Source organism: Colletotrichum navitas (assembly GCF_030913465.1).
Source record: "Colletotrichum navitas strain CBS 125086 chromosome Unknown LY79scaffold_84, whole genome shotgun sequence".
Taxonomy (NCBI): domain Eukaryota; kingdom Fungi; phylum Ascomycota; class Sordariomycetes; order Glomerellales; family Glomerellaceae; genus Colletotrichum; species Colletotrichum navitas.
The window spans coordinates 60,482-174,619 of NW_026850630.1; the positions used below are offsets into that span (position 1 = coordinate 60,482).

Sequence of the window (114,138 nt, forward strand, 5' to 3'; positions counted from 1 at the left end):
ATCGTTTGCCCCTCTCCTTAATTTCCATCAGCAAAGTTAACTGCTTCTCTTCCTCGCTGAAATGTTGATCTTTGCCGGCGGCACCGGTGCTGCCGCTATGTGTCGGCATTACATACGACGCGGTTCTGTGCTGGTTTAGGCTACGGCAAACCAAGCTTCCAACCCCCAATCGGGTTTCCTGAATCAGGCACAAAGACAAGGAAGGCATTGTTGGTGCCGGTCGATGATAGCGTAAATATACTTTCAACAATCCCTGTACTTATCATTCGATTGCTAGTCTAGCTAATCCTGTTTTGCATGCATGATCGGCCTCCCCCGCAAAGCCTTTCCAAGTCCACCAACTGTAAGATCGCTGCGGAGACAAAGATTTCTAGACACTAGTTCCATTGGCCACATCGTGTCCGGCATTCCCGAATGTATATTTGGAACTTGTGGGCGTTCTATAAGTGATTGTCGTATCATAGTCTAATGATTTCACGGTGTAGCCGTCACCAGCATTATGACACCCAGCTTGACCCGTCGAGTTGGACTGCACTCTCTTGGCCGAACTTCGCTTGAAGTCTTGAGAAAGAGGTGCAGTCGAAGCCTGTTTGGCAGCAGACGGTTTTTTTTTTTTTTTTTTTTTTTTTTTCATTTTCATCCCTTTTGGCTTTTGGCTTTCGGCTTTCGGCGGAGGGAGGTTAATGTATTGGTGCTCGACGTCTCTGGATAGCGTCACACTACTGTCCCGGATCGCATTTCCACGACTGGCTCTTAAACATCATGACTCATGGAAGGTGGGGTTTCAATTTGAAGGCCGGGGGGTCGTTATCAACGGCAAGGTGCCAGTGCGACAACTGTAAGTCGTCTGAAATCAATCGGATGGAAACGTCCACGCGGCATTCGGTCTACCACCTTAATTTTGAATTCCGTGCACCCCACAACCGCCCATTGTTCTGGGATGTCTTTTTTTTTTTCTTTGCCAGTCGTAAGTCTTCTCGATACAGGCCAAAATAGCAGCTGTGACAATTGTGCATCCACTACTGCTATTCCCGTGCAAATTTCAATTATATCCATTCTCCGCGTTGTAGAGATGCGGGTGCCCAATTAGAGCCAAGAGAATAATCTAGACTCCAAGAAAGTAGGTAAAGGAGTAAGAGACTCATTATGAGAGAAGATATTGGAAGTGTGTGGGGTAGAAGGGACCTATGCGGTGCAGTGATTTAGAAAGAAACACCATCACCCCCAAAGGCAACACAAGATGCTTCCTCAATGGGAACAGGTTTGCCTCAATCAAAGGAGCTAAGTGTCCTCGATCGGAGTAAAGTCTGTCCCGGTCAGAGGAGTAGACTCTCCCGATCGTCTTGGATTATCACGTCCGATTGGAAATCATAGGAAAGGCTCCTAGCTCAATCAAGCCAAAAACGGTAGGTCTCTTGAAAAAGGAGGAAAAGTTGGTTATTCTTCTTGACTACTTGCTTCCCAACGGTCCATATCTTATACTCGTCCTTCCAATCGGAACTATCTTACTCCTTCGCCGTCTTCCTCCAATCGGGAGTTCCAGCAATATTGTAGAGCTGTTTGCCCCGCCCTGTTCCAATATCCTCACAGCAATGGTATGTGGAAGGGCGGTCGATCCTCCTCTAAGTACTAATAGTCCTTTAGATTCCGCGAGAATAGGAGAAGTTTGAGCTTTTCTCCCGAATGATGTTGCCAGAGCGAAGTCAACACATAAACCCATGCTTTCATCCAACACCAATGCGATGAGTGTAGCAAATTGAGTACACATCTAGCGGCGCGTAACAGCTCACATTCGGCAGCAATCCATGACGGAAACCCTGACAAAGTCAGCCTGACAGTGGTCCGACTGCCCCACGCTCCTAAACTAAGTTTGGTCCTTTCAGCGACTTGCAGTAAATATATGTAGCTGTTATATTAAAAGTTCGTAGTATAAATTGGCTAACACGTTGTCAAATCCGGGGATAAGCGTCATTACTTTTCTTGGCCGGCGGAAACATTAGCGGAAAGCGTATTTGCCCCATGTATACGGCAAGGCCGACCTCATGCTTTCGCAAGACAACAGGGGTTTCTGTTCAGAAACCTTCATTGCTTTTCTCATTGTGTTGGGTATCATGCATGATTCTAATATTGTGTTAGATTATTGTTGTGTACGTAGTACTTGTGCGGCCTTAAGAGGGACCGACTTGCAAACCTCTCTCAGTAAGACAATTGGGTGAACGATCAGCGTAAATGGGAAAAAATACGTCTAGAGTCAACTCAAGCAGGATTAGAGGTCTCGAGCTCCTGGTACAGTGGTACTTGACATTTCAAACTCGCTCTAAGCCATGCAATTGTCCATCTGATCTGGGAACCGGCGTGGAGTAGTCAAATTGCTGGGAGCCCTACTTTGACACGTCATGTCAGGTAGTTGTGCGAGTCTGACTATGTAACCCAAGACTATCTTCGCAAATCAACAGGATGTTTGAACACGGATGCTAACCAAACTATCCATATGCCGCAGAGAGAACAACGCAAGTCTTGTACTCATGGACTAATAAGCAAAGCATTTCGCCTTATGTATGCATCGTCGGTTTCAGGAAACCCCAAATGATTTTGTCTTGTGTGATGAACCACAGTGCCTAGTCATTTGTGAGTAAAGTAGTTTTCCTATTAAGAATCTGCGTAGGAACCGGAGAATCGGTAGGAATACCAATTCAAGGCGGTCCGTGCGGGTGATACGCCACATCTGTAACGGCCGCCACTGATACAAGCCACACGAAGCTATTCCAGCTTTACGACATCTTGCATGGTTTAGAGCTCACAATACAAAAATGGTGCGAATAACTGAACTCTAGCGGATGTGACTACAATGAGGCACTAGCTTCCGGAAGGTAATTTGGCAAAGTTGTAGAGAGACAACTATCTATCCATAAGGTTTGTGTCGCCACTTGCGGAAATGATCCATCAGCGAAGTTGATGAACTCGTTCTTCGTTCCCGCATCCCCAATCGGTGGTAGGTGTGACGCTCAAACCTTTTCGCGCTCAAGGCCCGGTCCGACCCGGAATCCACGTTCACATCATCAACGTATTGCTGCAATTGAATCCAGCGTCTTCAGATGCGAATTCCTGCTATAACTGACTTTCTGCTAGCGCTACATATTTTCCTCTAGTCAGTCACCAAAGTTGGGGCCATACTTTAACTGTCAGTTTACACACACCTATCAGCAAAACTCAAACAAAATCGGAACGCGTTGCCAGCAGGACGCCTGTATGGCATCACATGCGGCCTTTTCATAGCAACAGATGCTGTCAAATTTCTCAATGTGAGCTAAAATCCAGAGAACATGCGGTGTGAAGGATCCTTTTTGCAATTGTGAGATAAGTCCTCGGCGGTCGCCGTTCGCCATTCGCGTTTAACTGGAAGTTCCGAAGACAGGGATCCTATGAGGCACGTCATACTGCTAGGAGCAAAGGGTAGAATTTATGGGGGGAAAAAGCAATTGTCATCATGGAATTCTCGTGTGCCGATAGGTCATCGCATGCACGCAATCCCTGAACCGCGATTCACAAGCAATGTTGTAATGTTGTATGGAGAGGTAGAGCCCCGTGACTGAATGGCTTTAATTGGACATGCATCTTTGTTAGCGGTGATAAGAGGGCATCCATCGCCTCTGACGATAATACCGAGCTTCGGACTTCGTATGGACCGTTATACTAGGAAACAAATGCTGACTGCCGACGGGGGGAGGGCTTGTAAACGGATCATTTCTACGATTTCTGACGGCCTTCCAGCCGAGATGCTCGTAGCACCGAGGAACTCTCGGATAGTGATGGCGGACGGCGGTCCCAAACTGCCTGCGCCCAAGATCTATCCAGCATGGCTGCTCGGACTCGAGTTGGCACTGATTGGTAAGTGTACGGCGGCGCTAGTCCTCGCCCGTGGGGTCATCAAGCGAAATTTCTAAGCTAGGCGTATATCCACGTCCGCAACTACTTCGCTGTCCAGCCATACAAGATGACAGAGCAAGTCGGAACAATGCGTTATCCGACACGAGGTATCACTCCGCGTCTTAGGTACGTACGTATTACGCCGTGTAACCGCCTAGACGTGCCACCATACAGACGCCACTGACCCACCGTGACTATCGTGATCTAAACAGGACGTTTTATAGGTATCCACAGCGGACACTGCCTCACCTGCTTGCTTCATAAGCAGGGAGGGGGGTTGCATGATGCTAGTTGGATGTTGAGGCACTCGGCTACTTTAAAGATTACCCATCTTCGCCCGGCATCAGTCGTTCCGACTCGACAGCAAGTCTTCGGCGACATCCACGAATACGCCATGACGGCAACCACAGCCGAAAGGCCCACGAAGCGTTCGCCCCTGCTCCTCATCACGGCTTTTGCTGGCGAAGGGCATGCGATCCCTCTCCTCGCTATCGCATCATACCTTGTCAAAAAGCGTTACGAGGTTGTCTTTATTTCACCGCCAAACTTCCGGCACAGAGTCGAAGAAGCCGGGGCCGAGTGGGTCTGTACGGACAATCCTTTCACCCCAGAACTTTTCCGGAGTCTAGCCGAGACGGCTTCCTTGCCTTTCGGGCCGGAGCGTTTCGCTGTTGAAATCAGGAAAGTTTTCATGGATACGCTCCCCTCCCGGGCGCGGAAAACAGCCGAAGTCCTGGCCCTGCTGAAAGCAAGGGACCCTCACCGCCAGATCATTGTCATCGAGGATGCCCTCAACTGGTCCTTCTTGCCTCTCAAGTATGGAATGCCTTTGCCCAAGGGCTTAACGGAAATCCCGAGAAGCATAGGCATTGGCGTTGCCGCTCTCCTCCTGGAGAGTCGGGATACCGGGCCAGCTCCATACGGATTACCACCCGATTCCACCCACTCGGGTCGGCTAAGGAACGCAATTCTTCAAGACTTGGTTGAGAAAGGGCCGCTGAAGCCTGCGCTAGACGGTTTGCAGGAGGCAATGGAGACACTGGGCTGCACAAACATCCCGACCAAACGCATCTTCAGATGTGCCTACACAGCCCACGATGTGATGCTACAACTTTGTCCCCCGAGCCTCGAATACCCAGTTTCCGACCTGCCGCCGTCAGTCGAGTTCATTGGCGTGCTGCCGCGCAAGACACCAAGTCCAGACTTCCGATACCCCGCTTGGTGGTCCGAGGTCGAGAGAACACAACGGGACAACAGATACCGCCATGTCGTTTTCGTATCCCAGGGCACGGTCGCCTCAGACTACACCGAACTCGCGTTGCCCACTATCGAAGCCTTTGGCAACAGGCGTGACGTTCTTGTCGTTGTGGCTCTCGGGACTCGTGGCGCCCAGCTTCCTTCAGAGGTCATGATTCCTCCCAACGTTCGGGTTCTGGATTACATGCCTTATGACACCATCCTTGAATACACCGATGTCTTTGTCTCGAACGGCGGGTACGGCGCCTTAACCCACGCTGTGCGCAACGGCGTCCCCGTGGTTCTTGCCGGCGAGAGCCAGGAGAAGAGCGAGGTGGCCATGCGTGCCGTGTATGCTGGTATTGGCGTGAGCCTCGCCACACAGAGACCGACGGCAGAGCAGATCCGGAAGGGCACCGAAGAGGTCTTGCGAGATACGAAGTACAAAAAAGCCGCGATGAAGCTGAAAAGCGAGGGCGATAGTATGGACGCTCTGGCTACGGTGGAAGCAAAGGTGAAGGAGATGACTCAATGAAGCCAGCAATGAGAAACCAAGATGGACTCTAACCATTTTCTTTTGACAATCTCTCAACTCGGTGCGCTACACTATTTTGCTCTTCTAGATGTATAATAAGCTGCCCGTCGTCTTCGAATGCAGAATGCTTGGGCTCGAACATGTTCCCGATGGCATTTGGCTGTGGCAGCTAAAACCCCCGTCCAAAAGTGCTGATCTAGCACCTACACCACCCACAAAATTAACTCATATCGACCACTGAGATCCGTATCACTTGCCTTTCGGTCTCCCGGGCGAGAAAGAATTTGTCAAGGCTACGTATTTTATAGCCGTTGGGGTGTTGTGAATTCTCTCATCACCTAGGAATAGGACAGTAAGTCTATGAAATGTTCAAAATGAGAGTCACTTTTATAATGAGCCCGTGATTACCGGCTACTTTGGTTTTAGGGTTGTCATGAGGGGTTGTCAATTCGCCGTTCTGGTGTTGCAATTTGTCTTTCTTCTTCTTTGCAATCCAGTCGGCGAACTGAGGCGACGGGCTCATTAGGTCCAGATACGGGCGAGTGTTGGCATCCTCAATAGTTGTAAGGGATATCGGTTGCGGACTCTGGATATCGGATGCGCCTAGGGCGACGAGGGCAGCTTAGACGTCAGCAGGGTACATGACGATAAGCATGGCTGCTACGTCCTTGAAAGTCTGTCCTAAGCTACAGCTTGGGTTCCTCTGTATATATCAGGGACAGTATCGCTGGGGCATATAGCAGGAGCCACAGACGGAACCTCTCTCAAAGACAACCAAATAGGTCAGCTAGTCTATTACGGCAATAACGGACTAGCCCTCTGCGGAACGAAGGGCTGTCTTGCACTGACTCAAGTAGCGCCCAGCGGGGTCAAGGCCGTTGCTAATAACCAAACAGAAGGCGCAGTGACTATTATCATAGATCGACTTCAGCCAGGCGCGGAGGGCGTCAGAGAGCCGGACGTCCTCAGCCGTAGTGGCTTGCTGCTGGACCTTAGTTTGGTGTTGGCCTACGGCCTGGGTTGCCAAGAGTGCCGAAAGCGGCTCCAGGGCGCGACGCGGGGGGACGGGTCCCCTAGTTGGGACTTGAGGTTTTTTGTCGTTCACGTTGACATCTCGGGGCCAACTTTGGTTGGGTATCGCATTTCACCTTCTTCTCATTGCTTGTTTTCATGATTGTTGGAGGGTGTACAGTGATAAGCAGATGCAAAGGGATGGGACTGCACCACCGAAAAAATGGTTCAGTAACGGGCAAGCAAGGATGCCGGAAACGGCTCATGCCGTGGCCGGGACTCAATACGGGCCACGAGAATGCGGGACAAAGGCTTGGCGCTTGCGGCGGGCGAGAGGCTGCGAATCACGGTCTCGGTCGAGGAGGCAACCCGACCCCGCTTTTATGCCGCGGAGCCGAGATGAGGGTGGAGAGGATAAGTCCCGGATTTGTGGAGAGCTTCCGGGGGCGAAGTGTGACCGACGGGTCTTACGATATCCACAGACAAGGTGTAGATGAGGATTAGCCTAGGGGCTAAATCGTGGGCATTTTCGACGGGTCGAATGAGCGGTGAGGCAAGTCAGGTGAGTTAGTGAGTGGAAATAGTAAGCAAGGGAGAGAGGGATTGAGTGAAGGAGTGAAAGAGTGAAGGAAGGACTGATTGATGATTGATAAGCGAGCTCGATTTTACCCAAATACGAAGAATTTGCGGTAGCGGAGTACAGTGCCGACTCAGCAGGAAAAATCCCCAAAGGCGCAGCTCAATACACGACGGGGATTTCGTGGGGCGCCTGCAGGTGCATTTGTGTAGCGCACAAACACCCATGGAATGAGGTTTTTGAACCGCCTTACGTGAGCGACTAATACGGAGGTGAAAAGAAGAGAGGGGGAAAAAAAAAAAAAAAAAAAAAAAGGCCAAGAAGAAGGAATGAGTAGTTACTGGGTGCCGAGGTACCTGGACCAACAAAAGGAGATGAAAAATGCGGATTGGCTGGCGATATGAGGCTGAGCTGAGCCATTTCGAGACTGGTGGGGCTGCTCCTTCCCGCCAGGCTCCTCCTCTCTTTGCCCCTTTCAGCGCGTTGCCTACTATGTATGCATGGTCAGGTAACTACCTGTGCTAGGTACAGGCAGGTAGGAGGAGCCCCCTGCAGCTTGTGATTTCCGAATCTGCCACTCGCTTGGCTTTCTTTTCTTCCCCTGCCCAATGTCCATTGTCCATCTTCCATTGTTCACTGTCAGGGTGGTCGACTTCGAAGGAAGCAAGCAAGCAAGGAAGGAAGGAAGGAAGCAGCGTTGCTCGACGGAAACATCCCAATTTGACACGGACGATCTCATGAGTGCAATGCGCCGGATGTCTCCATCTTTGGCTCTGACAAGCACGGTTTAGCCCCCTTCATCGGTAGCAGTTAACAGGCAGACACATTGCAGGTCTGCCCACGGGCCCCCGAAGTACTGCACTGCAACTAACATTAATTATATTAAAATAATAGATATATTCAGATATTCTAATTAGTTAATCCAGTTAATGTAGGTCTACTATATCCTCTGCGTTTTTTTAGGGTTAACTAGACTACCTACCTACGTGTAATAACAGTAAGTTAATAACCTATTACTGTTAACCTATTACTACTAACCTATTACTACTAACCTATTATTAACTATATTATTTATTACTAATTAACTTTTTACTTTATTATTATTATTTTTTTTATATTACTATAGTATTAGATATCCCTTTGTTAACTACTAGTAAGGCTAATATAATTAATACATTAGATAATAAAATTATAACCTTTTAAGTGCTTTTACTACTTAACTATAAAGATAATATAGTTAACTTTAACCTAGAGGACTTTTAGAAGAAGCTTAATAATAAAAATATTCCCTTTACTAGTTTATTTACCTATTTAACTATTTACTTTATTAAGACTTACCTTATATATCCCTAAGACCTAGGCTAGCCTTATTATTATACTTAATAACCTTACTACCTACTATAAGTAATACTTTTACTTTACTAAGCCTATAGAGGTAAATGCTACTAAATTTAAATAAATATAGGCTTTTATTAGTAATTTCTTTAATTTAACTAAAGCTTAAGGCTATACCTCTAGTAGTACTACTACTACTTACTATTACTACTTACTTTAGTTAACTAAAGCTAATAAGCCTTAAAATAGTAAGGCTATAATAACCTATAACTATATTATATAAGTAGGCACTAGTTACTTTATATATACTAAAGTTATTAAGTAATAAATAAGTAACTTTACTATAATAGTAGTTATTTTATAAGTTAGCCTAGGCCTTTATAACTACTTACTTAAACACCTTAATTAAATCTACTTACTATAAGGTATTAAAGACCTTATTACTAAGTAAGTTACCTTTAGTTATTTACTTACTAAAGTCTACTATATACTCTAAGGCTACTTTAGCTACTATAAGGCTATTAAGTAAGCACTAGTAACTATAGGTAGCTATTAGCTTTTTTACTAGGCTATATATAATATAGGCTACTACTAGCTAGCTATCTACTTTAACCTTTACTTTATTAGCTATAACTATTTATAGTACCTATAAGTTACTAAAGCTAAGGCTTATTACTATACCTATAACCTTTAATTTTAGTATTATATAGTCTAATATACTAATAAAGTAAGTAAAAGGCTTATATAGGCCTCTAAGGCTAGCCTTATATTATTATAGTAATATAGCCTTTTTACTATAATAAATACTACTTACTAGACTAACTAGCTTAGCTAGCTACTTTATATAGTTATAGTTAAAGATACTATAGGTAGCTAAATACTAGTTAGCTACTTTTTTACTAAAAAAAGTAATACTAATATTATTACTACTTACTTATATATATTAAAAGGCTAAGCTAACTAGTAGTTATATTACTTTTTTACTAATAATTTAGCTATTAAATAATACACTATATATAATACTTTTTATAGCCTTATAGATAGTAAAATAAAAGTATTATACTTCTTTTACTATATCTACTATAAAAGAACCCTCTACTATTATTTTATAAAATACTTAACTAGCCTACACTATATAATCTCTATATTAAAATATTACTATATAAGGCTAAGTTATTATAAATCTATTACTACTATAATAAAAAGTTTAATATATAAAAAAGCTACCTATATTAAAAATAACTAGCTACTAACACTTAACCTCTAGGCTAACTATACTTATAACTATTTACTACTACTACTTTAGGCTAAAATAACTAACCTACTTAAAGGCCTTTATAGTGTTATTAAGTGTAGCTACTATTATATACTCTAGTAATTTAGCCTCTAAAAGGCTATTAAGTATATTAACTATATTAATAGTAAATACTTTACTACTACTAAGCTATACCTTATAAACTTTTATAGTAAAGTCCTTTATAAATAATAGGTTTTACTTTATTTTTTTTACTTACTTATACTTATATAAAAGTTAATTACTAGTAAACTTTATAAGGTAAAGGTAGCTACTACTAATAGTTTAGATTTATATTATAATATATAAGTAAGTAATAATAGGCTAGTATATAACTATAGCTTTTATAAGTAGTAGGTTTTACTTTACTAATATATCCTCTAATAGGCTATAACTAAAGATAATATTATAAGCGCCTACTAGTAGTAATAAATATAGGGCTAAGGTAAAGCTAAGTATAAGATATATAAGGCTTATAAAGTATACTATATACTATATATAGCTAACTATAAAAGTATTCTTATCCCCTCTAGGCTTACTATTTAAAGCTATATAGAGGTTTTATTAAATTAATACTATTAATAAGAGGAGGCCTATTATAATAAGTAACCTAATTACCTTACTTAGTATATAATATAAGTAGAGGAGGCTATTACTTAGCTAGTAGGTCTTATACTTAATAATTAATAGTAAGGCACTTTAGTTAGCTATAATAGTTAATTTATACTTTTTAATATTATAGTAGGTAACTTAGTAAAAAATAGAAATATAAACCTTACTATTAATAAAAGGATAAATAGTAGTAATATAAAGGAGGAAAAAAATAATAGTTAATATAGTAGGTAAGTAAAGTGTTTATATATAAGTATAGATGTAGGCATATCTATACTAGCCCCCCTAGTATGCCCCCTATACTGCCTCATTAGGTTTAATGCTGACTTTAGGAGAAATAGGTGGCCGCCAGGGCGAAAGTCCCTGAGGTACGCATGCGCACAGATGCCAGCCCCGCAATGTGTCTGCCTGTTAACCGCTACCCCTTCATCACCCCTGGTTCCAGCTAGCGCAGTCGGTATGCACCGTACCTACCCTACCGCCAAGGTACCTAGGGTGCTAGGGTAGCTCAGAGGCGAGAGAAGGTGCCGATGGTTGCTTTCGCTGTTGCTTGGGAACATGCCGATAGGTGGGGCCGCCCTTGTCTGCGTCCTCCTGATCTCCTGAGCCACGGCAGCATCTCTTGGCACCGGTACTGCATTACAGCCTTGATGCCAATCAGTCTTTGGGTCGCTTTTCTCTCTTCTTCCATCCATCGGAACAGAGGCCGATATCTTTCTCTGTGTGCAGTGGATGGGCTGGAAAGCCCACCCTGAACCCAACGAGAATAATGGAGGGGGGGACAGTGAATACAAACCTGCAGCATGCCTATTGGAGACGCGACCGCCTTGTCAGGTATACAAAGACACAACACACCGCCGGGTGTATCCACGCAGGTAATGAGGTACCTTAATCTGCCTTACTAAGTACCCAGGTACCTGGGCACACACCTCAGTCATCCATCAAGACGACGGACGCGAATACGCGCATCTCTGATTCGACGCGAGCCATTCTTGCACCTGTCCATCCATTCATCCATCCATACATTCCATCTTCCAAAGCCACTGTCAACGTTCATCGATCGTACAGAGTACTCATTAAAGCATCCGCAAAGGTCATGGGCGCCTGGGTCTCTCCACAATACCATTCATCGTGTGTCACCAAACCTCGATCTTTCTTTGTCGCTCTCTCTCTCTCTCTCTCTCTCGGTGCCCTGTGCCGTAGAGCCGAGTGACCATGGATGGCCCCGTCCTACCGTGGCTGTAGATAGGCTACCGCTCGAGTTCTGCCCCCCCGGCTTAAACTTTGACTGAAGAAGCCCTTTCCCTTTCCGGGCTTGGCCTTTTCTCATCGTTGTTGTCGTCTCCATCGTCGCTCGCCGCCCGCGGCCTTCATTACAGGCTCTAGCCCATTGGAGCTTTTCCCTTTCTTGTCCTTCCTTCCTTCACTTTACCCTTTAATACATAGTGGGTACCTTCCGCTCGTACCGCCATTGGAATGCTTGTCTTCGTCCCCCTTACCCATTTCGTCGTCTCGTCTTTCTCCCTTGCCTTCCTCCCCGCCCCTCCACTCGAGTTGAGTGCGACAAGGAAGGCCCGTAGAGAGGTGTTGCTGCTCCCCTGTGCGGACCGCGGCGACTAATTACACGACTGCACTTTCCTTTTCTCTAAACCACGGACCTTCGCCCCCTCCTTGTTCCATATTTGACCTGCATCGGCGTTGCATCTTCGAAACAAGCTTCCAAAACGGCCGGCTTTTGACACTTTGTCCGTCTGTCTGCTGCACTATTGTGTTTCTTCTTGCGCAGCAGAAGTCCTACCCATCAATTACTCCTAGTCCTTGTGAGCAGGCTTTTTTTCCATCATGGCAGATCCCAATTAAGTGCTGACCGCCTGTAGATTATACCACAGCTTCTTCTCCTTTGATTACGACGACGACATTGACGACGACGACGACGACGACGACGACGACTACGACGACGACTACGACTACGACTACGACGGCGGCGGCGGTGGACCACGACACCCAAGACGACCACCTCGACGACCATTTTGTATCCCAGTCTGGCTTGACTAAAGGACTTCGACGTCAACCATGCCCAAATCCCCCGACCATGTCTATACCGAAGACCAGCACTCGTCCTCGGTAGAAGATTTCGACCTCGACGATGAACACAAGACGCTGTTGTTGCCGGGCTCGCCGTCGCCATCCCACAAGAGGAGACAGGGGACGGTTCTTGTGTGGCTCAGAGGCCGGCAGCGCTCGTTGCTGAGAAGGTTCCGTCGTCAGCCTCGCTCTCTTCCCCGCCTGCTCCTCCGCTACGCCTTCTTGTTCGTCCTCATCGTCTTGACCGCGACGCCCATACTCTTCCCGTCTTATACGCGCCACCCGAAGCACTACAAGGACCTGAGGAATCGATGCTTGGTGTCTGACAGCCTTTCCGGCTGTGCGAACCTGCGGAACGAAAAGGTATTCATTGCTGTCAGCTTATTCGATCCCGAGGGCAAGATTGCCGGCGGTGAGTGGGCCAAGAACGTCCTCGACCTTGTGCACATGATCGGGGAGGACAACGCCTTTCTCAGCATCTACGAGAACGACAGCGGCGACCTGGGCACCGCCGCCCTCGAGGAGTTTAAGAAGAACGTGCCCTGCAAGCACAAGATTGTTAGCGATGGCCACGTTGACTACAGCGCATTCCCCCATGTGACGATGCCCGACGGGTCGCAGAGGCTGAAGCGCCTTGCCTACCTGTCAGAGATGCGTAACCGCGCGCTCTACCCGCTGGACCAGCACGATCCCGACGCCGGCGACGTCAAGTACGACAGGATCCTGTTCCTCAACGACGCCCTGTTCGCCCCGATCGACGCCGTCCACCTGCTCTTCAACACCAACACAGGCCAAGACGGCCGCGCCCACTACCTCTCGGCCTGCTCGATCGACTACGACTGGAACCCGTTCCTCGAGTACGACCTCTACGCGCAGCGCGACGCCGAGGGCTTCTCCAACGGCATCCCCATCTTCCCCTACTTCACCGCCGCCGGCAAGGCTATCTCGCGCAAAGCCATGGTCTCGCAGACGGATGCCGTCCCGGTCAAGAGCTGCTGGGGCGGCATGGTGGCCATGCAGGCCAAGTGGGTCCAGAACATGGACAGGAAGCTGCCGACCAAGGACTGGCAGGCCGTGGCGCACCACGTCATCAACCCAGACCACCCGCACAACGTGACGGGCCCGGTGCGCTTCCGGTACGAGCCCGAGCTGTATTTTGACGCCTGCGAGTGCTGCCTGTTCCTCGCCGACGTGACCACCGTCGCAGACAAGGCCGGCGAGCCCGACACGGGCGTCTTCGTCAACCCCTACGTGCGCGTGGCGTACCGCAAGAGGACCCAGCGTCTCGAGCGGCTGATCCGCCGCTGGGAGCGGCTCATGGACCTCCCGCAGGGCATCATCACCTACTTCTCGCGGTTCCCGACACCCAACCCCCACCGCGAGGTCGTCGAGGGCCAGCGGTTCCGGGAGGAGATCTACCAGCGCCGCGAGGGGTGGAAGATGGTGGAGCGGACGGGGCGCAACGGCATGTTCTGCGGGGTCCGCGAGATGCAGCTCATCAAGGAGGGCCCGCGCAACGGGCGCAACTGGGAGAACCACTACGGCATCCCGTGGGACCAGCAGACGCTGAACTTTCCCATGTGATTGATTCCGTCTTTAATTACGAGGAAGAGCAAAATGGATGGGGGTTGGGCGGGTGGAAAGTTTGATAACGGCACGGCGCATCGGTTCACTTTTTTCCCCCTCCCCTTTTTTTGGTGCGGGCTATTGTATGTGTGTGGGTGCACGCTGGAAATGATACCACTTTCGTTTAATCCTGTTGCTATATCCATCCATTCCCATCTACATAGATATACGGAGTATAATATGCATGTACCGAATACACTGTTTTTTCAAATCCTCAGCACCTTGCCCCGCTCCCAAGTGGCGCGCCGTTGCACGACGCACACTGCGAGTGAGGGCTCAAGGTGACGAGGTGAGGAAGCAGCAGCTGTGTATATACAAAACAACCAGGTGAGTGAACCGGCCAGGCAACGCTCACGGACTCGCCTCGCCTGCCTGCCTGTCGACGCCGCCGCGACCAAAAGCTCACGCAGGATATGTAGGGACAGGACGGTACTCATTGCGGCGGCTCACCATGTATTAGACCCCCCCCCCGCGCGGATCGGTCCTACTGCAGTATGATAGCACTCGAACCTACCCAGCCCAGCCCGGGGCCCTCCCCTGCCCTCCAACTACGCATTGCGCGTCTCATTTCCCGTCCGGAAAGTCCAGCAGAGAGGACAGAACCAAGGGACGTAGTAACAAAAAAAAAAGACGAAGAAGTAAAAAAATCATGGGAATAAGTAAGGGAGGCGACGATATGACAAACGGCCCCGCAGAAACCCCGTGGAAGAAAGTAACAATCCCGAACGCGATCCCGACCCAAAAGGAACCTGACGTTACGAACAGCAAACCCGAGTCCGCTCGCTTAACAACCAAGTTGGTATCTTGAGAAAAGACACTAGTAAGTCCCAGAAGCAAGGAATAGAGAGAGAGAGAGAGAGTCATGATATCCATGTGTTTTTAGTTTTGGCGGAACCTCCCCAGACGCCTCGACGACGCGGCGCATGGATGGCTAGAAAGAGATGCTTCAAACGACGACGAGTCGAGCGGGAAGACGACCCGGAGAGAAAAGACGGGAAAAGACGACCGGGACGCTTAGGCCGCGGCAGGCGTCGCCTTGGCCTTGGAGGTCTTGGGCTTGGTCTCCTGCGCGTGGGTTAGCTGGCGAAATGCTAAGGGGCGCGTGAGTTTGGGAGGCAGCGCTACACACCTTCTTGGCGGCCTTGGTGGCGCCGGCTGCCTTGGTTTCTGCCTTCTTCGCTACTGACTTTGCCTGCGGGAAATGGTTAGCTTCAAGGCCGACAGAGGACAAGATGGAGAGGCGCTGCAGCAAAAGTTGAAAGAGGGAGAAGGAGAAGGGGGGAGCCATGAACATACCTTAGTAACAACGGAAGGGCCCTTCTTGGCGGTGGTGGCCTTCTTCTTGGTGACGCCGACAGGCTTCGCGACCTTGGAGGCGGTGGAGGTGGTGGTCTTGGGCTTCTTTGCGGTGGCAGGGGTGGCAGTGGTCTGCTTACGAGCAGGGGCGGTGTCGACGACGGGGAAGACACGCGGCTTGGAGTTGCCGGTCTGGGAGCGAGTTCCTTCGCGGGCCATTTTGATAGTGGTTCTGGGGATCGCGAGGAAATGTCAGCGCACGGAACAGGAGCAGCGGAACGAGGCGACCGCAATGGAGGCGATGCGACAAGAAGACGAGGTGGCGGACTGTGAATGCGCTCCGCGTGAAAAGCGACGGGAGGAAAGAGTGGAGGGGAAAAAAAAGGCAAAGCAGAGTGAGGCAGGCGGGCGATGGCGCGATGGGGCGGGCTGAGAAGGAGACGAACTTGGCGGACTTACGAATGGATGAAACTGGGGGGGAAGAGGGCGTGATAAAGCTTTCTGAAGCTGCAGAGTCGAGTTATTGAGGTAGATGAAGGGAAGAAATAAGTTTGCGACGAGGAGTGGTGGATTGCAGAGGTGTTTTGTTGTGAAGAGGAGAGAGATGGGAGGTGACGTGGTTTTCGTGTTGCGGCGCGAAGGGGGGGAGGAGACTGCGGATATGGCTGATTGAGTTGGGCATGTGTGAGTGAGTGTGTGTGTGGGCAGAGGTCACAAGGGGGGTGTTACTGATGGGAGGAGCGGTGTCGGAACAGACCCAAAGACGGGTTACTACCTTTTGGCTGGGTTTTTTTTGGAGGAAATTCCCCTGAAAGAAAAAGACGATTTAATTTGGTTTCGAGACTTAAACTATCGATTGGTACTTATTGAGTGGTTTTGAGCAAGCTTGCCCTGTGTTGTGTTTTGAAGCGGAAATGGCGACGGGTCGAGGATTCCGAAAGGCAAGAAAGAGGTGCGCACATTGATGCGAAAGGGCAAGGGCGCGATGGAGGTGTCCGCGCCCTCTTTCCCAAAAGGGCAACTGTCAAGCCAGACAAGGTCAGACCGGGTCGGGTCGGTCGCGACATGCGGCCGTGGCTCATCACTCGAGGCGGCTCCTCCTGTTGTTTTTGTTTATTGAATCACGTCGTTGCTGTGCTTTTTTTCATTCTGCAGCTTCCTTATCAAAGACGGCAAGCGCCAACCAAGCGCAGGAGGCAAGTGCGTGCAGGTGCAGCAGGTGCAGGAACGGACGGCCCCTTCCTCTTAATGCCAAACATAGGCATACCTACTACAGCCATAGGTAGTAGCCGATGCCGAATGCCTGCCTTCCCATGGACTGTCCAATGTCCGGTTCTCTTTCCTGTTTTCAGATCCTATGGACCCTCCTTCCGTCCGTCCGGCGTCTTTCTCCTCCTCTTCCCTCGTTCACCTTTTCTATTTACTCACTTCTCCCACCCGTCTTCTTTTCTCTGTTATCTTCACTTTTCCATTTCAATTTCCTTCCCTTTTTTTGTTTCATTCAGTACTTTACATTTCTCGGCCTTGCTAACCTATTCCCGTCTTAATCGCACCGGACTCGTCCGCAGCCACGGTTGCCGGACGGACCGCTCTACGCGTGCATATCCATACCATTTCCCCTTCGGCCCCTACTGGAAACACATCTTCCGCCCCTTTTGAAAGGCGCGGCTGCCCTGCTTTTTTCCTGGCTCGTCTCCCGTCGTCTTCTGCTGCGTTTCTAGAACCCATCTCTCCAAGCGTCGGATCGGCAAACTACATTGCATGCAATCTCGCGACAAGCCCGCCGGCAACCCCGACCGACGGTGGCCGTAACCATGTCCAACCAAGTTCAACCGAGCACACGAGGACGGACCGGGGCCAAGGACGCGCCAACTCTGGACCGAAACCACCAAAGCTACGCGACCCCTATTAGCGCTCTTCTGCCGTCCCGACCAGCACGGCGGATCAGATGTCGTGCCAGACTTACATCCTTCCTCAGCGGCTTCCATTCGCCTGAACCGTGCAGCACAAGCGTGCCTCGTGACCAAGACCAGGACCCTCGCCGCGCGCTTTGCCGCTGCCTTTCACATGGAGAAATGTCGGGTTGAAGCAACGAGGCCTGGCATACCAGAGGCGATGGGTGTCCATAGAGAGCCGGCGCGAGCTCTTCAGCGCCACGCTCGATGCACGAAGGGTCTGCTGGATGGAGCCCGGGCCTCCGCTTCTATTCTCGACCGACCGTTGAACCCCGCAACCCTCTCACCCCCATTACATCTGCGGCCCCGTCTTTGGACGCTATTCCGAAGTCCACGCATCACAATGCTGTTCCAAGGTTGGAACGAGTGCCGCCTGTTCACCCCACGTCTCTCGGCCTCCACTCGGCAATGGAAATCTGACCACGCACTCTGTTTTCTCAAAAACAAAAAACATATTCAATTTAACATACACTCGCAGTCCACGCCACTCGCCCAAATCCCATCATCGTCCTGACCTTCAAACAGACTATTTCTGGGCAGGCAGCGGCGTATAGCGAGGTGGCGGGGTTCTTGTGCCGGACCCCGGAAGCTGTGCCCGCCACAGCTGGTGGTCCTCGAACAAGTTGTCGAGATCCTTCTCCAGTTGGTTGCCCCGCCGCACAATGGTGGTCGCATCCTGCATCATTGCCTTGTTCGCTGCCTTAACCCTCTTCGCACAGCTGTGAAGCGCCTCCGACCGCCAACTATACCTCGACAGGTTTACCATGTCGATAGCCCCTGTGACTTTGTTGACCTCGGATATGTCCACTCCCGGTTTCTTCGCCAGAGCCTCTAAATCTGCCCATTTGTTCTGAATGTTCGCCATGAGCATGAACTCCTTGGCCAATAGCCGCAGTTGACCAACCTGGGCCGCGACTGCGACGTGAACCAATGTCAGCAAAGCAAACAAGTTTCGTGGGGGAGCGGTCCGCTGTTCTTACATTGCCCAACGCTTTCGCGCAGTTCTGTATGTGCGCTTTCAATCACCAACGACCGCTCTTGGAGTTTGACCATAAGATCTGCCCGCTGCGGCTCACCTGTCGAACATCGGACCTTGAGGCCGACTGCCTTCAGTACCCTCCTCCACCAGCTCCGTTTGCGAGGCTGTTGGTTGTCCACACCACCGCGCACCGCCTTGTATGCTTTCTCCATCTCGACGACAGTTGTCTTTTCAATATTCCAGTCTTGCTCACCGACAAGACTTCTCTTTAACTCGTCGGACGTTATGAACACGCCGTTCACATCAGCATTCTCCCCGCCCAATGCCTGAGACATAGACTTGCTCAGACGTGCTGCCTTGATAATCTGGGATTTCATCTCTTCAGACCGAATAGACATCTCGAACAGCTGCAGTAGTTCGCCGTACCAGCGTGCAATGATCTTCATCGTGTAGACCGCCAAGTCGATATCGATTTGAAGCGATGTGCATTCAAGCATAGACGTGGAACAAAACACGTTCCAGAGCGGGCTTGTGTTGCCTTTGGCACCATTGACTCTCCAACACGTCTCTCGTAGGGCTTGGCGGCTGGACATTGGGGACACGTTTGTTCCGAGTACGGTATCTCCTAACTGAGAATTGGGTTTTTAGCAACATACACACACACACGCACACACACACATACGGAACCAAGCACTTAAATACGTACCTCCATGTAGGACTTGATGAGCTTTACAGCAGCCTTCTGCGCACTGCTATTCGGGTCGGCTTGTTCGCGCGGGTGGCAGTGATACCTCATCCCGTTGATCCCCCAATCCTGCCCAGGACCCGTTGCTAAGGGACTGAAGCTATAACAAAAGATCTTGCGCCTCTCAAGGGTACCGCGCTCCTTGACGCTTGCCGTGACCAGTGCTCTCATCGCCTTGTGGACGATATCGACAGTATCCCGAAATGTACGTCTCGCAAGCCCTAAGTCATCCAGGGTCATACTCTTGTGTATGAACCTGACCTAAACGGCGTCAGTGACTATCTTCCATGCAGGTGTAGATCGGAGAAGCAGCTCACTCCAAATGTGACGATCCGTATAGTTGCATCTGGCATGTCTGATCCATCTGTGTGGAAGTTGACGGCGAGAAGCTCCCACGCCGACAGACTCTTTCGATGTTTCTCGAGCTCCAAGTACATTTTAAGCGAGTCGCAGCACTTTTCAATCTCGCCAGGGGTCGCATAGTAGTGGCACGTCAAGTTGAACGCGAGCTTCTCTTGAGTTTTGTTTGTCGCCATCTTGTTGGTTCGGCGCGGCCGTGGAATCGGCTGCTGACCTTTCGTGAAAATGAGGCTGGTCAATGTCGAGATACCGGAGAGTATGGAGGGGAGTCTGGTTTTTCTGAGATTCTGACGGCGAGGACCAAGCTGATATGCGCCTCGACGGCCGTGACCGTTGCGAACTGCTGCCCACAAAGGTAGGCCGCGCTTACGCTTAGAGTTGCTCCTTCCCAACTACCTTGATTGCACAAGGCCCCACTTTGTATGGAAAAACATACGGTTACTTCTTGAGAAACCAAGATGAGTCGGAACTTTGACTAAGCGAATAGGACGAGAAAGAAGCCTTGCTGACCGAGAACTGTATGGTTGGACACAAGACTGGTTCAACGTCAACGACCTCCCGGGTGCCCGTTTTACCAGACACGTGAGATAAGACGTCTTATGTATGCGGGTAGGCTTGGAAACTTTTATGACGGGTTAGAAGCCGTCTAGATGTGGTAATACCCAAGAACTGTGGCCCTGAAAATCCTCATTTACTGCCTACCTTGTATCGTAGTACTATCGGTCCGCATGGAGTGGCGTCGACCTGATAGGCTTGGGTGCCGTCTTTTCTATAAAGTTAAATCTAAACTATGAGGGTTGGGTTAGTCTCTTCTAGCCTGGTCGCTCAGCTGATCATAGTGGTGCTGTAGACTGCCAGTTGTGAGTCCTACGGGATTCAGTTGTCGCCAAGCAATAAGGGATTTGCAAAGAACGAACTTCCTCTGGTATTTCTCCATTAAGATGACCAGAAGACTATTTCAGGGAAATCCCCATGGGTTTATCATTCTCATCGAGCTTTTTGTGATCCACCGCGCGTAGTATACCAGCGGATGATGGCCAAAGTGAATCGTCACTTAACCCAACCAAGCGGTAGCTTATTCCCAGACAAGATCGCTCTCTACATTAAACACTTGATCTACCTGCGCATCGTGGACATATGATTGACCAGAATATCTCAAACACCTCTTTTTAGCTTTGACCTCGATTGCGGAATAACAAGTAAAGCTTTGGTATATCCTGTATGCCATTGCCAAAATGACGACTCCCGAATCTATATGCACAATACCTGGCCGTTCTTGTGAAACTAGCCTTATTTCATTGAGATTCATGCTTCGCGCCTCCATTTTGCTGCAAATTTCCACTGAACTCCCGCACCCAGAAGAGCCACCAACTGCATGGTAACACAGACGGTAAACGCCCAGCCGACGCCGATGCCGTTGACCATGGGCATCACGAAGCTCGTGCCGCCGGCCGCAAAAAGGCATCTTGCGAGGTTGAGACTGGCGCTCGCGGCTGCGCTTCGGTCTGGGAACACGTCGATGAGATAGGTCATGACGAGAGACTGGGTCGATACCGCGGTCCATCCTGTGACGAAGGTTGATATGATTGGCACGGCGATGTGCACACGGCGTGAGAAGTTGATTGTCCACCCGAAGACGGCGATGGATACGCATTGGAGAAGGGAGAAGATTGGAACAAGACGGAGGCGGGCCTTTTCGATGGGGAAGTCGCGGAGCGCGGTGGAGGTGAGCACAGCATTCTCGGCCCCGTCGTCGGCCTCGTATTTCGCTTTTGCCCTGCGGTAGTCGACGTCCAGTATCCTTCCTGTGACGAGGGTGCCGACGATGGAGCCAGCGCCGTTTGCAATGAATGCTAGCCCGATGTGCGTTTCGGAGAGTCCGTACTGAGACTTGAAGAGGCTTGACATGGCGGTGATGCTCATCTGCCATACAGCGTAGTAGACGGCGAGGAAGATGACGATCGGAGCTGCGCCTTTGCTGAATAGAATGCGGATTGGTCCGGTCACATCGACTTTCTTGGTCGATTGCGGATGCGAGGATATGTCTCGTGCGGCCAAATTGACCTTGGTACTCCGCTGATAAAGACATAGGGGGTATTTGGCGATCAGGCTTGGAGGAACACTTGACCCGTTGCCAACGACGGATCTGAGGGTCTCCGGTAGTAAGAGGACTAGAAACGCGAGGAACACGCCGCAGTAGATGGCAAGGAACCAGAAAATGCTCCGCCATCCCAAAGACCCGGCCAGCGCGCCCCCAATGACCGGGCCCACGGCGACGGGAACGAGCAGGCCGGCCTGGAAGACGCCCATGTACCCGCCCCTCTCCTCGCGCGTGGTGATGTCGCTGATGACGCCGGAGCCGATGGCGATCGTGCTGGCGCTCCCGGTGCTCTGGAGGCACCTCAGGGCGACGAGCGTGGCGTAGTTTCTGGTTTCCGCGAGGCCGACGCATGCTCCCAGGAACACGGCGAAGGTGCAGCCGTAGGCCACCCGGCGGCCCTTGACGTCGGAGACGGGCCCCCAGAAGCTCGGCGCCAGCCCCTGGAAGATGAGGTACGAGGTGACGGTGAGGTTGATCAGTTCGACGGAGACGTCGAGGTCGCCGGCGATGGTGGGGAGAGCCGGGAAGTAGATGTTGGATGCGAAGCCCGAGACTGGCTCGGCTGGGTCAGCATGACGCCCAAGGCACGAGAGGATGGGTGGATTGAAGCGCACAGGTAGCTGCGGTTGAGACAATGAAGATGATCAGGCGTTTCTGTCGAATATCAAAAATGCTGTATGGTTCATCGGGCTCGACCGATGGTGAGGGCAATGCTGGTGGTGTGTGGTTGGTGCTCATATTGTCTCTGCGTCGAAAGACTTTCCTACTTGTCAATTCACTGGTTTTTGTCCCCCCCACCTTTTGTTTTTTCTTATTGTGAGGTTTTTTTTTCAGTAAGTCTAAAAAACAAATAAAGAGTATTACTCTGGTTTGGTCTCAAGTCCAATACCTCCAAAGATATTCATTGCCTTTGTCTGAATTACATGACGGAAGCGCTTCGGAGTTGAGCCCCACAATTCGGAGTTGAGATTCTTAGCGGCGCGCATACCATCTCAGGGTCCGCTGTTCAGGATCAGGGGATTTACGGACAGACGGTTGGTCAACCACAGGGCTTCATTAATAGTGCTGAGACGAGAATGATCATTTCGGGTCGAATCTCAATCTTCCACTCGGCACTTACAAGATGGTCGACCATCAGGCGATAAGGGCACACATCTCGGGCTCGGTGCACGGAGCTCGGCCGGACCCGAAGCCCGGAGCCGGCGAAAGGACCCACTATTCCTCCACTTACATAATCCGCCAGTATAGTGCCACCTGGTCTCAGCCGGCTACAGCTGGCAGCTTACTGCGGGCTTGGTTCTTTGGGGAAACGGAAGGGGCCTTCCGCGCATGGGTGCTCATTCATTCCCCTTTCAGTGAATTGACATTCTCGCCTTCGACATCCTCGACTTCATTGTCCAACAACCACACCTGTTCCTCTCCCAGACGCCTTGTGCCCCAATCATGAAGAAGAACCGCAATGTCGACATTCAACGGACTTGTTGCAGAGTTTCCTGACATACGAAGTGAGTGGCTGGACCCTGAATGGGACATCCTGGGGATGCACTCACCATCCGCGTGATGGCCTTGTGTGTTCTTGGAGCCGGCCCAGCCAGACATGCACTCTAGATTCCTCTTTATCACACCGCTAACTCGTCACAGTCGACTTCTTCCGGAGTCATGCTGGCCGTCGTCCACCATTGGCATGCTTCCTGAGCCACATCCACAGCGACCACCTCGCCGGGCTGGAGACCCTGCGCTCCCCCTTTGTCTACTGCTCTGCAGCCACGCGGGAGATGCTCCTCCGCCTGGAACGTTACCCTTGCCGCGTAAACTACGCCAAAGGCATCCTCGAGGCGCGTGTGCAGACGTACAAGCACCTGAAGAACCTGCTCAAGCCGCTGCCTCTGGAAACACCCACCACTCTGGAGCTTGCGCCTGGCAACCACATCCAGGTCACCCTGTTCGACGCGAACCACTGCCCTGGGGCTGTCATGTTCCTCATAGAGGACTTGCATCGCGCCATTCTCTACACCGGCGACATCCGGAGCGAGCCCTGGTTCGTCAACTCAATCGCCAGAAACCCTGCCGTCATCGAGTACACCTCCGGTCTCAAGACCCTCGACAAGATCTACCTCGACACCTCCTTCATCAGGGATGTCCCGTTCCAAACTAAAGCCGAGGGTATTGCAGAGCTGCTCCGGAAGGTCGTCTCGTATCCCACTGACACCATCTTCCACATCCAGGCGTGGACCTATGGATATGAACAGGTCTGGATCGCCTTGTCCAAGGCCTTGAAGTCACGCATTCATGTAGACGACTACAAGATGCGCATGTTTTCTTCCCTGACCGGCAAGACGTCCAACGACCGCTTCAGTTCGTCGGTTCATCTATGCCCCGAAGCTCCTGCCCTGGCCGGCTATGTATGCGGGAACACTCCCCATCCGGGCTGTCTGACTCGGGATGAGCACGTTCGCCTGCACAGCTGTGAAAGGGGCGCCTTATGCAGTGTAGTTCGGAACGCTAGGGTCGTATCCATACTGCCAGTCGTGGCGCACCTTCAAAATGGCGCAGATGTTGCCGAGGCCGGCGTAGGAGGGGGTGGGGACGACTTGGAGCGCGATGCAGAGCTCGATCCCCTGTCGGCACAAGACATCAAGGCAATGGCGAAACTGATGGACGAGACGCCGGGCATCTCCACGGATGCGAAGATCAGGCTTCTGCAATTGTTGGAGGCCGGTGCCGTTAGTGGTCGGAACGTGGCGTTGGACCTTGACATCACGTCCTTTGGGGAGAAGAACGAGACCGCCATCTTGGATGCCTTTCGGACGATCGCCCAGAGAAAGCAAAGCGTCAACGAAGAAGTGGTCAGTTCCTCTGATGGTTCGGCTAAACTGCCACGAGTCATCACATTTCCGTACTCCCGGCATTCGTCGTACCGAGAGCTGTGCGACTTGGTTCGAGCGTTCCGGCCAAAGGATGTCTGGCCTTGCACGGTGAATATTCCCGAGTGGCTCCGAGGTAACGTTACCATCAAGTCTCTCTTTGGGCCCGACTGCTCCGGAGACATCTTCGCTCACGACCTCGAGATGGAAAAGATTGCCCGTGGACGCGCACATGTTCTCCAGCACCAGACATCTCAAGACCCCGACGCTAACCATTCGTCAACGTCGCAACGTCATCAAGCCGACGAATCCAGCTGTGCCATCGCCGGGGTCGGGCTGCCGACGACCAAACTCAACACCGCGCCCTCTGCACCACAACAACCCCAACGGGAGCCACAGACACCAAATCACACGGGAAGAGAAGCCCAGGGAGCCCAAGGACCGCCCGCATCTGGCACTTTCACTAGGAATACCCATCCACTTATGGTGACATCGGGCATCCGATCAGATGCTTATCTGAACATGGCAAGGAACGTCCTCGGTGGGGAGTGGACGCCAATTGGTCTGCTTTCCACCGTCGATCATCATACAGTGCCAGACAAGGACCTCGGAATGGTTTGAAGTCGAACCCTATGCCGAAATGCACGTACAACCCCGTATCGTGAGAGCATTGCTTCCAGCAAGATTTATGAAACTTTAATTGATACTATTCATGGTCGGACCTTGCTCATCGGTCGGCTACGCATTAAGACGATAGGACATATGGGTTACAACGCCGCTGCAGCACAGCCGGCTATGCTTGGTTCACACTTCAACGCGGGTACTTGAGTAGTTGTTCGCCATATTTATTGTTGTGGCCGCAACGCTCCAGCCTCCGACGCCCCCCATCTGCCGTGGATGTACTGCCGCAGGCTCTTTCCACAGAAAGCAAGCGGTAGAGCAACAGCTCCCACGAGCAGCAGAATGGCGCCATATTCGAAGCTGACACCCAGGTATCCCTGTGAATTAAGCCATGGCGCGATAGCGGAGCACGTCGCGAAGCTCAGCAGATATCCCGCTCCTCCGACGATGACCATAGCGGGTGCGGCCCAGCGAGGGAATGCCTCTGTGACCCAAAGGGTCGAGGCAATGCCGAAGGCCGCCGCACTGAAGGCGTTGAGGGCGTGGGACACGAAGATACAGATGAAGTTCCATTCGTAGTGAACGGCCAACCCGTACAAGAAGACACTTCCTGCACTGGCGAGGACGGGAGGGAAAAAGGCGATGAGGTAGTGCTCTGCGTCCCGGACTCCACCGTTTCTGAGCGTCAGGCGGCGAGCCACCCGCGACGTCAGGATGGCCGACACTGGCCAGGCAAGCAGCGAGCCGACGGCCGAGACGGGGTTGACCATGCAGATGACCCGCTCGGGGAGGCTATAGGGCGGCTGCGCCATGACGTCGGCATAGGTCTCACTGATGAGAAGCATGGCGCCGAAATTGAGGGCGTTGAGAACGGCGACCCAGAAGACGAGAGGGTTGCACGCGCAGAGCATCGTCTGGACGTAGCAGGTTCCCATCTCCCTGAAGCCCGCGCCGCGCTTCTGGACTCCCCATTTTCGAACAATGCTTTGCCACAATGTCTCGGGGGCGGGTTCGGGCCGCGCCGCGTTGTATGGCCCCTCACCGACTGTCTGTTCCCAGTCGTCGTATATCTGAATCTTCTCGGACCCACCTTGCACGAGAATGCGACCGTCGAAGGCAACGACCGGTCGGACAAAGTACGTCTCAGGGAGGAAGAAGAAGACGCATACGAGGACGGCCAAGCAGGGGATGGTCCAGGCAGAGTAGAAGCCCCTCCATCCAGAGGCGCCAAGGGCCGGTACGCTCATCAGAGACAAGAGGCCGCCGGAAGCGCTAAGGCTCCAAAACGCGCCGAGTGCGTGTGGGCGCTCATCGATGAAGGTGAGATCGATGACTACCAGCAGCGACTGCGATGCGTGTCAGTCTAATCTCTCAGAAGACATGGGACTTGCAGCAGCAACAACAACAACAACAACAACAACAACAACAACAACAACAAAAAAAACCAAAAGAAAACAAAAAACCGCCCCCATCACATACCGCGCTAAGGCCCAGTCCTGCCGAGAAGCCCTGCAAAGTCAAAGCTCCGAGAAGCTGGTAGAACCCCGAAGCCTTCGCCGCCAGAACAGTGGCCAAAGTCAGGCAGCACGACGCAAGCAAAAATACGGGCCGTCTTCCGACAGCCACCGACAGGGGAATCCACAGGAAAGCTCCGATGCCGAGAGAGAGTGTGCTCGGCGTTGAAACGAGTATGTTGATCGGGAAGTTATCGGTCTGCTTGGGGCAACGTTAGCCGCCATTTACCTACCCGTGATTGGTTCCGGGGCGGGCGTTACCTTGCCGTTAAATTCTGCAGCAAAAGAGGGATACATCAGACTGGCAGCTTGCGTCTCCATTACGGACACGATTGAATATAGTATGAGAACGCCCATGGCTATGAAGCGCCTAGGCAAGCCCCAGCTCAGAGGGTCGTATAGGGAATCGCTGGGCATGGGTAGCTTGAGCGTCTGGCCGTCGGACGTGATCAGGTAGACGCTGCCAGAAAGGTCGCCCGAGACGGGACGATGCACGGTACGACTGCTTTTGCTGCTGCTGCGGCTCATGATGCCGTAGAGGACAAAGCAGGGAGCGAAAAGGAGACTACGAGGAGGTTGAAGCGAGGGGACGCAGCTACTGCAGCAGGAAATGTCAAGCGAGCGTCGGCCGGTGTGCTGGCTAAGAACAACTCGTTGGAGTCCGCGGGATATTCCAATTGTCGGATGGTAGAGGACCTGGTCCTTTATCAAGGACCTCTGAGTCCCACCGAGGTGTGGTATACGGAGTCAGGACATGCAGGCGGCATTACAACTACATTGCAGCAAATGCGGTAACGCAGGGAAGGAGAGCAAAGAGTCGGCGGCTTCGCCGGCTTCGACAGCGACCATCAATTGACAATTTGGGGAGACTTCACAAAGTTTAATTGTTATACATCACGTGTGACAGGGCCCAGAGGAGCACACCCAAGGGAGCCCGGAGCAAGGCCGGTGATGTCTTGCTGGTTTGGCCCCCATGATCTGAAACTATCGCAGCTCTGCCGACGCCAAGATGCAAACGGTATAAAGACGGAGGGGGGTGGGCAGGTCTTGGGGAGAAACCGCCGGTCCGAAGACTTGCAACCGGGGGATGATGCTATTTATTGCAAATGTTTTCTCTTTTGCTGCCCAACAGGGGGGAAAAGGCTGGATGGGCGGACAGACATGGACGCCGAATCGACAAATTGGTCGACAAAGAGATATATGCTAGGCGGAGCCCTGGGCAGCGGGCCAAGTAAACAAACTACTCATGAACGTTTCAAGGGAAAGCTTAATGGCAAAACCTGGCGGGCCAAAGGTGGTCTCCGATGTGACGCTATTCTGCTGGCACAAACTCTATAGACACAACGTGGACATGGCAAACAAAATGAGGATCCCCACCGCCCATGGTTTGTTTGATTGCGGAGACGACGACCAGGTGCGGCGGGCTTGGGACCGGCCTGCATGGCCCCCTTCGGCACGATCCGGACCCTCGGCCTCATGCCCGGCGTCTGCGTGGTCTTCGTCGTCGTCGTCATTGTCGTCGTCGGCGGTAGCAGCGGCGGCGGAGTGTTTCTTGTAACAACTCATGTTTCGTCTAGGCTGGCAGGTGACACTACAGTATAGCCAATGTTGCTGTTCGTTTTTCTTTCCGGCGTGGTGGTGGGCTCGAATCAGACGAAACTTTTTTTGTTGTTCTTGCGCCGAAGGCTTCCCCTTGCGGCCTTTTTTTTTTTTTTTTTTTTCCCTTCCTTTTTCCTTTCCAGACCTGGTCGGTGACAGGACGTACGTCCCGAGGACTCTACCAGGCGAATGCAACTCACTCGTGATTTCTTGGCTAATTTGCTCGGAAAGCTGGGTGTTTCGCGAGAGGCTCTCAAGGGTTGTGGGTAAGAAGGGAGGGGATAAGGGTGTCGAGGAGCCATGAGTCCGGCGACTAGATTCGGATCCTCCGGCCGAAGCAGAGAATCGTTGGGTTTCAGGACGAGGACGCGTGGTTTTTGCCGTTGGCTCTTTCGTTTGGCGAACAAGTAGTCGCGGGCAGCGTTTGGCGTGGCGACGGCGGATCTCACCCGGCACATGGGTAAGAAGGTTGTTCATTTGGATATTTGGGACCTTGAGAGGGACCGCTCTGCAGATTCACCTTTGTACCGGTAATTTGGATATTTGGGATATTTGGATCCAAGGGGGGAGGGGGAGGGGGCAGGGGGTTGGACTCACCAGAGTGACTTGGCGCCGCTGCATATGTGACAGAGGGTGAGACAGAGAGAACAAGTACGGTAAGCCTGGTCTAACGCAACCCAAGCCGCGCGAGACGGCAGACGGGAGATGCTGCCCGTAAAGTCGGGTGGAAGATGCGTCCCCGTATTGGCGGACGGGGGGAGGGAGGGCTGCTGCCATCCCATCCCTCCTCTCTAGGCTGAGCTGGGCTAGGAGGCAGTAGTACGCCGAGCCTGGCCGCCGGAGTCTTTTCGCGGGATGGATGAATAGGAACGAAGGCCCGGGTATGCTCTACATAGGGGTGGTGGGTGTTCGTATAGAAGCCAGCTAGCTAGCCACGACCAGTTCCGCGTGCATGAGCGCGGGGCGAAACGCCGGCATCGAAGCCGGGAGGCAAGAAAAGCAAATCTCGATTCCGCTTGTGTCGAACAGCAGCAGCAGCAGCTTACTTTTACACCCGCCCCCCTGTGTCGAGCGAACCGCAGCAAGCCGCCTTCCGCCGTGGTCACATTCTGCTGCTTCACGCTACCGCCGTCAAGTGTGGGAGCAGCAAAGTGAGGCAATACCGTTGTATTGGCAATAACTGTAATGTGAAGCTAACTAGTAGTGGGCTGCCTGCAGTGGGCAGAGGCTGGCTGAGAAGGAGGTAGAGGTAGGTTATGTGACCTATAGGCTCCTCTACTAACACTCCCCCTTAGGCTCTGCTAGCCTACTTCTGTATATTATAACAATAGTGGCAAATAACTACCTAACCTTAAATCCTCTAAATCTAAGGAGTTTTTAAAGTATATAATAACTTTAGTAAAAGGCTAGTAATTTACTTATTAGTCTAGTAATAATTTATTTATACACTAATAAGCCTATGTAATCTATATAACCTATTATCTATATAGTCTATCTATATACCTATATAACCTATTAATCTAATTTATCTACTATACCTAGTAGTCTAATAAAATCCTTATGTTTATTTAGGGCTAGTGCCTTTATAAGGCTATTAGTAGCTATCTTAGTGTTATAAATAAGTTAAAGGGTAATATTCTTATAGGTGTAAACCTCTTAGATTATCTATTTATATTAGACATTAATACTTTAAGTTTATACTTTATTAAGGGGATTTATAATGTTAACTATTATGTTAGTACTGTTAGTAAAGAGGATAGTTAGAGTATTTAGTAGTTAGCTAAGGAGTTATTTAGTATAGTAATAAATCTACTTTATAGTAATTACTACTAGCGTAAAGTTAATAAACTTTACCTTAGTAAAGCTTAAAGTAATAAAGGTCTATTACTTAGACTTCTAGGCTACTAGTAAGCTAGTAAAGTAGATAATATAACTACCTATAGATACCTATAATAGGTAATTATTAGTAAAAGAAGTATTTACTATAGTATAGAGGCTAACGTTAGTAGAGGGGTTAAGTCTACTAAATAAGATACTATAATAAGTAGTACCTTTAAGGTAGTAAAAAAAGTACTTAATAGCTGCCTAATAAGTAGGTAATAGGCTAGTATTAGCCTAAGAAAGCTTACTAACTACAAAAGTAATATCTAGGTATATACTAGTAGCTAACTAGTTAAGGTAGCTAGTCTATTTAATATAGAGCTATTAGTTAGCTTTAGTGTAGTTATCCTTGCTCTAAGTAACAAGAAGGTCCTAGTTAGTAAGTAATAAGGTCTTAACTAGCTAGAGGTTAGTATAACTAAAGTAATAAAGTATACCCTTAGTATACTTATATTAATTAATATAAATCTTATTAGTAATAAACACTAGATCTAAAAGCTAAGAAACTAAGAGGCTTTACTAAGGTCCTTTAGTAAGTAGACCTTAGTAAGTATATTATATACCTTCTTAGTTATCTTAGTAGTAGGTATAGCTACTATATTATTATTAATATATATTAAGGCGTAGGTATTAAGGTCCTTGTTATAGAAGAGGTAGATCTCCCCTTAACTAGCTAAAAGCTAATCTTCTTTATTTTACCTTTAATAAGTATAAACTACTATAGTAGTAACTTATATAGACTATAGAGGGCCTTTTAGAGCAACTAGACCTTGTTATTAATAGTAGTATAACTAGTAGGTTATTTAATATAGACGTTAGTACTAGTAAGAATAAGGGCAGTAAAAAAGATAGTATTAAAGTTATATATCTTATACTTTAATCTATAAAGAGTAATAATAGTAAAAAAGAGGTAAATAGTAGTAGTAGTAGTTATAGCTATATATACCTCTTGTAATAACTAATTACCTTACTTAAAGTTACTATAGACTACTTATTAGGCCTTAAAGTGTATAATTTTATTATTTACGTTAGTTTTAATATTAAATACCTATTTACCTAGTAGCACTTTAGCTCTAGTTAAGGGGTTAACAAAGGTATACACCTCCTTATTATTAAACTACTAGATCTTAGTATTATAGGCCTATTTCTAATAGTACTAGTGTAGGCCTTTCTTTACCTTCTTAAAGGTAGTAAGTATATTATAACTAGTAGGTAGTACCTTTAATAATATAGCTACTATAAAGGTGCTAATAAAGTAACCTTAACTATCTTAGTATACTTAAATATTAGCTAAAAGATATACCTTCTTCTTATAGTTTTAGATACCTACTATCTTATAATAGTAACTAGGTAGCTTTACTACACTAGTATAATATAAATAACTAGTAGTAATATACTTAGTAGTAAATATAGTAGTAAAGGCCTTAATAATAAGGTCTAGCTTATCTTCCTTTATAATAAGAGAAAGGTAGTTAGCCTCCTATTAAATAACCTTATAAAACTTATTATTAGTAGAGGTATTATCTTATTTATCTAGTTATTTATTTATAGGCTATTTATTAGTAAGTAATAAGGTAAGTATAGTAGTATCCTCTAGGGGTAAAGTTATATAGGTAGTATTATTAATACACTTACTATTAATAGTGCTACTATTAGTTTAGTTAGCCTACTAGTTTTATAGAGTCTTAGCAACTAGTAGATAAGAATTAGGGACTTAGCTAGGAAACTAAATCTAGAGGTTAGGCTTATTAAAGAGTATATTATAGTTAGTATTTACTAGGATATTTATGTTAGCAATAGGGTAAAGAATAGTCTTCTTTTTCCTTTTATAAAAATAAATGTTATAGTAATAGATAACTTACTTCTAATTAGGGATATAGATATAGTAAATATAACTATATAAAGAGCTATAGCTAATAAGGTAACCTTTTATTACGTAGGGTTCTATTTTTATAGAACAAAGGGAGCACTTACTACCTTTCTTATGTATATATATAATATAACTAAAGGTGTAAAGGTATTTAATTTAAGGAGGTTCTTAGTTAATAGTAAGGTTAAGCTTATAGGTAATAATCTTATAAAGGCTTATTTTACCTTTAGTTAACTATAGTAGAAGGTTAAAGATCTACACTATAGTATTAAGTGTATAGTCCTAGAGATCCTCTAGTAAGCTATTATTAATAAGTAGAGTATAGGTAGCCTCTATAAGGGTGTAGCTAGTATATTTAATTACACTATTTATTAATAAAGTATAGGTAGTAGTTAAGTAAAGTTAAGTACCTTTAAAGAAAGGGTTATAAAGCACTTTCTTAAGCTTAGGTATATTATTATATATCTAACCTTTAATTAAGAGACCTATTATATTAGTAAATATAGCACTAAACTTCTTAATAGTATTAAGAATAACCTTATAGTAATAGGTTTTTAATAGAGTAAGCTAGTAATAACTACTATAATAGTTAAGAAAATAAAAAGTATATTATATACTAAGTTTAAAAAAGGTTTAACCTTAATAAGGTCTAGATAGATTTTTTTACTTACAAGGGTAAAAGGTAATAGAGTATTATAGCTAATAAGCTCTATAGATTTAGCTAAGTAGTAGGCTTTATAGTAAAAGTTATTAATCTCTATCTATATAAATTATATACTTACTTAATAGTAGGCCTTAATAACCTATAATAAATAAGCATAAATAAGTTAGTAATATATTATCTTAAGGGTTAGTTAGCACTTACTTTTAACTATAGCTAATCTAAGGGTAGTTACTATAGGTATAGTTAGGCTATTAGTTATATAAAGGATATAGACGTCTAAGATCTATTTAATAGTAGCTAAATAGGCCTTAGATTTAGTGTTAATAATACAAGTAGTAGTATAGTTATATTTAATGCCTACTTTATATAACTTACCTAGGCTAAGAAGGTTAGCTAGGCTAAGAGGGCTATACTTAATATCTTTAATAGTCTAGTTAATAGTCTAAGTTAGGTTAACTAGATCCTTTGTCTAGAAGAAAATAGTACTACTGCCCTCTAGATACACCTAATTACTGTTTACTATAGTAAAGGGTTAAAGGTTACTATAAACTATATAGAATATAAAGTAGGTTAATAAGTTAAATATAGGGTTAAAGTAGCCTAAATCTAGTATAATATTAGAGGTAGTAATAACTTTATTATTAATAGCTATATATACTATATAGCTAGGCTTTATAGCTAAGCTAGTAATAAAGAAGCTACTAAGAGCACCTAAGGCTCTCTTAATAAAAATAGAGGTTAATAATAAGTTAGATAATCCTTCTTTATAATCCTTATTATAGATATACTTAGTTATATAGGCAAGAAGGGTATTATAATAAGGATAATTAGTAAGAACTAGCTCTAGGTAAGTAGTCTAGCACTTTATAGTAGAGTAGTTTTTTTTATAATAAGGGTAAAAACTACTATAGGCAACGTTTTTAGTAAAAGTAGTGCCCTAGTTAGCACTAGAAGAGGTTACTATTAAATTAGTAGTGTTTTTATAGTATATAATAAGTCCTATTTTCTATTCCTTATCCTAGGCAAAAGTATAAATAGTCTTAATAACCTTTACCTAGGTAGGTGTCTTATTATTATTAGTGTAGTGCTTATAGGTATCTAGTAGTTACACCTTAAAGTAGTTAAGTATAAGAATAGCCTAATAGTAGTTAAAGTTTTTACTATAGAGGCTAGTAATATAGCTTTAGAGGTATTAAACCCTTATAAGGGTATTATAAAGGGTTTTATAGTCTTAGGTACTACCCTTGCTAAACTTATTAATAAAGGCAGTAATAGCATCTTTAGATACCTTAAGGATAAACTTCTTAAGTATTTTTATAAGAGTATATAGGTTACTATTATTAACTTATCCTATATTAAGGAGCTTAATAATTATAAGGTTATAAGTGCTAATAATAATACTATAGGTAGTATTATATTTATTCTCCTAATTCTTATACTTATTAGTATTAATTACTAGTTAAAGGACTTTATAGTTAATATATTTTTTAACTTTAGTAGTATAAAGTAATATATTAACTAGGACTTACTATTATAACTAGTTTAACTCCCCCTTTAGCTTAGGGATAAACTATATAACTATTTAGTAGTTAACCTTATTAGCTATAATAGTAGTTAATTACTTATATAAAAGAGGATAATGTAATATAGATAAGAGTCTCCCTTAGACTATAGGTAGCCTAATAATATATTAAACTTTATATATTTCCTTTATAGGATAAGGGGTATATCTAAATTATTATATAAATTACTACTTATTATTAGACGTCTAAGTAAGAGAGGATATAAGTAAAGGTAAAAGTAAAGTAAAAGCAACGTTTTAAGTTTATTACTTATTATTATTATAAGGCAACATAACTATAGTAGATAGGCAGTTAATAGTAATATAGGCAGTAACTATAACGTTTTATAGATATTACTATAGACTATTAAAAAAGCAAAAAAGAAAAGGCAAAGGCAGCTAATTAATTAATTATAAAGAAAATTAATTAGTATTAACCTAGGCCTTATAACCTATAGGAGCAGCAAAGTGAGGTAATACTGTTATATTAGCAATAACTGTGATGTAAAGCTAACTAGTAGTGGGCTGCCTACAGTAGGCAGAGGCTGGCCGAGAAGGAGGTGGAGGTGGGTCACGTGACCCATGGGCTCCTCCACCAACATCAAGCGTGCTTGATCCGGCGACCACTGCTACGTTGCGGATCATCCGTGCTTCGATAGGTGGGTTGGTTCTCCGAGGGGTTCTTGTTTAGATATCCCCCGTGTCAGAGGCGAAGCGAAGCCCGTCCAGGCTTGTCGACAAGACCGAGGACGTGTTGATTGCTTAAAGACGCTGGGAAGTAAACCTGCGTCACACACATACACACACACTGATGAACCCGTTACGTACTTTGCTATCTTGCACACAACCTTTCCTCTCTCTCTCTCTCAAAGGTATGATCCGGGCCTAAGCGAGGGCGTCCCAGTCCCTCTTGGTACTGCGGCGCGATGCACGCCGAAAGACAGGGTTTACGTTCGTATGAGCAGCACCTGGTCATACACTTTACATATCATGCAGTGCAGCTACGGACTCGGAGAGCCTCCCGACAATTAACCAGTGGAGATGAAGAAGGGGGAGAAATGCCTCCAGAGAGAAGAAGCGAAAGCCGCCGGGTGGTTTTCCCCACGTCTCGCCCAGGTTCCCCCACACCCATGTCACAGCGGCCACGGAGATATGGCATGGGGGCGGGCCCGTCTGGTCCTCTGCATCCACGAGAGGCGTTCGATCCACGGTTCATCGAACGATGTTTGTGGGAATGAGATGGCATCGTCTTGATTGGACAGGGGGACAGGGTGACAAAGGGTGGAGAGGCCCGGAGTAAGCGGCCTCTCTGGCCGAAGACTCCAAGGAACGAACCCCGGTCTCTGACCAGTCCGCGCGCAGGACGATAATGCGCATATTAGCCGCGGCGCGGATGGGCGGCCCGGCGGGCAGCAGCGCAGAAGGAGGTGGTGACGGGGGCCAGAACCACTCGATCTGCTCGTCTCGTCCGCGGCACCCCCCTCCCGTGCTATCCTGATTTCATCCACGAGGGGGGGAGGGGCACGATGCAGCGAGCAGCAGTCTAAACTATCTCGTGCCAAACATCCAGGCCCATGTACGGCCGGACGGCCGGCCCAGGCTGTTGGCTATGTCTCGTGTGCGGAACATGTATGTATGTTTGTAGATATGCGCGTGTGGGTGTGCGTCTTTCTATGGCTACCCCGGGCACCGTTTGGGTCTTGCTGCGGGCCATGCCTCCATGATAAAGGCGTCGTGATGCCCCCAGAGTATGCACACCGGGCCGAGTTGTTTTGATTTGGAAAGGTTTCTCAGGGAATTTGCAGAGCTCAGCACATACGCCGCCGCGCATACACACACACACACACACACGCACACATACATACACACACTCCTTGACGGACAACATTCCCTTCTTGGTGATAACAACAGAACGAGACGAGTGCAACAACACGCTACGGAAAGAAGCCACCAGCTCGTCTCGGCACTCTTCGTCCGTCACCATCTCTCTACCCCTTTGGGAAGGGTCACGAGGTGCCATTCCTCACTCGATTCGGACATTTTCCGCCGTCAAAGGAAGATCCCGACGAGGACCGGGCTAGACCCGCCCCTGTGTTCCTGCGCCGTCGCAACGCCCGCCCGCCCGCTCTTCGTCCGTGGTTCTGGTTCTTCGTGCTGGCAGAACCGGCTTTTTCCAATCATTTGGGGATACCGTCACGTCGGTAGCCTTGCCGGGTTCGGTGGTTGCGTCCACGCCATCACGAGACATCCCGGGAGGTATAAGAAGAGCATCACCAGAGACTAGCCAGGCTCGCGCATTGCTCGCGTCCCCCCCTCCCTCGGGTCTGGGGTCACGAATGGATCGACCAGTCAGCAAATAACAAAAAGGTGCATCCTCCGTCAGCCCGAATTCGACGGTCCATCCGACACAGCACGATAACGCAAGTCGGCCGAGCACCACTTGACCAGCAATTCTAACACTGACACTGCTCACACACACACACACACACACACACTACTGAGCATACGTAATCCACCCCCCCCCCCCTTGATCTCGAGACGCCGACAGCTCGGATGATCTTGGCCCGCTTGGCCTCTGGCCCCACTGAGGCGCCCCCCGCAAATGGGGAGGGCGGAAAAGGAGGAGGAGACGGGGATGTTAGTGGTGGAGGAGGAGGGGGAGGGCCGGTTGGAGTTGGGGTTGGGACAGTTGGAGATTCCGGGAACACAGTGATCCTGACCGGGCCAGCCAGTAGCAGGGCGAGTTCGAGCGCCTCGACACCGGCTGCCGCTACTCCGTCTGTCAAATCCCCCACGTCGGGCTTGGGGAGGAAGAGTCGCAGGGGCCTCGGGTCAGGTACGCGTACAGGGTCTAGCAGCAGCAGCAGCAGCAGCAGCAGTGGTGGCAGCGGTGGGAGTATAAGTGGTGGTGTTGGAGGAGGTGGTGGTGGAGGAGGAGGAGGAGGAGGAGGAGGAGGAGGACGCAGAACTTCATCCAGAGTTCTTAAGACGACCCCGCCGTCGTCCACCGCCGTGTCCCGGGCCACGTCCGTCTCCCCTACCTCAGCCCTCCTCACTCCTCCCCTCTCGACCGCGGCCACCACGGCTGCCACGACCCGATCGTCGACTTCGACTGCTGCTGCAGTGGCCGCCGCCGCCGCAAGCCGCAAGGTCTTCCCCAAGAGCATGGAGCCCCCCGTCGTCTCGTTTTACGGGGCCGAGCCCATCCCGCTGCCGTCGCGCTTCGCCGGCGTCAAGAAGCGGCTCATCGCCGGCCACGAGGCCGCCGTCGAGGCGTCGTGGCGCCGCTTGCTCGACGCCCTCCGGACCGAGATCGCCGACATCCAGGACCGCGGCTCCGAGCTCATCCCGTCCATCAACTTCACCGACATCAACGACCCCGTCCGCGTCGAGGCCTTCGCGCACAGGCTGCGGCGCTACGGCGTCGCCGTCATCCGCGGCGTCGTCTCGCCCGACGACGCGCGGAGCTGGGTCCAAGAGACGCACGAGTACCTCGACAAGAACCGCGAGTTCAAGCCGCCGGCGCTGCACGACCCGACCTGCATCGACCTCTTCTGGACGCCCGTCCAGGTGCGCGCGCGCGCGCACCCCAACATGCTGCGCGCACAAAAGTTCGCCATGTCCTTCTGGGAGTCGACCGACGACCTGCACATCACCCGCGCCCCCGTGAGCTACGCCGACCGCCTGCGCATCCACAACGACAAGCTCGGCGCCGTGGGCCAGCAGAGCGGCAACTCGGCCGCCGACTCGCTCAGCGCCACCGCGTCGTCGACCGTCATCGCCCAGATCGACAGCGGCAGCCTCGAACGGTGGGAGCCCGACGGCTACGGCCGCGGCGGCACCTACGAGGCCGTGTTCCGCGGCGACTGGGAGTCCTACGACCCGTGGGACCCGGCCGGCCGGGTCGGCGCCACGACCGACCTGTACAACGGCGAGGGCGCCTGCAGCGTGTTCCGCATGTTCCAGGGCATCCTGGCCCTCACAAAGGTCGAGCAGGGCATGGTGCGCGTGCTGCCGTCGCCCAAGCTGGTGGCCGCCTACTTCCTCCTGCGGCCCTTCTTCTCGCCCAAGCGCGGGCCGCCGGAGCAGCCGGACGGCGGCAAGGCGGACCAGTGGGCCGCGTACTTGGACGCGTCCAACTGGGCGCTCGACCCGGAGCCCGACACCATCATCCACGGCGCCGTGCCGGGCCACGCCCAGCGCCTCACCGAGCGCTGGCACCCGCACCTGCACCTGCGCCGGAGCCTGGTCTCTCTGCCCAGCCTCCAGGCGGGCGACTACGTCATCTGGCACTGCGACCAGGCCTACTCCATCATCACGGGCGGCACCAGGCTCGGCGTCCCGCAGGCGTTGCAGAACGAGTCGAACGAGCTGTCTCTGCTGACGTACACGCCCGTGTGTCCTCTGACGCAGACGAACGCGCTGTTCCTCGCCCGCCAGAGGAAAGCGTTCCAGACCGGCCAGCCGGGGCCGGACTTCGACACCCTCGGCGGGCTGGGCAGCGAGGCGTCGCACCAGGACCGTCCCGGCGCGCGAGAGGTCGAGGAGTACGGCGGCGTCGACGGGCTGCGCGCCATGGGCCTCGCGCCGTACGACGTCGAGCCGGCCGGCGCGCCGCCGCCCAAGCACGCGGACGCCATGGACGTCGACGGCGAGGACGACGAGGGCGTCAGGAACAGGACCAAGACGGAGGCGGAGACGGAGCTGCTGCGGCTGGCCAACATCATCCTCTTCCCCGGCCGCTACGACTTTTACATCCCGACCAGCGGCACGCGGGGCGGCGGCGGCGGCGACCGCACGCCCCGCGGCGTGGCGGGCGGGACGCCCAAGACGATGGTGAACGGGAGCAAGAGCTGACGGCGTTGGTTGAAGGGGCGGTGGCGGCGCGGCGGCCGGCGACGGGCGGACTCGCCGGGACAGCGGGCGGAGGGGGCGGAGGCCGTGGTCGAGACTGTGGACTGCAACAAGGGGAAGAGCGAGGACGTCATCACGGTCACGGTCACGGCGACGGAAGTCTAGGTTGCTATTTTTCTTACCATGATACCCTGCAATCAGGCAACCCTTCCATTAGAAGGTGGAAGGGAAGAGGGAGAGAGTGTGTGTGTGTGTGTGTGTGCGGAAGAGAGAGGGAGGGAGAGAAAACATGGGAACGCCGCCCCTTCAACGTGACGCTGGGAAGCAACTATTATTATGCGCCGAGACGGAGGACTCGAGAGATGAGGCATATCTGCTTAGGAGACACAGGTCGTGATTGCATATCCGTACATACGGTGGAGGCGGAACAACGCTAGATAATCGGCAGTAGACGAAACTCTGAAGTATTTATTTTGCATCAGTAGAGCCGATGGGGGGGGGGGGGGGGCGGGATCTGCATCTCGAGACCCCCTGGGCATCTCCCTCTCGCTCTTTTTTCCCCTTTACCACATTCGATTTCGTTTGCCTTTCGGCCGCGTCCACGAGACGCCCGCGGGGGGATCCTGTGACTACGACGGATTCGTCAGACCCAACCCGGGGGACGCGCGCGATCGAACTGCGTGGCGTCCGTTCCCATTCGGCGGCCGGGACCGGAGCCGGTCCACGCCCTGGAGAGGACCGGGACACGTTCCCGGTCAACCAACCGCCCAATCTGGTTGGCGGCGCACCGAGACCCTGGAACCGGGGCTCGTCTTCCCGCCTGGCGCCTGGCTCGCCCATCAAACCACGCTCTCCAGTGTTGAAATCAAGGATCGAATACCAGGAACCGGCAGGATATCTCGTATGATCTGGGTAGTCCCATGCATGCGCCGAGGTAGCTTGTCAAAACGCGCCCTTTGGCGCGAGACGGAGATATAAGCAGACTCGGGCTCCCTTGCTTGCAGTCGAATATCTTTGAGTCGCTGTCGACATGTGCCCCCTGCCTTGGAACACGCTGCCGTCGAATCCTTCTTAGCCGCTGGAGCAGAAACGGCGCGTACGTAATTCCCGCGGATCCTCATCGAGGCATCTCCACGCAAAACATGCACACGCTTTGTTTTAGCTCTCGGGGCTCAGTGTCTATATTTCGCATACGGCATTCCGGCCTGTCACTTATCTCTGCGTCCAACCCGCTGATTCGACCGGCCGAGCGCGCCCCTCTCGGCCTGGATCCTATCTTGGGGCGCATCGCCCCATCTACCGCAGCTAAAAGTACGTAATAAAACTCGTACAAAGGGAGGGAAAAAAAGAGGGCTCGCGCGGTGATAGCCATCTCCCCAGATGACAGGACAGGGCCCGTTAGTGCCTGAAACTCTCGCTCCAACCCCACCGTCTTCCGATGCCCTGTGTGGCCGTTCTCTCTCTCTCTCTCTCTCCCTCTCTCTGTGCTCCAGCCACTACTCTCCCGCTACCCAGGAACCCCTGCAGCCAGCGAGGCGGGCTGTCGTTGCGTTTCTCACGCATCAAGGCTTGGTACGACGCCGCCAGACCGCGCTGGGCCGGCTGGTCGGGGTTCTACTCGCTTTCTACTACTATGCAGCTTCTCCTGCGATGTCACCGCAAATCACACCCTCAGCCCATGCCCTTGCCAAGTCGTTGCCACAGTCTCTAGGAATGATAGAGAGAGAGAGAGAGAGAGGGAGAGACAGGCGGCTGCACGCACCATCTCGGCATGGCCGCTGGGGAAAGGGGGGGTAAGCCCGCGGTCAATGGCCGGCAGTAATAAGGGACGGAACTAAGCCTTAAGTTTTCGCCTCTCAGGGGGGCTGCCTGCTCAACCAACCACCATCGTGACGTCTATCGGCCAGTGTTCAAAGAGTCGAGGCTCTCGCCAATCACCAGACCCGAAGTCGGATGTTGCTTGACCCATGGCCAAGACGCCGGAAGCGAAATGGCGCGCTGTCGCTCCTGTTGCCGGCCGGCTGTCCACGACAGAGAACAAGAGCTGAGAGTAATAACGCTCGATGGCAAGCCGGGAGGAGGACACGGCCGAAAGAGTCTCACTCAGCCAACGCTTGATGCGTGAGCCGCCCAATCGACGTCCACCGGGGATTTTATCGATACCCTGGTCTCCGGTGTCCCGCCGAGTCCTTTTTTTTCCCCCCTTCCGGATCAGTGGCTATCGTCGGCAGTCATTCGCCTTTCGTTTTGCTATTACCCCAAAGCTTGAGGTGATTCTCTCGGACAGTAGCCTGCCCGCCGCCGCACAATCGCGTCAACGGACGGGGGAGGGGGAGAGGGGGCCCCCCTCGTGCGGTCTGTGGAATCGGGTATCCATCTTTGCATCGCCAGCGGACCCCTTTGACGACGCAACGCGGGAAAGTCGTTGTTGGATGGGACGCCTTGTTACCCGCGACGAGGCAAAACCCTTCGTCTTCGTTATCGTTGGCCTTGTTCGGCTCTGACGTTGCCCCGGCAGGGTTTGTCCTACCACCCCCGCGCGCCCACCATGTCAACCACAGCTGTCGCCCGTTGTTCCCCGGCCCTCTGCTTATCTCTGCGGGGCGCTCCTGGTAGTGCGGAATGGGGGTCCCGTTATTCAATCTTGTCTATCATTGTCCCCGAGTAAGTCGCATGCGTCGTGGCACGCTACTGATTTGCGTCTCCAAGGAACCGGGAGACGTCAGATGAAGGTTGCTATGCTAGTTTAACTAGGGTAGACAGTTGGTAGGGGGGTATTGCAGCTTCGGGGGGGGGTGTCCGGCCAGTGGGGCAGAAGTTCAGGGGGGGGTAAAGCCCTAAGCACCGTGTGGATTAAAAAAAACTAACTAAAGGATACTTAGCATATGCTAAGCATATGCTAAGTATATACTAATAAATATAGTGTCTACCTTCTATAAATATAGAGGACTTAGTAAGAAGACTTAGGTCTAAGTCCTCTATAGTTATAGAAGGTAAGTACTATATTTTAAAGTATATACTCAGCATATGCTTAGCATATCCTATTAAATATAGTAACTAGCCTCTATAACTATAGTAGACTTAGACCTAAGTCTTCTAACTAAGTCCTCTATATTTATAGAAGGTAGACACTATATCCATTAGTATATACTTAGCATATGCTCAGCATATGCTCAAGCTCTCGCACTTCTCACACTCTAAGCTAAGCCTAAATAAGCCTGATAACCCTAACCCTAGCTACTTTACCCCCCCCGAACTTTTTGGCCCCACAACGGATACCCCCCCCCGAAGCTGGAATACCCCCCTACCAACTGTTCTCCCGTTTAACTAAACCTGGCAGGGGAGGGGGGGGGAAGACGGGGGCCGCAGGGTAAGGTAGTAGAGTAGGTAGTAGTACCGTCGGGAACCGGGCAGAGGGGGGTTATACATGATCCAAACCCATCTATATAGAACAGATCATGTCCCTCGCTCACCCGGCCTGGTTAGTTGTCCTTGTCTTGTATCCCATCCGGTCTGATCGGCGATATCTCAGCGATACTTGCCGGCCTCGCTCAGCCAAAACCTCGCCCCGGACGACATTCGTTCCTGTACAAGTCGGACCCTCGGATCGAAACAGCCGCAACGCGACGTCGTCATCATGGCATCCGTGACGGAAGAAAAGACTGTCGGCCTTAGCCGTGCCGACAGCACCAACAGCAACAAGCTCGGCCAGGTCATGTCCGGCAACGGCGCTGCCGTCGCCCAGCAGTACGGCGAGACCCAGCGCGGCCTCAGCCCCCGTCACGTCCAGCTCATGGCCATTGGCGGTTCCATCGGCACCGGTCTCTGGGTGAGTTCCTCTCTTCCGAGCTCGGTTTGAAATTGGCAACGGCCCGGGAAGCTGACGGTTGTAAAGGTTGGCATCGGCGGTGTCCTCTCCAAGGCCGGCCCCCTCTCGCTCCTCCTCGGCTACACCTTCTGGGGACTCCTTTTCATCTGGCCCCTCAACCTGTCTGTCGCCGAGATGTGCGCCTACCTGCCCATCCGCGGCACCATCTTCGAACTCGCCTCCCGCTTTGTCGACCCTGCTCTCGGTTTTGCCATGGGATGGACGTATTTCTTTGCCGGTCTCATGCTGGTGTGCACAGAGTACAGCGCGGTGGCCACCGTCATCAGCTACTGGAACGCGGACATCAACCCGAGTGCCTGGATCGCCGTCGCCATGGTCTCGTGTGTCGCCGTCAACCTGATCGCCGTCAAGTACTACGGAGAGTCCGAGTTCATCATGGCCTCGACAAAGGTCGTCTTGCTCGTCGGCCTGTGCCTCATCACCCTCATCACCATGTCCGGCGGGAACCCGACCAAAGACGCGTACGGGTTCCGCAACTGGAGCGGCGGTAACCACATCCACGCCTACTTCACCGACGGCTCGACCGGACGCTTCCTCGGATTCTGGAAGGTCGTCATCTACGCCGCCTTCACCATCGCCGGCCCCGACATGATTGCCCTCGCCGCCGGCGAGATCCAGAACCCCCGCCGCACCATCCCCCGCGTCGCCAAGCTCATCTTCTACCGCCTCGTCGGCTTCTACGTCGTCGGCGTCCTCTGCGTCGGCATCATCTGCAGCTCGCGCGACCCCGGTCTGCTGGGCGCCATCGAGAACGGCGAGCCCGGCGCCGGCGCTTCGCCCTGGGTTATCGGCATCAAGAACCTGCACATCAAGGCCCTCCCCGACATCATCAACGCCTTCATCCTGCTTTCTGGATGGTAAGTTTCGCTCCGTTGAAAGACTAAAAAGATAAGAACGCGCAAAGGACGCTAACAGTCTACAAGGTCCTGCGGCAACGCCTACCTCTACTCCACGTCCCGCACTCTCTACGGTCTTGCTCGCGATGGCCAGGCCCCCAAGTTCCTGCTCAAGTGCACGTCCGCCGGCGTCCCCATCTACTGCGTCCTCGTCGTCACCCTCATCTCCTGCGTCACCTTCCTCGTCTCGTCCAACTCCGCCGTCGAGGTGTTCTTCTGGTTCGTCGACCTGACCACGACCGCCCTGATCATGACCTACACCTTCATGCTCATCACCTACATGGGCTTCTACCGCGCCCGCGTCGCCCAGAACTTCCCCCCCGAGACGCTGCCTTACCTCGCGCCCTGGAGCCCCTACTTCCCCGCCCTGGCGCTGCTCCTCGGCATCCTCGCCCTCATCTTTGTCGGCTTCGACAACTTCTACCCCTTCAGCGTGCGAGGCTTCATCACCTCCTACTTTGGTCTCATCTTCGGCGTCTTCACTTTTCTCGTCTGGAAGGTCTTGAAGAAGACCAAGTTTGTCCAGCCCAAGGAGGCCGACCTCATCAGCGGGAAGGCCGAGGTCGACGCCGAATGCCGCCACTGGGAGGAGGGTGGCATCGAGGAGGTGGAGAGGCAGAGACTGTCTCAGATGTCGGTTCTCCGGAGAACCTGGGAGAAGATGTGGTAAACGGCTTTTTGTGATTAGATGATACCTACTTTTGTTACCGTTACAATGACAACTGTTGTCAACTCAACCTAACCTTGAGTCTGCTTCCTGAACGAACTGCCTCGTCATCCAAAAGACATGCTCCTGTGACTCACCTCCCACACTCAAGCCAACTAACAATCAGTGCCCAGAGTCATATTGCTTTGGTGTTGGACACACCCTCGTCAGCGGTTCCAATGGATCCTTGAGATATTTGTCTAAATTACGTAAAACCCCAACTTCCCCGCCTCCTGTTGAGTATTTGCGGGGAAACCTGTGCCGGATGCTGAGTCGCGTTCCAGATGCAATTTCACCTCTTTTGGCACAGCTCCAGGTCGCCCAACCGGCTCTGAACGCCGGTTCAGGGATCATTTCTCCGTAACGTTGATGTCAGCCTTCAGTTATGCGGTCCACAAGGTACTCGACCTCTAGACAAAAGGCCTGCCAGCAGTGCGCCACCTCCAAGATCAAGTGCGACCGGAAAGCAAGGGCATGTTCCCGGTGTCAAAAACGGGGCCTTGCTTGCGCCTACGTCCAAAGCCAGGCGTCTCTTCCATCCAAACCGGGCACTGCCGGCATCTCCGACGGAGCCGAGTCCGAAGTCGCACTTGGCTCTGCGGCCACGGGCATCGCAACCGAAAGGGCAGACTTCCCGTCCCAAACAGCTCAACAGATCGCCTTTCACAGACTGGGCTTCTCCGAGGCACTCCAGTTTCCTTTAAACCCCGAGGGACCAGAAACAGCAACAGTAGAAGACGCTTCGACGCCGGGTACATGTCAAGCTCCTGTGCATCGACAGGGACAATCAGCTGCCAAAAGCGACATTCCAGCAGCGTCGAGTCCCCGTCGAGCAGGTGAGCTAGATTTCGCCTGTGTTGAGCTGACATGCCCCATCAACGCCGACGACATCGCCAACCGATGGTTGAACAGTTTCGTCCCTTTGCCAGGCCAGCAGACGAAAAACTACACCCCTCTCATATCAGCATTCATTCACAGGATTCTGAAGTCATACGCCAACTCCACTATTCGGGGCCGCAAAGTCCCGCCCTTTGTTCACTGGTCTCAAGTGAGCCTACAATCGAGCATCCCCCTTTCGACATGCGTTTCTGTCCTGCAGCAAGTATGCAACGAGTCGGCCACGAGGGGTCTCAAGGCTTCAGCTGAAATTCTGCAACACGAGATGACGAAACTCTTCGACCGACACCCGATGGCGGATGACATGGCTCTGCTCGCAACTTTTCAAGCACATTTGATCTACTCCCTGGTGCTATTTTTTCGACTCGGACAAGAACACTGCCCATTTCTACCGCAAGCCATGATGAACACACAGGAGCTGGCATGCGCAGCCGCAAGGAAAGGTCTGGTCTGTGTGGCTGAACAAGAGGGGACCCGTCCCACATGGGAGTCTTGGGTAGTAGCCGAGGCAAAACGGAGGACTCTCTTCACAATGTGTCTCTTTGACAGTGCCTTGCTTTCTCACGATGGACTCCCGACGCACCTCGCCACCGAGCTGCGTGGGTTGCTCGCACCGGCAAGTAAGTCTCTGTGGGAATCTCGAGACCGCCAGGACTGGCAAAACGAGTACGACCTTCGTCTAGCAGAGTGGCCGGATGGAGGCCTGCGCATAGACGAACTGTGGCCTGTGCCAGAAGACCTGGGCGAAGACGGACTCAACAAAAGGCGGAGTAGGATAGATGCATGGCTAGAGGACCTGGACGAGTTTGGAACGGCCATCTATGCAGTCACAAGCGGTACACACGGTACTTGAATCCTGGTTGGAGATTATCGACTGTTGGAGTCTTGATAAAAAAAAAAAAGCTCGTGTCCCAGCTACACATGTTGATCTTGTCACTCACTACTCAGATCAGACTATCATGATTGTCTCCTCATCGGCATTTGCGAACCAGTCCCTGCTTGGAAATTCCTCGGTGCGACAAAATCCAACGCGACGGAACTGATTCTTCTCGTCTGTTGGCTCCAGAAGCAATCCATGCCAGCGACTCGGCTCCATCAGTCTCCGTGCCACCTGTAGGTAGTGTAGAGGCCGCTCTTCTTTGCCGCTGTGATATTCTTCGTCGAAATATGCCACGCCGACCATCTCGTCGTTATAATTGAGAAAGTCGACGGCCAGTCCGTTTTGATATTTTGCAAACCACTTGTGGCCGGGGGTCGCGGGGTCGACACGCGAATCGGCAACCTTCAGCTTCCCTTTGAGCTTTATGTATCCAGACCGTAGCATCCCTCGTGGGTCTAGACCGAGGGGCGTCGTGTGGACATCGACAATGTCAATCATGATCTCCATCTCGTTCCCGTAGGGCACCATGGTCGCAATTTCTGGCATAAAGACACGGCCCTCCAAAGAAGCCCAGCTCCAACTTGGGGCACGATAGCCATCCCCGGGCTTGCGTAGCCACTGTTCGCTCCGGCGCCACAGCAAGCCGTAACCCAGGTGGAATTTCCACAGGCCCGCCACGTACTTCTGTCCCGTGCATTCTTCCATGGCTTTTGCGAGGCCAGAGAGGGCGGGTAGCCTGTCATGAGACTTCGTGATGCCTCTGCTGCTGTAAGCTGACACCATGTCATACCAGTCCCAGACAAAGTTGGGTCTGGAGCGGCTTTGAGAAAAGGGGTATGAGAAATGAAGACGCTCGTCCCACTCCACGTTTCGTGCAACGCTAAAGGCACCAACAGGAACTCCGTCCTCTGTTAGACGCGATTCCCGGCATTCCCACAGCAGTTGATCCGCATCGTAGTGGATCATCCGCGCTGACAGAAGACGTTCCTGTGTTACCCAGGCACGAACATGGAGGGCGCTCATCGGAAGGTGACTGAAATCTCGCGGGCGAGGCCGGACAAAGACCGAGGTCGGTCGTGGATCGCCCGAATTGCGCACAGTGAACCTGACCTTGACGTCTATAGACGTATTGCGAGGCATGAAGCAGCCGCCGGTCGAGTCTTTGGAAGCCGAAGCTGCGATCGTCAGGTAGGAAGACGCATAGATCGTGCCCATCTTGACGCTCTCCAGTTCCCAATCTTCAGTCGAGTCTTGGACGATGCAGAGCGAGTCGATCCAGATGTACTGGATGCCGAGTGACCTCGTGATAAGAACCGCATCTCGGAAGGTTTTGGGCAACGTTTCCAGCGGCAGCGCCCTGAGATGGTCTTCGATCGTTCTGCTCGTTGTGCGGATTACCGGGTGCGAACCCCAGCAGTGACTCAAAGTCGTGTAGCGACCGGCCGCTCCACCGGTGACAACCAGACGTGGCTCTCGATGTCCGTCGAGGCCGACGTCAACGACCCTCGTGGGCAGCGGGCAAGGATCTGAATGGCAGCCCTTGTGGTTCCTATCGCAAGACTTGACCCAGTCGCTCACAAGACCGATCTGCTCTCCTGGGGGCTTGATGGGTCTCCCGATGACCACGCCCTCCAATCCTGGTGTTCCCTCTTCGGGATAAAGACCGAAATAAGAGTAAGCCCTATGGCCGAGGCTGGCGCAACGAACTTTGACCCAGATTAGACCGCAAGGCAAGTAATCCTCATCCTGGTATTGGATCCCGCGTAGGATGACCCGTGAATCGGGGTCGCTCCAGGCCGACTCGTCGATACTAACTCCTTCGCCCTTGAGTTTGTCCGTGATAGAGTTGTATAAGAGTCGGCACAGGTCGCAAGATGAGGTGCCCTCCTTGAGTATGGCAACGGAGTCGTGGAGGACCATGTCTTGGAGTTCGTCGTCTTCGTCCAAGAGATCGCCGAGATCCAGGCGGCTGCAAGCTGTGCATAATGGCATATCGTTGGGTGGGATCGGCTACAGGCCACCGAGATGACTACGAAGGCACGTTGGCAATCGTCAGCTGAGGAGCTCGTTGGATTTTCCCACCGCGCCAACGTTACATGCTCGACCAAGCCTAAACCAATGAGATGCGAGTCAGCCGCTTATGCCAAGGGCAACTGTGTGCATCGGGTCGAAATCGTCAACACAGATCAGAACAGTCCACCAAGGTGCCCAAAGGCTCTTTTTAATAACCCTCGAGTTCATGTTAGAAAGTCAGACTCAATCGATAACGCATTCGCAAAACAGTTTTGTCGCATGACTGTTTACAACCAGATAGTGCGCATCTTTGCTGATTTGTACAGACGGCGGTATATTATGCCTACTAACGCAGTGGTTTCAAAGACTGAAAATCATTTCGTTATTCCGTTTGTACGTGTATTATTCCTCCATGCTCAATAGTCAGAGGGGGCAACTACATTCTGCTAGAGCACATCAGACGCATCTTCATAGGATCGCAAGACGACGACGTTACTAGGAAGATTCAAAAGCTGCTCAACGAAAATTGGAAAACGAACAAATGGCCTATGCGGCTTGGCTAGGCTCCTAAAAGCTCCCTAGCAATTGGAAAGCCGTCAATTAGTGTGCTTGGCAGCCGTGCACCGGAGCTGTTTCTCGGGTCCGGTTATGGTTGATAGTCCGGCGATAGGTTCCCGTGGTTCATCAACTTCTTCGCAACTCGTCTCGTGGTATCAGCCGTACCCTGTTTTGCTATATACTTTCGCTGCTAGAGGATCGATGGCATTGCAGAGGCTCTAGTGTATGGCTACTTTCTTTGCATTGAGACATATGTTTTGATCTGGGGTAGATACCATGCCCTACTAACACGTTGCATCCAAGTACGTTGCACGAGTCGCGCGAAGGCTAGGTACCTGAAAGACAAAGGCGCCGTTCAAGCGATGAGAGACACAGTCAATCAATCCATATTGGCAACGGGGCATGTCCAACTTTCGAATGCGACATGTTTGCCTCGACTTCGAATTGAAGAAACACAGCAGAATTGCAGTGCAAAACGGACTTGTAATGAACCTCTTGACGGACGATTCCCCCGTACATGCAGCGGTGGTTATCGACAACCTGCTTGCCCTTTGGCCAAGGCCCAAGCATCTCTGCTGGCCTCTCACCGTATCTTTTTCAAGTTTTCTCCATCTACGCAGCTAAAAGGAACCAGAAAGCAGTGATGACAAAAAGCGGAACCGTAATAGCTAATGCACATATATTACGACATAAGCAAATACGATCCGCTAAAAGAGGCGGTCAGTCTTCCGTGTAGACGCAAGCAGAGGAGCCCTCAACGTTCCCGTTGGGGAGGGGAGGGGGCACCAAAAAGGCACTTAATGGCCGTTCCGCGCTAATAATACTTGCCAGCCACTCTCCGGGGTTATACATGCATCGGGTGCAAAAGTTTCCGAGCAAGGAGAAGCATTGAATTGACAGCTTCTGCAGAACCGTTGAAAAAGGAAAATTTGTAGGGCCAGGCTTCGGTCCAATGGAACCACGGGGTAACTAAAAGCTTGGCTGCTGGTCGCGATGTCTGTCTGCGCGAGCTTGGTCGGTATGAAAGGAGGCCTCTATCACCGGGGGGGGGGGGGGCCTCCGACTTGCCGTGATGGATCTCGTCATCGGGGTAAACGCCAAACAACACAAGGTTGGAAGTGCAGACCTCGCGAAGCTCTTGGCCAGGCTGTGCATGTTAGAAACTGTCTTGTCGACTCCGTTATTTAATCGCCAAAGTGGCCTTAGGATAGCGTCATATGTTATAAACAGAAAGATTTTCACGCATAAACACAACACAGCACATGGCTTACAGCCAAGAGACCGACTGCTACACAACTCACCCGTTCTGCAACATAGAATCTTGCCCCTTGTGTCAAAGCGCGCGCCCACGGGAAAACGACGCGGGAGAGAAACAGGAGCTCACGTCCGCCCAACGGCCGCCGACGAGAGGCCGCACACGAGGTCGGAAACACACACTCACTCGACCGAGGCGGGAACTGCGCTCCCCTCAGATATGATGAATCAGAGGCAGGATCTCGCGGCGCGGCAATGACGGGGAAAGATTTGGCGAGGTTGTGATACTACGCAGCCGCCACACGTGTGCTCCCCTGACCTGGCATCCGAAGCTCTTGGTGTGTTTGCGGCGCCGGCGGCGCGATGACCAACCTTTCTTATTGCCCTCCGTCGAACGGGAGTCTGCACCCCCTCTTTCGTGTCTGACTTCTTGGCCTGTCTCCGGAGCCAAGGGAGAAGCAAGTCCCGCGCCATCTGGATTCCCAGCCTGTCAAATGCGTCTAAACCTTCCTCTTGGCAAAGGGACACTCGTCACATTCTGATGACCAGCCGCTTATTCTTTGCCCAAAAATCCCTCGTCCCCCCCCTGTCTCTGAACGGGTCTTTGCCAATCTTTGACTAGTCTAATCTTCCCTCGCTTCCGACTGCCTGTTTGCTTCGATCCTCACCTCACACCCACACCAAGAAGCTCTCCTTGATCGTCGTCGACCGACAGCTCCATGAAGCCTCTCTTAAACCGCCAAGCCTGCATCATGTGCTGTTCGGTCGTTTCCAAGGTCGGCTAGAATTACATCCCAGCGGGTCGTCTCCCCTCCCCCCACACACACATCCCATAATGCCTATTCGTTTAAGCTTGTCAGAACGGTTCCCGGGCCCAGTTTACCTCCCCCTCGGGCTTATCAGATGCCATTAGCGATTATGTCTTGAATCGTGGCAGTGCTGTTCTTGCCGGGGGTTCAGGTACTTTCTTCTTTGTCGCTCTTTCGGGGAGTGGAGAGCTATGATCGATATGGACATGGACATAGGTAGATGATGCTTGAGCTCCGAGTGAGCTGTAGGCGAAAGATGCCCTCCGAGCGAGTACTCATATCTAGGCACCGCTCCTTCGGCTCGTCTTGCTGCTGGGCTCGACAGCACTTTCTCCCATCTGCCAGTCCTGCACATGATTCTCCTTCATGATGGCAGACAACTTCCTCAGCCCCAACCCCACACATGCCGACGCCCGTTCGCGGGCGACCAGCGATGCAGACACCATCACTCCTGACGGGACGAACCCCTTTCTCACGCCGTCCGGAACGGCTGCCCCCAGCACTGTCGCCGGAAGCTCCGATCTTGAAGATGCGGAATCTGCCCTGCACCCGGACCCGGGCACCGAGGATGATTTCCGCGTCGACAACAACCCCTTCGCCTTTTCTCCCGGGCAGCTGAACAAGCTCCTCAACCCCAAGTCGCTCTCGGCGTTCCGGGCTCTTGGTGGCCTGCGGGGAATCGCCCGCGGAGTTCAAACCGATGTACGGAGCGGCCTCAGCGTTGACGAGACGGGTGTCGGATCCGCCATCAGCTTCGACGAGGCCGTCCAAGGTCACGCCGACAGCAAGCCGGCTTCTTCAGAAAAGCACATTCCCTCCTCCGCAACACCGTTTGTCGACCGGACCAGGGTTTACGGTCGCAATGCGCTTCCTCCAAAGAAACCCAAGTCCATTTGGAAGCTCATGTGGATCGCTTTCAACGAGACGGTCCTTATTCTCCTGACCGTTGCTGGGGTCATCTCCTTGGCACTTGGCTTATATCAAACCCTCGGCGTGGAAAGAGGCCCGGGAGCACCGGCGTCCGTCGAATGGGTCGAAGGCGTCGCGATCCTCGGGGCCGTCATCATCGTAGTCATCGTCGGTTCCCACAACGACTGGCAGAAGGAAAAGGCATTTGTCCGATTGAACACGAAGAAGGACAATCGCGAGGTCAAGGTTATCCGGTCCGGCAAATCGGTCATGGTCAACGTCAACGAAATCCTTGTGGGAGATGTCCTCCACCTCGAGCCTGGCGACATGGTCCCTGCAGACGGCATCTTGATCGAGGGCCATGAGGTCAAGTGCGACGAATCCTCGGCGACGGGAGAGTCCGACGTGCTCAAGAAGACTGCCGGCGATCAAGTCATGAAGCTCCTGGACTCGAAGCACGGCAACCATGATGATCTGGACCCCTTTATCATCTCCGGCTCAAAGGTTCTTGAAGGTGAGTCTGCGTTCGAATCCCCGGCGCCGTGGCTCCGCTGACCACTCAAGGCATGGGAACCTACCTTTGCACATCCGTCGGTGTTTACAGCAGCTTCGGCAAAATCATGATGTCGGTACGCTACGATATCGAGGCCACGCCTCTTCAGAAGAAGCTGGAACGGCTAGCCATCGCCATCGCCAAGCTTGGCGGGGGCGCGTCTGCCTTGATGTTCTTCATCCTGCTGTTCCGTTTCGTGGCCGGCCTTCCCGGAGACGACAGGCTGCCCGCGGACAAAGCATCGACCTTCATGGACTTGCTCGTGGTTGCTATCGCCATCATCGCCGTGGCGGTCCCTGAAGGCTTGCCGCTCGCTGTGACGCTGGCCTTGGCGTTTGCCACCACCAAGCTGCTGAAAGAGAACAACTTGGTTCGTGTGCTCAGAGCTTGCGAGACGATGGGTAACGCGACAACGATTTGCTCCGATAAGACAGGAACCCTGGTAAGACCGACCTTGTTCTGCTCGCCTTTTTTTGGAGCGATGGAGAAGCTTACAAGCACCCAGACAACGAACAAAATGACCGTCGTTGCTGGTACCTTTTCCACAAGCAGTTTCACGGCATTTGCGCAACCTGACAACGAAAAGTCTTCCGGTTCTTCTCCCCACGTGTCCGCTTGGGCAGCAGCTGTACCCCGAGCAACAAAGGAGCTCATCGTCCAGTCTGTTGCTGTAAACTCGACGGCTTTTGAGGGCCAGGAGGATGGCCAATCGACGTTCATCGGGTCCAAGACCGAGACAGCCCTCCTGCAGCTCGCCAGGGACCACCTCGGGCTCCAATCCCTTGCCGAGGCTCGCGCCAACGAGCAGGTTGTGCAGATGCTTCCGTTCGATTCGGGGAGGAAATGCATGGCGGCGGTCATCAAACTTCGGGACGCCTCCAGGGGCTACCGCCTGCTGGTCAAGGGTGCCTCCGAAATCATGCTCCGCCACTGCTCATCCAAGGCCGACCTCGAGACCTTGGCTGAGGAGCCTCTCACCTCCGCAGAGCAACAGTCGCTGGACGCGACTATTAACTCATACGCCCGTCGATCCCTCCGCACCATCGGCCTTGTGTACAAGGACTTCCCTCAATGGCCGCCCGCGGACATGCCCTCTGAAGATGGGCACGTGAAGCTCGAGTCGCTGTTGGACGCCTCCGACCTGGTCTTCCTTGGAATCGTTGGAATCCAGGATCCTGTGCGTGCTGGTGTCCCCGAAGCAGTACGAAAGGCACAGCATGCCGGAGTCACTGTCCGAATGGTTACAGGCGATAACATTGTCACGGCCCAAGCGATCGCGACCGAGTGTGGCATCTTCACAGGATCCCAGGGCGTGATTATGGAAGGGCCAACTTTCCGAAAGCTTTCCGACGAGGACATGAACGCCGTTCTCCCGAAGCTACAGGTCTTGGCCCGTTCATCCCCCGAGGACAAGCGCATTCTCGTCACGAGACTGAAGGCCCTCGGAGAGACGGTCGCCGTCACCGGAGACGGCACAAACGATGCCCCGGCTCTGAAGGCAGCAGACGTCGGCTTCTCCATGGGTGTTTCCGGCACCGAGGTCGCGAAAGAGGCCTCTGCTATTGTACTGATGGACGATAATTTTGCCTCGATCGTGACTGCACTCAAGTGGGGTCGTGCAGTCAACGATGCAGTACAGAAATTCCTGCAGGTGAGTCCATGTTGTTGAGCCGCGAAGGACCCGGTTCCTGTCATCTGGACTTTCCAGCCGTTGTCCAACCAAGAGACGAGTGACTGACTGGTGTACGAATGCAGTTTCAAATCACCGTAAATATCACAGCCGTTATACTGGCTTTCGTCACGGCCATGTACGACCCCCATATGGAGCCTGTCCTGAAAGCTCTCCAGTTGCTCTGGGTCAACCTTATCATGGACACGTTTGCAGCACTCGCGCTGGCAACGGATCCTCCAACTGACAAGATTCTCGACCGCCCGCCGCAGCGGAAAGACGCCCCGTTGATCACCGTTAACGTAAGTTACAACTTACCCCAGAGCACAGACAGCTTGACTGACATCTCGGATCTTAGATGTGGAAAATGATCATCGGACAGGCAATCTTCCAACTCATCATCACCCTCGTGCTCTACTTCGCAGGTCCCGAGATTCTGAACTACGACAGAAGCAGCGAGGATCAGATGCTGCAGCTCGACACGCTCATCTTCAACACGTTTGTGTGGATGCAAATCTTCAACGAGTTCAACAACAGACGGTTGGACAACAAGTTCAACGTGCTCGAGGGCGTCCATCGCAACCCGTTCTTCGTCTTCATCAACATCCTGATGGTCGGTTTGCAGGTCGGCATCGTCTTCGTAGGCGGACGTGTCTTCGAGATCAAGGAGGGCGGTCTCGACGGCACCCAGTGGGCGATTTCCATCGTCGTTGCTCTCATGTCCCTTCCCTGGGGTGTACTAGTCCGCATCTTCCCGGACGTCTGGTTCGAAAGGATAGCCGTCTTTGTTGGCAAGCCGTTTGTGGTGGTTTACAAGTTCCTCGTTAGGGTTCTCGGTCGGATCGGTGGGCTTTTCAAAAGAAGTTCGCGCAACAAGGCTGCAAACGGCGAAGAAGTGCCGGCTACGATTGTCGTTTCCCCGCCCAACGAGAAGCGGCAGTAAAACGGGTTTAGAAATACAGCCGAGTTTGTCGGCATGGGGTATAGGAACGGCAAGGACAGCAGGCGTTGACACACGATTGATCGATTACTGGCTTGATATGCGGCTCGATTTATACGGGCAACGGACGCAATATCGCGAGATGCTTTATAGAAATCAGGAATTTATATGTTACATTGAAGTTTCAGAAACTGCCCTGCATAACGTGAGCTTTGGCGACTAAAGAACCCAGCCCCATAGAGCATGCCGACTGGCACTACGAGGCTTTCGGCTGACATAGCCTAGCTCTCCTTTACAGTGAATACCTAAACTCCTTATTTTGGCCGTCGGTCATGTCACTGAACTCGATATCTTTCAAGTGTCCAAGCTCCTGGTTTTCCGCAAGTCTTTGACGTCGCTTGTTCTCCCAGACATAGTAAAATCTCAGCGTCAAGGTGAAGATAATGGCCAAGCAGCATGTGGCAATGATTGCAATTTTGGCAGGAAGGTATTCAGGGGCGGATTCGGCCGTGAAGGTTAGAGGCCCGATAATGTTGCCGATACAGAAGCAAACGAGCAGGGTGGCATTCATAGTGACCTGTAAGGCGTCAGTAATGGTCGACAGTCTTCTCCCACGGGTGCTTGCCTTCTTTGTATGCCCGGCATAGTTGGCGCCAACCAAGGAGTAGAGAAGAGGAAGTGACGCGCCAATGCAGTTCGTCATGTAGTTGCCGACAAGCCTGCCCGCCTTGTTGTCGGCGGGGAGGAAAGCCATGAGCGCGGCGCCGATAACTCCGGGGATAAGGAGGCAGGCGATGTTGATGGCCCGCTGGTTGAAACGGCCTGCAACGTTTGTTGCTGCCAGGATAGAAACAATACTGACTGCACCCGACGGGATGGACAACAACGCGGTCTCCTTGGAAGTGTACCCGAATCCCTTGATAATGGTGGCCTGATACGACGATATGGCGCCATTTGGAACGTTCGAGGCGATTGTAATAACTGCCAGGAGGTAGGTCTGCGGGTCCGTGAAGCACTCGATGAACTGTGGCCATTTGAAGTGCTTGTTCTCGACGCCTGTCTGGTTTCCTCGCAGACGCTCAATGGCCCAGACCTTTTCTTCCTGGGAGAGGAACCGAGCGCTCATGGGGTTATCGGGGAGAACGAGAACCACCGTGGCGCCAACGGCAATCGTGATCAGACCGCAGACGAGAAACATGATCTGCCAAGAAGTGAAGCTCGAGCTTGTATAGTGCTGGAAGCCGAAGGAGATCAGAGAGCCGACGATCACACCGCATCCTGTGCCGAGATACCAGATGCCCATCCGGGGAGGCTGTTCTTGTCGTTTGTACCACTACGTCATGCCATCAGTCGTTTGATCAGACCGCGAGACGATAGAGAGAGAGAAAAACAAAAAAAGGCTCTTACCATGGTCGTTATCACAATAAGCGAAGGTGCAACGGCACTTTCAAAGACACCGAGAAGGACTCTCGTCGCAACCAAGCCGGCCCAATCGTGACAAGCCGAGGTGGATGCCAGCACCGCACCCCATAAGCATACCATGATGCCGATATACTTGGCGGTGGGGAACCTCTGCATGCCCCAGGCGTGGGGAAACTCGAATGCCAGGTAGCTCACGTAGAAGATCATGGCCAGCTGCGAGTACTGGTCACCCTCGATGCTCGTGTCGGCCTGCAGGCCCATGACGTTGGCGTAGTTGATCAGGGTCTTGTCGAGGTACTGGAGAATGTAGCAGGCGAACATGAGCGGCACGATGCGCCAATCGATCTTGCGCTTCAGCGCTCGCTCGTCTTCGGCGGTCATTGGCCCGACGTCGCCGCCGTTCCGTAGGAAATCGAGGGCGGCATCGGCGTTGTGGATGTCCCTGACCTCGCCAACCAGCACTTCGGGCTGGCTGTCAACAGCCACAGGGGTCTTTTCGACGTCCGTCTTCTCGTTGGGAGGCATTTCGCAAACTTGGTCGGGCCTGATGGTATAGGCCGAGCTCGACGCTCTAACGATCGGGGAGGCGGTTATACTGAACCTCTTATGGCCGAGGCAAACGATAGCCCATGATCCATACCCGAAGACTGCCGTTGGTCTATGACGCATGTGCCACCGTAGAGCCGGGGTGAATGCGTGGATACAGTCGCATGTTCCCCGACATTCTCATTGATAAGTATGGGATGATCACCGCGAGCGTTGAGCTCTGGCCAATTGAGCATTGCAGCACTCCGTAGACCATCCCGTTGCAGGAAGGTGACTGGGGGGGGGGGGGGGGTAATAGGTTGGCCATCGGTAGTTGTTATCTCTGTACGGAAAAGAAGAAGCCGAAAGGCCAGAGGGCTGCCGATCACGCTGCGAGCCAACACTGCTCGTACATGATAGAGCCCTGCGACCTCCGCATAACGCATAAATGTCCGATAGCGATACTATTGCTTGAGAATTGGAGGGTTGACCGGCTATGCTCGGAGTTGTCAAGCGTGGGACGGAACGGCCAGATAAGGCCAGGCCGATGGCGGAGGAGTCTCCGATGATGGAGCTTGATTTGATATCACAGAAGGTTGCAATGTATGGAGGCGTCCGGCTGGTGTGAATGAGGGGGGTGACTGACGTCTCCAAGTGCTTATCTGACTGTGCCTATCTGAGTGTTCCAATGCAAGGCATGCTTCCGGATAAGACTCGATCCAGTACAGCTATATGATTCGTTGTTTATATCAACTGGGCTTCCTTGAGGAGCACCACCTAAACATAACAGGGGTCGTGCATGTATTGTTTAGGACTCGGTAATGGCAATAGAAAGCACATTTAGATCATACAAGCAACGGATCGGGTTGGAAATGTCATTTTCGTAACACGTCGCATCAGCCACCACTGTTATATAACTTTCACCAGTTGCTCAACTAGGCTTCCTATCACTTAACAGCTGGCCAAGGGCCGGTGGGTGGTGAACCTTGCAAACACCGAGTAATAAATATGATCCCCGGTAACAGCACAAGTTATCAATCTTGACTGTCACAACTTCAATACAGACTTGCCTAGCCTGTCATCCTTCCGCGCTTTGAGCTCCTTAGGATTAGGAAGAAACCTCTTAAGGGTATCTCGACATGTCACACTAGACCCAAGAAAGAATGAAGTCCAGCCATAAGTGATCCATAGCGGAGATAGACTTTACAATGCTCTTGCCGGTTGTTCGTGCGAGGAAGTCTAAGCCAAGAACGACTCAATGCTCCCGAAACCGAGTCGACAGGTAGTTTCCCCCCCCCGGACAAAATAACTTTTCGGCGGTTCAAGGCTAGACTCTAAAGTGGTACCCGGGACGCATCGTATCATTCACAATAACTGACAGGCGAGATGGGGCGGACGTGTGCCGGTTGTGGGAGGGAGCGCCAGCATGCCATCACAGAAACAGCCCCCTTGCCGTACGACACGGTACCTTCTTTCATTGAGAACATATAGCCTAAGACAGAAAGATGAGAGGGTGTGAGTGGAAAGTAAAACAAGAAAAAAAAAAAAAAAGAAGTGCGTCAATCGCTGACGGGAATCGAGCTCGGCGTGGCTGGCGTTTGTTAGCATCCTCGATCGCGGTTACTCGCAGTACGATATTTTCAACTTACGGGTCGAACCCACAACTTTGAGATTAAGAGTCTCACGCTCTACCGATCCGGTTGAGCTGGCCGGGCGGATCGAAACCGAATGGCTTGGCGTGTGAGTGTGTACTGGGGATTCCGCAAGCCGGGATCAGTCCAAGGACCTCCACACCCCTGATTCTCTTTCAGACGCGACGCGTTATGCCTCGATTCTCTTCTGTGACCGGCCCCAGGTAGGGTTTCTGTATGGGGTTTCGCTCCACGGCGGGGCCGGGCACACCGGAGTTGGTGGAGCGGACCGGATCCGTGGACGGTACGGACCGGAACGCCGGGGGGCCGAAGGGGCACAGAGGACCGACTGGGTGCTCTCTGGGTCCTCGTCTAGCGAGTGGGCGCATCCACTCTACGTAATAGTGGTCGTGAGGACAAGCATGCTGCCAGAAGCGAAGAGGAACCCGTTCTAGCTTTCGGCTGTGTTAGACCACCTTTAGCCAAGAGTAGTAGACTTATCATTATCAATCCTCGACCATTCAACCAGGTACTGCACCACAGAGCGTAAGAGGATAACTAACACGCGACGCACTGGATGAGGGGATTGGCCGTAAAGCATTTGATGACATAGGAGAATTCATTTTGTAGAGTATGTCTTGGCTATACACAATTTGCAGACCATTTGGTTCTGCCCTCTTGTCATCCATCCGTTTGAACCTCGCCGCTTCCCCTCCCCATCATATCGATACAGACTTTGAGTGAAACACAACCCTCGCCGCCATTACCACATCATCTCCGACATCCGTATCTCCCAACTGACGTTTAGTGTCCACCTCCTCTCGCCCTCTTCGCGCCCGCGCCTCCGCCGGCCTCGGAGTCACCTCTTGGCCTCTTGTTTCCGGGTTGGAAGTCGTTGGCGCCGGGGTTCAGAGAAGCATTGTTGCCCCCTCTGCCACCACGTCCTCCGCGTCCCGCCATGCCGCCCCTCTCTGCGCCACCGCTTGATACTCTGTTACCGGTGGCAAACGTGCCACCGCGGCCACGTCCAGCAGCGCCACCGCGTCCAGGCAGAGGGATGCCGCTACGTGGGGCTGCTTGGCCTTGGGTAGCAGGCTGCTGTTGCGCTTGGCCTTGCTGACCGGGTTGGCCGGCCTGCGCACCTTGAGTGCTCGAGGCAAAAGGATTCTGCTGCTGTTGCGCTTGGCCCCCTTGAGCGAAGGGGTTGCCTTGAGGTTGTGTACCGTTGGCAGCGCCGGCCGCAAACGGGTTCGCCGGAGCAGCATTGGCTGCTGCTGATGCTGCTGCTGCTGCTTTATTCTCGCCCCCGGGGACGGGGATTTGTCGTTTCTGCGGAAGGCCACTACCGGGTGGAGGAATACCGCTAGGTGCAGTGGCTGGCGGTGGAGCTTGGTTGGTGGATGCGTTGGGGGCAGCTTGGAAACAGTCAGAACTAGTCACCTGCCTCGCTTCGTCCTCTACGCAAGACTTACCATTCGGAGCGGCGCCAGCCTGAGCTGGCGGAGCGGAAGGGGCTGATACGGACGGGCGTTGTGCGGCAGGCTGTGCAGCAGGCTGAGCGTTGCCAGCGGGCTTCACCGGGCTTGTCTGCGGCGCTGCGGGAGCTGGCTTGGCAACCTTGGCCTCCTCCCACACCTCCCCGACGGGTCTTTGAGGCGTCTTGGCTGCTGCGGTAGCCACGACCTCGATCTTAGCGTTGGCGCTGCGGAGTTGGTTGTCCTTCATGTTGATCTGCAGCGCAGACTTCTTCTGAGCCAGCATCTGGCCCTCCTCCCGCGCGCTTGCGATCCTCTGCTCAAACTCGACCTTCAAGCTGGTTTCTGTCTCGCTCTTAACCTTTGCAGTTTGTTCTTCCAGCTTCTTCCTGAGATTGGACGACATGATGCTGCGTACTGTGGGGTTCGTGGAAAGGAACTTCCGGATCTCGGCGTCGGGGAGCTGAGACAGATCGGTTGACCCGGCGGCGGGTGTGCCGGTTGTTGGCGTTGCCGAAGTTGCTTCAGGGTCTTGTTGCTTGATTGGCGTCGCGGGTACGGCTGGCTGACCGTCCGCGGATTGGCCGGGAGCGGCGGGGGCGGCGGCTTGGTTCTCGGCCTTCCAGATGATCTTCTCCTGCTCCAACTTGGTCCTGAATTCCTCGTCCAGCTTCTCGCGAGACTGGCGGAGCTTCTCGTTCAAAGCGTTCCTCATCTTGTCTGACCGTTCCTTGATGGTCTGGGTAATGTTTGCCTCGAGCTCGTTCGCCTTGCGTTCGCACTCCGCAGCCTTGGCCTCGGCAGCAGCGACCTTGTCCTCCAAAGCCTTGCGCTCCTCGTCGGACAAGCCGTTTGTGCCGTTCGCAGGTGCTGCTGCGTTGTTGGCGTCGGTGGGCTCGGGTGCAGTTTGTTGCGTCTGTGACTGAGCAGCCTGTTGCGCGGTCTGGATAGCCTGGTCTCTCTCGGAGGTGACCGTCTGTAACTGTGCTCGGAGGTTTTCGAGCTCCTGCTCGGCGGTCGCCTTCTGTGCAGATACAGCATCCAGCTGGCTTCGCATCTCGTTCAGCTGCTGCTCCAGCTGGGCAACGACCTGTGTAGATACCGAGGTTGATGCATCCGTGGGGGGCTGGGCGCCTTGAGCACCAGGCTGCGCTTGCGCTGCCTGGGCATCCTGCTGAAGCTTCTGAACTTGTTGCTGGAAGCTTTGGATCTGTTGCTCAAACTCGGTACGCTGCTGCGTCGACGCTTGCAGTCTCTGCCTCGCCGATTCCAGTTCCGTATTGGCATTGTGGAGTTGCTGTTGAAGTTGGTCCTTCTCGGCCACAGCGGCATCCTTCTCAGCAACAGCCTCGTTCCGCCCCGTCATGGCATCGTTCTTCTCGCCGGTAAGCTTCCGTGATCGCTCCTTGAACTGCTCCGTCATACGCTGACGGGTGTTCTGCCAGTTGGCTCGCTCAGTCTCCAACAGCTGCTTGGCTTCCTCGATTTCGGCCCGCAGGGGAGCTTCGGACTCCTTGAGGGCGTCGCGCTCAGCCTGCAATTCATTGATGGTCTGTTTGAGCTGTTCCATTTCGGCAGGATCAACACGGCCGTACTTTGTGAGAATGCCTTCGGTCCGCTTCTGCCATCGGTCGCGATCCTCTTGGACTTGCTTGATTTCCTCCTCGAGGAAACCCTTCTGGGTCTGGAGTTCCTCAATCCGAGCCTCGAGTGGCTGCACCTTGGCCTCCAGCTCCTCGATCTTGGCGTTCTTCTCGGATATCTGTGTGCGCGCCTGAGCGAGCTCGTTGCGAAGCGTAGCGCTGCTCTCGCGGTAGAGATTGAGCTCGTTGAGCTTGTCCATCAGATCCTTGTGGGCGATGGATGCTTGGCCGCTCTCAGCTTGCGCGCGGCGTTCCTGATCAAGCTTGAGACGGGCTTCATCCAACTGGGATTGAGAATACTCCAGTTGTTGCTGGAGGCGCTTGGATTCTTGCACCTTGAGGTCGTACTGGACCTCCAAGATCTCCTTCTCGCGTCGGAGGTAGTTGTTGAGCTCGCGAAGGCCGTCGGCCGCGCTGTCGTTGCCGGTTTCTGCATTGTTGCCAGCATCTTCGGCAGACGTGTTGCGGCCCTCCTTGAGTGCGGAGAACTGCTTGGTGATGCTTTCCAGTTGCTCGTGCAGCAGCTTGTTTTGGGCGTTGACGTCGTCACGGCGCGTTTTGATTTCCGACATCTCCTGCTCCAGTCGCTGCCTCCTCTCCTCCCAGGAACTCTCACTCTGAGATAGAGCGACCTTGGCGGACTCGGCCTCGGCCCGCAGCGTTGCAGATTGGCTTTTCAGCTCGTTGTATTCGGTGCGCAACTGTTGGACGAGCTTGGCAGCTTCGGCATGCTTGACGAGCTCGTGTTCGTAGTCTTGCTGGGCCTTGGCCGTGATCTCGGATTGAGCACGGAGGTCCTGTTGGTGGAACTTGGCGGCCTCGGCGTGGCGCTCCGCCTCTTCCTTCAACCGCTTGATCTCCTCGTCCAGGATTGTCTTCTCATCCTCGTACTTGCGGGCAACCTCGGCCTGGGAGTCGCGCAGGTGGGACAACTCCTTGTTGGAGCTCGCCAGCTCGGTGGACAAGTCCTCGACACGCTGCTCGAGCTCCTTGATCTTGGCGTCCTTGCTCGTGAGAGCGGCCTCCATCTCCTCCCTGTACTGTTCCTGAGAGGCAGTGAACTCGGACAGAGCTTCCTCGTTCTGCTCGCTGAGCTGCTTGTACTGCTCAGTCTGCTCCTTGGCATTTTCGAGCTGAGACTTGGCGATGTCGAGCTCTCTCTTGAGGTCGGATACCTCGTTGATGAGCTCGCGCACCTCGGCCTCGGTTTCTTGATCGGTCTGGGTGGGAGGCGCCATGGTGCCGGGGCGGGGCGTAGGCCTGGGTGCGAGGCGGCCAGCCCGCTCTTCGGCATTGCGGAGCTCGATAGTGAGCTCATCAACCCGCGCTTGGAGATGGTCACGGCTGGTTTTGACGGCGACGTGCTCCTCCCGAATTTGGCTGAGGCTGTTGGAGAGTTCGTCGATTCGCTTCTGCGATTCGCGTGCGTCGAACTCCTTCCTAAGCTGTAGCTTCTTCCCCTCCTCCATCTCGTCGGACAACTTCCGCTTCGTGCTGCTGAGTTCTTGCTCAAGCGTGTCAATCTTTGACTGAGCCTTTCGTCTGTGTTCCGACTCGGAAATATCGCGCTCGTTCAGCATCGACTGCTGGCTGGCCAGGAGGTTGTTGAGTCGTGTCTTCTCCTGCATGAGGTTCTCGTTGTCTTGGTTAAGGCGGTCTTGGATGTCCTTCCACAGTTTCTTTTCGGCTTTGAGGTTCGCGGCCTCGTTGCGGACACTCTCGAGCAAGCCCTTGGCGTCGATGAGCTCTTCGGCGACCTGCTGGGTTCGGATTTCGTGCTTGATGGAGTCCTCGGACAGCGACTGGTTGCGCTTCTGAAGCTCCTTGTTCTCGCTCTGGAGCGCGACGAAGTTGGAGTGAAGCATTTCGTAGCGTTCGGAAGCGAGAGTGATCTGACTGGAAATCTTGGCAACCTCGCCCTGAAGGGAGTTCTTCTCGCTCGAGAGCCTGTCAATCTGCTCGCGCAATGATCGGCGGACGGACTCCTCGTCGTTACGGTATGTGTCGAACTCGACCTGCAGTGCGCGGAGGGCGTCGTGGGGCGACACATCGCCAGCCTCCCCGTTCTCGATGCTAGCGAGCGGCAGGCGCTGCCCGTCATCGGAGCCGAGGATGGATGCGAGCTCGCCAGCGGTGGCCTTTTGCTGGAGGAGGCGTCTGAACATGTCACGCTCGGCCTTGAAGCTCTCCATTGTCGTTCTCAGGGACTTGGTCTCGTCGATCATGTTGGCGAGTTCCTGCTGCAGGCGCTCGACGGCCTGGTGGTCCTCTACAGCCTGGCTCTTGGCGGCAACCGCCTCTTCGCTTTCCATCTGCTCCGCCAGCTCCCGGGTGACCCTCAGAAGCTCTTGGTTCTTTGCCTGAAGCTCTTGGATGTCCTTGAAGACAACAAACTTCTGGGTGATGAACTGGTGGGTGTCGGACATGTCGGCGAGAGCGCCCTCAGTGACCTCGCCTCGAGACAGCTGCTCCAGGCGGATCGTTTCTTCGCGGCTGAGCTGCTCCAGGCCCTTTTCGCGCGCGTGCATGTTGAAGACTAGCATCTGGATCTGGGTGCTGAGATCGCGAATCTGGGTACGGAGGATCTTGGACTCGGCCTGGGCGTTGGCCAGGGCACCCTCGGCCTTCCTTGCACTCTTCTTTGCAACATCGCGCTCCTCGAAGCTCGTCTGGGAAAGCTCGGACATCCTGGTGATCTCGGCGCGCAGCGTGTCGGCTTCGTTTTGGAGTTCCTCGATCTCGGGTGTCTTGGCCTCCAAAAGGGCAATCATGTTGTCGAGCTCCTCGGCGAGCTGCTGGTTGCGTCTCTTCTCTCCGGCGAGCTGCCCCTTGACCTTGTAGAGCTCGTCGATGGCCTGGGTTGCCGTGATGGCTGACTTGCTTCGTGCAGAGGCGGGTGTGGCGAAAGGAGAGGCAGGTCTGCCGAGGAACGAGCCGTTCATGCGCGGCGTCTGCGGGGTGGGTGTCGAGCCACGAGGGGGAGCCTGCTCCATGCGGACATGGAGTTCGTCAAGCTCGGCCTCGAGTTGGGCGACTCTCTCCTCGAGAGCACGGCAGTTCTCCCTCTCCCTTTCGAGCTCTTGTTGGAGACGTCTGACTTCGTTTGCATGCTTTTCCTTGAGTGCTTCCTTCTCCCCCTCCAGGGTCTGAACACGGGCCTTGTGGCTGTCGGCCAGTTGGTTGGTCATGTCGACGACGCGCTGCTTGCTCTCAATCTCGTGCTTGTAGCTCTCCTCGCTGCGCGCAAAGGCTTCCTGCTGCTGCTGGACCTTGGTGAGAGCCTCCTCGGCCTTGGCCTGGGCAGCACTGAGACGGTCTCGGAGTTGTTGTTCGGTTCGCTTCATGGACTCAATGGTGGACTTGGCGTCTTCGTTTTGTCGTTGCAGCTCGGCGATGCGCGCTCCCTTTTCGCGGCGGTATTTGAGGGCCTCCTCGCTCTTGGTCTTGAGCTCAGTCTCGAACCACTCGCTATTGCGCCGGGCCAAGTCGAGTTGCTGCTGAAGTGACTCCTCGCGGTATTTGGAGCTGCTGACGGCGGCCTGGGCTGACTGGACGGCCTGTTGCAGAGAGGTGATCTCCTTCTGTAGCTGGACGTTCTTCTGGTGTTGTTTGGCCAGCTCCTCGGAGAGCTCCGAGTCGCGGGCGTTGCGCGACTCGAGCAGGACCATGTTTGCGCGGTTGGACGATTGCAAGGACTCGACTCGGTCGCGGAGGGTGGTGAGCTCAGAGTCGTGGTCTGATCCACGGGCCTTGAGCGACTGAAGCTCATTCTCGACCGTTTGCCGCTTCGTCTCTGTAGAATAAGAGTTAACAGGGCGTCCAGCATTCAGACCTACATACGTAGTCAATGGCGCATGGCCAACGCACCTTCTTCCTTTAGCTTTTGACGGACTTCCTCGACGTCCTTCAGTGCCTTGTCGGCAGTGGCCTTGAAGGACTGGCATCTGGACTCTGCGCTGTGGTGGGCACTCTCGAGTTCGATGTCGACCTGAAGTTTCTGGGCGTAAAGCTCGTCATGCTCGCGGGCTTTCGCAATGACGGCTTCAAGGAGGCTTGCGACAAGCTCGGGGGTTGGATCGGTGGTGGCTGTCGAAACCGTGGATTCGGGCACGCCAAGGTGGCCGGCCACATAGGCTACATCCACCGCCGCTGCCATTGTGATTGTAGTTCAAGGTCTGGTTGTCGACATCGAAAGAGAGTGTCTCGAGATCGTTGGTAGCCGATGGGGAGTTGTTTGTTGGTTTGCGCGTCGAAGACACACACACACACACTCCTCGCTAGTCGGAAGAGGCTGAAGCAGACAAAAACAAACACAGAACCAAGTCAGTGTCAAAGGTGAGGACGTCAATAGTTGAAGCCCTCGTCTACAGTTGAGAAATCAACCTCGGACCGCCTGGTAGGCTGAGGCGGGAGACGCGGTGGAAAGGCGCGGCGACGACGAATTTGTCGTTGGGTGTGAATTTGGCGGTTTAGCGTCAACAGGAAACAAATCGCAGGATTTTGGGAGGAAAGCGCGACCTGGAGGATGTTTTCCAGGCCAGCACAGCACCACAGTGCACAGTGCATAGTGGATCCCTCGAAGGCCGGGGAAGGAAGGCATGGGCGACAAAGCCGTGTTTTGGCCAATTGGAAGGGGGGAAGGGGCGCTTCAAACTACAGGTACACCCGTCACCGACAATCAGCCGGCTGACTCATCGAGAGCTTCTGCCACCAAGTGGGGCTCAGGGTACAGGTATTGTACGGATACAGGCAGGTACAGCTGGGCTCGCTTACCGAGACACACCGGTGCACACCGAGTACGTACTGCTAGGCACCGCCACACCTCAATACACAGTCATGCCTCTATACACCGCCACATCTCCATCGTACGTAGTCCGTCGTGAGAAGTTCCAAGACGCAATCCCGGCACATTATCACTTTCAACACAAACGATCCACCATCTTTATTCCACTGAAGCAATCCAAGTGCGGTCTACGATACAACTTCTAACCTGGTTCACGAATCTCTTGGTATCCTACCGAAACTGCCATCACAACGTCTTGCAAACCCCATTCATCAACGCATCAAGCCAAGGTCGCCGCCTACAGAGTACTGCATCGTCTCACCTATGTTGTCATCTACGTTGCTGACCCGCGTCCATTTCCGAGTATCCCGGCATCGGCCCAGCGTGCCATCCCATCCCCTGCAGCTCTGCCCGTTGCTGTTGCTGTTGCTGTCCCGGTACCTGGTACACTGGCTGCGGCCCGCCCGGCATCTGGTGAATTGGCTGGCTGTGCGCCTCAGCCACCGTTGAACCTCCCTGTGGCTGCGAGTATCCCCCTTGGACATAATGCGCCTGTCCATGTTGCCCTTGCAGCTCAGCCGGCATATACTGACCGGAAGACTGGAACTGGTTGTTGCTGCTGGCCGGCATCTCGTGTGGTAATCGCCCCTGGCCGTGGAGTTCCGCGCCCAGCGGCGCCGGTGGCGGCGGCGGCGGGGGGAACATGCTGTTGGGAGTGGCGACAGGAGATACCGTGTCCGGCCGGGGAGACCCCGTGTAGGAGACGCTCATCTGGGGGTTCTTTGGCGGCAGTGTCGACAACATCGTGCCGCCCAGCTCGGGGGGACTGTTCATCTCGAGCGGGCCGGTGGTTGAGGTTATGGGGAACCTCGCATGCGTCGTCTTCCTGCGACGGTAGATCATGAACCCAACGAGACCGGCGATGGACAAGCCGCCAATCACCGCAACGACCCCGCCTACGATAGCAGCAAGGCCGGGCCCCCCAGAGCTTGTGTCGTTATTATCAGCACCACCGCCGGCAGCACTTGAGCTTGTACTGGTGGGTTGAGACCGGGAAGCGTCAGATCCAGTACCAGCCTTCGCCGTTGCGTAAGTTTGGGCAACTAAAGTCGAACCTGCGTCAGCAAAACCGCTTCACAACTATGGCGATAATCCGATCCGGTTTCCTTACCAGACTCGCGAACAGTCGCGACCACCTCGTTCCTGGCAGCCTTGCAGTAAAAGTCCAAGACTGCCAGAGCAGAAGAAACATCATCCGAAGCCGTGGAAGAGCAGTAATATTTGACGTTGGACGTCATGGTGCTCGTCACCAGGTTCGTGACGCCGTCCTTCAGGCAGATGCACGACGCCAGCGCCTGGGGCCCTTCCGGGCACTGGTAGCTCGTGATGGAGTACATGGCGTTCGATATGCCAGACTGCGCGCAAGGGGCCAGCGCGCTATACTGGGTCAGGGCAGTCATGTAGTATGTCATGTCCCCGGGAGGCGGCGACGGCTGGGGGAACGCAGTGGTGCCCTTGTTCATGGCGCAGTACGCGTCGTAAAACGCGAGACCAGACGTCACGTCCGCCGCGTTGGAGCACGAGTACCGGACGAGCGACGCAACGGACCGGCTCACGCGCGCCGAGTTATCGTTTCGGGTGCAGATGCACGGCGCCATGAGGCTCGCCGGCTCGGGGCAGAGCGAGGTCATGGAGCTGAGCGCGTACGAAACGCCCGACTGGGCGCACGGCGCCATGTTGCTGAACTCGGCAATGTCGGTGGCGTACTTCGTGACGATATTGGTCGTCGGCGTCGCGAAGGCGACCGTCGCGTCCGGGTTGCAGTACTGGCTGAGGACGGCCGCGGCGCTGGTCTGGTCCTCGGAGGCCGTGGAGCCGCAGCTGTAGCTGATGGGCTTGGAGACGGACGTCGACACGGCCGCGAGGTTGTTGTTCTTCGTGCAGATGCATGACTGCAGATCGGTCGGCGCCTCACCGCAAGCCGAATAGGTTTGGGTGAAGATGTTGTAAGAGAGGGCCGTCTGCGCGCATGGCGCCTGGGATCATGGGTCAGTATGTCCGAGTAACTGAGCCCGTCACCAGTTCGCCAACGAGTGAAAGAAAAGGCACGAAAGGACCTACCAGCAGAGTGTATATGGATAGATCGGTAACGTATACGATACTCGCAGCAGCAGCAGCCGCAAGACGGCTCACGACAATTGTCGTCCAAAGATAGACCGATATCCGCGCCATCGTCACGATCGGACGGAGCCGCGAATCAAGGGACGAGAAGGAATGGTATGACGACAACCGACGGAGATCACAAAGGACAGGACGAACCCACCGACCAGGATGGCAAAAAACAAGAGATGGGGAGAGAGAGACAAATCTCAGAAGATTGATTCGACATGGGACGGGGGCGGGGGAAGCAACGTTTTGCCAGGTGCCCAACGCCACAACACTCTCCTTTGACTCTCCACGAGCAAGCTAGTCCCGCATCGTGAGCAGGAAGAAGTGGCGGTTTGGAGGTTAATCACCACCCTCTGCGGCACTGAACCACCCCCTGCCGCGATGGCGCCAAAGTAGCGCAGACCCCTGACAGCTGAACCTCTGGGCTGAAAGCCCGTCTCTTAGGTGAAGTGTGGACCTGCGTGTCGAAGCCCCCCGACATTGGCTTTCATAGACTGGGCAACTGGGTGTTTTTTATCAAGAACCAAGACTCTCTCAGCGAGAACACCCTGCTCGTGGAGAGGCGGCCAGAAGAGGGGGTTTCTCGGGACAGAACGGGCATCAGAAGCGCGTCGTTGACCGTTGGGAATGGGGGCAGCGGCCGTGTCTCGCGCGTGGGCCTTAGTCATAGCCGCCAAGGCGTCTGGCAGTTAAGGACACCAGTTCGGCTCAGCCCAGGTGAACCAGCCTAGCGTCGAGCCAGCTTGACTGGCGCAGATATGGCTGGCATACTCTTTCTTCCGGCGGCCTCAGCACCGTATGTCCAAGTATAGAAGACTCGATGTGGGCAGATCAAGATTCCAAAGCACGATGACTGGTGATGTGGGGGTTTTTTTTTTCATTCGTTTCTTTTTCTGGTACCATCGCGGCGTTTGTCGCTGTCACGACTTCACGCCGTGCTTCCGCCACCAATCCCCCGACCTTTGCTTGAATGACTTAGGCGGCGGCAGACGCCACGGGCCGGGGGATGAAGCATGGCATGCGTTCACGGGCGCTATCTGACTTGGTTGGCGTGCCAGGGACACTACTACTCGACCAGCCGCTTATTGGGCTAGGCGAGTGCCTTGAACGGCACAAGGCCTTCGGCGATCTGGTGTGAGGCTGCGACAGCCGACAGAGAGCGGAGTAACGAAGCATCGCGCCTTTTGCAATGACACGATGGAAACCTGCCCCGGAATGGCCCCGGCTAAGTGCCGAGGTCCGGTACGGATGGATGGGTACCCGGAGCGGATACGGATACCCGGAACGGATCATGACCACGGCGGCTGGATGCTAACCATCATCATTATAAATGAATCATCTCATTATAAATGAACCATCCCAGCATCCACTACGCTTGGTCGCTCCAGACTCTCAGCTTCACTTTGTCACTTTGTCACTCGACTTTGCACAAATACCCGGCCCGATCCCAGTACACGTCGCGGGTGCAGATGGCGAGAAACTCAGAATCGATTAGTCAAGCGTTCTGCCCTGGCGAGCTCATCCAGGTGCCTCGCCTCAGTTCGACGTCGATAAGCGTGTAATGGTTCGTTCCAAACTCCATTGCCTCATCCGTCATGGTATCATTCTCTGGTATCAATCTTCCATCAAGGGACCGCCACACTGCATAAAACCCACCTCCAAAAACCACGCCACCTCGAATCTTCGCTGTTCCGAACGCGTCTCGCCGAGGGCCACCCCCCCGTAAGTTACCCAGTCACCCGGCTGACCCCATTGCCTCCGTACCCGGTTGCGAGACCTTCTCCAAACTTTGTAAGGGTCTTGTTCATCTTGACGGAGAGCCGTCTCGAGATGCTGTCCCGCTTTCTTTCCCTGGACCCGAGCTCGTCTTCTCCGCGGTCGTCTTCGTACTCGTCGTCCGACATGGCGCTGTCGTCATCGCCGCCGTCGTCGTCGTCATCGTCGTTCTTGGGCCGTGGGACCGCCCTGCTCCCGCAGGTGGTGCAAATGACTTGGTGCGGTCGCACCAGCTGCACATCGCTCTTCCGTCGCCGGCGCGCCGTATTAGTGGACACGTGCGTTGGAGCCGTCCCCGGTCTGGAGCGGACGGTGATGGCATCGCCGTCCGTGGCTCGTCTCCTCATCGACCTCGCCCGTCGGGCAGCGACCTCCTCTGCGGTGGTTTTGCTCATCGCAGCCGGCGAAGTCGCGGCCTTGGCCAGGCCGTTACTTGCGGGAGCTGCCTTGCTTACCTGTAAATCGTCTCCGCGTGCCGCAATGTCGCGGGCCAGCTCGGACCAGAGGGCGTACCCGATCTCGTCGTGGATCACCGGCGCGCTGACGAGCTTCCGGCATTTTCTCGAGCCCTCGGCCTTGTTCAGGCGGCCGAGCTCCTTGATCTCGTCCAGGGTCAGATCGCACTGGATCTTGATGTATCCTGCGAGCAGCTGGACCGGCCATCTTGCCTCGATGAAGTCCCTCAGAAACCAAAACGCTTCCGCGGCGTCACTCCGTCGCTGCTCGGTCTCGGGGCTTGTTTCCTCTTCCTGCTCCCCTTCTTCGGCCTCGTCCTTCTGGTAAATGGCGCCGTCCGCCTCGTAGGGGACTCGAAAGTAGTAGCCCAAGGCGGATCCCTCGCCGTCGTCATTGTTGTAGGGATCGGCCGTTTGCTGTTTTCGTGTCATGCTAATCGCCGCGTCGACGGGAACAGAAGACCCGTTGCCGGATCTCCGGGGGACGATGGACTGGTAAAGCTGCTGTTCAAGCGCCGCGAGGAAGGGCGCGGCTTTGCCGAGAGTGCTAGCAGACAGGACGCCCATGTTGTTTATATCGCCCGTCATCCTGCTTGATGACGAGCTCTTGGAGTTTGTGGGCATGGTAGGTTGACCGTTGGCTTTGTATAGCAGCGAAGGGGTCTTTCTCCGAAGCCGTTGGTCGAGGCCGAAGGGTCCCTGGGAACCGTGACTGGGAACCAAACTCCAGCGGCTCTACCGGCTCGAACTTGGACCATGCTCAGTTTAAATTCAAAGCTGCGCCTCCATAGAGGCGAATCGCACACCATTTTTTTGATACTTTGCGGCTTGATAAGAGGCCAAGGTTCATGACGAATTTGGAAAGCCCCGCAAGCCACTCGAGCGTCTGGGCCGATGGGGACTAGAGTCTAAGCGTGCCAGGTCTCACTAAACCACATTGTTTTCGATCCGAAAGTCAAAAAAAAATGAACACTTAAAAGGGGTTGCACAATTACCAGCAGTGTAGATTATGCCAACATCGCCGCGAGTGGTACTTCGTTCAACGTTCAACGTTCAAGCGAGGGTTCGATGTAGACAGAGTACAGCGGAGGTGTATTAGTACGTGACAGAAAAGCCAATATAGTCCAATAAATGCCCCCGCCAATCGAGGAAATAACTAAACAATTAGACGGTACGTACCGCATCGATGGTCGGAACTCTCTTGGCTGAATCACTTGCTGACGACTTCAACCTCACTTCATCACCGCGCGTGACTGAGAAATCAGAATGCAAAGCCCCTGCTTTGCGATGGGCCGCCAAAGCTGGCGGTGTAGCATCATGATTGATCTAAGGCACACTGACTCAACGATTCAAGGCAAGATCCAACAAGGATCTCTGCCTGCTTTGACGGCCTTCCCGTAGACCAGTGTCTTCCACCGCTCTCATATGCAGACCAACAGCCATGAACAGACAGCTTACCGAGCTTGCATATTTGCGAAGAGATGTCGCCGCTGCCGGCAGATGGAATGGATCAAAAATTCATCTTTCCTCAGGAACAAAGGTCTGCTGAATTGCCATGTTGCGTTGCGAATATGTCCTCAACGCTGTCTTGAGACCATGCCGAGACAAAGAGGACTGGTCACCGTGTGCTTGCCTATTGCGTAACCAAGATCATGTACGTAAAGAGTTTCAGGGTAGGTACTTTTGTTCTTGGGCACGGAGGGATGTTTATGCGTTTTAAGCTGTTCATTGGGGCATAAACAAGTTCAGCATCCTTTTGGTCTCAATGTTCACGGGCATCATTTCGGTCATGAGTGTTGGATCGATTGGCAGGGCAGAAATTGGCAAGTCATACCACTAGGCTAGTTGGGCCACCATGGCCGATAATCCATTTCGCCTTCGTCAGGGAATGCTCATCCACTGAAGAGCATTCCTTAGATGTTGGCCAAGGCACAATGGAGCCAAGGATGGTGACATGCCTCCTCATCCACCGGATCCAGAATAGTTGGAAGATAATCTGTACGCCATTCTTCCTGGGCAGCATGACTGAAAAGTTTCGGATTGAGATTCACCCGTCTCGCCTTGCAGTATTCCCAGTACTCCGGAAGCCACCCCGCCTGGCGCCAATCAATGATAGCTGCCACTTTCGGATTCTTCCCCAACGACAAGGTGATGTTGGGTGCAAGCGCTTCGCCATCAATGTCAATACCGCAAGCATCTTGGAACTGCTTAACAGCGTTTGAGCCAACAAACGGCCCTCTAAGCTTTGGAGGCAGGAATATATTGTTCAGCGGTTGCCTGTCCAGGCCATCTGAAGCATAGGACCTTATGTCAGAATTACCTTATATTAGAAACTCTTGCAAAGAAGAAAATTCACCTGCCAACAAACCAATCGTGACTGTCTTTCTCTAAAGCTCGCAACGTCTGCAGCATTTCTTTGAGTTCTTCACAAATAACACGCCTCTCGTCTTTGTCAAGGTCACAGCATCTTTCTTGCATAGATGCGCCTTCTACTGGTTCAGGCCAGCAAACCAATCCAGCCCACAGCCAACACCAGAGTGAGTTGGCTCGAACCTGATTGGAGGAATCCACAGACCATCACACAAAGGTAACGAAAGAATTGTGAATCTGCCATGGCTTTACTTGATTTCTCAACATAACAATAGCGCTTTACAATAGAGAGCGTCTTGTGACTGCTTTGTTGTAGACAACTTAAGGGTTGTTTTGTCGCAACTAATAAACCTCTCTACCTACTACCCTGGGTACCATCACTAACAGGCTTTCTAGACCAAAAAAGGCAAAAAGACGACCGGGAAGAACTGCCAGTCAAGGGCTGTAAAGGCAGCCCAATTTCCTTGTTCAAGACGGTATATTTAATCTTGCGCTTGGCAATCACTAGCATGCTTTCAAACAACAACAGCCTTGACATGTCTAGCTTAATGTCACGAAGGTTTATACACCCAGTCAAGTACTCATTGGTCTGACTCTGGCCCAGGACAGTTGTCTTGGAGCGCCTCTAGATGCCCCCAATCCTCACCTTCGCACCTGCCTTCGGCTGAACTGACCTCAGGGGGCGCTTTCCCCTATTCAGTCTCCATCATCCGCTCTTTCCATCTTTCAACTTATTGCTCATCTCACTTAGTCGAATCTCACTCTCACCCTCACCTTGAATTCTTCTCTCACTCTCCTCTCTTTCACACACACACACAAATACACAAGAGCTTCTGAAATAATTGTCAACAAACTCGTCTTTTATCTCGACACTCTAGTTATCGTTAGTTTGAGTTATCATCCGGTATACGCTACAATCGATCCCTTTCCCTCCTGTTTTCATCAGGAAATATACAAGATGGAAGGAGTTGACTCCTTCCGCGTCATTTTCTTCGGCTCTGTCCTTGTGGCAGGGCTGATGGTCATCCTACAGATCGCAGGTTGGCTCTTCAGCCATCTTCCGAAGCTGTTGGCTGTCGTAAAGGCGGCCAGCAGTTTCGAGATCCCCGTCTATACCATCATATCTTTCCTCTTCATTTATATTCTCGTCTTTATTCCAATCATCCGATACTTCATCCCAAGACCGACGATTGCGACCGAAGCTGAGCAGCCTTCTCCCGCTCCAGAGCTCAGCGAAGAGGATCGAGCCACAGAAGCGCGCCGATGCGCACTACCCGGGCCAGTGTGCGAGTCGATGAGAACCCAACTCGAAAGCAAGACAAGGGAGGCAGCGAAGTTAGCCAGAGAGCTAGGAGAGGCAGAGCAGCGCGAGCTCGACGCAAACTATGCCGCAGAGGCGAACCGAAACTCTCACAAAATCATCCGACAACGATTGGCTCAAACCGAGGGGCAACTCGTTCAATACGGTCCAGAGGCGATGACCATCCGAAAACTCGAAATTCTGCTGGCAGAGTCCGAGAAGAAGGTTGCCGAGGCCGAGAAACGCGTCGAAAAGGGCGAGCATCTCCTAAAGGCCGAGGTCGAGCACTCGAAATGGGCCGCCGAGAAGAAGGAGAGACAGGCCAGCAAGATCCGGGAAGACATGGTCAGGCTCGTTCGGAGGGCAAAGGACAGGATCGGGGTTCTAAACGCGAAGGTCAGCTCTCTCGAGCGCGAGCTGGATGCAGCCAAACGAAAGGACATGTCGGCCGAAGTCGAAACTTTGCTTGCCCAAAAGGATGCGACAATTCAGTTCCTGACCGAGACGGGGCTCGCCCTCGAGAAAGACCGCGACGAGAAGATGAGTTACGCCGAGACGATGTACGCTTCGCTGCAGGCGGAGAACGAGAGCCTTCGGCGGCAGTTGAGTGACTTGGCGGAGCGAACTCGCAGCGACAACAATGCGGCCTGCACTCTGAGAGACAACCTTAACAACGCCAAAGTCCAAGTTCAGACGACAGAGGCCATGTTCTTCGAAAAGGAGAAGAAGATTGACGAGCTCGAGAGCCAGCTCAAGAAGGTGATGGATGAGTCCAAGACGGCCGTGGCCCATGCCAATAACCAAGTCGGCAAACTGAGAGCCAAGCTCTCAGCCTCGCAAGAGAAGATGGTGTCTGGAATAACAAAGGAGGACATCGAAGTGCTCAACCGCCAGTTGGACGAGCTCAGAAACCAAGTGGCAGACGCTCGCTCCACCCGCGACATCACGATGAGCGAAGCTTCGGCCATCCATGCTGAACAACAAAAGTGCATCGAGACCCTGCGCAAGGACACGGACGCCACCTGTATCGAAAACGCAAACATGCGACAGGAAATAACCAGACTCCAAGAGCTGCTCGACCAGCACGCTGTTTCGGGCGCCAAAAGCAGCAGCGCCATCGAGCAGCGTATCGCGGGTATGCAGAACCAACACCAAGCGGACATGAACGAGGCAAAGTCGATGCTCGACACGAAGGATGGTGAAATCAAGCATCTCCAAGACAGCCTGATAGGCATGAAGACACACATCGCTAGCCTCCAGGGAGAAGTGGACGAAATGCAGGGATGCGTGGATGAACAAGACGAGCACGTTGAAAAGCTGGAGAGGAAGCTGCGCACAGCGCTCATCAACGAGAAGAAGGCCATCGAGCGCTTCGCCAAACTAGAAGAGAAGAGGATCAAGGAAGCATCTGCGGATCTCCTCAAGTACAACCGACTCAAGGTCGAATACAACAAGGCCACGCAAGAGAGGGACAATCTACTCGCTGGCAACCAGACTGACGAGACCAAGAGACTCGGCGACTAGCTGGGTAAGTGAACGCAGCTGGCCGATAAGGGAAAAGGTACTGACTGTTTGTTCAGCAAAGGCACCGAATTTGACGGTGGCCCGCGACCTAGAAACCAGCGAATTGAAGGATCAAATCGAAACATTGACGAGAAAGACGGGGAACAAACGTGCCGGCGCCAACACGAGCACGGAAAGGCAGAACGACCCCAAGACGAATCGCAAGCAGACACAGACATAACCCCCTCCCCCCCCCGAGAGCAGATGAAAGCAGCAAAAAAAGGCATCGAACATCACCGACAAAGTCCGACTTGGCGGAGAGAATCAAGACGACGGCGCGAAGGACGAAGCCCGCTCCGGCGACAAGACGGAGTGATGACACCCCTGGAGGATGCATGAAACTTTCTACCCTGTTCAGTGCGAATGTCACTTTTTCTCTTGTTGTTCTCGTCATTACTACTATAGATTCTATGATACCCGTATGAATGGTTGCAGCCGGCGAGCCGAAACCCATGACAAGAGTCCGCCAGGGTCTCCAAAGGGTGGCGATCGGAAGCGCCGGTATACGGAGGTACGGAAAAAGGGGACACACGGGGCTTATGAGGCGGAGAAGATGATGGTAGTAATTGAGAAGAAAGATTTTTTGGAAAAAAAAAAGGGAAAAAAAAAGGAGGCTTTTCCCAGTCCATTGATATTGTGCTTTTCGGGCATGCATACTATGCGTGCGATGTGGTATATATGTGTGTACAATGACGACCCCTCCATATACAACAACATGACCGACCGACCGACCGACCCATCCCCTACAAGTCGTCCATGTCCAGGCCGTCGACCTTGCCGAGGAAGTCGCCGGCGCCGCCGCGCAGCAGCTCGTCGACGTCGAGGGTGCCGGCGGTGATGTACTTCTCGCTGACGCCGGCGTTGACGCGCCTGGAGAGCAGGTCGCGCAGCTGGGCGCGCATGGCGGCCATCTCGGCCTTTGACATGTTCTTGTCCTCCTGCTGCTTCTTCTTGCGCTGGCTGCCGCGGCCGGTCCAGCTGCCGGCCCTGTCGAGCTCGTCGCTGTCGTACTCGACGCCGAGCTCGTCGGCGGCGGCGCGGACCCAGTCCTCGTCCTTGGTGCCCTTCTCCTTGGCGAGGGTGGCGTCGGTGAGCTTCTTGGCGAGGTCGACGCGCGGCTTGAGGCGGGAGGCGATGCGTCGGTCGATGTCGATGGTGCGCATGAGGTACTTCTTCTTGCCGGCCGCCTGGTCCTGCTGCTGCCCGGCGTGGACCTTGGCGGCGAGGCGGCGGGTGGGGACGACCTCGTCGGGCCCGCAGAGGATGATGCTGAGGCCGGTGCGCTCGGCGCGGGCGGTGCGGCCGGAGCGGTGGACGTACATGTCGGCGGCGCGGGGCACGTGGTAGTGGACGACCTGGTCGATGCCGGGGATGTCGAGGCCGCGGGCGGCGACGTCGGTGGCGATGAGCACGGCGGTGGTGTTGGGCTTGGAGGCCGTGAAGCGCTCGACGGAGCGCAGGCGGGCCTTTTGCGCCATCTGCGAGTGCAGCGCCGTCGCGTTGATGTTGAGGTTCTGCAGGAAGGGGGCGAGCCGGCGGACGGCGCTGATGGAGTTTGTGAAGACGAGGGTCCGGCGGTTGGGGTTGAGCAGGAGGACGGTGTAGAGGTAGAGGTCCTTTTGGGCGTGTTAGTAAGAAAAGAAGGGGGGAAATAAGAAAACAAAGGGGGCGGGGGGGGGTAAATAAATACCTTTTCCATGGCGCCGCACTCGATAAGGCCCTCTTTCAGACCGGCGGCCATCTGCTTGGCCGGATTCACGTCGATGAACTTTGGCTTCTCCTCGCGGAAGTTGAGCTTCTTGAGCAGATACTCCATCGACTCCTTCTCCGACATGAGACCCCATTTGCCCTTGCCCGCCAGCTTCTGCTGCAGCCCCTGGTGGAACGTCGCCGAGAAGACGAGCGTCTGCCGGGCCGAGAGGCCCTTCTCGTTGTCGTCGTCTTCGTCTTCGTCGTCTCCGTCCTCATTAGTCACCTCGCGGTCGAGGGCGTCGAGGATCTCGCCGGCCTCTTTGAAGTGTCCCTCGCTCAGCAGCCGGTCGGCCTCGTCGACGACCAGGTATCTGATCTTCTTGAACCCGGCGAGCAGCTCCCGGCTGCCGCTGATGACCTCCCACAGACGGCCCGGCGTGGCGATGACGATGTCGGCCTTGGCCAGCTGTCTCTGCTGCTTGAAGACGGACAAGCCGCCCGTCACCGAGCAGACGAAGGGGGCGTTGAGCAGGCCGGCGCAGAGGTTCTTGATGTGGTTGGTGATTTGGTGGGCCAGTTCTCTCGTGGGCGAAAGGACCAGCGCGAAGGGCGTGTTTTCGGGCTTCGAGGGCCTCTCCCCGTCCAGGCTGCCGTCGCCGTCGTACTTGTCGAGCCAGTCCTCGACAATGGGGATAGAGAAGGCCAGGGTCTTGCCGGAACCGGTCGAGGCCTTTCCGATGACGTCGTGGCCGGCCAGGATGTCGGGTATGGTGGAGGACTGGATTTTTGTGGGCTTGGCGAACTTGAGCTTGGCGATGGCCGAGACCAGAGCGGGCGAGAGGCCGAGATCGACCCAGGGGGTCATGTCGAGGTCCTCGTCGGCGTCTTGGACCTCGTCCAGGGCGGCGAAGCCGCTGCTCTCGAGCTTGGCGTCGTCGGGATTGGGCCGGGCCTTCTTCTCCTTCTTTTCCTTCTTCTTCTGGTTCTTGCTCTTTGGCTGTTCGGGCGGTGATTCGGCAGCGTCTGCGGCGTCGTCCGTCTTCTCTGCAGGCTTGTCGTCCCTGGGCTGTTGTTGTTCCGTCCTTGCTGCCTTTTTCTCGTTCTTCGTCTTCTTTGATTCCACCTTGGCGCTCGTCTTGGGGGTTTCTTTCACCGGTTCGGATCGGGCAGGGGCGGGTTCAGAGTCGCTGAAGCCCTGGAACTCTGCGTCGGCGTGGTCCTTTTCGTCGCCGGAGGGTATGGCAGCGACCTGGCCTCGGGTCAGTCGCTGTAGCACGATCAGGAGAGGTATGGGGGTTAACAGGTTATGTTATTTACGTACGAACTGCACATTGTCGCCATCCTTGACGACGTCGACGCCCTCAATGACCTCGAGGCCGTAGAAACCCTCGGCATCGTCGAACATCTCGGGCACCTCGACCTTCTTCCATGGTAGTGCGCTAGCAGGGACCTTGCGCTTCTTGGAGGGGACACTATTTGCTTTGGCGGACTTTTGACGCTTCTGGGGGTTTTGACCAGCCTCTGAGGGCTGGTGTTTCCTCTTGTGCTGCATTGTGTGTTCCTTGGGGGGAAGTATCTGTAGTGGCGGTGGTGGTAGCGGTGGTTGTGGTAGTGGTGGTGGTGGTAGTTGTAGATATTGAGCCAAAGGCGGAAAAGAAAAATGTCAGAAAAATGCCCCGCGACTTCGCAGAGCAGCGCAGCGCGGCGCAGAACAGAGCAGCTCTCTTTACGCTGCGCTCGAAAATTTCAGCGGACCCGGAAAATCAGTTGGGCCGGGGCAGTGAGTCCCCCTAAGAGGCACAGACCACAGCTTAATTCAGCCCTATAGCCGCTGTCGAGGCCACTGAGTCGCTGAAGCAAATTTTCTCCTCCGGCGGACGGAGGAACGCTGGAACCCCGCCATGTCAAATAATGAAAATAAAGATAAAAAATATGATAAAATAAAATAAAAATAAAAAACCTCATCGTCATCATCACGACCCTCAACCTTCACCCCCTCTTCATTCACCAACTCATTCACTTCTTCTCCCCTTAGTTTAGTTTCCACCATGGGCAAGTCTTCCAAGGACAAGCGCGACGCCTACTATCGTCTCGCCAAGGAGCAGGGCTGGCGTGCACGCAGCGCCTTCAAGCTGCTGCAACTGGACGAGGGTGAGTCGCTTTACCCCGCCATTAGTGACGCCCCTTGACCGACACATTCAATGCTGACGCGAGTCCAGAGTTTGACCTCTTCGCCAACGTCACCCGGGTCGTCGACCTGTGCGCTGCTCCCGGGAGCTGGTCCCAGGTCTTGTCCCGTGTGCTCATCAAGGGGGAGAAGTTTGGCCGGTCGGCATGGCAGGACCGCGAGGCCAAGTTCCGCCAGGAGATGCTCGGCGTCTTCCCCGCCGCCCCTTCGGAGCCCGGCGCGTCCGAGGCTGAGAAGTCCGACGCAGAGGCGGCGGCGAGGAGGGAAGAGGAGGCCCACCCCCGAAAGGACGTCAAGATCGTGTCTATCGACCTGCAGCCCATCAGCCCGCTCCCTGGCATTATCACCCTCCGCGCCGATATCACGCACCCCGCCACCGTGCCCCTCCTCCTCAAGGCCCTCGATCCCGACTACGACGCCAACTCGACAGGCAAGCAGCAGGCCACCGACCGTGTCGACCTGGTCATCAGCGACGGCGCCCCGGACGTCACCGGCCTCCACGACCTCGACATCTACGTCCAGTCGCAGCTCCTCTTCGCCGCCCTCAACCTCGCCCTCTGCGTCCTGAAGCCCGGCGGCAAGTTCGTCGCCAAGATCTTCCGCGGCCGCAACGTCGACCTGCTGTACGCCCAGCTCAAGATCTTCTTCGAGACCGTCGTCGTCGCCAAGCCCAGGTCGTCCCGCGCGAGCAGCGTCGAGGCCTTTATCGTCTGCATCAACTTCCAGCCCCCCGCCGGCTTCCACGCCAGCCTCGAGAACCCGCTCGGCGTCGGCCACGACCTGGACCGCATGCTCCGCGACCGCACGAGCCGCCTGCCCGCCGTCGCCCCCGCGCTGATGCAGGACCCGGCCACGGCCAAGTGGAATGCGTCGCCCACATTGTCCGCCACCGGCGGCGGCGGCGGCGGGGGGCAGGCTGTCGTCGAAGTGGAGGCCTACGACGAGACGGACGAGACGACGGACCACGAGAGCAACATTCGGTGGATCGCACCCTTCATTGCGTGCGGAGACCTGTCGGCCTTTGATTCTGACGCTTCCTATCAACTACCCGAGGACCACGTCTCCCTTGACCCCGTGCAGCCTCCGACGGCGCCCCCCTACAAGCGCGCCATCGAGCTGAGAAAGGCCGCCGGCGGTGCGTACGGCAAGACCTCTGTCAAAGTCTAAGCTACTCTGTACCGCCAAAAAAAAAAAAAAAAACCAGCCAGAGAAAACCAGCCCAAGAAACCCCACATCACTCATTCATCGTCATCCGTATCGGGCGGGCCCGCGGGCATCGACGGCCCTCGCTTCTCGAGCAGGTACAGCTCCCCGGAGTGCGACCGCCCCCACTCGGACGTGCCCAGCGCCTGCTCGTACAGTTTGCTGGCCTGCGGCGACGAGGTCAGGAGCAGGAAGCGCCTCAGGTGCGGCCACTCGTACAGGACCTCGTTCAGGCACACCATCAGCCACTGCGCCAGGCCCCTGCCCTGGTGCGAGGGCAGCACGTAGATGTCGGCGAGGTAGCCGATGGTCACGTAGTCGGTGACGACGCGGGCGAGCCCCACGAGCGCGGGACCCTTTTTGCCTGTATGGGCTTAGGGTTGGGAAAAAGAAAACCGAGGAACCGAATCAAGGATGAGGGGGGGGGACGGAGGTTGGGGGAGGCGACTTACCTGCAATGTCGGCGGTGGCCGCGGGGAGCTTGTAGACGCCAAGGCACAGCGAGTTGTCGACCAGGCGGCGCAGGGCGGCCTCGGGCACCCGGCTCGTCCACCACATCAGCTCCGAGTCGAATGCGTCGTTGATGGCTCCGAGGTCGAGGAGGGACCGGTCGGTGGAGATGAGGTAGTCGTCGCGGTGCCACTGCTTGGAGATCTGGTTCGGCATCGTAAGGAAAAAAAGGGGGGGAGGACAATTTGACATGTAGGTGAAGGATACGTTGAAACCGTTGGCACCGGCGTCTCTCGTCAGTGGGAAATAAAACCCGCTCTCTCTTCCCCTCGTCCCAAAAAGCTTGGGCTAACGAACCGTAAACTCGTGGCGCCATGGAGGGGGGGATCGAGCGTCTCTCCCGCCCATCGGCAACGTCATTTTCTGACCCGGATTAGGCCACCGTCGGAGAGTTCCAATGTGTTGTATGTTAGTGTGAACTAAATCTGAACCTAATCGCGCATCGGGCGTAATTGGCCGAGCTGCTGCCATAGTTTGCGCTTTTCGCGATGCCAACCTTTGAACCATAATCGAGAACAACCGTTGCCCTTCTTATCCGTCACCCCTTTGAACTAGGTCAATCTCTAATTCTATAAGCCCGTGGCCGTAAGTGAGACTGTCGCCATCTCATCCTTGATGCCAACTTTTCCATCGCAGAATCACAAGATGGATAGGCCTATCGACTGCGACCAGGACAGTATCGCTCCCTTTGCCACCGAACTCAGCAATGATCTCCGCGACCTTCCTCTGTGTGAAATGATCGACCGCAGGATCCGACACTTTTCTTAAGTGCGCTGAAGCCTGATGTTGAAGACCGTGGTGGTATGAGAGGGCAGTTTAGCCCCAATACGAAGCTCGTTACCAATCTCCTTCACCTGAATGATATCATAAACAACACCGATGGTGTTCTTGACTGTTTCTTCTACAGATGCGAAGGCGCGGACCACATACGGCCCCATGAGCTTCTGCTTGTTGACCGAGGTCGGGTGACTTTGTTATGTCACTGGATTCTGGAACCCCGTTTGTCGACGCGGGATACGACTGTCGGATTTGTGAGAAACGCGATGTCTACGTTATTGATCTTGATGATTGGCTTCAAACTCGACTCATTGAGCCTCGAAGCCAAGACCATTGCACGATCACCCACAATGGAAGCTTTGTAACATTGAAAGAGACCGTTGCGAAGGCCCAGAGGAGTGCCATGAAGATAAAGAACGTTTTGGAGAATCAAGTTTGACGAATATGACAATAGCAACTGGGTTGGCGGATAGGCCCGAGATGTTTCACTATGAGCACCGCAGCCACAGAGGCTGTAAGCAAGAAATCTGGCTAGCGGTAACCGTCGCAGATGAGAGAGACTAGGACATAGAGACGTAAACACAGTCGAAGAAAACTGCGGCGGCCAGAGTCCTTCTATTGAGGCTCTAGCTCAGCTTTGTTTTTGTTTTTATGAGTGAGACACTGGCCGATTAAGGCGGTGGTGGTGGTCGTCGTATCCAAGGAATTCAACCCCGAAATGTTCGCACAAATGACATGTCAAATGGAAAGCAGGTTGTTTCTTGGGATTTGGACAATTCCAGAACTACCATCTTTGATATTCCTGTTCCAAAAACACCCCGGCCACAGTGCCCTTGATGCACCATTGTCCGTCAATGTGGGATATTCCGACGTCGTCTCTTGCCTGCTTTACGATTCGAACCTTTGCTAGCGTTCGTCCTTCCTATAAAAAGCCTTCGTGGTTCTACCCATTTCTCTCACTTATCCTTCACCTTCATAACACCTACTTGCTCCCTCTTCTTCTTCTTTCTTCACTCCATCCAGGTCTGTTCGATCCCCCTTAATCTCAACCCTCTCATCTCTTATTGCCTCTTCTGATTCCATCTCTGTTCAGCCTACTGACAACAACGGAAAGAAAAGCTTCCGCGGATGTGATAGCATTTGAAGAAAAACCATCTTCTTTACCCAAGTACACCGTATCAATTCGAGATACACCACTCTGAAAGCTGTCCACGGACCAAAGGTGACAAGTAACGAGTTGCTATCTTCTCGTCCTACATCGATACTGATAACTCTCTCGTGGAAACACAAGATGACTTACTATGATCGAGACGCTCTTGACACCTTCATCGCGGAAGTCAGCGGTGAGCTTCGCGATCGCCCTATGCGAGCAGCCATCGATGGCAAGATTAGACACTTTTTCAAGTGCATTGACGAAGCGGATTGGGATGGTGTGAGAATGCACTTGAGCCTCGATGCGAAGCTCATCGGCGACCTCGTCGGTCCGGGAGATATCTTCATCGGCATCGATCGCGTCATGAAATGGTTCACCGAAGCCAGAAACCACAACCAGCTCACTGCTCATCAACTTCTGCTCATTGACCGAGGTCGGGTTACTTGTTATGTCACTCATTTCTGGAGCTTGAATGCCGACGACATGGACAGCAAGCCTGAGTTCTGCAAGACACGCGAGGTCTACATCATTGATCTAGACGATAGTCATCAAATTCGACGTTTTGAGCGTCGATACCATGAGCAAGATGAACTGCTATTCGATGGAGGCTTTAAAGAAATGAAAAGGGCATTCGAGAAGGCCGAGTTGCACGCTATTGAACTGAAAGAGACTTTCTAAGAAGCCTATTTGAGCTACAGCAACTGAACCGATGAAAGGTATGGGGATATTGGCGGTGGGACACATGGAAAATAGCGTGGTCGTCGAATTGCAACGCTATCCGATATCAATAGAATCCTCTTATTTTATTTTATCATTTTCCTTACTTCCAAGAGCCATATTTGATTCCCATGTGGCTTTTCCCTACGACCTACTAACTCCCTCCTATGCCCTGGAATGGCTTACCACAGCGTCGTGGACATCTTTCGAGGACAAAAGTTATGAAGCCACAGGTCCCAGGTGATCCCCCCCCACCTTGGAACCCGACCAGCCGTCGGAGCCCGAGTGAGCCATTGCAACTCCGACACCATCAACGGCACAAAGGATAACTACCTCGGCAACACCCTGATCGACGGCTTCATGGACTTTCAGAAGATCTGGATGGAAAAGTGCTGAAACCGAGGGGGGATCTCAGCCCTGGCGTAATGGCTGAGTCGATAGGCTCTCGTCCTGTTTTCCAGGCCAGTAGCTATTTGCTGACTTGTAAGAAACATAGATGCCATTAATGAATTACGTTGTACGGGCTGGAAAGGTGTTCCTACATGGTAGCTGGTTTCCCGGACGACAGGAGCCCGCTTTTGGACACAAAGACATGTTCGATGCAGCATGTCAAAAGTCACGCAACGTAGCCACTGGCGCTTTCTTGATACTGGTTATATAGGTATGTATGAATCATCAAGAATCCTCGCTTGATGGCTATGCGGTGCTAGTAGGAGCTCTGTAGGTCAAATAGTGCAGCGAAAGAAATCAGATCCCAAGTTCTCGACTGCGCTTCCTCATCCCCTTCCTTGAGACATGATCCTTTTGACGTCTTCGGTATCATATGATAACAGACGGGGCGATCGAAACCAGCCTGTCGAGTAGTTTACCAGCCCAAGAGGGCGAAGAGTTGCTTGGCACGATCGATGGTCCAAGACCGCCAGGTGTCCTCCAACGAGTACCATCCCAACTTGACGTCGACCGGGTAGCGTTCCGGCTTGTAAATCTTGAAGTTGCGCTCGTCGAGGGCCGTGTGACCAGTCTGTGCTGCGGGAAAACTGTTCTGTCGGGCGATCCCCGAGGCCATGTTTGCCCAGAGGCGGTGGATGATGGAAAGATGACTGCCATCAGACGGGTGGAACCAGGAACTGCCAAAGATGTCGGCTAAGGAGGTTGAGTCAAGGACGGCATCCGAGTGGGACATCGGACGCGATAGAAGTGGCCGGCTGGGATGGCTATTCATCTCGCCGGTCATGTCGCCGAACAGCCATAGCTTTTCGCGGGGCAGAAACATGCTGGCGCTGAGAGAGTGGACCTTGAGGCCGCCGGGGTTTGCGTCGTAAAACTCGCCGGCGTTGTCGAGGTAATCGAAGTAGGAGGTGTGCTGAATACTGCGGAAGTGATCAAGGCTGCCAATCTCGATGCGAGTGTCGACAGTACACTCCTTGTAGTTGAAAGCAAGCCGGGGAGCGTCGGCGTCAATCGTCGAATGGGAATGGTACTGCTCATCATCAGCCTCATGGGAAACACCGGGGCAAACGCTTCCCTCAGTCTCTGAACCACCGGTTCTGCAGGCTCGGGTTCGAAAGTCCAAGTCCTGGTCCAAATGGACCTCCTCCTTTTGACCAACATGGTACTCGGAAGAAAAGCTGGGTTCGCTCAGGTTGCCGCCGTCGGTCAGAATCCAGGTAATATCGGCTGCCGGTCGAACCAGTTCGGGGTGCTCAGCCATGAAGGATTTGGTACTCCGCCACAACTGCTTTGAATGCCCTTCGTCTTGGGAGGGCATCTCATTGAAGCCGTAGGTGATGCCGTGGTCTCGCATCAGGCGGAAGACGTCGAAGTTGATATCGCACATAAACTGGGTCTGGAAGACCAATCATGTCAGTCACATAAGGGAATTTCATGGGAGCCAGAAGCCAACTTACACCAGGCTCGACCATCCAGAACCAGTCGTAAGCCTGGAGACGTTTCTCGCGTGCAAATGGACCAGCAGACCAGCGTCGGCTGTGGTGGGAAACTTGTGTTTGGGCTGTATCAGTGTCCACTCTCTAGGTGTGCACCACACCCGCATGGAAGCGACCCAGTTCAGCCTGGCGAGAGACAGACCAGTGTTGCTGAGTGATCAAGTTGTAGGTGACAGTTCCGGTAGTGGCGTTGGAAGTGGCATCCTTGAAGTCTTCGCTGAGCTCTTCAAAGCTGAAGAACACCCAGTCGTAACGGTACTTGCTATTGAATCGCTGTTCAAGCTGGGTGACCGACTCCACCATCTGATCGAGCTGGTTCTCGGACACAAGGGCAACAAAGGCAGCTCTCGGAGAGGCGTTGCGAACGTAGAGAGGCCCAGAACACGCTGACGGAACCTGGAGAAGGGCCAGGAGGATCGTGAATATGAGAGCGTACCAAGATGGCAAGACTGACCTGCTGCGTCTTGCCATCCTGACTGATGGCCGTGGGGATGAAGATTGGAGATTGAACAAGCGAAATCGCAGATGTGAGGAAATCGGAAACAAAGACAGAGAGGAATCGAGATCCCGCCAACAGAAGACAGGAGAAGAGTGTTTTGCAAGTCACTCGAGGCTGAGACAGTGTTTGCTTTGGAGAGGTTGTTGTGCGGTTTGTTCAGGGGAAGATGTGTGGATGGCAGTGATCTTGACTGAAAGTGAAGTCAAGGCAGCCAATAGTGTGATATGCTTATGACGGCATTAGCACCTCGCTTAGCTTCTTCTTTGTATAAAAGGCAGGAACAGTTCATTGTGCCTTCTAGCACACGTGATATCCTTCACCGACAGATGTGCGCCTCAGGCGCCCAAGTGAAGCCTGGGTGATGCTATTACGGACAGAGGACATCCTCCACCGGGCACGTGATGCCACGCTTTCTACCCAAAGCCCTAAGTTTTTCCAGAACAGATTTCGCTCAAGAGATTCGGTTTTACTAATACACACTAACAGGAGTACACCCGCTGGCGTGAGTTGACAAATCCTGATCTGAACGAAGAGCCCATTGACACTGTCGATAACAAGGGTATGGGGATCCACTAAGTCACTATTGTCACTTTTCAGCCTTTGTGGCCCTAACATCGAGACTTGATTCAAGAATGTTCTTCTATATTCCTTATCTGTTAGGTAAGGAGGATTTGTGTAAGGGGTTATCTCTTTGTCATGTAACCTCCTTCCTGATTAGGAGCCTTGCGACCCGGTTTCGGGACAGTCATTTCTCTTTACATATGCATGTTGGAGATACATTTAGTTCTAGAAGATCCTTCGTAATGCTACTGGTTCATGTCGGCCATACTCCGCACTATGACAGGGGCTATCGATTAAATGCTAAGGGTCGTATAAATTAACGGCTAAATTAGGACTTAAATAACATACTCCAAATCATCCCCAGTTAAACTCTACGAGACCAGCTTCCTGTGCATCAACTCCGCTTGCCCTTCCCCGACCTACGACTCTTTACTTTCTCATCACATTTTCCAGTTTAGCTGTTGAGTCTATAGCTTTGTGATGGTTGTCAATGTAAACTACGCCGGCTTTGAACGTCGGCTCTCTGTGGTTCAGCAAGTCCTCCATGGCCGCGGGCTTCAGGTTGGTGATCAGTACTGCCATGCATCAACTTCTCTCTCACTAACTGGGCAACTTTTCCAACTTGCCGGTAGGCCTCCATCATCTCGACCCTGGCTTATGACGAAGAGTACGCATATCCCTTTAACAACTTCCTCTTCAAAGTAGAGCTAGCGACGCCGGCCTTCGCATCATCGTTTCCGGGTACTCAACCTGGCACATGCAAAGCTCCGCTTGAAGGCGTCTCCACGCTAGTCATCAAACTTAGCAACCTCGCGGCCCACGACGTGAACAATACCAACCGCGTAGAGAATGACGTCGCTTCACAGCACCTTGTTCGTGAGTCCATGGAAAAGAGCGGGCTTGATCCACTAATACCGGATGTTTACGCCTGGGTGCCTGCCACAACTACTGACCAAGTAAACGAGGAGGGGTTTGGTTGGATCATGTCAGAGTTCCGGAGCGGCGTTGATCTTGGTCCGGAATTCTCCTCTCTTGACATGGAAAGTCAGAAGCATGTCTTGGAGCAGATGGCTGCCGTTCTTGGGGCCATACAAGCAGTAGATCTCCCGCAAAGCGTCACTAAGTTTGGCGGCGGACTCAAGTTCGACCAGAACGGCGCTATTGTGAGCGGAGAGTCGTCATCTATGCAAGATGTGAGACCCACTGGCTCATACGCGGAGTGGAGAATAGAAAAGCTGCGTTCCCGCATCAAACAAGCTGCCGAAAGCTCAGTTATCCAAGGCTGGGAAAGCAATGGCGTTGACGCCAGGATCGAAAAGTTTCTCGCCAGCGGCGGCCCAGAGAAAGTGCTTAGTATTGTTGATATACACAAAAAGTTTCTAATACATGGAGACTTGAGTATGTATTCTAATCCTGAGTCTAGTCAGCGTCAGACTGATATCCCTAGTAGCCATTTACAACATGCTCTTTGATAAGAAGGCCAAGAAAGTCACAGCAGTTCTTGACTTCGACTTTGCCTCCGTTTCTCACCCCTTTGAAGAGTTCATCTCCATGTCTTTCAGCCACACCGGTGGAAATATTGGCGACGACGACACCGCGATCAACCAGGCGATTCTCTCAGGCGACTTCACTACGCCACCTGCAGACCTAGATAAGGAATCTCTCAAGGAGTGGGAGCTTGCTAAAACGTGGAATTCAGTTTTACAGGAGAGTGTCGCTCTTGCTCCGGTCCAGATCGACGGCGTTAACCAGATCCGTGACCTTATGCGCTTGCAGAGGTTCCTGTGTCCATACTGGCTAGGCAGCGCGTCAGTTCTCGAGGAACATGACGAGGTGAAGAGAGCCGAGCTTAGGGTAAAGGCAGAAGCAGACCTTGTAGGCTGGCTTAAGAAGCACGGGTATTAAGCAAAAAAGATATCATGAACATGATGCTAGAACAAGGTGCAATGCCATTAGAATCCCTATCCATCTTTAGACTGGTCAAATGGGTGAAGCTATAACACTAGTCCTGTTCGACTATTGTATGATTGTTGGCAATGGCTTGCAGTGCACCGGTCTACAATTGTCTGCTGAACACTTTACAATTCCATCCTCCATGTTTCTCCAATATGCCTAATTCCCCACTCTTGATGTTCTGTCTTACTCTCTAGCCTGAACCCAAATTTGGCGTACAAGCGGCGCGCGGAGCCAGACAAGTTGGTGGTTGACAACACAAGATGCTCATAACCCAATTCCTTTGCCGTATCGATGCAGCCTGTCATCAAACTGGTTCCCAAGCCAGATCCTCGCGCACAGTCCTCCACCAAGAAGCATCTCACTCTTGCTGTGCTTGGTGTTTCAGGCTCTTTGATGAGCATGATACACCCTAGAAACTCCCCGCCTGTCTCGGCAGTCCAGCACTGCTCCTTGTCAGGGTCGTAGTTGCAAAGGAAGTCAGATGTGATCCTGCCCACATGCGCTTCAAAATGCCTGTTGAATCCGAACTCTTTTGCATAGATTACTCCATGTCGATAGGTGATGTAACCTATGTCACCAGCGCGGTGGCCCCGTATCTCTATGTGTTGGTGGAGGAGCCCATGGGTCACGTGACCCACCTCCACCTCCTTCTTGGGCAGCCTCTGCCTACTGTAGGTAGCCTACTTCTAGTTAGCTACATATTACTAATATTAACGGATATTGCTTTACCTTGCTGCTCCTATAGGTTATGAGGCCTAGGTTGATACTAATTAATTTTCTTTATGATTAATTGATTAGCTGCTTTTGCCCCTTCTTTTTTGCTTTTTTAAATGGTCTATGGTAATATTTATGAAACGTTGTGATTACTGCCTGTATTACTGTTCTGACTGCCTGTCTGCTACAGTTGCGTCACCTCTTAATAATAATAATAAGTAATAAACTCAAAATGTTGCTTCTACCTTTATCTATACCCCTTTTTACTTAGACGTCTGATGAACAGTAGTAATTTGTGTAATAATTTAGATATGCCCCTTATCCTGTAAGGGAAACGTATAAAGTTTAATATATTATTAGGCTACCTGTGGTCTAGGGGAGACTTTTATCTATATTATATATTATATTATTCTTCCTTGCGTTAGTAATTAACTACTATTATAGCTAACAAGGTTAACTACTAAACAGTTATATAGTCTGTTCTTAAGCTTAAGGGGGAGTTAAACTAGTTATAATAGTAAGTGCTAGTTAATATATTACTTTACGCTACTAAAGTTAAGAAACATGTTAATTATAAAGTCCTTTAACTAGTAATTAATACTAATAAGTACAAGAATTAGGAAAATAAATATAATACTATCTATAGTATTATTATTAGCACTTATAACCTTATAATTATTAAGCTCCTTAACATAGGATAAGTTAATAATAGTAACCTATATACTCTTATAAAAACACTTAAGAAGTTTATCCCTAAGGTATCTAAAGATGCTATTACTACCCTTATTAATAAGTTTAGCAAAGGTAGTGCCTAAGACTATAAAACCCTTTATAATGCCTTTATAAAGGTTTAATACCTTTAAAGCTATATTACTAGCCTCTATAGTAAAAACTTTAACTACTATTAGGCTATTCTTATACTTAACTACTTTAAGATATAACTACTAGATACCTATAAGTACTATACTAATAATAATAAGATATTTACCTAGGCAAAGGTTATTAAGACTATCTATACTTTTACCTAGGATAAGGAATAGAAAATAGGACTTATTATATACTATAAGAATACTACTAATCTAATAGTAACCTCTTCTAGTGCTAACTAGGGCACTACTTTTACTAAGAATATTACCTATAGTAGTTTTTGCCTTTATTATAAAAAAAACTACTTTATTATAAAGTGTTAGACTACTTACCTAGAGCTAGTTTCTGCTAATTATCCTTATTATAATGCTCTTTTTACCTATATAACTAAGTATATCTATAACAAGGATTATAAAGAAGAATTATCTAACTTATTATTAACTTTTATTTTTATTAAAGAAGCCTTAGGTACTCTTAGTAGCTCCTCTATTACTAGCCTAGCTATAAAGCCTAGCTATATAGTATATATAGCTATTAACAACAAGGTTATTACTACCTCTAATATTATACTAGATTTAGGCTACTTTAACCCTATATTTAACTTATTAACTTACTTTATATCCTATGTAGTCTACAGTAACCTTTAACCTTTTACTGCTATAAACAGTAATTAAGTATATCTAGAGAGTAGTAGCACTGTTTTCTTCTAGACAAAGGATCTAGTTAACCTAACTTAGACTATTAACTAGACTATTAAAGATATTAAGTATAGCCCTCTTAGCCTAGCTAACCTTCTTAGCCTAGGTAAGTTACATAAGGCAAATATTAAATATAACTATACTACTACTTATATTATTAACACTAAATCTAAGGCCTATTTAGCTACTATTAAATAGATCTTAGACATCTATATTCTTTATATAACTAATAGTCTAACTATACCTATAGTAACTACCCTTAGATTAGCTATAGTTAAAGGCAAGTGCTAACTAACCCTTAAGATAATATATTACTAACTTATTTACGCCTATTTATTATAGGTTATTAAGGCCTACTGTTAAGTAGGTATATAATTTATATAGGCAAAGATTAATAACTTTTACTATAAGGCCTACTACTTAGCTAAATCTATAAAGCTTATTAGCTATAATACTCTATTACCTTTTACCTTTATAAGTAAAAAAATTTATCTTAACTTTATTAAGGTTAAACCTTTTTTTAAACTTAGTATATAATATACCTTTTACTTTTTAACTATTATAGTAGTTATTACTAGCTTACTCTATTAAAAACCTATTACTATAAGGTTATTCTTAATACTATTAAGAAGTTTAGTACTATATTTACTAATATAATAGGTCTCTTAATTAAAGGTTAAATATATAATAATATACTTAAGCTTAAGAAAGTGCTTTATAACCCTTTCTTTAAAGGCACTTAACTTTACCTAACTACTACCTATACTTTATTAATAAATAGCGTAATTAAATATACTAGCTATACCTTTATAAAGGCTACTTATACTCTACTTATTAATAATAGCCTACTAGAGGATCTCTAGGACTATACGCTTAATACTATAGTCTAGATCCTTAACCTACTGCTATAGTTAACTAAGGGTAAGATAAGCCCTTATAAGATTATTGCCTATAAGCTTAACCTTGCTGCTAACTAAGAACCTCCTTAAATTAAACACCTTTGTACCTTTAGTTACGTTATATATATATATAAGAAGGGTAGTAAGTGCCCCCTTATTCTATAAAAATAGAACCCTATGTAATAAAAGGTTACCTTGTTAGCTATAGCTCTTTATATAGTTATATCTACTATATTTATATCTTTAATTAAAAGTAAGTTATCTATTACTATAATATTTATTTTTATAAAGAGAAGAAGAAGACTATTCTTTACCCTATTACTAATGTAAATATCCTAGTAGATGCTAACTATAATGTGCTCTTTAATAAGCTTAACCTCTAGATTTAGTTTCCTAGCTAAGTCCTTAATTTTTACCTACTAGTTACTAAGACCCTATAAAACCAGTAGGCTAACTAAACTAATAGTAGCACCTTTAATAGTAAGTATATTAATAATACTACCTATATAACTTTACCCCTAGAGGACACTACTATACTTATCTTATTACTTACTAATAAATAGCCTATAAATAAACACCTAGATAAATAGGATAATAACTTTACTAATAATAAGTTTTATAAAGTTATCTAATAGGAGGCTAACTACTTTCCTCTAGTTATAAAGAAGAATAAGCTAGACCTTATTATTAAGGCCTCTGCTACTATATCTACTACTAAGCATATTACTACTAGTTACCTATATTACACTAGTGTAGTAAAGCTGCCTAGCTACTATTATAAGATAATAGGCATCTAAAACTACAAGAAAAAGGTATATCTTTTAGCTAATATTTAGGTACACTAAGATAGTTAAAGTTACTCTATTAGTACCTTTATAGTAGCTATATTATTAAAGGTACTACCTACTAGTTATAATATACTTACTACCTTTAAGAAGGTAAAGAAAGGCCTATACTAGCACTATTAGAAATAAGCCTATAATACTAAGATCTAATAGTTTAATAATAAGGAGGTATATACCCTTATTAACCTCTTAACTAGAGCTAAAGTGCTACTAAGTAAATAGGTATTTAATATTAAGACTAACGTAAATAATAAAATTATACGCTTTAAGGCCTAATAGGTAGTCTATAGTAACTTTAAGTAAGGTAATTAGTTATTATAAGAGGTATATATAGCTATAGCTACTACTACTACTATTTACCTCTTTTTTACTATTATTACTCTTTATAGATTAAAGTATAAGATATATAACTTTAATATTACCTTTCTTACTACCTTTGTTCCTACTAGTACTAACGTCTATATTAAATAACCTACTAGTTACACTACTACTAATAATAAGGTCTAGTTACTCTAAAAGGCTCTCTATAGTCTATGTAAGTTACTACTATAGTAGTTTATACTTATTAAAGGTAAAATAAAGAAAATTAGCTTTTAGCTAGTTAAAAGGGAGATCTACCTCTTCTATAACAAGGACCTTAATGTCTATGCCTTAATATATATTAATAATAATACAGTAGCTACACCTACTACTAAGATAACTAGGAAGGTATATAATATACTTACTAAGGTCTACCTACTAAAGGACCTTAGTAAGGCCTCTTAATTTCTTAGCTTTTAGATTTAGCGCTCTACTACTAATAAGATTTATATTAATTAATATAAGTATACTAAGGGTATACTTTATTACTTTAGCTATAGTAACCTCTAGCTAGTTAAGACTCTATTGCTTACTAACTAGGACCTTTTTATTACTTAAAGTAAGGATAACTACACTAAAGCTAACTAATAGCTTTATATTAAATAGACTAGCTACCTTAACTAGTTAGCTACTAGTATACACCTAGATATTACTTTTATAGTTAGTAAACTCTCTTAGACTAATACTAGCCTATTACCTACTTATTAGGTAGCTATTAAGCACCTTTTTTACTACCTTAAAGGCACTACCTATTATAGTATCTTATTTAGTAGACTTAACCCCTTTACTAACGTTAGCCTTTATACTATAGTAGATACTTCTTTTACTAATAATTACCTATTATAAGTATCTATAGGTAGTTATATTATCTACTTTACTAGCTTACTAGTAGCCTAGAAGTCTAAGTAATAAACCTTTGTTACTTTAAGCTCTACTAAGGCAGAGTTTATTAACCTTACGCTAGTAGTAATTACTATAAAGTAGATTTATTACTATACTAAATAGCTCCTTAGCTAACCACTAGATACTCTAACTATCCTCTTTACTAACAGTACTAACGTAATAGTTAACGTTATAAATCCCCTTAATAAAGTATAAACTTAAAGTATTAATATCTAATATAAATAGATAATCTAAGAGGTTTACACCTACAAGAATATTACCTTTTAACTTATTTATAGCACTAAGATAACTACTAATAGCCTTATAAAGGCATTAGCCTTAAATAAACATAAGGATTTTATTAGACTACTAGGTATAGTAGATAGGTTAAATTAATAGGTTATATATATATACAGATAGACTATATAGATAATAGGTTATATAGATTATATAAGCTTATTAGTGTATAGATAAATTATTACTAGACTAATAGGCAAATTACTGGCCTTTTGCTGAAGTTATTGTATACTTTAAAAACTCCTTAGATTTGGAGGATTTAGGGTTGGGTAGTTATTTGCCCCTATTGTTATAGTATATAGGAGTGGGCTAGCAGAGCCTGAGGGGGAGTGTTGGTGGAGGAGCCCATGGGTCATGTGACCTACCTCTACCTCCTTCTTGGGCAGCCTCTGCCCACTGTAGGCAGCCCACTTCTAGTCAGCTACACATCACCAATATCAACGGATATTGCCTCACCTTGCTGCTCCCACACTATGGTTCCTGAAAGGGTCATGTTGTTGTTTGAAACTTTCATAATGACAAGTATTACAGTTGCAAGGCGAGGTTGAAGATCATAAGTCAGCGGGATAATGTGTAGTTCTGGCCATAGAGGCCATTTTAGTTGGGTGAGTTGATTCGCCTTATTATTAGAAAAGGAATCAGACATAGTAGTGGAGCGGTGAACACCGCGCCCGTCGTTCATTGGGCGCAGAGGAATGTCAAAAGCATGTCGTTGATGTCGCTGAAGGGCGCAGTAACTGCATGCGCCAAGCCTGCATGTAACGCCATTTCATAGCAAGAAAACAAGCCTAGCAGTCACGCTAACAATGAAGTCCTAAAATCCCCATTTTTGGCGATGCCAAGTCAGCTCAAATGGTAGCGCTGCCCTCAAACTTAATGGATTAGTACCGGTTGAGTATTAGGACAAGGCTTAGACCCAAAACGCATTATTGCTACTTGAATGCTGCCTTTAGGCCACCTTTTCAGGTCTCAAGTCCCTTTGCTCTACCCGTGATGGTAACTACCAAACACCCCTGGCTTATGACAACGATGACTGTACCTTGTCGAACACGGACAGAAAGGGGACACATGGGGAGGGTACGCCTAGTCTCTAGAGAGATCGTAGGCCAGCCGTTATATGAGGTTTCCCTCTTCCTTGAACGCGGCCGACGAACCCATAATCAGAGTCCAAAGCAGTACCCGGAGAGATAGACGTCATGTCTGATACAATCGTCGGTACTAGTGCTTAATACCAATTGCAAGTTATTCTTTTCCCAAAGCTGCGCAAACAAGCAATCCGAGGTGATGAGTTCAATCTCTTTTGCAAATAATAATTTTTGTCTGCCAAGTCTTTTACTACTGACTGGGCAGCTTCCAGCAGCTCATAAGAAATCAGCTCGCTGGTGCCCAAGCCTAAGGCATGCTAGTGAGTCTAGATTCTGCGCATACCCGCGATATCAATGCCGGCGATGAACTAGGGCCTCGTAAAGCTCTGAGCAATTGTTCGATCACTGTCATAACTAACTAACGGCAATTGCAAGGCAATTCCGAGCTCCGGTTTTGAGGGTCTGGTGGTGATGCGAACTGAAGGACAAGGATCCGACAACTCTTCTTGCAAGCATGGCCACGGAAGAGCAAGGGAGCTTGTGTGGGTTTGAGAACATTTCAACCTATATCCCGACAAAAGAAAAGTCTGCGAGTCTTCGGGATGCGAGTTTTCGCATTGCGGTATTTCCCCGTCTCGAAGCCCTTGATTTCAATCTTAAGAAACGGCATAGACCATTGTGTTATCCATTGAGATTAGTCACGCCAAAGACGGAAAGGTGACGATACCCGTATCTCAGACCCAGGACCACGGTATCGGAGGTGGAGTCGACCGAAATTCGCCGTCGCTGAATGCTGGCCCGAAACAGAAGGTCATCAGTGATCTGCAGAGAAAATATTGGACAATGTTTATCTGCAAAATGGGGGTGGCTGGTCTACCCTAGGTCCCCTGCCTTGTGGAGTGAGGAATGAGTCTTGATATGTAAACGTAAGAGCATCTTCGCCTTTGCGCTCATTGTTTCGTCACTCCCGAGTCTTGGGGTGCTCTCACGAACGCTGCCGCCATGTTGGTCCGCCTGCTCATCTCCAGTCTGGCAGTGCTTGTCGGCGCCTCGCCCCTCACGGCCAAGAAGCTCATCGCGTCTCGAAACCCGAATCAGACCTGGGAGATCTTGCCCACCGGGAGTGCCCAGCAATTCAGAGGTCTGTCGCCGGTGTCGGACAAAATTGCCTGGGTCTCCGGGACAGGAGGCACTGTTCTACGTACCGTCGACGGCGGCGCTTCTTGGGAATCAGTCGGCCCCGAGCTCACGGGCGCTGATGCCGAGTTGCAATTCCGCGACGTCCAGGCCTTTTCCGCAGAAAAAGCCATCATCCTATCCATCGGCGAAGGGGCAGATTCACGCATATACATCACCACCAACGGCGGCGGATCATGGACGCAGACATTCTCCAACACCGAGCCCACGGCATTCTACAACTGTATCGGTTTCGAGAACGAGGAAAGGGGGATCGCAGTCAGCGACCCCGTCGACGGCAAATTCCGGCTGATCGAGACCGTTGACGGGGGTGATTCGTGGCATGCCGTGGACCCCAGCGGCATGGCGCCCGCGTTGCAGGGGGAGTTCGGTTTCGCTGCCAGCGGGACCTGCATTTCCACGGCGGCGGGACGATGGTATCTGGCATCCGGCGGCGTTGACCCGGGACGAGTCCTCCGGAGTCCGGACGGACACCACTGGGAAGCATCGGCCAGTGCGATCGCCGGCGGCGCGTCGGCTGGCGTGTTTTCCGTACGGTTCAGAGATGCAAACCACGGCATCGCGACCGGCGGTGACTTCAACGTAGCAAATGGCTCCGCCCACACATCAGCATGGTCGGACAACGGCGGAGAGACATGGACGGCGTCGGAGGTGTTCCCGGGCGGCTACCGGTCAGGAGCGTCATGGGCTCCAGGGTTGTGCGGAGTAGCCGTCGCTGTCGGTCCCTCCGGCTCCGATATCACTCTCGATGGCGGGCGGACATGGAAAACATTCGACACAGGCTCGTTTGATAGCGTCGAGTGTCTTTCAAGTCGGGTTTGCTGGGCCTCCGGGTCCGCCGGAAGGGTCGGAAAGCTTACGCTAAAGTAAGGGGAAATAATGCTCATCTTGCATGACGAGTCAGGCCTTTTCCCCCCCTTCTTTTTCCAGCGAGAACAACAAGTTAATACCAATCACCAAACACAATCTCTTGCATATCGCGAGACTCGTTGGGTTTTCATATCCTTGGCAATGACCAGCAGTAGGCAGGCATGCGAACTGCCTGAATATCTTCAGGGCCAAGCTGGCCATTCAGAGCTTGAACCAGTGAATCCATTGGCGGAGAAGACACCGATGTGTCTAGCCCGTTTCAGCAAGGTTCGACACAGGAAGCGATATCCTGCGTTTCCATGACCCCTGACATGTTTCTGCACTAACAACACAGCGAAGAAATACTGTGAGGGCTGGTTAATGCAGCTTACCGCCGAGGGACTCCGAGACGGCACGTACCTGAAACGGATCCAAGCGTGCCTCGTTTGAGCTCACTTCCAATCAACAACTCGCGCGGGAAGAGCTAACATCCCACCTTGCCCATTGAGGACCCCCTGGTTGATAGGGAGGTTAAGTTACCGGACTCCCCGGCACTGTCTGTGTCCCTTCTACAGAACCATCTTTTGTTATGCTGAGTACTCTGTATTGTGCTTGATACTAGCGTTTCTTTGTTATGGCGTACATATGCTATTATATGACTACTTGCCGCCTCGGCTACGTGTCTCTGAGTAGTGTGATGGATTACAAAACGCAAGCAGGTTGACAGGTGACTAACATGCTCAGCCTAGAGAGGCTATGCAAGCCAGGCGTCATGGCCGTGGAGCCTAGACCAGCATCCCCGCCGATTACCCTGACCGGTACGGGGTCCCAAACTACACACGGATACGGGGTGATGGAATCGAGACACCCAGTTTCCACCATGCAACTCCGTTTCTCCCCATAAGACCCTTACGTGCCCTGCCCTTCATTCCAGCGCCGGCGATGTGTGGGACATGTACCTAGAAGCCCCAGGGTCGCCTCTCTTTCCTCACAAACCACTTTGCGACGGCCGTTCGTGACAATGGCCGGAAGCCTCCACGGCCAAATCATCGAGTCACTGACGCCCGGGCGCGTCTTTGGCTCGCTCTTCCTCGTCTTTGTCGGCCTGCTCGTTCTCGACCACACATGGAAGCCGACGTACCCGGAAAACATCCCCGTTGTCGGCTACGGGAAGGGCACTCTCGCGAGCCTTCAGAACTTTTGCTACTATGTCTTCCGCTACCGCGACTGGGTCATCGAGGGCTACCAAAAGGTTCGTTCGCACCATACCCCGCCATTGGGGACTTCCGGGGTGTTGGAGGGTCTTTGTTGACACGCAATGCGACAACGTAGTACAACAAGCAGAACCGCGCCTTCGTCGTCCCCGCAGCCGCAAGCCGCGCTCCCGACATCATCATCCCGCGATCTCTCACGAAGTGGCTGCTCGAGCACCCCGATTCCGTCGTCTCCGCGCACGAAGCGCACAACGATGTGCTGTACAGCGACTACAACTTCCTGGGCAAGGTCTACGCCGATGACGTCTGGCACACGCGGGTGATCCACAAGAGCCTTGCCCGTCACCTCAGCTCTTTGGTCCCGGGCATCGAGGAGGAGGTGGCCGTGGCCGTGGACAAGGCCTTCGGCACAGACGCCGATAACTGGAAGACCTTGAGCCTTTGGGAGGCATGGCTGACCATCGTACCGCCGGTGACAAACCGCATGCTGGTCGGCGAGGGCGTATGCCGAAACATTGGCTTCTGCAAGGCCATGGTTTCATTCGTCGACCAAGTCATCCTCAACTGCTTCGCGCTTCACATGGTGCCGCAGATTATGCTTCCCATATTCGGGCCTCTCATCACGCTGCCAAACTGGTGGATGTGGCGCAAGGCAGCCAAGCACAGCCTGCCTGTCATAAGGAAGCGCCTCGACGATATGGCCAAGAAAGAGGCGGGAGATCCGGCCTACGACGACTGGGTCGCGCCCGAAGACTTCATCACGTGGGACATCCGCATGGCCAAAGCCGAGAAGAACTACTTCGAGCTCGACCCCTACGTCATTTCGAAACGACTCTTGCCCATACAGTTTGCAGCAATCCACACCACCGTCATCACCGGCCACGGTATTGTCCTTGATTTGCTAAGCTCGGATCCCGCCAAGGGGTATATCGAGGGCATCAGGGAAGAAGCGGCCCGCGTGCTGAAGGAAGAGGGCGGCCGCTGGACCAAGAACGGCCTGTCGCGGCTCTACCGCCTCGACAGCGCCATCCGCGAGAGCCAGAGGCTGAGCAACTTCAGCTGTACTTTGATGGAGCGCAAGGTCATCGCCGAGGAGGGTATTACAAACGAAGAGGAGGGCTGGCATCTGCCCAAAGGGACGTTCCTGACCGTCAACCTGGAAGGTCTGCACCACGACGATGATCTCAACCCCAACGCAAACGAATACGACGCCTTTCGCACAAGCCGGCAGAGGGAGGAGTATGAAGCGAAACCGCAGTCGGAGAGGTCTCTCGAGGAGGGGCTGAGGCTGAAGAACCTCGGAATGGTCACAACGAGTGACGCCCATCTTCCTTTCGGGCATGGGCGACACGCATGGTAAGCTCATCGATCACCTTTATCAAGCCTTCACTTCGCAGTTGATCTCCTGAGACTAACTCGTCCTGCCACAGCCCAGGGCGCTTTTTCGTCGCCCACGAGTTGAAGATGGTGGTGGCCAATCTGCTTCTCAACTACGACTTGAAGCCGATATCCGAACGGCCGAAACCGCAGTGGATAGGCGTGACAGTAGTCCCGCCGGTGGATGCGAAGATCGAGCTGAAGCGGAGGAAAGGCACGGTTTAGATGAGCCCAAAATGGATACGGTAATGTGGCGTAAGGGTCAGGAAAAGGCATGGGAGGGGTAGGGACACTCTAGACATAACCATCAGCTAACATTGCCTATACTTAATGACAACAACCGGTCTCCATACTCGAATGCAAGAATGGTGTTTTTCTTGCACTGCTAATGCGTGGGTGCCTTGGATTGTAGAACTCCTGGCACTGGTCCTCTTTAGATATCTCCCCTCCTCGTCCCCATCATATCTTCAGTGCACCTGGAGTTGATTGGTCATGGCACTTTTCTTGATAAACTCGCATCTAGCGCAATTTTGGGTTCCATTGCCTAACTAAGCCAGCCAGCACTATGAAGGGTTACATCAAGTGGGAGTTCATCCGAAGCAATTCATATGCCACGGGAAAATGGTGTCCATTCTGCGCATACTTCGCGGCATCTTTCTTCAGCAAAGTCTCCAACGGTAATGCCATGTCAACCGGGAGCGACGTGCAGTACACCAACGTCTTTAAAACATACTGTGGAAAGGTGCCTCCTGCCCGAAGTTTGTGTCATAAGCGCTATCAACCTTCATGGGGCATGAAGAGGCGTCCCCAGGTGTAGCCTTCACCTTCGTTTGCGAGCTAGTCGATTATGAAAGGGCAATAAAGAAGTATGATCTTCTTCGCCTTAACTTGGCCTATGCAAACAACATCAGCTACCCGCGATCCCCTCGACATCGGAGGCAGGTTACCCTGGAGGTCTACGCAACTCTCAGCACGCAAAGCCATTGGGAACTCCATTTTTATTGTCGATAATAATCTCATGCGGTCGTTTTACGTGATCCAATGTCACAAAATCTCAAATACCGGCCGATCGATGTGAGGCCTGGCTTAGCCTCTAGCCTTGTAAATGTTAGACTGTGGCTGGAAGATTGCCTACAGGATCACAAGGGTTGTATGAGTAGGAAGCTTACCTTGGCAAAGCTGCCGAAGAGATTAATTGAGATTCTCAACGAAAGAGATCTAAGCCTCGTCGAGGGGGTGGATAAGGACTAGTATACGGCCCTCAGCCATTGTTAGGAAATGATCCAAACCTTTGTTGCAAAGCGCCAGAACCTTGGCCATTTAAGAACTGGCTTTGATATCTCGAAACTTCTACTCTTAATTCGACACGTTATTACAATCACCCACTCTATCGTATTGGAGTATATCTAGGTTGATGCCCTCTGCATCATTCAAAACGACCCTATCGACATGGAAGAAGAAACCCCGAAGAAGGCACCGTACTATCAAATGCGTCCTTAATTATTGCGGCAGGAGGACCTACATGTGATTCGAGGTTTATCACAGAGTCAGGTATCTGTAATAATCATTCGGACGCACCATTCCCCCAGATGTCACGAAGATGCCTATACTTTGTGCGAGTAAAAGAGAGATTACCTATCGAGGTTGGAAGACAGGGGAGTTTCTCGGGAGAAACAGCCTTACAACATGTAGATTGGACCGATCTCACGCCGTCATTGAGTACTTCAGAAGAGTATTGTCCCCCAGTGGTTGAATGAGTGATTCACCTAGGTTACACACTTCTCACTCAAGATATATATTTCTACAACTAAGCAACGAAGCTAGTTCCGTAAGACCCTTGGCCAAATGGTTATTTAGGACTGTCGAGTTGAGCCACTAAGAGGATAATAGATGGGTCAACTTGACGCGGGATATTTTCCTATTAAAAAGTGCGCAGCGACGTCCGAACCGGTATGTAAGCAGATTTTAGTTGTTCATGATAAGCTGAGAATAGAATATTGCCAGGAACCTTCAGGATAGGGGCCAAGAGCAGCCAACTCGCCCACCCAAGCCCTCGTATCTAACATCGGGTATGAGTGTTGACTGACTTTAAGCCAAGCCAAATTCAAGCTTCGCCACCAAGCCATGCCTTGACTACGAAAATCCTATGTGCACTGACTTGTATCTATCTGATGCAATCAGATCTATGCCGTATTATCCGCTTTTGACATCTAGTTCTCTCCCTCTGTCTGAGTGTGTCGTTGTCGTTGGTGATACATAACTAGGCATTGTGCCGTCCATTGTATTCAAGATCCAGATGTATTCTTCTCGAGTCGTGGTGATGGCTCGTTCATTGACATGCCCCATTTTCGCAATCGCAAGCGCCTCAAGAGTGATTTCTGACCAGACTTCTAGCGGAAATCGGTGCAAGTGAGGAATCGCCATGTGACAGCCTCTGGCAGAGGACATAATGATAACGGAGCAACAATGTTGCCGCGTGAGTATCGAAGCTTTTGGTTGAAGAGGCATTGGTCTGAGAGGAGGCCTTGAGGATCCGGTAACATCCCCATCTTCAAACACACCTTTGCTAGTGTAGTCGAGCACTGCAACGGAGCCAGTCTCAGAGAAAACGGCTCCAGTCCTTCCCCGGGACGTCGCCTGTTCTGACTTCAAGGGTCGGGTTGAACCCCTTGGTTGGAGCGGACTGACGCTTAGCAATATACTGGCACTTATTAGGTCACCGAGAAATCCTCTTTCGCAAGGACAAGAATCGTCAGTCCCAGAGGTTATAGTAAACTGTTCGTATCAAAATGTACCCGGGAGTGTTGAGTGAGGCCGCGTTGGTACTTACCATCCCATGAGCAACGGTCATTTGTTCACCGCATAATGTTTACCACTTGAACCCCTGCGCACATGTATAGTATGATGTGTAAGTAAGCAGCGGGCACTTCCGGAAGCACAATCTCTGGTAGTACAGCGAGTAAGGTTTGGGCCATCCTCTTGATTAATCCCACACCAACAGGGGCGTCCTTGAAACTGGCCACATTCTGGATCGTTCAATAGGGAATACTCTTAGGGCAAAAAGCGAGGGCACAGGCATTTCAAACCATTCAGCTGATCGGTACCGCAAGTCAAAAAGTGTTGTGCTTCCAGAAGGGTCCATTGACAAGGTTCAACCTTCCCACTGGATGTAATCTTAAGTAATAGGCTATACGGGCTGCATGAAGTCCGATACCCCGGACTTGATGTATCGGATGCATAGTGTATAGTCAATGTAGAGTTGAGGATACCCATGGGAACGATATTGATCATCCTGCTTTGCTAGCGTTGGGTCCTGGGAAACTTCTTATGGAACTAGCGACACCCTGGCTTCTCGTCATCAGGATCCGACGAGGAAGTCTGCTGCTATGGTTTTGCCCCAAAATCTCAGATTGTCGCGTCAAAGTAATCAGAGCGGCTGGTGTACAAGTAGCTCAGCACGTTAGATACAAGCGACGAGGGATGTATTCCAGAAAGCTTGATGTTGTGATGTTGACTATCGCGGATAAATATCGGAGTTATCAGGTTAACCCTGATGACTCATTGCCAGTAAATCCTTAGATATTTAGCTATAGATTCTCTAAGGATTTATAGGCAATAAGTTAGTTATTTAACTAACTAACCTATAATAATTATTCTTTTTTTCTTTATATATAATAGAGAACTATAGTTACTTTTATTATTTATTAATTACTACTAATATATATAGTTAACTATATTAACTTATCTTTTAGTGTTACTAATACTAATTAGTAGTTAACTTTACTATTAACTATATAAGTTAACTTTACTATCTAAACTATAGATTAGTAAGGTTTATAAGAAAAGGTAATTATTACTAGTTAATTATTTATATACCTAAAGTAGGTAAGTACTAAAAAACGCCTTTATAAATACCTTTACTATAATAGTTTATACTAATTACTTATTATAATAGGTTAATTAATAGATTTATAACTAGTCCTTTTAACTAATAAAAACCTTATTAATTTATATTTATTATATAAGCTTTATTACCTTTAGAGAAGTATTCTTAACTATAAAAAACCTTTTACTTTATATACCTATAGCTAACTAGTAATTATTTACTATATTTTATTTATTATAAGCTCTTTAGTTTATTAACTTTTTTTTTTTATATATTATAATAAGGTTAAGTAGTATAGTTATAAAAATTATATAGTAGTTAACTTAAGAGATAAATTAATAAAAAGGCTATTTACTTATTAAAAAAGGTATTTATAGACTTAAGAAAAGATTAGAAGAGATAATTATTTATATATAGTTATTATTATTAGCCTTAATACTCTATATAAAAATACACTACTAGTTATTACTATACTTTTATTTATTTAGTAAAATTTACTCTTTTTATAATTACCTTATTAATTTATACTTTTATTTTAGTATCTTTATAGATTAGGTCTAAGAATTATAAGACTTACTAATTAATATATATATTATTATTATTAGATATTGTTATAGTGTAGGTAGTTTTTCTATATTTTACTATTCCTCTTTTCCTTTGTTAAGTAGCCTAGATACTTTGCCCTTTCTTAATAGTGCCTAGAGGTAAATCTATTTCTTTAGTATAGGTATTCTATACTAGAGTATAAATAGGCTCTTCTATATAGTTATAATAAATTTATAGTTAATATAAATATAACTATAATATATTATTACTATTTAGTAAAGCACTTACTTAATTAATAGTAGAATTAAAAAAGATATAGTAGCTATATACTTTTATAGACTAATTTATAAAAATAAAATAGACCTTAAAAGCCTCTCTTAAAGTAGTAGGAATACACTAAGATTTATTAAGTATATATATATTTTTTTTCTATTTTTAACTTCTTTTTTTATTTTATATTTTCTTTTTTTAATTATAAATATATAAAATAGATTATTTAATTTATAAAATAATTTATAAATCTAAAATAAGCTAATATAGATAATTAATAGTAGTCTTACTAAGCTAATAAGTAAAATATAGGCACTAGTTAAATAAAGCTAATAAATATTTTACCTAAGATATTTATAAAAAGAAGTAGTATTTTTAAGAATAAGCCTATAAAGGGTTAGGAATTAATAGGGGGGCATTATAAATTAATACAGGGGTATTACTTTTATAAGGGCATTGCTTTCTAGCTACCTAATTAGTTAAAAAAAACAGTATATCCCTATAAAAGTAGTAAGGGTAATTACACTAATATAGCTATTCTACTGTTCTATTCTACTATTAACTAATTAACCTATATAGCTATAGGAAATAGGCTTTATAAGGGGGGTTCTTTTTATAGCTATAGGAAATAGCCTTTATAAGAAGCGCTATCTTTATAGCTATAAAAAGAGCCCCCTTATTAAGCCTACTTTATAGCTATAAAAAGAGCCCCCTTATTAAGCCTACTTCCTATAGCTATAAAGGTTACCTCTTTTGCTAGGCCTACTTTCTATAGCTATAAAAAGAGCCCTCTTATTAAGCCTACTTCCTATAGCTATAAAGGTTACCTTTTTTACTAGGCCTACTTCTTATAGCTATAAAAAGAGCCCTCCTATTAAGCCTACTTCCTATAGCTATAAAGGTTAGCCCTCTTGCTAGGCCTACTTCTTATTTACCTTAAGAAAGGTAACTTTTTTTATATTTAAAATACTTACTACTTAGCTACTTTTTTATAATATAACTATAAGAATTTATTATTACTACTAACTATTTTTTACTAACTTTATATTCTTTATATACTAGGCTAAAGTAACTATTTACTTATATAACTACTTATTATTTTTTTTTATTAAGAATACTAGACTAGCTTTTTATTTATTACTAAGATAAAGTTAAAATCTAACTTTAACTTAGTTAACTTTTTTCTTATAAAGACCTAGCTAGTATTAACTTATTATTTTTACTTTTAAGTAAGTAACTTTACTTTTTACTACTTATACTTTAGTTTTTACTAAAGGTATAAGTTTAGCTAGTTAAGTAGCCTTTTTTTAGTAAAGATAGTTATAATAAAATAGGCTATACTATATTCTTTAGCTTACTATAAAGGAATACTATAATCTTAGGATTAAGGATCTAGTAGTATAGATTAAAAGAAAATATCTCTTAAAGACACTACTAAGGGTATACCTTTTACTTACTAAAAGCTACTAAATTAAGTATCTTAGTAAAGATCTTATAGTAGTATAAAATACTAAGCTTAGTTAAAATAGTATAGTCTAGATTATATTCTTTAATAAGGTCTAAGAATAGTTTTTTACTAAAAGGTATTACCTTTTTTACTAGCTAGTATTATTTTCTAATTAACACTAAATATTTTAAAAAAAGTAGTATATAAAGTTTACTAAAGAGCTTAAGATAAAGACCTATATACTTTTAGCCTTAAAAGATTTTATTTTTTATATATACTTACCTAAAGTATAGCCTTTAGTTACTAATTATATCTTATATAATATTAATAAGTTAATATAAGTAACTAAGACTATTAAAGAGATAGCCTTTAATATTATTATTACTTAATTTTATACTAGAGGTAATATAAACACTAAAGTTCTAGTATTTTTAGATAAAGTAGTAAGCCTACTATACCCTTAAGGGTAAGTATATTATATAAAGGTACTAAAAGATTAGGTATTAGTTAATAAACTCTTTATAAAGCTTAGTCTAAGCCTTCTTAAAGGTATACTTAGTCTTAGTAAAAATAATAAGCTTTTATATTATTAAGACCTTATAATATATATAAAAGGGAAAGCTTATTTACTAGTGTAGTAATATAGGCCTAGTCTTTATTACTAAGCTAGGCTATTACTTATATTAGTAGCTAGTAGGCCTTATTATTAGACCTACTACTATTACTACTATAGGTGTAGTCTTTAAGCTACTTTTACTTAGCCTTAAGTATAATATTAAAGTTAATATAGTAAATATAAAGTTATTACTAAATATTAAAGAACTACTTATTTAGTATAGCCTTTATTTATTTATTATAGTCTATAATAATAATAGTAAAGTAATAGACTAAGTATTAGTCTATAAGTTAGTAAATACTAGCTAAGAGAAACTAGAAACCCTTTAGCCTCTTATTATTAATAAGGCTAAATATAGTATTATAAATAGACCTAAGGTAAGTTTATTTAGTAGCCTAGAAGAGTAGAAGTTTAAAGTAATTAGTGTTATAAGTGTTATTAAAACTAATTACTTTAGGGAATTATTTCTATATTTAAAGACAGTAAAGAAAAGTCTAAATAAGGCTAATAAGGTAGTCTAGCTTATCTTTTGCCTACTTTACTATATATAGGATATTTTACTTATTAAATAGCTTAATTAAAGCTATAGTTAGTAAATACTTATTTAACTTCTTTTAGTTTATATAAGCTTTAGTGTTATAAATATCTTACTAAGTAAATAAGGAATCTAAGAACTACTCTTAAATAATAATATATATATTATATACCTAGATACTAACTTATTAGCTTATTATATTAATAGTGTTTATTATAGGCTAAGTAGCCTTATAATAAAAAAGATATATAGATACCTTAAGGCTTAGGCTATAGTTATACTAACTATACTAGGTTACTAAATAATAATATAATAGCTATTTACCTTTCTCTTAGGCCTCTATAATAATCTATTATTAATAACTATATTTCTAAGATATATACTATTAAATACTATTACCTCTTAGTAGTCTAAGGCTCCTAAATTAGTTATATTAGAAGGTGTAGTATATAATTTAGCCTTAAGCTTTATACTAGTTCTCTTTTATAATACTAAATCTATTAGCTTTTATAAAAGTATTAACTTAATTAAAGAGAGTATTAAAGGTTTATTCTAGATTACTAGGTATTAGTAGGTTTAAGATAGTTAATATAGGAGGAGAAGAAGATTAGTTATATAGGGTATAGTAAAAGGCTATAGTTTAGAAAAACACTTTACTTTAAGGAAGTAATTATTATTAAAGTAGTAAATAAGGTAGTAGATTAGCTTAAAGACCTTATTATTCTTACTATTAATAAATATACTTTTATTATTAAAAGAGTACTATTATTAGCTATTAATTAGTCCTAATAACCTAGTAAATAAGGTTAAAAGTACTATTAAACTACTATATAGTAAAATAAAGAGGTTACTAGGACTACTTATAAGGGAAAAAAAGGCTATACTCTAGAGAAAGTTAAAGAAGAATAGTCTACTAAGTTTTTATTATCCCCTTAGGGAAATAGTAAGTAAGGTAAAGTATTAGCTTTATACTAAGGTAATATAGTTTATAGTATAAAAGAGGTTATATATCTTATAGTAAGCTTAATAAGAGCTTAGCTAGAAGGTTATACTGCCCCTTAAGATTACTAGCTCTATAGAACTAGCTAACGCTAAGATAACTACTTTTAGAGGAAGAAGATAATAGTAAGTAGCTAGATAATAGTAGTAGGTTATAATTAATTATTAGTTACTCTCTTAAGATAAAACCTAAGGTAGAAAGGTAAGTAAGTTATATTTTACACTATAGAATATATTATAAAGCTATAGTAAGTAAATAGTATAAATAAAACTAAGACTAAATTAGCCTTTTATACTAGTAAAGAGGATTAAAAGGGACAAGATACCTTTTATAGGTCTAGTAGAATTTAACTACACTAATAATACTTTTTTTAACTAATTAGGTAGCTAGAAAGTAATACCCTTATAAAAGTAATACCCCTATATTAATTTATAATGCCTCCCTATTAATTCCTAAAGGGTTATATAGTATAATAATAGTAGCTATATATAAATAATATCTTATAGCTATAGTGTACACTAAATAAAAAGCTAAAAGTTACTTAATTTACTAGTTTAAATATTAGTATATACTTTTATTATTAAGATATTAACTTTTTTATTTTTTTAAAAAGTCTATAAAAGACTATAATACTTATTAAATTATTTATAATAGTTAATTTATAAACCTAATTTACTATAGCTAACTTCTTAATCTCTTTAAATAAAAGTAAAAAGTCTTTATTATCTAAAGGTAAGAATATAAATATCTTTAGTAAGGCTAGCTTTAGTAATATATAACTATAAGCTTTTCTTAAGAAAAATAATAATATAAAAAGAATAATAAGTATACTACTATTATAAAGACCTTTTTTTATAACCTTAATAGACTTTCTAAAGTAACCTATAACTATATAAGACTATCTATAGATAGCTTAACTCTTTAATAAGTAACTAATAATTATTTAAATAACCTCTTTTTTAGCTAAAGTACTTAAATTTAAAGGTAATAATATTTTAGACTTCTTAGAGAAGTTTAATAACCTTTTAGCCTTTATATATAACAAGTTATTTAAGAGAATTTAAAAGGTCTATATATACTTTATTCTTAACTATTTAAAGGTAATATAATTAATTACTTAGGACTAGACTTCTTAGATAACTATAAAGATAAATTAATAAAGGTCTTTAGATTAGTAGACCTAAAGATCCTTTAGAATCCTAATAAAGAGTTATAAAACCTTATAAATAGTCTTTATATTATAAATAATAATCCTAGTAAAATAACTGCTCTTATTTTAATTATTTAAATACTATAATATAAAGCTAAGGCCTATAAAGATATAAAGCTTACTAATATAAAGCTTATATAAATTATTTTTTATTATTTTTTATAGAAGGTAATAAGAGCTATAGTTAAGTACTTAAGCTATAAAGTTATAAATATACTATTAAAGTTATAGTCTAATATTAAAAATACTTTAGTTATTTAGTTAAAAAAATAACTAGTTTTATAATAACTATTAAGTAACTTAAAGACTAATATTACTATATTATAATTAAAGTCTAATAGTAAGGTCTTAATAGTTAAGACTTTATAAGGAAAGCTTACTAGCGCTATAAGCTAGAGAGTTATATCTATAGTTAAAGCCTTTACTAAAGACTTTTTAATAAAGCTAAAGTATAAGTAAAGATATAGGCAGTAATTTAGTAAGCTCTTTAGCCTAATAACTCTATAACTATTAATATTAAAAATCTTAATCTTATAGTACTAAGGTACTAACCTTAGCCTTATTCTTAGACCTATAGTAGTAGTTATAACTATAGTTAAAGAGGTTATAGTTATAAAGGAAAATATAGGTATAGTATAATAAGGTTAGGTAGTATAGTTACAAGAATTATATAGTAGTTAACTTAAGGGATAAATTAATAAAAAGGCTACTTACTTATTAAAAAAGGGATTTATAGACCTAAGAAGAGGTTAAGAAAAATATATCTCCTTATATATAATTATTTATATATAGTCGTTATTATTAGCCTTAATACTTTATATAGAAATACACTATTAGTTATTACTATACTTTTACTTATTTAGTAAAATTTACTTTTTTTATAATTACTCTATTAATTTATACTTTTATTTTAGTATCTTTATAGATTAGGTCTAAGAATTATAAGACTTATTAATTAATATATATTTTATTATTATTAGACTTTATTATAGTATAGGTAGTTTTCCTATGTTTTACTATTATTGTTTTCCTTTATTAGGTAGCCTAGATGCTTTACCTTTTCTTAATAGTGCCTAAAGGTAGATCTACTTCTTTAGTATAAGTATTTTATACTAGACTATAGATAGGCTCTCCTATATAGTTATAATAAATTTATAGTTAATAAAAATATAAATATAATATATTATTAATATTTAGTAATACTTTTACTTAATTAATAGTAGAACTAGTAAAAGATATAGTAGCTATATACTTTTATAAACTAATTTATAAGGATAAAATAAACCTTAAAAGCCTCTCTTAAAGTAGTAAGAATACACTAAGATTTATTAAGTATATATATATTCTTTTTCTATTTTTAACCTCTTTTTTATTTTATATTTTTTTTTAATTAAAGGTATATAAAATAGATTATTTAACTTATAAGATAATTTATAGATCTAAAATAAGCTAATATAGATAATTAATAGTAGTCTTATTAAGCTAATAAGTAAAGTAAAAGCACTAGTTAAATAAAGCTAGTAAATATTCTACCTAAGATATTTATAAAAAGAAGTAGTATTTTTAAGAATAAGCCTATAGAAGGTTATATAGTATAATAATAGTAGCTATATATAGATAATATCTTATAACTATAGTATATACTAAACAAAGAGCTAAAAGTTACCTAATTTACTAGTTTAAATATTAGTATACACTTTTATTATTAAAATATTAACTTTTTTATCTTTTTAAGAAGTCTATAAAAGACTATAACACTTATTAAATTATTTATAGTAGTTAATTTATAGACCTAATTTATTATAGCTAACCCCTTAATCCCTCTAGATAAAAGTAAAAGGTTTTTATTATTTAAAGGTAAAAATATAAATATCTTTAGTAAAGTTAGCTTTAGTAATATATAACTATAAGCTATTCTTAAGAAAGATAATAATATAGAAAAAATAATAAGTATACTACTATAATAAGGACCTTCTTTTAAAACCTTAATAGACTTTCTAAAGTAATCTATAACTATATAAGACTATTTATAGATAGCTTAACTCTTTAATAAGTAACTAATAATTATTTAAATAACCCTTTTTTTAGCTAAAGCACCTAAATTTAAAGAAGATAATATTTTAGACTTCCTAGAGAAGTTTAATAACCTTTTAGCCTTTATATACAAGAAGTTATTTAAGAGGATTTAAGAGGTCTATATATACTTTATCTTTAACTATTTAAAGGTAATATAGTTAATTACTTAAGACTAGTGTTATAATGTTAACTATTATAGATAAATATTAGAGTTATTAGGTTAACCCTAATAACTTATTACTAGTAAATCCTTTAGAATTTAGCTATAGATTCTCTAAGGATTTATAGGTAATAAGTTAGTTATTTAACTAACTAACCTATAATAATTATCCTTCTTTTCTTTATATATAATAGAGAACTATAGTTACCTTTATTATTTATTAATTACTACTAATATATATAGTTAACTATATTAACTTATCCCTTAGTGTTACTAACACTAATTAGTAGTTAACTTTACTGTTAACTATAAAGGTTAACTTTACTATTTAAACTATAGATTAGTAAGGTCTATAAGAAGAGGTAATTATTACTAGTTAATTATTTATATACCTAGAGTAAGTAAGTACTAAAAAACACCTCTATAAATACCCTTACTATAATAGTTTATACTAATTACTTATTATAATAGGTTAATTAATAGATCTATAACTAGTCCCTTTAACTAGTAGAAACCTTATTAATTTATATCTATTATATAAGCTTTATTACCTTTAGAGAAGCACTTTTAACTATAAAAAACCCTTTACTTTATATACCTATAGCTAACTAGTAATTATTTATTATATCTTATTTATTATAAGCTTTTTAGCTTACTAACTTCTTTTTTCTATATATATACTTCTTCTACTAACTAATAGTGTTAATAAGTTACTAATATAATAGCCTATTATTTTCTTTTTTTCTATTAACTAATAGTATTAATAAGTAGCTAATATAATAGCCTATTGTTTTTCCCTAAGTTATTTACTTATAAGAGTATATTTTTCTCTAACTATTTATACTACTAGTAGTAATCTCTCTAATAAATATATATGCCTTCTAGTCTACTAGAAGAAACGCCTATGTTTAAAAGGTTATTAGGTTAACAAAGGGCAACAGTAAATAATACTACGCCTATAAGTAAAAGACCTAAGCTAAGATAAGTAAATATAATAAGCTTATAAGTAAGTAAAGCTTATAGGTTACTATACTTTTACTTATAAGGCAACAAGAAGAAGTTTATAGTAAGTATAATATACTACTTAACATAAAGTAGTAAGTAGTAGTAATTAATAATATATTTACTATACCTATTAACTTTATATAGTATATTCTTCTATAGTAATAAAGAAAGGACTATATTAAGAAGTTACTAACTAACCTTATAAGTAAGTAATAAGCTTTTATACTTAACACTATTACTATATTTTATATTAGTAGTTATAAGTACTATAACTATATTAGTAGTAAATTACTCTACTATACTTATAAGGATTTTAGTAAATAGTCTATAAATAACTTTAAGGTAATTAACTAAAAGGTCTTAATAAGCCTATATAACTTCTTTATTAATTATAGTATATAAGTTAACTATAGTAAACACTTATTAATTACTTAATATATATTTAATACTTTTTAATAAAAGGAAGATACTTACTAGACTAATAAGATAATTACTATTATTAAAAGATTATTATATAACTTTAAACTACACCTTAAAGACTTTAACTTTATTAAGAATATCTAAGGTTATAATATAATCTTATATAGTAAAAAACTAACTAAAGTACACCTATTACTAGTAATTACCTATTAGACCTTTTATAATAACCTAAGCTTTACCTTACTACTGCCTTTGTTAACGCTAAAACCTTAAGTAATAGCTAAAATCTATAGC

General features: G+C 49.1%; 31 protein-coding genes across 31 annotated transcripts; 13 read left to right on the plus strand and 18 right to left on the minus strand.

The window, feature by feature from the left end:
- The first annotated feature begins 4,040 nt into the window (after positions 1 to 4,040).
- On the plus strand, positions 4,041 to 5,877 carry LY79DRAFT_396472 (uncharacterized protein). Its single transcript, XM_060552976.1, has 2 exons — positions 4,041 to 4,053; positions 4,140 to 5,877. The coding sequence occupies exon 2, from the start codon at positions 4,223 to 4,225 to the stop codon at positions 5,696 to 5,698; it is 1,476 nt and encodes a 491-aa protein (XP_060409433.1). The 5' UTR covers positions 4,041 to 4,053; positions 4,140 to 4,222; the 3' UTR covers positions 5,699 to 5,877.
- Positions 5,878 to 12,352: 6,475 nt separating this feature from the next.
- On the plus strand, positions 12,353 to 14,499 carry LY79DRAFT_396555 (cryptococcal mannosyltransferase 1-domain-containing protein). Its single transcript, XM_060552978.1, has one exon. The coding sequence runs from the start codon at positions 12,601 to 12,603 to the stop codon at positions 14,194 to 14,196; it is 1,596 nt and encodes a 531-aa protein (XP_060409434.1). The 5' UTR covers positions 12,353 to 12,600; the 3' UTR covers positions 14,197 to 14,499.
- On the minus strand, positions 14,321 to 14,781 carry LY79DRAFT_396562 (uncharacterized protein). The gene has a single exon (XM_060552979.1). It carries the CDS (start codon positions 14,673 to 14,675, stop codon positions 14,445 to 14,447), a length of 231 nt encoding a protein of 76 aa, XP_060409435.1. The 5' UTR covers positions 14,676 to 14,781; the 3' UTR covers positions 14,321 to 14,444.
- Positions 14,782 to 15,184: 403 nt separating this feature from the next.
- Positions 15,185 to 15,753, minus strand: LY79DRAFT_583362 (uncharacterized protein; the record flags this gene model as incomplete). The annotated part of the gene is made up of 2 exons (XM_060560319.1): positions 15,185 to 15,481; positions 15,535 to 15,753. 2 exons carry the CDS (start codon positions 15,751 to 15,753, stop codon positions 15,185 to 15,187), a joined length of 516 nt encoding a protein of 171 aa, XP_060409436.1.
- Positions 15,754 to 16,011: 258 nt separating this feature from the next.
- On the minus strand, positions 16,012 to 16,307 carry LY79DRAFT_396548 (uncharacterized protein). Its single transcript, XM_060552977.1, has one exon. It carries the CDS (start codon positions 16,214 to 16,216, stop codon positions 16,055 to 16,057), a length of 162 nt encoding a protein of 53 aa, XP_060409437.1. The 5' UTR covers positions 16,217 to 16,307; the 3' UTR covers positions 16,012 to 16,054.
- Positions 16,308 to 17,428: 1,121 nt separating this feature from the next.
- On the minus strand, positions 17,429 to 19,749 carry LY79DRAFT_525019 (uncharacterized protein; the record flags this gene model as incomplete). Its single annotated transcript, XM_060555687.1, has 8 exons — positions 17,429 to 17,737; positions 18,017 to 18,093; positions 18,151 to 18,165; positions 18,234 to 18,393; positions 18,594 to 19,093; positions 19,171 to 19,233; positions 19,348 to 19,474; positions 19,531 to 19,749. 8 exons carry the CDS (start codon positions 19,747 to 19,749, stop codon positions 17,429 to 17,431), a joined length of 1,470 nt encoding a protein of 489 aa, XP_060409438.1.
- Positions 19,750 to 20,653: 904 nt separating this feature from the next.
- LY79DRAFT_640698 (major facilitator superfamily transporter) lies at positions 20,654 to 22,484 on the minus strand. The gene is made up of 2 exons (XM_060562340.1): positions 22,289 to 22,484; positions 20,654 to 22,227 (listed from the first exon to the last, which is right to left on the minus strand). Exons 1-2 carry the CDS (start codon positions 22,410 to 22,412, stop codon positions 20,879 to 20,881), a joined length of 1,473 nt encoding a protein of 490 aa, XP_060409439.1. The 5' UTR covers positions 22,413 to 22,484; the 3' UTR covers positions 20,654 to 20,878.
- Positions 22,485 to 23,133: 649 nt separating this feature from the next.
- Positions 23,134 to 25,159, plus strand: LY79DRAFT_524954 (artemis protein; the record flags this gene model as incomplete). Its single annotated transcript, XM_060555681.1, has 2 exons — positions 23,134 to 23,179; positions 23,316 to 25,159. 2 exons carry the CDS (start codon positions 23,134 to 23,136, stop codon positions 25,157 to 25,159), a joined length of 1,890 nt encoding a protein of 629 aa, XP_060409440.1.
- A 224-nt stretch (positions 25,160 to 25,383) lies between these two features.
- Positions 25,384 to 27,201, minus strand: LY79DRAFT_525035 (major facilitator superfamily transporter; the record flags this gene model as incomplete). The annotated part of the gene is made up of 3 exons (XM_060555689.1): positions 25,384 to 26,505; positions 26,639 to 26,872; positions 26,935 to 27,201. 3 exons carry the CDS (start codon positions 27,199 to 27,201, stop codon positions 25,384 to 25,386), a joined length of 1,623 nt encoding a protein of 540 aa, XP_060409441.1.
- A 402-nt stretch (positions 27,202 to 27,603) lies between these two features.
- On the minus strand, positions 27,604 to 28,986 carry LY79DRAFT_396693 (uncharacterized protein). Its single transcript, XM_060552981.1, has one exon. It carries the CDS (start codon positions 28,747 to 28,749, stop codon positions 28,006 to 28,008), a length of 744 nt encoding a protein of 247 aa, XP_060409442.1. The 5' UTR covers positions 28,750 to 28,986; the 3' UTR covers positions 27,604 to 28,005.
- A 5,953-nt stretch (positions 28,987 to 34,939) lies between these two features.
- On the plus strand, positions 34,940 to 39,597 carry LY79DRAFT_662547 (uncharacterized protein). Its single transcript, XM_060562816.1, has 4 exons — positions 34,940 to 35,120; positions 35,511 to 35,544; positions 35,819 to 35,877; positions 37,097 to 39,597. Exons 1-4 carry the CDS (start codon positions 35,060 to 35,062, stop codon positions 39,103 to 39,105), a joined length of 2,163 nt encoding a protein of 720 aa, XP_060409443.1. The 5' UTR covers positions 34,940 to 35,059; the 3' UTR covers positions 39,106 to 39,597.
- A 2,867-nt stretch (positions 39,598 to 42,464) lies between these two features.
- Positions 42,465 to 44,678, plus strand: LY79DRAFT_567585 (amino acid permease). The gene is made up of 3 exons (XM_060558903.1): positions 42,465 to 42,931; positions 42,998 to 43,848; positions 43,915 to 44,678. Exons 1-3 carry the CDS (start codon positions 42,740 to 42,742, stop codon positions 44,555 to 44,557), a joined length of 1,686 nt encoding a protein of 561 aa, XP_060409444.1. The 5' UTR covers positions 42,465 to 42,739; the 3' UTR covers positions 44,558 to 44,678.
- Positions 44,679 to 44,860: 182 nt separating this feature from the next.
- Positions 44,861 to 46,390, plus strand: LY79DRAFT_567587 (uncharacterized protein). Its single transcript, XM_060558904.1, has one exon. It carries the CDS (start codon positions 44,979 to 44,981, stop codon positions 46,341 to 46,343), a length of 1,365 nt encoding a protein of 454 aa, XP_060409445.1. The 5' UTR covers positions 44,861 to 44,978; the 3' UTR covers positions 46,344 to 46,390.
- On the minus strand, positions 46,390 to 48,417 carry LY79DRAFT_640717 (heterokaryon incompatibility protein). The gene has a single exon (XM_060562341.1). It carries the CDS (start codon positions 48,360 to 48,362, stop codon positions 46,440 to 46,442), a length of 1,923 nt encoding a protein of 640 aa, XP_060409446.1. The 5' UTR covers positions 48,363 to 48,417; the 3' UTR covers positions 46,390 to 46,439.
- Positions 48,418 to 51,373: 2,956 nt separating this feature from the next.
- On the plus strand, positions 51,374 to 55,078 carry LY79DRAFT_673334 (calcium-translocating P-type ATPase; the record flags this gene model as incomplete). The annotated part of the gene is made up of 5 exons (XM_060564159.1): positions 51,374 to 52,427; positions 52,478 to 52,908; positions 52,972 to 54,117; positions 54,222 to 54,437; positions 54,494 to 55,078. The coding sequence occupies 5 exons, from the start codon at positions 51,374 to 51,376 to the stop codon at positions 55,076 to 55,078; spliced, it is 3,432 nt and encodes a 1,143-aa protein (XP_060409447.1).
- A 289-nt stretch (positions 55,079 to 55,367) lies between these two features.
- Positions 55,368 to 57,022, minus strand: LY79DRAFT_593672 (major facilitator superfamily transporter; the record flags this gene model as incomplete). Its single annotated transcript, XM_060561588.1, has 3 exons — positions 55,368 to 55,652; positions 55,701 to 56,408; positions 56,483 to 57,022. 3 exons carry the CDS (start codon positions 57,020 to 57,022, stop codon positions 55,368 to 55,370), a joined length of 1,533 nt encoding a protein of 510 aa, XP_060409448.1.
- Positions 57,023 to 59,457: 2,435 nt separating this feature from the next.
- LY79DRAFT_525015 (uncharacterized protein) lies at positions 59,458 to 61,551 on the minus strand (the record flags this gene model as incomplete). Its single annotated transcript, XM_060555685.1, has 2 exons — positions 59,458 to 60,068; positions 60,126 to 61,551. The coding sequence occupies 2 exons, from the start codon at positions 61,549 to 61,551 to the stop codon at positions 59,458 to 59,460; spliced, it is 2,037 nt and encodes a 678-aa protein (XP_060409449.1).
- Positions 61,552 to 65,615: 4,064 nt separating this feature from the next.
- Positions 65,616 to 65,927, minus strand: LY79DRAFT_524963 (uncharacterized protein; the record flags this gene model as incomplete). The annotated part of the gene is made up of 1 exon (XM_060555682.1): positions 65,616 to 65,927. One exon carries the CDS (start codon positions 65,925 to 65,927, stop codon positions 65,616 to 65,618), a length of 312 nt encoding a protein of 103 aa, XP_060409450.1.
- Positions 65,928 to 66,884: 957 nt separating this feature from the next.
- On the minus strand, positions 66,885 to 68,786 carry LY79DRAFT_593674 (uncharacterized protein; the record flags this gene model as incomplete). Its single annotated transcript, XM_060561589.1, has 3 exons — positions 66,885 to 67,657; positions 67,726 to 68,590; positions 68,676 to 68,786. The coding sequence occupies 3 exons, from the start codon at positions 68,784 to 68,786 to the stop codon at positions 66,885 to 66,887; spliced, it is 1,749 nt and encodes a 582-aa protein (XP_060409451.1).
- Positions 68,787 to 70,233: 1,447 nt separating this feature from the next.
- On the minus strand, positions 70,234 to 71,786 carry LY79DRAFT_396790 (uncharacterized protein). The gene has a single exon (XM_060552982.1). It carries the CDS (start codon positions 71,576 to 71,578, stop codon positions 70,451 to 70,453), a length of 1,128 nt encoding a protein of 375 aa, XP_060409452.1. The 5' UTR covers positions 71,579 to 71,786; the 3' UTR covers positions 70,234 to 70,450.
- Positions 71,787 to 72,804: 1,018 nt separating this feature from the next.
- LY79DRAFT_615863 (uncharacterized protein) lies at positions 72,805 to 73,447 on the minus strand. Its single transcript, XM_060561994.1, has 2 exons — positions 73,311 to 73,447; positions 72,805 to 73,231 (listed from the first exon to the last, which is right to left on the minus strand). The coding sequence occupies exons 1-2, from the start codon at positions 73,430 to 73,432 to the stop codon at positions 72,868 to 72,870; spliced, it is 486 nt and encodes a 161-aa protein (XP_060409453.1). The 5' UTR covers positions 73,433 to 73,447; the 3' UTR covers positions 72,805 to 72,867.
- A 3,064-nt stretch (positions 73,448 to 76,511) lies between these two features.
- On the minus strand, positions 76,512 to 79,555 carry LY79DRAFT_706846 (DEAD/DEAH box helicase). Its single transcript, XM_060565036.1, has 3 exons — positions 79,201 to 79,555; positions 77,878 to 79,128; positions 76,512 to 77,803 (listed from the first exon to the last, which is right to left on the minus strand). Exons 1-3 carry the CDS (start codon positions 79,429 to 79,431, stop codon positions 76,931 to 76,933), a joined length of 2,355 nt encoding a protein of 784 aa, XP_060409454.1. The 5' UTR covers positions 79,432 to 79,555; the 3' UTR covers positions 76,512 to 76,930.
- Positions 79,556 to 79,927: 372 nt separating this feature from the next.
- On the plus strand, positions 79,928 to 81,234 carry LY79DRAFT_673341 (FtsJ-like methyltransferase; the record flags this gene model as incomplete). The annotated part of the gene is made up of 2 exons (XM_060564161.1): positions 79,928 to 80,030; positions 80,099 to 81,234. 2 exons carry the CDS (start codon positions 79,928 to 79,930, stop codon positions 81,232 to 81,234), a joined length of 1,239 nt encoding a protein of 412 aa, XP_060409455.1.
- A 71-nt stretch (positions 81,235 to 81,305) lies between these two features.
- Positions 81,306 to 81,936, minus strand: LY79DRAFT_524987 (acetyltransferase; the record flags this gene model as incomplete). Its single annotated transcript, XM_060555684.1, has 2 exons — positions 81,306 to 81,634; positions 81,723 to 81,936. 2 exons carry the CDS (start codon positions 81,934 to 81,936, stop codon positions 81,306 to 81,308), a joined length of 543 nt encoding a protein of 180 aa, XP_060409456.1.
- A 1,912-nt stretch (positions 81,937 to 83,848) lies between these two features.
- On the plus strand, positions 83,849 to 84,388 carry LY79DRAFT_583379 (uncharacterized protein; the record flags this gene model as incomplete). The annotated part of the gene is made up of 1 exon (XM_060560320.1): positions 83,849 to 84,388. The coding sequence occupies one exon, from the start codon at positions 83,849 to 83,851 to the stop codon at positions 84,386 to 84,388; it is 540 nt and encodes a 179-aa protein (XP_060409457.1).
- A 698-nt stretch (positions 84,389 to 85,086) lies between these two features.
- LY79DRAFT_640748 (glycolipid 2-alpha-mannosyltransferase) lies at positions 85,087 to 86,844 on the minus strand (the record flags this gene model as incomplete). Its single annotated transcript, XM_060562342.1, is given in 3 exon segments — positions 85,087 to 86,273; positions 86,335 to 86,457; positions 86,470 to 86,844. 3 exon segments carry the CDS (start codon positions 86,842 to 86,844, stop codon positions 85,293 to 85,295), a joined length of 1,479 nt encoding a protein of 492 aa, XP_060409458.1. The 3' UTR covers positions 85,087 to 85,292.
- A 1,069-nt stretch (positions 86,845 to 87,913) lies between these two features.
- On the plus strand, positions 87,914 to 89,338 carry LY79DRAFT_593682 (uncharacterized protein; the record flags this gene model as incomplete). The annotated part of the gene is made up of 3 exons (XM_060561590.1): positions 87,914 to 87,994; positions 88,066 to 88,831; positions 88,884 to 89,338. The coding sequence occupies 3 exons, from the start codon at positions 87,914 to 87,916 to the stop codon at positions 89,336 to 89,338; spliced, it is 1,302 nt and encodes a 433-aa protein (XP_060409459.1).
- On the minus strand, positions 89,215 to 90,045 carry LY79DRAFT_567608 (uncharacterized protein). The gene is made up of 2 exons (XM_060558905.1): positions 89,887 to 90,045; positions 89,215 to 89,832 (listed from the first exon to the last, which is right to left on the minus strand). The coding sequence occupies exon 2, from the start codon at positions 89,788 to 89,790 to the stop codon at positions 89,512 to 89,514; it is 279 nt and encodes a 92-aa protein (XP_060409460.1). The 5' UTR covers positions 89,791 to 89,832; positions 89,887 to 90,045; the 3' UTR covers positions 89,215 to 89,511.
- Positions 90,046 to 97,038: 6,993 nt separating this feature from the next.
- LY79DRAFT_673346 (oxidoreductase) lies at positions 97,039 to 98,103 on the plus strand (the record flags this gene model as incomplete). Its single annotated transcript, XM_060564162.1, has 1 exon — positions 97,039 to 98,103. One exon carries the CDS (start codon positions 97,039 to 97,041, stop codon positions 98,101 to 98,103), a length of 1,065 nt encoding a protein of 354 aa, XP_060409461.1.
- A 578-nt stretch (positions 98,104 to 98,681) lies between these two features.
- Positions 98,682 to 101,131, plus strand: LY79DRAFT_567613 (cytochrome P450). Its single transcript, XM_060558906.1, has 3 exons — positions 98,682 to 99,334; positions 99,415 to 100,652; positions 100,727 to 101,131. Exons 1-3 carry the CDS (start codon positions 99,104 to 99,106, stop codon positions 100,896 to 100,898), a joined length of 1,641 nt encoding a protein of 546 aa, XP_060409462.1. The 5' UTR covers positions 98,682 to 99,103; the 3' UTR covers positions 100,899 to 101,131.
- Positions 101,132 to 101,714: 583 nt separating this feature from the next.
- On the plus strand, positions 101,715 to 101,924 carry LY79DRAFT_524986 (uncharacterized protein; the record flags this gene model as incomplete). Its single annotated transcript, XM_060555683.1, has 1 exon — positions 101,715 to 101,924. The coding sequence occupies one exon, from the start codon at positions 101,715 to 101,717 to the stop codon at positions 101,922 to 101,924; it is 210 nt and encodes a 69-aa protein (XP_060409463.1).
- Between the last annotated feature and the right edge of the window lie 12,214 nt (positions 101,925 to 114,138).

Excerpts from the sequence above, each read along its gene's own strand:
- LY79DRAFT_396472 (XM_060552976.1), top strand. The coding sequence starts at position 4,223 with ATGTTGAGGCACTCGGCTACTTTAAAGATTACCCATCTTCGCCCGGCA.
- LY79DRAFT_396555 (XM_060552978.1), top strand. The coding sequence starts at position 12,601 with ATGCCCAAATCCCCCGACCATGTCTATACCGAAGACCAGCACTCGTCC.
- LY79DRAFT_396562 (XM_060552979.1), bottom strand. The coding sequence starts at position 14,675 with ATGAGTACCGTCCTGTCCCTACATATCCTGCGTGAGCTTTTGGTCGCG.
- LY79DRAFT_396548 (XM_060552977.1), bottom strand. The coding sequence starts at position 16,216 with ATGCCCAACTCAATCAGCCATATCCGCAGTCTCCTCCCCCCCTTCGCG.
- LY79DRAFT_640698 (XM_060562340.1), bottom strand. The coding sequence starts at position 22,412 with ATGAGCACCAACCACACACCACCAGCATTGCCCTCACCATCGGTCGAG. Across the intron at positions 22,228-22,288 it reads TGTCTCAACCGCAGCTACCT|TCTCGGGCTTCGCATCCAAC; the intron begins GTGCGCTTCAAT and ends CAGCCGAGCCAG.
- LY79DRAFT_396693 (XM_060552981.1), bottom strand. The coding sequence starts at position 28,749 with ATGAACAACCTTCTTACCCATGTGCCGGGTGAGATCCGCCGTCGCCAC.
- LY79DRAFT_662547 (XM_060562816.1), top strand. The coding sequence starts at position 35,060 with ATGAACCCGTTACGTACTTTGCTATCTTGCACACAACCTTTCCTCTCT. Across the intron at positions 35,121-35,510 it reads CCTCTCTCTCTCTCTCAAAG|GGGGACAGGGTGACAAAGGG; the intron begins GTATGATCCGGG and ends TTGATTGGACAG. Across the intron at positions 35,545-35,818 it reads AAAGGGTGGAGAGGCCCGGA|GCCCATGTACGGCCGGACGG; the intron begins GTAAGCGGCCTC and ends CCAAACATCCAG.
- LY79DRAFT_567585 (XM_060558903.1), top strand. The coding sequence starts at position 42,740 with ATGGCATCCGTGACGGAAGAAAAGACTGTCGGCCTTAGCCGTGCCGAC. Across the intron at positions 42,932-42,997 it reads CCATCGGCACCGGTCTCTGG|GTTGGCATCGGCGGTGTCCT; the intron begins GTGAGTTCCTCT and ends ACGGTTGTAAAG. Across the intron at positions 43,849-43,914 it reads TTCATCCTGCTTTCTGGATG|GTCCTGCGGCAACGCCTACC; the intron begins GTAAGTTTCGCT and ends ACAGTCTACAAG.
- LY79DRAFT_567587 (XM_060558904.1), top strand. The coding sequence starts at position 44,979 with ATGCGGTCCACAAGGTACTCGACCTCTAGACAAAAGGCCTGCCAGCAG.
- LY79DRAFT_640717 (XM_060562341.1), bottom strand. The coding sequence starts at position 48,362 with ATGCCATTATGCACAGCTTGCAGCCGCCTGGATCTCGGCGATCTCTTG.
- LY79DRAFT_396790 (XM_060552982.1), bottom strand. The coding sequence starts at position 71,578 with ATGCCCACAAACTCCAAGAGCTCGTCATCAAGCAGGATGACGGGCGAT.
- LY79DRAFT_615863 (XM_060561994.1), bottom strand. The coding sequence starts at position 73,432 with ATGCAAGAAAGATGCTGTGACCTTGACAAAGACGAGAGGCGTGTTATT. Across the intron at positions 73,232-73,310 it reads CACGATTGGTTTGTTGGCAG|GCAACCGCTGAACAATATAT; the intron begins GTGAATTTTCTT and ends TGGCCTGGACAG.
- LY79DRAFT_706846 (XM_060565036.1), bottom strand. The coding sequence starts at position 79,431 with ATGCAGCACAAGAGGAAACACCAGCCCTCAGAGGCTGGTCAAAACCCC. Across the intron at positions 79,129-79,200 it reads ATGGCGACAATGTGCAGTTC|GTCGCTGCCATACCCTCCGG; the intron begins GTACGTAAATAA and ends ACCCGAGGCCAG. Across the intron at positions 77,804-77,877 it reads AGTGCGGCGCCATGGAAAAG|GACCTCTACCTCTACACCGT; the intron begins GTATTTATTTAC and ends CACGCCCAAAAG.
- LY79DRAFT_567608 (XM_060558905.1), bottom strand. The coding sequence starts at position 89,790 with ATGCTCATCAAAGAGCCTGAAACACCAAGCACAGCAAGAGTGAGATGC.
- LY79DRAFT_567613 (XM_060558906.1), top strand. The coding sequence starts at position 99,104 with ATGGCCGGAAGCCTCCACGGCCAAATCATCGAGTCACTGACGCCCGGG. Across the intron at positions 99,335-99,414 it reads TCATCGAGGGCTACCAAAAG|TACAACAAGCAGAACCGCGC; the intron begins GTTCGTTCGCAC and ends GCGACAACGTAG. Across the intron at positions 100,653-100,726 it reads GGGCATGGGCGACACGCATG|CCCAGGGCGCTTTTTCGTCG; the intron begins GTAAGCTCATCG and ends GTCCTGCCACAG.